At 46.2% G+C, this 144,179-nt stretch overlaps 5 protein-coding genes across 7 annotated transcripts in view; 2 read left to right on the top strand and 3 right to left on the bottom strand.

The window, feature by feature from the left end:
• Nucleotides 1–6,188, bottom strand: part of kat14 (lysine acetyltransferase 14) — a 23,150-nt gene extending 16,962 nt beyond the window's left edge. The window contains exons 1-3 of the mRNA XM_078405225.1: nucleotides 5,904–6,188; nucleotides 4,009–4,130; nucleotides 2,875–2,996 (exon numbers count right to left, since the gene is read on the bottom strand). Coding sequence (XP_078261351.1) covers nucleotides 2,875–2,996; nucleotides 4,009–4,130; nucleotides 5,904–6,168 — 509 coding nt within the window. The 5' untranslated portion in view covers nucleotides 6,169–6,188. The remainder of the gene's footprint in view (nucleotides 1–2,874; nucleotides 2,997–4,008; nucleotides 4,131–5,903) is intronic.
• Nucleotides 6,189–6,296: 108 nt separating this feature from the next.
• On the bottom strand, nucleotides 6,297–8,918 carry pet117 (PET117 cytochrome c oxidase chaperone). The gene is made up of 2 exons (XM_078405226.1): nucleotides 8,802–8,918; nucleotides 6,297–6,491 (listed from the first exon to the last, which is right to left on the bottom strand). Exons 1-2 carry the CDS (start codon nucleotides 8,895–8,897, stop codon nucleotides 6,327–6,329), a joined length of 261 nt encoding a protein of 86 aa, XP_078261352.1. The 5' UTR covers nucleotides 8,898–8,918; the 3' UTR covers nucleotides 6,297–6,326.
• An 18,537-nt stretch (nucleotides 8,919–27,455) lies between these two features.
• Nucleotides 27,456–36,093, top strand: LOC144596971 (transcription factor Ovo-like 2). Its single transcript, XM_078405871.1, has 4 exons — nucleotides 27,456–27,555; nucleotides 28,670–28,863; nucleotides 31,048–31,234; nucleotides 35,795–36,093. Exons 1-4 carry the CDS (start codon nucleotides 27,456–27,458, stop codon nucleotides 36,091–36,093), a joined length of 780 nt encoding a protein of 259 aa, XP_078261997.1.
• Nucleotides 36,094–53,799: 17,706 nt separating this feature from the next.
• Nucleotides 53,800–67,176, bottom strand: mgme1 (mitochondrial genome maintenance exonuclease 1). Its single transcript, XM_078405227.1, has 5 exons — nucleotides 67,142–67,176; nucleotides 58,696–59,299; nucleotides 57,430–57,643; nucleotides 55,967–56,099; nucleotides 53,800–55,088 (listed from the first exon to the last, which is right to left on the bottom strand). Exons 2-5 carry the CDS (start codon nucleotides 59,252–59,254, stop codon nucleotides 54,942–54,944), a joined length of 1,053 nt encoding a protein of 350 aa, XP_078261353.1. The 5' UTR covers nucleotides 59,255–59,299; nucleotides 67,142–67,176; the 3' UTR covers nucleotides 53,800–54,941.
• A 337-nt stretch (nucleotides 67,177–67,513) lies between these two features.
• snx5 (sorting nexin 5) lies at nucleotides 67,514–104,244 on the top strand. 3 transcript variants are annotated; one of them, XM_078405228.1, is made up of 13 exons: nucleotides 67,514–67,658; nucleotides 72,039–72,137; nucleotides 78,844–78,954; nucleotides 80,333–80,454; nucleotides 84,754–84,877; nucleotides 86,606–86,701; nucleotides 87,856–87,961; nucleotides 88,091–88,166; nucleotides 95,755–95,794; nucleotides 97,958–98,044; nucleotides 100,376–100,535; nucleotides 101,133–101,218; nucleotides 102,607–104,243. In XM_078405228.1, the coding sequence occupies exons 1-13, from the start codon at nucleotides 67,620–67,622 to the stop codon at nucleotides 102,652–102,654; spliced, it is 1,194 nt and encodes a 397-aa protein (XP_078261354.1). In that variant the 5' UTR covers nucleotides 67,514–67,619; the 3' UTR covers nucleotides 102,655–104,243. The 3 variants fall into 3 exon arrangements, with proteins under 3 accessions (XP_078261354.1, XP_078261355.1, XP_078261357.1); XM_078405229.1 differs by having other exon boundaries at nucleotides 67,526–67,644; XM_078405231.1 differs by lacking the exons at nucleotides 67,514–67,658; nucleotides 72,039–72,137 and having other exon boundaries at nucleotides 78,879–79,009; nucleotides 102,607–104,244.
• Nucleotides 104,245–144,179: the final 39,935 nt, after the last annotated feature.

Raw genomic sequence — 144,179 nt, forward strand, 5'->3', positions numbered from 1 at the left:
ATGGCTTGATTGTAATCATGTATAGTCTTTTCACTGACTGGATAGCGCGCAACAAAAAAGCTTTTCACTGTATCTCGATACGCATGAGTATAATAAGCTAAACTAAACACAGGGACACACAAGATTGCAGATGCTGGAATGGGGTTGAAGATAGATCTGTCATGATTTAATGGTGGAGGTGGAGTAATTGATGGGCAGAATGGCTTAATTGTGCTCCTATGACTTATCAAATTACGAACCTATGGACTTTTCTTAATCATGTTTTCCATTCAGCACGTGGTCCTTTCCATAACAACATCTTCTGATGCCGAAACTACATCCAAAGGTCCCTCCCTTTATCCCTGCACAAGGAAAGGCTAGCTTTTATTGAGAATCATTTACTAGGAAAAATAACACAAAGAAATTGGCAGTACATGGCACCAATATCCTCTCATCTCTCTCATTTTTGTTGTTTTAATCATTGTATGCTAAAACATAGCACCTTTCTCACAGTCTCAGTCAAAGGATTGAACTCTAGTTTCAGTGAGGTTTTGGAAAGGCAGTTATCAGGGCACAGTTTATCTCATGTCTTGCTCTGTTCCATCTCCTTAAAATTATACATGGCCAGTTCATTCCGTTAAGTCAGTTTTTTTAATTTATTGAACTTTCTTTTGTTTATTGTATTTGCTATGAGTACGGTGTACACAGACCTGTTGTGCTGCTGCAAGTAAGGATTTCATTGTTCTGTTTTCAGTACAAATGACAATTAAACAGCCTGGACTCTTGACTCTTGTTCCCATTGTACTTTGCTCTGCCATTTTATTTACCATACGACATAGGAGCAGAATTAGGCCATTCGGCCCATTGAGTCTAACCTGCCATTTGATCATGGTTGATTTATTTTTCCCTCTCAACCTACTTTTTCCCTGTAACCTTTGACACTCTCACTCATCAACAACCTATTAATATCTGCATTAAAAATACCCAATGACGGCCTCCACGGCCATTTGTGGCATTGAATTCTATTGATTCACCACCCACTGGCTAAAGAAATTCCTTCATTTTGACAGTGGAATGTGGAATTTACGATGGAAAAATCCAAGGAAATTAATAATGTTCAATGAATATTGATGCAAAAGACCAGAATGAGGCAAAGGCCAGAGGGAGGGATGTAAGGGAAGGGGAAAGGGTTGTTGTTGGGTAGTTACCCTATAATTGGAGAATTCAATGTTCATGTCTCACAGCAACTATTTCCCCTTTCTCTATCCCCTTCCACCTACACCCCTTCCACAGGGTTCATGTTTTGTACCTCTTCTCTCCATATCTCGCTACCTTTTGTCTTCCCTTCTCTAACCTTTGTCCACCCATCCGTCAGTCAAAGCCTCCTCACCTATATCCACCTATCACTTGCCAGGATTCATTCAGTCTGAAGGGTCCCAACTCAAAAAGTCACCACTTCATTCCTTTCACAAGTGCTGCCTGACCCGTTGAGTTCCTCCAGCGTTTTGTGCCTTTTTTTGTAAACCAGCATCTGCAGTTCCTTGTGTCTACATTTTAGTTGCCTATCAGAAGATGGCTGTGGGTTTATACTCGTATCCAGGACACCTAATCTAAACTGATATCTTTAGTTTGGGTGGCACAGCTGGTAGAGTTGCTAGCCGGGTTCGATCCTGACCTCAGGTGCTTCCTGTGAAGGGCTTGCACGTTCTCCCCGTGACCGTGTGGATTTCTTCCAGATGATTCAGTTTCCTCCCATATCTCAAAGACATGCAGGTTTGTAGCTCTATTGGCCTCTCTAAATTCCTGGTGTATATGAAGTGGATGAAAAAGTGGGGTGACATAGAATCAGTATGAATGGACGATCGACTGTCGGTATGGATTTGATGGGCCGAAGGGCCTGTTTCCGTGCTTAATCTCAAAACTAAAACTAAATTAAAACAAGGGTGCCTTAGAAGCTATCCTTTGCATCAGGTAGTGAAATGCAGCACCATCTTTCACCATCATTAGAAATTAAAAATCTCATGGCCATATGTATAAAAGCATTGGCAATTGCTTGTTTTGACAAGCAGTTTTCAGATTTGCTTACAATCCACTTCCACAACTGTGCTGTTCGGCTATTGCTGAGTTAGAAAAGCTCCGTTAGCACAGTTACAATATTGCTTTGAACCAATGAAAACATTAAAGAGGTTTGAAACACCATGCTGTTCCAGCACAACGCAATTCTCATAACAAAAGACACAAAGTGCTAGAGTAACTCAGCAGGTCCAGCAGCATCTCTAAAGAATGTGGATAGGTGACGTTTCAGGTTGGGACACTTCTTCACCCAAAACCCCACCTATCCATTTTCTCGTAGAGCCACTGCCTCAGAGCACCAGAGATCCAGGTTCGATCCTGCCCTCAGATGCTGTCTGCGTGGAGTTTGCACATTCTCCTTGTGGCCACATGGGTCTTCTCTGGGTGCCCCTAGCGTTTAGGGAGTGGATGAGGAAAGTGGAATAACATAAAACTAGTGTGAACAGTTGATTGATGGTCGGCGTGAGCTCAGTGGGTCATAGGGCATGTTTCCATGCTGTATCTATAAACTAAACTCAAAGGTGGTGCCTGACTCACTGCATCATTTGTTCATATGACCTAGGAGCACAATGAAGCCATTCAGCCCATCGAGTCTGCTCCTCCATTCAATCATGGTTGAACTACCTTTCCCTCCGAACCCTATTCCCTTGGCTTCTCCTGTAACATTTGACACCCTTACTAATCAAAGATTTACTCCAGCACTTTGTGTCTGTTTTTTGTAAACCAGAACCTGCAATTCCTTGTGTCTCAATTCTCATAACATCACCAAATGTACAATTTTTCAGGCATCAAGCTTTCTGTGGGCTGGAGTAGGTACTTTACCTGTTTCCCAGTAAGAATGCCCAGTGTTTGTCAATAAAAGCACAAATATCCTCCTTCCAACGGAAATAGCCTTGGCGACCTGTCCCTTCCAATGATAAATTGTACATGGCCAACATCACAACCTAAAACAAAGGGAGAGTAAAGGCTCAAATCAAATATGGCTACAACACATGGGGGTCCCTGTAAAAAAAGAATTATACTTACATAACACCTGTCATGAACTCACTAAGTTACAAAAGTCCTTTACAACCAAACACAGAATCATTAGTGATCGGAGCAGAATTAGGCCATTCAGCCGATCAAGTCTGGAGTGCTGGAGAATAATACAACACAGATAGGGCAGAAGGCATAGGTAGGGTAGACAGTCAGAACCCAGGGTAGAAATGTCAATGACTAGAGGACATAGCCTTAAGGTGAGAGGGGGAAAGTGTAAAGGAGATGTGTGGGCGTTTTTACAGTGTGGTGGGGGCCTGGAACATGCTGTCAGGGGTGGTGGTAGAAGCAGATACAATAATGGTGTATCTCGTAAATCTTCTCTGCAATCTTTCCAGCTTAATTATATCTTTCGTATAGCAGGGTGACCAAATTTGAACACAATACTCCAATGTAGCCTTGCCAACGCCTTGTACAACTGTCACATAACATCTCAACTTCTATACTCAGTACCTTGACTGATGAAGGCCAATGTACGAAAAGCTTTCTTTATCACCCTATAACGCCACTTTCAGGAACAGTGCATTCCTGGATTCCTCTGCTCTACCACACTCCCCACTCCTCTTATGAAAATCCAGTTACACCACATATGTAGGTTCCCCTCAATGAACTCTGATTGTTTTATCCTCAAAGAACTTTTCCAAATTTGTCTGATGTGATTTTCCTTTCATTAAACCATGTTGACGGTTTAATTACATAAAATGACCTGCTATTTCTTCCTTGATTCCTAACAACAGATGTGAAGCGAAGTGGCCTAAGCTTTCTTGTCTTTACATCACTTTCCCTTTTTGAGCATCATACGTAAGATAAAACATTGCAGATAAAGAAACAAAGAGAAATGAGTCCACACGTTCAAAACATCCGGAGGCTTCATTCAGGAGATGAAACCAACCCACGTGGGGACTTTGTGCACACACTTACCTGCTGCCATGTGAGTTTAAGTCTTTCGTAGTGCTCCTTCTGATCTTCTGCGCAGTCTGAACAAGTAAATCGGAAGAAGTTATCACCTCGCACATAACTGGGATGCTCTCCCCTCAACTGAGCTGGAAAACAATGAGGGTGGGGGGTGGTTGACAAAACATAAGCAACGATGTGTCTATCACCATGCTAAGGAAAAAAGCAACCACTTTTACACAGTTACAAAATATTCTGAGTCCTAGGAATGGGGACAGATGTTCTCGAAGGGCTGCAGGCAAACCTCCAACCCCAGCAGCAGGTCTAGCTCTCCGGCCGCAGAACTGGGAACCCTGCCTGGAGTGGAAGCTTTGTCCGAGGTTCGTCTCCTGCTCACCACCGCTCACCCAGGAACCGGAGAGGAAGGTAGAAGGAGTTGGTGACACGACGAACGCTGGACAAAGAGCCAGTAAGAAGAACTGGGGTCTTACCTTCCGCACCCTCAAGTTCGGCTACAGGAAGCGCCCCCGATGAATGGTGAAGATGGCCGGCCGGGAAGAGGGACGATGGTTCGCAGGACAACCAAATGGAGGCGACAGCTGCAATGGGCCTTTATGGCCATCTGCAGCTGGGACTTTGAAAATGGCGCCAAAACCTGGCACATGGATTCAGTGGGCTGTTTCTGTGCATGCTGTACTTAATCGGTTAATTTACTTATGTATGACAATAATCTTATTGAACTGTATGCAAAAAAAAGTATTTCACTGTACTTGTTATACGGGACAATAAAGAACCATTGAATGAAAAAGTACAGGGCACATCCTAACAAGCTCAGGAAGGTCAGTCTGAAAGACAGCAATACTGCTTTGCCTCACATTTATTTTCATTTATAACCCCACACTATGGCAACAACTGTGTTAGTTAGATTGGCAACCAATGGTGACAATGGCACTGCACTGACCTATCAGGGTTTGCAAACTCAAGGCATGGAGTTGTCGAGAAATCAGATGGCATAATGTTTATTTCAGTATTATGCCACTGATATACAGAGGCAAAATAGTAAGGGCTAATGTCTACTTGGTTTACATCACATTGGACATTCAGTCAGGCATTCTCAAGGTGAAACATCCCTTCCAGTTATCTTTTTTTTAAATCACCGAATAATTTATGGGTCATATAATCTCACTTTTACAAGGACAAAGAATATTGTGGAGAAAGGCCTAGTTATTGACTGATTGAATGATACAGCACGGAAACAGGCTCTTCGGCCCACCAAGTCCACGCCAACCATCGATCACTCGTTCATACTAGTTCTGTTATCCCACTTTCCCACCCACTCCCCACACACTTGGTGCAATTTAGCGGCCAATAACTGATGGTACACGTGACACTAATAAACAATAGCAGAATGCAATGGAAACTCATACTCATAAAGGACATCATTTTTACAGGCAAAGGGACACAAAGTGTTGGAGTAACTCAGTGGGTCAGGCAGCATCTCTGGAGAACATTTAAAGGTGATGTTCCGGATTGAGTCCCTTCTTCAGACTGACTCCCCTCCTCTTGCGTCTTTTCCCCAGAGTAGGGGAATTGAGAACCAGAGGTTTAAGGTGGGGGTGGGGGGGAACCTAAGGGGCAACTTTTTGACACAAAGGGTGATGGGTGTATGGAATGAGCTGTCGGAGGAGGCGATTGAGGCAGATACAATGGAACATTTAAGAAACATTTAGACAGGTACATGGATAGGAAAGGTTTAGAGGACATTGGCTAAATGTAGACAGGTGGGACTAGTGTAGATGGGGCATGTTGGTCGGTGTGGGCAAGTTGGACTGAAGGGCCTGCTTCCATGCAGGATGATTCTTTAACTAGCTATTATTGATTAAACCCCTTATTTTACAGCCACTCAGCAACAACACACATACTTGCTGGTATCCACTTCAGGCATTTGTCGCAATAATAGGACAACTCTTCCACCCAGGACATGTCCCCTTCATCGCCGAGTTCGCTGTTCAAAGAATCGCCACTCTGATCATGGGAAAGGTCCACTGAGGCCTGATCCTCAGATTCCACAATCAACAACGTTTCCCCTTCAACCTCTCCTTCCTCCAAGCCTTCAGAGGCAGCCATTCTCGTGCATTCATCCATTTGGCGAGTCGTTAAACTTTTAGTCTCCCCATTATCTTCCATCTTACAAAACGTTTGGCACAGGTAGATTCATCCAACGGCTAGGGAGCAACTTTATACATCTGTATTAATTTGTTCATTTATTTTTATTATGTAAGGGAAAATATCCTTCATCAATTAAACATCGAAAGTCATCAATCCAGGTTAGAAAAATGAACAGGTTACTGATTTCCAGTTTGTTGAGAACTGTTAGAAACCAAGGTACTTTGTTTAAGTCGATCTGCTTCCAGCTTCTTTGTCAGGTTAATCTGTTCTTCCAGGATCCGAATATTCTCCTTTTTGCGCTCCTGTCGTTCAAGATCTCTGTAAACCCCTTCCCGCAGTCTCTACAGAAGACAAAAAAGAGATTTAGGCTTATGGCAACATTCAGGAGACCAATGTAAAAGGTTAAGAAACAAAGAACAGCAGATGCTGGTTTGCAAAGAAAGACACAAAGTACTGGAGTAACTCAGCAGGTCAGGCAACATCTCTGGAGAACAAGGACAGGTGACGTTTCATGTCGTGACTATTTTTCAATCTGCACAAGGGTCCCAAGTCGAGACGTCACCTAATGTAAAAGGTTGCATTGATTTCTTAAGACAAAGCTTGAGGTGAGGACATCCCAGATTCTCAAGCAACTCATGGTTTAATGTCAAAAGTTACGAGATGGAATTATTCGCTTCGTTCCTTAAACTGGCAGATTATGTTTTGTCCATGGTTTCTGTTTGTAAATGACTCTCTGTCATTAAATACAAAACAGAGACCAGAAGAAGATGCAAGGAACAGCAGATGCACACTGATCAGTATATGAGTGAAACACAAAGTGCTGGAGGAACACAGCGGGTCAGCAACATCTGTGGAGAGAATGGACAGACGATGATTCGGGTCAGGATCCTTCTTCAGTCTGATGGGAGTCAATAAACATGCGTCTCCAAACACACAAATTGTTGCACCCGAAGAAGGGTCCCAACCCAAAGCGTCGCCTGTCCATTCTTTCCACAGATGCTGCCTGACTCACTGAGTTCCTCCAGCACCTTGTGTTTTGCTTAAGATTCCAGCAGTTGCAGTTCCTCCAACTCACATTATGCAGAACGGACTCACCCTAACCCTCAACACGAAAGGTAAAATGTGAAAACCACCAATTTTCTCAAATTAAGTTTAGCTTTTCCAAATCAAATAATTTGGCTTCCAAATAATCAGAGCAAAACTACAACATGGATCAGTACAATATGTCAAAGCGTAAAGGTCAAATCTTTTGAGGTCAGAAGGGCAGAACTTTAAAGAAGATGTGTGGGGCAAGGCTTTTTTTTACACAGAGGGCGATGAGTGTCTGGAACACCCTACCTGGGGTGGTGGTGGAGACAGGCATGGTAGTGATGTTTAAGAGCCTTTTAGATAGGAACATAGATATACTGGGGATAAGAGGAATATGGATCAGGTGCAGGCAGAGATTAATTTATCTTGGCAGCAGGCTAAAGGGTCCCAACCCTGTCACCTATCCATATTCTCCAGAGATGCTGCCTGACCCAACTGAGTTACTCCAGCACTTTGTGTCTATCTTTAGTAATAAACCAGTATCTGCAGAACCTTTTTATTATATCTTGGCATTGTGTCCCACACGGACATTGGGGCCGAAGGGCCGGCTCCTGTGCTGTACTGTTCCATGTAAGCAGAGGAGGCAAATGACAAGTCCTCATTATCAAATTCCATGTGATTTATTTTTTTGTTGCAGGGGAAGGAACTAAAACATGCAGCAGACACTTAACATGAGAAGGCGCCGCTGGTCCAAAGCTGCAGCCTCAAGGGTGCCCCATGCGACCTGGGGCACGCGCACCCAGAGAACAGGGTTGGAGAGGCTAGATGCGGGAAGATTGTTCCCAATGTTGGGGAAGTCCAGAACCAGGGGTCACAGCTTAAGAATAAGGGGGAAGTCTTTTAGGACCGAGATGAGAAAACATTTCTTCACACAGTGGTGAGTCTGTGGAATTCTCTGCCACAGAAGGTAGTTGAGGCCAGTTCATTGGCTATATTTAGGAGGGAGTTAGATGTGGCCCCTGTGGCTAAAGGGATCAGGGGGTATGGAGAGAAGGCAGGTACAGGTTACTGAGCTGGATGATCAGCCATGATCATATTGAATGGCGGTGCAGGCTCGAAGGGCCGAATGGCCTACTCCTGCACCTATTTTCTATGTTCTATGTCTAACAACTTTACCGATGGCACAGGGGCCCCACGTGACATGGGGCAAAGGCTACATGACCCCACGTGACATGGGGCAAAGGCTACAGGGCCCCACGTGACATGGGGCAAAGTCTACAGGGCCCTGCGTGACATGGGACAAAGGCTACAGGGCCCCACGTGACAAGGGCAAAGGCTCCAGTGCCCCCCCGCGTAACATGGGCAAAGACTGCAGGGCCCCCACGTGACAGGGGGCAAAGGCTCCAGAGCCCCACGTGACAAGGGCCACGGGCCCCAGGGGATCGAGGCCTCGCGCTCGATTGCCCCACTTGACCTGGGAAACTGCTCCCCCCCAGGCGCCTGGTTACGTGCCCCAACCGTCCGCTCCCCGGGCTCCGCGTCTTCCCGCTCTCAGCCCGGGGGGCACAGGCCTCGCTCCCCGGTGACTCCAAACCCGCTTGCCCGGCCGACAGCCCACCCACCTCCCTCTCCAGCTTCTGCCGGAGGTGAACCCCGGCCACCGTCCCCGCTGTCAGTATGGTGGAAACCCCGAGCGCCACCTTGGACGCCGCCGACATCCTGCGGCCTGGGGAGGAGGAGGCGGGGGGGGGGGGGGGGGGGAACCCGTCACCATGGCGACCGAGGCCCGCGCAGCCGAGTGCCGAGAGCCCGATGCCAGGCGCGAGTAGCCGAGCGCCGGGAGCGAGGAGCGCAGGCGCAGCCAAGCGAGAGGGAGTGGGACTGGTTGTCGCAGCAACTGGGCGCGGTTGTAGCGGCCCGCGGCCCAGAGAATAGAGTTATTTATTAACAATAAGTTGCAATGCAGCAAGGAGATGGTGGACATCGATGCAGTGGTTCAATCAACATGTAGTTAGGTGTATGTTCGGCAAAAAAACTTGGAAGGCACTGGGCAATGTTGGAAAGAAGCAGAAACCACTTGGAGTCACAGGTTACCACTTGGGCAACTCAGTAACTTGGCTTCCCATGTTAGAGTTCACACAGCTTGGAAACAGGCCCTTCGTCCCACTGAGTGGATGCTGAAATCTACAATGAATTATACTTTAATGTCACATGTACCTAGGTATATTGAAATGCTTTGTTTTGCATACAACCCGGTAAAATCAGATAACAGACCTCACCTCGGCAGTACACAAGTGTCGCCATGTGTCTGGCCCTGACAAAGTTACAGAAGTTCACCGAACATTCCTATCTACTGCCGGCCGCCGCACATGGCAGCAGCTCCCCACCGCCGCTGGGTCCCCCCTTCACTCTCCACGGCCCCACGCCCCCGCCTGGTCCCCCCTTCGCTCTCTGTGGTCCATATCAGGAGAGTGATAAACAATTTGAGTTCCTCCAGCATATTGTTAGAACACAGAACAGCACAGGGACAGGCCCTTCAGCCCAAGCTGTCCATACTGACCAAGATGCCCCCTAGAACAACACGGGAACAGCCCCTATGCCCCGCAATGTCTGTGCTGAAAACGATGCCAAGTTAAATTAATCTTTAACTGCACATGATCCATATCCCCCCCATTCCCTGCATATCCATGTGTCTATCTAAAAGCTTCTAAAAATGCCACTGTTATGTCTGCCCCCACCACCACCCCCCTGGCAGCGCCCTCCAGCCACCCACCATTCCCTGTGTAAAAGAAAAATTGCCCCGCGTATCTCCTTTAAACGTTGCCACTCCAGTATTTGACATTTTTTAAAAAAAAGACAAACTGCTGAAGTAACTCAGTGGGTCAGGCAGCATCTCTGGAGAAATGGATAGGTCACCATTGAGTTACTCCATCACTTTGTGTATTTTTCTTTGTAAACCAGCACCTGCAGTTCTATCAACATTTAACATTTCCATCCTTGTTTGTTGCTTTATCAAGCACCCATTACAACCTCACACTGATCCCATTTTATTCTCCCTTCCAGAATCTTAGCTACACACTAAGGGCAATTCACAGTGGTCCATTGACCTACAAACCCATGTGTCTGGGATGCGGGAGGAAGCTAGAGAACATGGATAGGTGAAGCCTGGAGGAAACCCACATGGTCACAGGGAAAACGTGCAAACTCCACACAGACAGCACCAGAGGTCAGGATCAAACCCAGGTCTCTGGCACTATCAGGTAGCGGCACTACCAACTGTGCCACCCTTGGATCAATAACATTACCACCTGGTATCTGAAGAAGGGTCCCGAACCAAAACGTCACCTATCCATGTTCTCCAGAAATGTTGCCTGACCCGTTGAGTTACTCCAGCACTTTGTGCCTTTCTTATATAACTACCAAGGTTAGAAAAACAGATCAGAAGCTGGATATTGTGCAATGATTGACGCATTCCCCGACTCCTTTTTTCCAAAAATAAACTTTATTAAGAAGAAAAAATAGATGCAAAACAAAAACCACAAAACCTATTCTGACATTCTCAGTGTCTATACATTCAATTGTGCCATACTCAGAAATGTTTGCACCTATCTTTAAATTCCTTATAGCCTTTCCATGAGCTGCAAATCATAAGTTAGAAGTTTAATTGAATACTCTCCTCTCGCTAGGCCTGATTGAATGACTTTTACTATCACTCAAGATATGTTGTACAATCAGCCAATTTGCTTGGCATCCCATCCATCACCTCGGACATTCATTTCACCACCACTAGCACACTATGGCTGCAGAATATATCATGTACAAAATGCATTGCCAAGGCTGCTTCATCAGAATGATCCATAAAGTTGGAAGCAAAGGAATAATCTTTTGTATATAAGATAGACACCGATCAGCCAAAACATTATGACCTGATGAACCAAAACATTATGACCACCTGCCTAATATGCTGTTGGTCCTCCATGTGCAGCCCCATACGCAGCAGGGTGCGATGCACTGTGTATAGTGACACATGTCTCCTGTGACCACCATTAAACTTCTCTGTGACTTGTGCTACACTAGACCTTCTGTCGGTTCGGACCAGATGGGATAGCCTTCGTTGCCCTTGAGCCTTGGGTGCCCAACACCCTGTCGCCGGTTTGTGGTTTGTCCCTCCTTGGACCACTGTCAGTAGGCACTCACCACTGCTGACCGGGAGCACCTCACAAGCCTTGTCATTTCAGAGATGCTCTGACCCAGTCGCCTGGCCATAACAATTTGGCCCTTGTCAAAGTCGCTCAGGTCTTTACTCCTGCCCATTTCTCTTGCATCCAACACATGAACTTCAAGAACTGACTGTTCACTTGCTGCCTAATATATCCCACCCCTTGACAGGTGCCATTGTAACAAGATAATCAATGTTATTCACTTTGCCTGTCATTGGTCATAATGTTTTGGCTCATCAGTGTATACAGTACTAACATAAAAATATTAGAACATCGATCTAATGGTTGTAATCTGCTTGAATACAATATGGTTTCAAGAAGGGAGAATGCCAAAACAGCTGCTAAGTTCTAAATGTAAAAACAAAGAACGCAAAAGGACACAAAGTGCAGGAGTAACTCAGTGGGTCAGGTAGCATCTCTGGAGAACATGAATAGGTGACATTTTGGGTCGAGATTCTTGACCCGATACGTTACCTATCCATGTTCTCCAAAGATGCTGCCTCAATACTTTGTGTCCTTTTGCTAAGTTTTAGATTTGGAAATGGTGGTGCAAATATAGATAGATTCACTAAACCTGCTACTGAGTAAAATGACAGTGAATCGAAGGGAGGTTTCAGAGAAAAACTTAAAATGGTACAGAACCAGTTTCTATCCCTGAGGGGTAAGAGGCTGCTTGCCAAATAAAAACAGGAATGGATGAGTAATGAAGTGAGAGACAGCATGCAATAAAAATAGAATGCATATATAAAGGCAAAAACTATCACAGTCCTTGGTAAGAGAGAGACAGTGTGAACAACAATACAGTGCATGCAGAAAGTATTCAGACCCCTTCACTTTTTCCACATTTTGTTACATTACAGCCTTATTTTAAAATGGATTACGTTTTTTTTGTCATCAATCTACACACAATACCCCATAATAAAAAAGCGAAAACAAGTGTTTAGAAATTTTTGCAAAGTAATTAAAAAGAAATAACTGAAATATCACATTTACATAAGTATTCAAGCCCATTCACTCAATACTTTGTTGAGGCACCTTTGGCAGCGATTACAGCCTCAAGTCTTCTTGGGTACGACGCTACAAGCTTGGCACACCTGTTTTGGGGTATTTTCTCCCATTCTTCTCTGCAGATCCTCTCAAGCTCAGTCAGGTTGGATGGGGAGCATCGATGCACAGCTATTTTCAGGTCCCTCCAGAGATGTTTGATCGGGTTCAAGTCCGGGCTCTGGCTGGGCCACTCAAGGACATTCACAGACTTGTCACGAAGCCACTCCTGCGTTATCTTGGCTGTGTGCTTAGGGTCGTTGTCCTGTTGGAAGGTGAATCTCCGCCCCAGTCTGAGGTCCAGAACGCTCTGGAGCAGGTTTTCATCAAGGATCTCTCTGTACGTTCATCTTTCCCTCAATCCTGACTAGTCACCCAGTTCCTGCCGCTGAAAAACATCCCCACAGCATGATGCTGCCACCACCATGCTTCACCGTAGGTATGGTGCCTGATTTCCTCCAGACGTGATGCTTGATATTCAGGCCAAATAGTTAAATCTTGGTTTCATCAGACCAGGGAATCTTGTTTCTCATGGTCTGAGAGTCCTTTAGGTGCCTTTTGGCAAACTAAAAGTGGGCTGACATGTGCCTTTTACTGAGGAGTGGCTTCCATCTGGCCACTACCATAAAGGCCTGATTGGTGGAGTGCTGTAGATATAGTTGTCCTTCTGGAAGGTTCTCCCATCTTCACAGAGGAACTCTGGAGCTCTGTCAGAGTGACCATCGGGTTCTTGGTCACCTCCCTGACCAAGGCCCTTCTCCCCCGATTGCTCAGTTTGGCCAGGCGGCTAGCTCTATGAAGTGTCCTGGTGGTTCCAAAGTCCTTCCATTTAAGAATGATGGAGGCCACTGTGCTCTTCTGGACCTGCAATGCTGCAGAAATTGTTTTATACCCTTCCCCAGATCTGTGTCTCGACACAATACTGACTCGGAGGTCTACAGACAATTTCTTCGTCTTCATGGCTTGGTTTGTGCTCTGACATGCACTGTCAACTGTGGGACCTTATATAGACAGGTGTGTGCCTTTCCAAATCATGTCCAATCAATTTAATTTACCACTGGTGGACTCCAATCAAGTTGTAGAAACATCTCAAGGATAATCAATGGAACCAGGATTAACCTAAGCACAATTTTGAATGTCACAGCAAAGGATCTGAATACATGTAAATGTGATATTTCAGTTATTTCTTTTTAATTAGACAATAGACAATAGACAATAGGTGCAGGAGTAGGCCATTCAGCCCTTCGAGCCAGCACCGCCATTCAATGCGATCATGGCTGATCACTCTCAAGCAGTACCCCATTCCTGCCTTCTCCCCATACCCCCTCACTCCGCTATCCTTAAGAGCTCTATCCAGCTCTCTCTTGAAAGCATCCAACGAACTGGCCTCCACTGCCTTCTGAGGCAGAGAATTCCACACCTTCACCACTCTCTGACTGAAAAAGTTCTTCCTCATCTCCATTCTAAATGGCCTACCCCTTATTCTTAAACTGTGGTCCCTTGTTCTGGACTCCCCCAACATTGGGAACATGTTTCCTGCCTCTACTGTGTCCAATCCCCTAATTATCTTATATGTTTCAATAAGATCCCCCCTCATCCTTCTAAATTCCAGTGTATACAAGCCTAATTGCTCCAGCCTTTCAACAAATTACTTTGCAAAAATTTCTAAACACTTGTTTTCACTTCTTCATTCTGGGGATTGATGATAAAAAAAATGAATTTAATCCATTTTAAAATAAGGCTGTATCATAACAAAATGTGGAAAAAGTGAAGGGGTCTGAATACTTTCTGAATGCACTGTATATGATGATAGATAGTAAGAGCTACAAAAAGGAAAACACTTGCAAGTGACAATGAAATCGGCAGAACACCTTTTATAATTAAGCGAGGAGAATATAAGTGGTCATCGAAGTGAGTCAAGGGTGTCATGTGTACTGACAACTGAGCACTGAAATCCTTAGGAAAGACACAAAGTGCTGGAGTAACTCAGCGAGTCAGGCAGCATCTCTGGAGAACATGGAGAGGTGGTTTTTCGGGTCTTGACCCGTCTTCAGACTGAAGCAAATTCTTACTTGCTGCAGCTGTAAACGCAATAACACGCAGATAATATACTGTATATAAACAACAAAATAAAACAATAAATTAATAACAGCAATATCAGTGCAAAAATCCCATAAACAGAACAACCAAGGACGACCAACAGAGATCATAGTAGATCATGCTGAGGTTAGTGTTGTGCAGTGTTCAAGAGCCTGATGGTTGCTGGGAAGAAGCTGTTTTTGAACATGGAGGTCACAGTTTTCAGGCTCCTGTACCTTCTCCCCGACAGTAACAGCGAGATGAGTGTGAGAAGCCAGTGGCATTGTAAATGAGAAACAATGAAGTGATGGGCACATTGATTTATATTCCATCAATATTCCTGGGAAGGACGAGGATAATGCCCTGACAGATCTAGTCTTGAACTACCCCAAAATAATGTGAACAAAATAATAATGGAAAATAAAGGCATTAAAGACTAATAAATCCACAGAGGCAGATAGTATCCTTCTCAAACACAGAAAGGAAGAGAGAACATTAAAAAATGCCTTTACTAGAATCTTCCATGACTCTAGGACTCATTAGAGGGATGTGGGCCAAACATGGGCAGGTGGATTAGCGTAGATCTGGATTTTGATTGCATGGACGGGTTGAGGGGAAGAGCCTGCTCTAAGTTTGACTAAGTTTCTAATTTTGTATTTTAAAATTGCATGTTACTTTTCTTTTTTTTTGGCTTCAAAAATAAACTTTATTCAGAATAAAAAATATATACCAAACAAAAACTGTGCAAAAACTCTTCATAGTTTCTACATTCAATAGTGTCACACTCAGTAGCGTTCTCATCTATCTTCAAACAAAACACCATTGCCACTAATGACCACTGGGGTGATCTTCCTTCCCTTGTTTGAGGGATGTCCCCAACGGACACTGCCCAAGAGCGGATGGACTCTAGACTGCGGTCCTCCCGCATAGAGCCTTGGCCTGGCTGCTCGGGCTTTAGCGAGTCCCTCGGCACACACTCCTGCAGTCTGGAATGGACCAGTTAGCAACATTCCCTGACAGACATCTTGTTTTGTTGGGAAACCAACAAGTTTTTGACAGACCAAAGAGCGTCTGTCATTCAGCTGATAATCCTTCCAGGAGCACGTGTTGTCCGTCTCCGAATGTGGGAACATTCTGGAAACAGCCCGTAAATCAGGGAGTCCTCTGTGATGGAGCTGTTCGGGATGAACCGTGACAAGGACCCTTGCATCATTCTTCAGACCCTCTTCCAACATCCACACTCTGCAAAGAGATGGGCAACTGTCTCCTCTCTGTAGCAGCCATCCCGAGGGCAGCGTGCATCGGTAGTAAGACTTTGACGGTACAAGAAAGATCTGACTGGGAGGGCTCCCACAACACCAGCCAAGAGAGATCTTGGTGCTTATTGGTGCATTCAGGCAATTAGGCACTTTGCCAGACAAACTGGGCAGGTGAAAGGAAAACCAGGAAAGTTTGAATCAATAAGCCAAAAATCTATAGCAGGGATTTTACTGGAACTGATCATCCAGGATCGAATGAATGGGCAACTTGAAACCTTTTAGTTGAGAGATAGCCAGCATGGATTTGTAAAGTTTAGATCACGTCACAAAACCCAGTAGGATTTTTGAAGAGGTGACAGTAATAGACATATCTCTGAATATAAACACTTTTGGCATATAAAGAACTATGGCAAGAGTGAAGGGCAAGACTGTCAGGAGTACGGATCAAAACACAAAGTGTTGTAGGAACTCTGCCAGACAGGCAGCATCTGTGGAGGAAATGGAGAGGCAATGTTTTAGGTCAGGACCCTTCTTTAGACTGATAGAGTAGGGGGGAGAAAGGAGAGAAAAAGAGGTGGGAACAGTGAATGGTAGAGTTTTGGGGAGTGTCATAGAGCAGAGGGATCTAGGAGTGAGGTACATAGTCCATTGAAAGTGGCATCACAGGTAGATAGGGTGGTCAAAAAGGCTTGAGGCATATTGGCCTTCGTCAGTCAGAGTACCGAGTATAGAAATTGGGAGGTCATGTTGCAGTTATATAAGATGATGGTGAGACTGCATTTAGAGTATTGTGTTCACTTATGGGCACCATGTTATAGCAAAGATGTTGTCAAATTGGAAAAGGTAATGGTGGAGCAATGGTGGGTCAAGCAACATCCCTGGCGAAAGAGAATGGGTGACGTTTTGTTCAGTTTTGGTCGCCCTGCTGTAGGAAGGAGGTCGCAAAGATGTAAACAATAGACAATAAGTGCAGGAGTAGGCTATTAGGCCCTTCGAGCCAGCACCGCCATTCACCGTGATCATGGCTGATCATCCACAATCAGTACCCCGTTCCTGCCTTCTCCCCATATCCCCTGACTCCACTATCATTAAGAGCTCTATCTAACTCTCCCTTGAAAGCATCCAGAGAATTGGCCTCCACTGCCTTCTGAGGCAGAGAATTTCACAGCTTCACAACTTTCTGAGTGAAAAAGTTCTTTCTCATCTCTGTTCTAAATGGCCTACCCCTTATTCTTAAACTGTGGCCCCTGGTTCGGGACTCCCCCAACATCGGGAACATGTTTCCTGCCTCTAGTGTGTTAGATCCCTTAATAATCTTATATGTTTCAATAAGATCCCCTCTCATCCTTCTAAATTCCAGAATATGCAAGCCCAGTCGCTTCAGTCTTTCAAAGGACGACAGTCCCGCCATTCCGGGAATTAACCACATGAACCTACGCTGCACTCCTTCAATAGCAAGAATGTGCTTCCTCACGTTTGGAGACCAAAACTGCCCACAATACTCCAGGTGTGATCTCACTAGGGCCCTGTACAACTGCAGAAGGACCTCTTTGCTCCTATACTCATCTCCCCTTGTTATGGCCAATATTCCATTGGCTTTCTTCACTGCCTGCTGTACCTGCATGCTTCCTTTCAGTGACTGATGCACTAGGACACCCAGATCTCGTTGTACTTCCCCTTTTCCTAACTTGACACCATTCATATAATAATCTGCCATCCTGTTCTTACCACCAAAGTGGATAATCTCACATTAAACTGCAACTGCCATGCATCCGCCCACTCACACAACCTGTCCAAGTCACCCTGCATCCTCATAGCATCTTCCTCACAGTTCACACTACCACTCAGCTTTGTATCATCTGCAAATTTGCTAATGTTACTTTTAATCCCTTCATCCAAGTCATTAATGTATATTGTAAATAGCTGCGGTCCCAGCACCGAGCCTTGCAGTACCCCACTAGTCACTGCGTGCCATTCTGAAAGGGACCCATTTATCCCCACTATTTTCTTTCTGTCTGTCAACCAACTTTCTATCCATGTCAGTACCCTACTCCCAATACCATGTGCTCTAATTTTGCCCACTAATCTCCTATGTGGGACCTTGGAGAAGGCTTTCTGAAACACTACATCCACCGGCTCTCCCCTGAGCATTTTCCTAGAATCATCCTCAAAAAATTCCAGAAGATTAGTCAAGCATGATTTCCCCTTCGTAAATCCATATCGACTCGGACCGATCCTGTTAGTGCTATCCAAATGCTCTGCAATTTCGTCTTTTATAATTGACTCCAGCATCTTCCCTACCATCGATGTCAGACTAACTGGTCTATAATTTCCTGTTTTCTCTCTCCCTCCTTTCTTAAAAAGTGGGATAACATTAGCTACCCTGCAATCCACAGGAACTGATCCTGAAAATATAGAACATTGGCAAATGATCAACAATGCGTCCGCGATTTCTAGAGCCACCTCCTTAAGTACCCTGGGATGCAGACCATCAGGCCCTGGGGATTTATCAGCCTTCAGTCCCATCAGTTTACCCAACACCATTTCCTGCCTAATGTGAATTTCCTTCAGTTCCTCCGTCACTCCAGGATCTCTGGCCACTAGAACATCTGGGAGATTGTTTGTGTCTTCCTTAGTGAAGACAGATCCAAAGTACCGGTTCAACTCGTCTGCCATTTCCTTGTTCCCCATAATAAATTCACCTGCTTCTGTCTTCAAGGGACCCACATTTGCCTTAACTATTTTTTTCCTCTTCACATACCTAAAGAAGCTTTTACTATTCTCCTTTATATTATTGGCTAGCTTACCTTCGTACCTCATCTTTTCTCCCCGTATTGCCTTTTAAGTTATCTTCTGTTGCTCTTTAAAAGAGTCCCAATCCTCTTCTTTGCTATGTTATACTTCTCTTTTATTTTTATGCTGTCCTTGCCTTCTCTTGTCAGCCACGGGCGCCTCTTACTCCCCTTAGAATCTTTCCTCCTCTTTGGGATAAATTGATCCTGCACCTTAGAAACATAGAAACATAGAAAATAGGTGCAGGAGTAGGCCATTCGGCCCTTCGAGCCTGCACCGCCATTCAATATGATCATGGCTGATCATTCAGCTCAGTAGCCTGTACCTGCCTTCTCTCCATACCCCCTGATCCCTTTAGCAAAAAGGGCCACATCTAACTCCCTCTTAAATATAGCCAATGAACTGGCCTCAACTACCTTCTGTGGCAGAGAATTCCACAGACTCACCACTCTCTGTGTGAAGAAATGTTTTTTCATCTCAGTCCTCAAAGACTTCCCCCTTATCCTTAAGCTGTGACCCCTGGTTCTGGATTCCCCCAACATCGGGAACAATCTTCCCGCATCTAGCCTCTCCAACCCCTTAAGAATTTTATATGTTTCTATAAGATCCCCCCTCAGTCTTCTAAATTCCAGCGAGTACAAGCCCAGTCTATCTAGTCTTTCCTCATATGTAAGTCCCGCCATCCCAGGGATCAATCTGGTGAACCTTCTCTGTACTCCCTCTAAGGCAAGAACGTCTTTCCTCAGGTTAGGAGACCAAAACTGCACACAATACTCCAGGTGCGGTCTCACCAAGGCCCTGTACAACTGCAGCAGAACCTCCCTGCTCCTAAACTCAAATCCTCTTGCTATGAATGCCAACATACCATTCGCTTTCTTCACTGCCTGCTGCACCTGCATGCTTGCTTTCAATGACTGGTGCACCATGACACCCAGGTCACGTTGCATCTCCCCTTCTCCCAATCGGTCACCATTCAGGTAATACTCTGCTTTCCTGTTCTTGCCGCCAAAGTGGATAACCTCACATTTATCCACATTATATTGCATCTGCCATGCATTTGCCCACTTGTCTAATCTATCCAAGTCACTCTGCAGCCTCCTAGCATCCTCCTCGCAGCTAACACTGCCACCCTGCTTCGTGTCATCCGCAAACTTAGAGATGTTGCATTCAATTCCCTCGTCCAAATCATTAATATACACTGTAAATAACTGGGGTCCCAGCACTGAGCCTTGCGGTACCCCACTAGTCACTGCCTGCCATTCCGAAAAGGACCCGTTTATTCCTACTCTTTGCTTCCTGTCCGCCAACCAATTTTCTATCCACCTCAACACTGAACCCTCAATACCGTGTGCTTTAAGTTTGTACACCAATCTCCTATGTGGGACCTTGTCGAAGGCCTTCTGAAAGTCCAGATATAACACATCGACTGGTTCTCCCTTATCCACTCTACTAGTTACATCCTCGAAAAATTCTATAAGATTCGTCAGACATGATTTGCCTTTGGTAAATCCATGCTGACTTTGTCCGATGATTTCACCACTTTCCAAATGTAATGCTATCACATCTTTAATAACTGACTCTAGCATTTTCCCCACTACCGATGTTAGGCTAACTGGTCTATAATTCCCCGTTTTCTCTCTCCATCCCTTTTTAAAAAGTGGGATTACATTAGCTACCCTCCAATCCTCAGGAACTACTCCAGAATCTAAAGAGTTTTGAAAAATTATCACTAATGCATCCACTATTTCTGAGGCTACTTCCTTAAGCACTCTGGGATGCAGCCTATCTGGCCCTGGGGATTTATCTGCCTTTAATCCATTTAATTTACCTAACACCACTTCCCGACTAACCTGGATTTCCCTCAGTTCCTCCATCTCTTTAGACCCCCGGTCCCCCGCTATTTCCGGCAGACGGTTTATGTCTTCCTTAGTGAAGACAGAACCAAGGTATTTGTTCAATTGGTCTGCCATCTCCTTGTTCCCTATGATCAATTCACCTGTTTCCGACTGCAAGGGACCTACATTTGCCTTAACTAATCTTTTTCTCTTGACATATCTATAAAAGCTTTTGCAGTCTGTTTTTATGTTCCTTGCCAGTTTTCCCTCATAATCTATTTTCCCTTTCCTAATTAAGCCCTTTGTCCTCCTCTGCTGGACTCTGAATTTCTCTATGTTTCTATATTTCTATGTTTCCCTCTCAAATTGTAGATTAAAACTTATCATATTATGATCACTGCCTCCTAATGGCTCTTTTACTTTGAGTTCCCTTATCAAATCAGGTTAATTACACAACACTAAATCCAGAATTGCCTTCTCTCTGGTAGGCTCCAGTACAAGCTGTTCTAAGAATCCATCCTGGAGGCACTCCACAAACTCCCTTTCCTGGGGTCCAGCACCAACCTGATTTTCCCAGTCTATCTGCATGTTGCGCATAATCACCGTAGCATTACATTTGCGACATGCCAATTTTAACTCTTGATTCAACTTGCACCCTATGTCTAGGCTACTGTTTGGGAGCCTGTAGATAACTCCCATTAGGGTCTTTTTACCCTTACAATTCCTCAGTTCTATCCATAAAGAATGCAGAGAAGATTTACAAGGATGTTGCCAGGACTCGAGGGCCTGAACTATAGGGAGAGAATAAACAGGTTAGGGAATTATTCCTTGGAGCGCAGGAGGATGAGGGGTGATCATATAGAGGTATACAAAATCATGACAGGAATAGGTCGGGTAGATACACAGCCTCTTGCCCAGAGCACGGGAGTCAAGAACAAGATGACGTTGGTTTAATGTGAGGGGGGAAAGATGTAATAGGAACCTGAGGGGTAACCTTTTCACACAAAGGGTGGTGGGCGTATGGAACGAGCTGCCGGAGTAGGTAGTTGAGGCAGGTAGTAATGCAACGTTTAAGAAACATTTGGACAGATACATGGATAGGACAGGTTTAGAGGGATATGGGCCAAACGCAGGCAGGTGGGATTTGTGTAGATGGGACATCTTGGTCAGTGTGGGCAAGCTGGGCCAAAGGACCTGTTTCCACACTGAAAGACTCTATGACTAAGTCAAATCCAGTAGATAGAGTAAGGGGAATATACAGTGTGCAGAATATAGTTCTCACCAAGTGAACCAATCGCTAATCCCATTCCATCCATTATTTTGACTGGTTTTATAGAGGATGTTTCATTGTAATGGTCAGTATTCCTTGACCCCAGCAAACCACGTCTGAACTCATGGCTTACACCATTTCTGTGCATCAGGCTTTTTCTGCTGATTCAAAGTTCATGGCGTTTTATTTATCCCCATTGAAATCTATCTTCTGCCCACTCTCTTAACCGATCAATGTCTCCTTGTAATTTTTTGGTCTGTGCCACACTATTTATCACAGCATTTGATCCTTCCATTATTACCAAATTGGCACAAGATTAATAAACTGTTGAGGCCTCAGCACAGTTTTGTTGGATCCATTAATCACTTCCAATTTCGTGATATACATCCTATCCTATCTTAAAGTATATGTAATAAGGCCAACTTATCAGCTGATATTCCATAGTTATTGCATTAGGTTGCCTTACATTTCACATTTTCACTTTAGATAACTGTTTCTTGTGTGGAGCCATATTAACTACCTTCTCAAAGTCCAATGCATCCATAAACATTCCTTTATCTAATCGTTCAGTTACATCCTCAAAACTTCAACCAGATTATTAATCAACAGATTAATAGATTCAACATCACCTAAACTTTACCAAGCCTGCTGGCTCTCTCTAATTCACTTAATTTTCTCTAAATAACCAGTCATTCTCTTTATGATTCAAAACAACTTAAACATAACAGATTTTAAATTAAAAGGATTATAATTTCCTGCTTTCTGTCTCACCTTTCTTACAGTTGCAATATTCTAACCTAAAGGAAAATTCCTTGAATCGGCGAGCTTTGGAAGCCTAAATCATCATGACTTAAGACATTTGACTCTAAGATAGAGTCAGACAGTGATACCATGTGGAAATAGGCCCTTCGGCCAAACTTGCCAACACCGACCTACATGTCCCAGCTACACTGGTCCCACATGTCTGCGTTTGGTCCATCTCCCTCCAAACCTGTCCTATCCATGTACCTGTTAAACTGTTCCTTAAATGTTGGGATAGTCAGTGCCTCAATTACCTCCTCTGGCAGATTGTTCCATACACCCACCACCCTTTGTGTGAAAAAGTTACCTGTCAGATTTCTATTAAACCTTTTCCCCTTCACCTTAAACCTTTTTCCTCTGGTCCTCGATTCACCTACTCTGGGCAAGAGACTGTGCATCTACCCAATCTATTCCTCTCAAGATTTTATACACCTCAATAAGATTGCCCCTCATCTCCTGCACTCCAAGGAATAGGATAGAGGGATATGGGCTAAATGCAGGCAAATGGGATTAGTGTAGATGGAGCATCTTGGTCGACATGGACATGCTGGGCCGAAGAGCCTGTTTCCTTGCTGTATGACACTAAGACTTATTCTTGTTCAAACGCCTACACTGTATAGCCATCAAGTCATGGAAATTGTCAAATTATTGTACTGCATAGATTTCCATTCTACAGGTTTTCACTGTAAGGACTGCAAGAAATCTCAACATTGGAGTTGTCTTGCCTAACGATTTTGGGCTTTAGACTTTCACACTAAAACATCTTGTGGTTTTGATTTACGTACATGCATGTACACAGTGGCACAGAAGTAGAGTTGCTGCCTCATAGACCAGAGACCCAGATTTGATCCTGAATACGGGTGCTGTGTGTATAAAGTTTGTATGTTCTCCCTGTGACTGTGTGGGTTTTTTCTGGGTGCTCCGTTTTCCTCCCACACTCCAAAGACGTACAGGTTTGTAGATTAATTGGCTTTGGTGAAATTGTAAGTTTTCCCTGGTTAGTGTACGGGTAATTGCTAGTCGGCAAGGATTTGGTGGGTCGAAGGGCCTGTTTCCGAGCTGTATCTCTAAACTCTAAAGTTAAAAATCTAAAGTCTAAAGTCAAAAATCCAATTTAACTTTATTTATCCCAAGAGGGAAATTAGTCTGCCAACAGTCTTAAAACACAAGATACATGAAACATGAACTTAAAGTGACAAGTGGAAAGGATTGGGATGTGCAAAGATTGGGGAGAGGGGAGTCAGTCTACTCCACGACAGAAGGGTAGAGGAATTGTACAGTTTGTTAGCCACAGGGAAAAAGGATCACCTCCAAGACCAACTCCCATGAATCCAACCTTTCCCCCAGGATGGAGCCAGCCTTCCTGATGAGTTTGTTAATCCTGTTGTTGTCTGCGGTCTTCGCCCTGATGCCCCAGCACACGACGACAAAGAAGATGGCACTGGCCACCACCGATTGGTAGAACATCTGCAGCATCTAACTGCAGACCTTGAAGGAGCGGAGCATCCTCAGAAAGTACAGCCGGCTTTGACCCTTCTTGTACAGGCCCTCAGTGTTCCTGGACCAGTCCAGTTTATTGTCCAGGTACACGCCAAGTTATTTGTACTCCTTGGTAAACTGCACATCCACACCATGGAGACGGGACAGGGGTGTTCCTCTCCTCCTAAAGTCCACCATTAACTCCTAAGTCTTGTCACTTCAAAAATAGCATGCGGTTATAAAATTGTAATGGCTTACTAAGGAAAAAGGTGTTGTTTAAATGCAAGTTTCTCACTGACTTTAACAAAAGTATGAACATAACATACCGCCCGGCGGTATGAACATTGACTTCTCCAACTTTAGACAGTTCCTCTGTCCCTCTCTTCCCCTCCCCCTTCCCAGTTCTCCCTCTATCTTCCTGTCTCCACCTATATCCTTCCTTTGTCCCACCCCCCTGAGATCAGTCTGAAGAAGGGTCTCGACCCAAAACGTCACCCATTCCTTCTCTCCTGAGATGCTGCCTGACCTGCTGAGTTACTCCAACATTTTGTGAAATAAATACCTTCGATTTGTACCAGCATCTGCAGTTATTTTCTTACACTAACATAACTTTCACTATATATTCGTTAACCTTCAACAACTCTGGAGGGATTCTTTCATTGTAAAGAATCTTTCATGGAAGTATGGGAGAAAGATTCCATTTCAAACAAATACAAAAATTAAATCTTCCCCACAACAGGGCACGGTGGCACAGTGGTTGAATTGCTGCCTCACAGCGCCAGAGACCTGGGTTCGATCCTGACTACGGGTGCTGTCTATACGGAATTTGTACATTCTCCCATTGACCACGTGTGTTTTCTCCAGGCGCTCTGGTTTCTTCCCACACTCCATAAACGTGCAGGTTTGTACGTTAATTTGGCTTTGGTAAAGATTGTAAATTGTCCCAAGTACATAGGATAGCGCTGGTGTACGGGGCGATTGCCGGTCGGCGCGGACTAGGTGAGCCAAAGGGCCCGTCTCCGCGCTGTATCTCTAAACTAAATAAGCACATTATCGCTGGGGTTAGGAGATGGGTGTACTGAGGAGGGGATACCCCTGAAGATCTGTCCTGGACGCAGCACACCATAAAGAAAGCCCACCAACGCCTCTACTTCCTTAGAAGATTGAGGAGATTCAAAATGTCCACCGATACTCTATCCAACTTCTACAGGTGTGTGGTAGGGAGAACATTGACTGACTTGCATGGGTTCCTTCTCATTTCACTTCCACCATCATGAATAAAATACAAGAGCCTGAAAATTGTGCCGTCTAAGTTCAGGAACAGCTTCTTCCATATAGCCATCAGGCGATTAACCACTGCAACCTCCAAAGAAGCTCCGAACTACATAGACTTGGAGGTATTATTTTTGACAGCACTGTTACTGCTTGTTTATTAGTTTGTTTTTTAAATCTATACGTATACTGGATATATATATATATATATACTGAACTTTTCAACCCGAAACGTCACCTATTCCTTTTTTCCAGAGATGTTGCATGTTACTCCAATATTTTGTGTCTATCTTTGACAATAAAACACTCTTGACTCCACACTATGGAGAGCAAGGTTGTTGTTCTGGCACCATTCTGTCTCCTAAGCGTGTAGCCACGTGCTTTATTTCGATCCTAACTGCAACCCTTCCAATGCCGACCACCTTCACTCACGGTGTCCATCCACAGTGGACCCAGATGAATGACAGAAGCGGCGGCTTTGTGCGCGCCTTGCCTGCACATTCCTAAACCGTTACGTGGCGCGCCGTTAGCAAACGGGAGCGGACAAGCATATATTTGCCGTTAGCGTGTCTGCTCAATGGAGGCGTAAAGTTAACAGAGAATAAGTTACATTCCACGGAGCAGGAATCCCAACCGCATGTTGCTGTCGATTACACTGAGCGTTCTACACAATTAACCCGCCTGAATTAAACGCCAATGGAGGGTGGCGAGGGAGGGGGGTGTCTTTGCAAGGGTTATCTTTTGCAAGATACGGCGTTGGGACTGACGCGATGCAGGAACAAGTCGGGAATTTGCAAAGCAAATGAACCAGTACGTTCTGGCCCCAGGGTGGACAGATCCGTTTCAGCAAAATCCCCGAGAATCTGTAGGCGTGGACTGGAGAGCGCGCCGGTGCAAACTGCACCTGATTGAAGCGTCACCTAGCCTTGTTCTCCAGAGAAGCTGCCTGGCCCGCTGAGTTACTCCAGCACTTTGTATCCTGTGTAACCAGCATCTCTGGTCCCGTGTATCGATCTTGATTGATTAATTGAAAGATACAGCAAGGAGGCAGGCCCTTCGGCCCATCACCTGTTCACACTAGTTCTGTTCTCCCGCTGTCACATCCACACCCAACTCACGAGCAACAATTTAGAGAGGGCAAATTAACCCACAAACCCGCACGCCTTTGAGATGTGGGATGAAACCGGAGCACCCGAAGAAACCCACGCGGTCACATGGAGAACGTGCAAACTCCGCACAGACAGCACCCGAGCTCAGGATCGAACCCGGGTCTCTGGCGCTGTGAGGCAGCGGCTCTACCCGCCGTGCAATCTTGCCTTAGCATCAGGTTTTTCGCAAACTGAAAGGGAGTGCGGCTTAAACAGGGGGGGGGGGGGGGGGGGGGGGTTAGAGTCAAAGCAAATGGCCTGCAGTTCAATCAACTGCTCATTTAATGAACCGACCATTTTTTTTATTGCGAGAGCTTTTGATATAATCTCAGATTTCATCATGACAGGGAGGATGGTAAAATGCTTGCAAAACCCCTTGGAGGCATTTAAAAGAATTTATTTAACCAGGTATGCACGCACTTGATCGACTCCACTCAAACATGAGACAAACTAACGTGGAAAATCCCACGCCGCTTTCTCGCTCCTCGAAAACTTTGGGGGATGTAAAAAAATCGCTAAAACAAACTTCCTTGCAAAAACAAATACAGGTAAACTTCGGATTAGAAAAGTTTGCTGATTAAGGTGAAGCAATTTTCAATCGGGGGGGGGGGGGGAGATTTTTTCTGTCTTGGGGGAGCATGCACTTGCACGCACAAGGAGAAAAAAAACCCCAACAAAGGTCTTTGTATGGTTGGTCGTTTCGCAAACATCCGTGCATGAGAGGGGCAGGGAAGAAGCCGAGGCTGCACCAACCGGTCCGACAGGTACAAGGGCTTGTTGACACCGTTATTTTTTCAGCACGCATGCGTCCTGGCAAATTTCCTGTTGTGTGTTCAATTACAGAGGGAAACTTTTCCTGTTAGAGTCAAGGTGGCCTGCACAGGTGAGGAGTGGGTCTCCCTCACCTCACACCCCGCACCCCACACAGCCCTCGCTCCAACACACACCGCCTGGGTTGAAGACGCACGGACCTTAGACTGTCTCCGACACACCTGGAATCTGGGCAGCCCGGGATCCGGGTTGGATGCAAAACCAAAAGGGTTCCTGTTCTATTCCCCGGCCCTGCGCTCGCCACCATGCCCAGGGCTTTCTTGGTGAAGAGAAAAGAACCGTACTTGGAGATCCGAGACTGGAATGAGCTGCCGGACGAAGAGCGAGCTGACACCTACATACCAGGTAAAGCGGGGCTAGGTCCGCGGAGAGAGGGGAGGGGGTGGGGGTGGGGGTGTGGGTGGGGGTGTGGGTGTGACTGGGCAGAGAACAGAGGGAAGGAGAGGGAATGGGAAGGGAGGGAGGGGAGGGGAGGGAGGGGAGGGGAGGGGAGGGAGGGGAGGGGAGGGGGGTGGGGGTGGGAGGGAGCGCAGGGGAATTGGTGGGAGGGAGGGGGGAGGACAGAGCAGGGGGAATGGGAGGGAGGGAGGAGGGAGAGCAGGGGGAATGGGAGGGAGGGAGGGGAGAGAGCAGGGGGAATGGGAGGGAGGGAGGGGAGAGAGCAGGGGGAATGGGAGGGATGGGGATAGAGAACAGGGGAGAGGGAGAAGGTGACCAGGCAAAGAGACAAATGGAAAGGGAGGGGAGTGATGGCAAAAAGGGGTCGGGGTAGAGTAAGTAGTAACCTCCTCCCCAAAAGATCTTACTGACCCACAGAGGCTAATCGTGTCTGAATACAGGGGATGTCCACAAGAGTCATTCAGCACAGAAACGCGCCCTTCGGCCCAACTCGTTCATGTCGACCATGATGCTCCCATCTATAGTCCCATTTGCCGTGTTTGGCCCATATGCCTCTATTCCTTTCCTATCCAAGGGTCTTTTAAATGTTGTTATAGTACCTGACGGCGTACCACTGACGGCGCTCTCCGGTGCTCCCGGACACAAGGGGCAGCTGGCATTTGCACTGCAGCCACTCCCAACAGGCTGGGGGGGGATAGTACCCAGGCGGGGATAGTACCCAGGCGGGGATAGTACCCAGGCGGGGATAGTACCCAGGCGGGGATAGTACCCAGGCGGGGATAGTACCCAGGCGAAGATTCCGCCTGCAACTGCAACCTCCCGGCGTAAACATAACGGGACCCGGTGGCCCGCTCTCTTCTCCCTTGACCGGGTCGAGTGTCGGGTTGCATTACCTTCAGTCAGAGACTGATCGGAGGATCAGACAACACCCAGAACTCAAACAAGCCTAGAGCAGAGGGAGAAGGAGGGGGGTCTCATTGTTCACACTCCTCTGGAGCAGTCGCCCAACTCCCTCACTGTGTGCGACCATGTGTAAGAGGCTCCTGTCTTCACTTTCCAGTCATTCTGAACAGTTTCCCGAGTTACCAAGAAGGGAAGGGCGAGGACAAGGCAGCAGCCGGCACGGTCGGCTGGGACCAGGCGTCAGAGCAGCACCGCCTCCCTTACAAGACTGAACCGCGCCAGGAGAATGCGGGCGAGCAGGTTGTGAAGTCGGACTTCAGCAAACGCAACGTCTTGCGAACGAAAATCAAGGTGAGGGCGAGCTCCTTCGTTGCCGAACTCGGGAAGAGAGAGGGCAAACTTCGTGGGTGCATTGAACGCGCGACCGGTGAGACCAGCGCTCTGATAATGACAGCGAGCTGAGAAACCACATAATTTTAAACAAGTTCACATTACAACAAAGAGAGGCGTTCACCTTTTAAAACAAGAAAAAATATATCTTCAGTATATTAAATATAGTATATTCAGCATATTAAATATAGCGTATTCATATATATATATACTATATATAATATTTTATTAGTGCTTTAAAATGTAATTTCCCCTATAAATTACACTTCCCACCAATTCGTATTATACTAGAGTTATACTAGAGTAAAATATAGTATAGATATGGTATATTTAAATATCGTTTCCCCATATAAATGACACATTTCACCAATTCGTATTATGTTAGAAATTAAAAATAACTATATTTATATTATAGTGTATTAAATTTTTATCTTAAGATATAGCGTATACATCAAAATAATAATGGACGTGTATCCGCGCAATATAACGTATAACGTTGTATTAAATATTAATACGATTGTATTACATGCAATAAACATCACATTTTCCCGATTAAACGTTATGTTAGATAAAAACAGTAAAAGTCTGCAAATAATTCGCGGCTGGGAGGTGAAATTTAGTTAATATTCACATCACCAGATTATGCATTAAAAAATTAATATGATACATTATATCAGATATGTGTAACTTAATCTATTGTGTAATCTGTAAATTACAATTATATCAACTGTTAAATTATAAAGTTTCAGCTATGAATAAATAACTCAATTATAAATGTAACATAATGTTGATTCCATTTAACATAAGGCACACTCAGAATTTTATATGAATGACATAATGTGTATTAGTAAATAATCTCGTTTGGTATGTGTAATTAATATTAGTTATGATTATACAATGCATTAAATGTAATATAAATGTGTTATTATACTACATTTAATACGTTGTATGATACAACTAATATTAATTACACACACATCAAACATTTTTCAATAGTTCAATTGGTTCTATAAAATATCTGGTAGTATAAACTATATATATTTAGGCCAATTCCATTGGCCATGAATAGTTTGTATAAAATAAAGTGATCCTAAAATGCACATGAATATCAAAAAAAGTGGGTGGACTGATATCAGGTTGCAGAAGTGGTGTGGAGAAAGTAGAGAAAGATTCAACAAACAGCCATGCAGGATGGATTTCTTTTATGTTAATTGTGTAGAGTAATTGAGTCATGCAACCACGGAATGAGTCCCTTCGGCCCAACGTGACCATGCCAACCAAAATGCTGTATCAAATTTAATCATATTTCCCCACATTTGGCATATATCCCTCTAAACCTTTCCTATCCAAGTACCTGTCCAAATGTATTTTAAATGCTGTTATAGTACCTGCCTCAACTACTTCCTCTGGCAGTTCGTTCCACATATTCACACACCCTCTGTGAAAAAGTTGCCCCTTAGGTTCCTAAAAAAGACTGTGCATTCACCCTAACTATTCCCGTCATGATTTTATACACCTCCATTATACACCTCAACCTCCTGCACTCCAAAGAATAAAGTCCTAGCCTGCCCAACCTCTCCCCATAGCTCAGTCCCTCGCGTCCTGGCAGCATAATAGACAGGTTGGGCCGAAGGGCCTAATGTATAAAATCATGAGGGGGATAAATAGGGTGAGGAGGACATGGATTTAAAGTGAGAGGGGCAACGTTTTCATACAGAGGGTGGTGGGTATATGGAACGAGCTGGCAGAGGGGGTAGGTAGATACAAGGAACTGCAGCTGCTGGTTCACAAAAAAAAGATACAATGTGCTAGAGTAACTCAGCGGGTCAGGCAGTATCTCTGGAGAACATGGATAGGTGTTGTTTTGGGTCGTCCTGATGTAACGACATTTAAAAGACATTTGGACATGTACATACATAGGAAATCAATGGTGCTTTAGAGGAATGCTTAGAGGGATATGGGGCAAATGTGAGCTAATGGGATTAACTTAGATGGGGCATCTTAGTCAGCGTGGAGTTGGGCCGAGGAGTTGTTTCTGTACTCTCGGACTATATTGGAGGCTTTGTGGTATTTGCATGTTGCTTTTGTGGGGTGTTGCATTGCTAACGGTGCATTAATCAGTTGCTGCCCTTCCCCATGCATTAGATCACCACAGGCGAGTGCAGCCAGAGCACCTTCAGCTGCCAGGTGTGCAGCAAGGGCTTCCGCCTACAGCGCATGCTCACCCGCCACCTGAAGTGCCACAGCCAGGTGAAACGCCACCTGTGCACGTACTGCGGCAAGGGCTTCAACGACACGTTCGACCTCAAGCGCCACGTCAGGACGCACACAGGTACGTCCGGCATAAACCCCGCCTATCACGCGAAGCCCCCTGGGAGTTGTAGTCTCCGTCCCAGCCGACTTGCCGTTTATAGTTTAAGAAGTATAAGAAAATAACTGCAGATGCTGGTACAAATCGAAGGTATTTATTCACAAAATGCTGGAGTAACTCAGCAGGTCAGGCAGCATCTCGGGAGAGAAGGAATGGGTGACGTTTCGGCTCGAGACCCTTCTTCAGACTGAAGAAGGCCGTTTATAGTTGAAACAAGGAATTGTAGATCCCGGTTTTACACCAAAGATACTAGAGGAGCAAGATGGACCACTCCGTCGAAATGGCATATACTGAAATGTACGCAGAGGAGCGGAATGTCCGCCATTTTAGTAGGCAAAACCAGCCGTTCGCTGTGTCTCTCGCAGTGTAATCAGTGTTGTGGGAGAACAGTATGTGTGATGACACCATTAAAATGCAGAATATATCTCTTCTACCAACTCACATTTTTTTGCTATTTTTATTTTTAAATGTTTTCCCCCTGCTTAATTTCTCTGATTTTTATTATTTCTCAGTTTCTGCCCATTTCCCTCCCATCCTTCCTCCCCAGCCCCCTTTGTGCAGTTTCCCTTGTATTGCTCAAACACACACTCTGCACAAATTTAACAAATATATATATATATATATATATATGTGTATATATATATATATGTGTGTTTTGTGTGTGTGAGAGGCAAGATAGAGATAAATAGATCTCAAAGTTCCTTCTCATGGATCAGAAGCAACTTTGATTTAAAGCAACGCTCTATATCTCTCTTCATCTTATTTTTCACATGATGTACATAAACCATAAAGGCGATTTGACCTTTGTAGGTAATGCATACATACTTACACTGATACAGAAGTGCTAGCTTTCGACATGAATAATGTATATTGCTACCATAGTTTAGTTTTGAATTTACCATATAATTGAGGGGATCGGTGTAACATAGTGCCAACCCTCACTTTTGTGAAAAATGAGTTACATGCATTAACACAATCCTTACCCACTACCCTACAACCTGTAAAAATTTCATATTTAAATTCAACCGATAAGTTGGTCAAATAACATAGGCACCTTGTTTTTTTTGTGATTTATGGATTTTTCAAATGTGAATAGGTTTCAAATGTGGATAGGTTTCGGGTCAGGGCCCTTCTTCAGACTGATTGTGGGGGGGGGGGGGGGGTGAAGAAAGAAAGTTGGCAGAGAGGAGGAGCAGGACAGAGCCTGGCATTATAAGTTGTGATGTTAAATGCAGAGGTAATGCATGAATATGGGTCCATTCAAACTTGCAGCACCTCACTGGCAAAAACTGGTTCTGAACATTTATGAAAAAAGGATTTGGAGAATCAAGGACAAAAAAAACATAATTTGGTGGCACAAGCAACTGCAGATGCTGGAATCGCGAGGAAAATACGAAGTGCTGGAGAAACTCAGCGGGTCCGAAGCAGAATCCTCTAAAAGTCACCTCTCCATGTCCTCTAGAGATGCTGCCTGACTGTTGAGTTGCTCCAGCACTTTATGTTTTATTATCAATCACGGAGGTAAAGAGGAATGGGTAAAAATGGGGCACATTCAAAAATGTAACACCTTGCAATTGGCTCTCTATATTTCAAGAAAAATATTGATTGGTTTTACATAGACACAAGAAACTGCAAATGTTTGAATCTTGAGCAAAACACAAGGTGCTGGAGGTCAGGCAGCATCTGTGAAGGGAAAGTTTTGGATCAGGACCCTTCTTCAGCCTGATGGAGGAGGGGAGGAAGCTGGAAAAGACAAAGCCTGGCAACAGATGGGGGAGGTGATTGGCAGATGGATGGAGTAAATGGCAAAAGCTAGAGGTGAAAAGGAGACAAAAAGGTGTCAGATAAGTAGGGAAGAGAGGAGTGAAATGTAAAGCCAGAGGGAGGAATGTGGGTGGAAAGAAACAGAGGAGAGGAAAGATGGAGGATAAACTGGAATTGAGGGACTTGGATATGGCAAATGAGTGCACAGAGGAGGGGAAAGATGTAGTGTGACTGGGTGGTGTGAGGGGAGAAGAGGGGTAAGGGGAAAGAGAGGTGGGGGGGGGGAGGGATTATTAAGTTTACTATTTGCTAGCTACTTCCCTAAATTACAAAACAGATTACACTTTAAAAACCCCAGTGTGCATTAGGGATATTCTGAAAGACGTGAAAGCTGCAATATTAGAAACATAGAAAAATACGTGCAGGAGTGGGCCATTCGGCCCTTTGAGCCAGCACCGCCATTCAATGTGATCATTGGCTGATCATCTAAAATCAGTACCCCGTTACTGCTTTTTCCCCATATCCCCTTGATTCCTTTAGCCCAAAGAGCTAAATCTAACTCTTAATGGATTAATGTATTAATGAATATATTTTTGTACATCCAGAGGGGTGTGTTTGGAGTCACCTTGCTATCATATCATATCATATCATATATATACAGCCGGAAACAGGCCTTTTCGGCCCTCCAAGTCCGTGCCGCCCAGTGATCCCCGTACATTAACACTATCCTACACCCACTAGGGACAATTTTTACATTTACCCAGCCAATTAACCTACATACCTGTACGTCTTTGGAGTGTGGGAGGAAACCGAAGATCTCGGAGAAAACCCACGCAGGTCACGGGGAGAACGTACAAACTCCTTACAGTGCAGCACCCATAGTCAGGATCGAACCTGAGTCTCCGGCGCTGCATTCGCTGTAAAGCAGCAACTCTACCGCTGCGCTACCGTGCCGCCCTACTATGGAGTAGGGAATCAGGCAGCAGGCTGTACACATGCATAAAGATGACAGTCAAGAGTGTTTCAGACAGCATCTCTGGAAAAAAAGAATAGGTGACGTTTCATTCACCTTTACCTTTTCTCCAGAGATGCTGTCCAACCCGCTGAGTTACTCCAGCATTTTGTGTTTATCTTCGGTTTAAACCAGCATCTGCAGTTCCTTCCTAAACAGTCAGGAGTGTTTAATTGTCATATGTACCGGCAACAGGACAATGACATTCTTACCTGCTGTAGCTTTACAGGCCTGTTAATGGAATCACACAGATAGATACAGGTCCACCACCGATTTTCCAGCAACTGGTGTTCTAGCCCCCTGTTTAATCCGGATAAAATCCCCCCCTGGAAGTCCCCCTGAAAATGTATTGTCTGGACCGGGTGAGGCAGCCGATCTCAACCTCATCAGGCCGATCAGTGGGTCAAATTTGCTGTCTGCAGCCATGGCTCTGGAATTCCGGCCCGGCTGGAGCCGGCACATCCATCCCGACTTCTGAGGCTGACTTTGCTGGCCGGTATCTGAGCCCCTCCAAGGCCGTGAACTGTTGGTCCGGCAAAAAGGATAATCCAGAAAGGCTCTGGAACCAAGGGTGCTGGAAAATCACAGATTCCTTTTCTCCAGAGATGCTACCCGGCCTGCTGAATTACTCCAGCATTTTGTGTATTTGGTCTGCATCTGCAGTTCCTTCCCATACAAGGGCGCAGAGACGATTGATTGATAGATGCAGCAAGGAAACAGACCCTTTGACCCACTGAGTCCACGCCAAACATTGATCACCCGCTCACACTAGTTCTATATTATATTATGGACAAAATGATATTTGAAGAAATAACACAATTAGTTCAGATTTTCTCTCAGCTTCATCGATCAATGCAGAAATGACTCTGTCGACTGTTTAGGTATGAAGTCATCTTGTTTCTCCACAGTTCTGGGCTGGGAGGGTGTTCAGATGAGAACGTGTTGTGATTTGTTTTGTGCTGATCATTCTTGTTGTTCACTGTGGAATGAATGAGCTGTGCATTGGAGATGAGACCCAGTATGGCAGCGTGTTAACAGTAAATACCACAGCACCCTACTCCAGCTTTGTAGCTGTCTTTTACACTTTAAACAGAGAATAGTGCAACACAGTGGCAGGCTCTTTTCCTCACAATGTCCGTGCTGAACATAATGCCAAGTTGGGGCAGCACTGTGGCAGCTGCCTCACAACACCAGAGACCCAGGCTTGATCCTGACCTCAGATGCTGTCTGTGTGAAGTTTGTACATTCTCCCATAGGTTTCCTCTGGGTGCTCTGGTTTCCTCCCACATCCCAAAGAACTGCAGGTTTGTAGGTTAATTGGCCTCTGTAAATTGCCCCTAGTGTGCAGAGAGTGAATGAAAAAGTGAGATGACATAGAACTAGTGGGAGATAGGGAATTCCCCCAGATCCATCTCCCCACTCCCTCTCTCCCAGACCCCTCTCTACCACTCCCTATCTCCCACTTCCTATGTCCCCAGACCCTTCTCTGCCACTCCCTATCCCCAGACCCTTCCCTCTAGACTCTGTGCCTCTACCCGATTTATTCCTCTCAAAATTTGGGAAACGCACAGCCTCTTGCCCAGCGTAGGGCAGTTCATTTGTATTACATTGCTCTGCTACATGCCAATTGTGGTTAGACATGCGGCCACATGCTGAATCTTCCCAATCTAAGCAAGCAGAGGTGTTGATGAGCTTTCTTTGTGATTGCACTTTGATTAAAAGCACCCCTTGTGTCCCCTGTGCAGGTATCCGGCCCTACAAGTGCAGCCTGTGCCACAAAGCCTTCACGCAGAGATGCTCCCTGGAGTCGCACCTGAAGAAAATCCATGGGGTGGCACAGAAGTACAACTATAAGGAGAGGAGGGCAAAGCTCTACGTCTGTGAAGAGTGTGGTTTCACCGCCATTAACCAGGAGGAACTCTACCTTCATATGAAGCAGAACCACCCGGACAACCCCATGCTAAAAAAGACCTCCAAGAAGATCGTTGCCTCTTTACAGAGGAAACTGCTGCACAACAGCGACGATAACAAGGAATCGGAGTAGGGATGGAGCGGGGGAGGGATTTAGTGCCTTTACTGGAGCCTGGATGCACACCGGTGCCAGGGAGAAAGCAAGCACATCAGGGATTATCTCCGTAAACCAACCACCTTGGAACCTCTTTGCCTGGTGGAATCAAAGAAGACATTTAGACGCTTGCTAAGGCACAAAGTCCCAAAGCAAACTCTCAGGCACTGCTCCAGACAAGTGTGCAAAGATCGCAAAGACCCGTGATCGTGGATGAAATCTTTGTCCTCCTGCTCAGCGTCTGAGAGAGGTGGTGGTGCTTGCCGTTTGGCCCATATTGACTCAATTAGCTATGTGGACAGATCATTAACTTGGGGCAAAGTATTTGACCATAGTCTTTGGGGTTTCCAGCAATTCTCATGAGCTTTACGCTTTGATGCTTCACCTTGTCTGTCAGCTTCCTACTTTGTTCTTTTGTTTCTGGTTCTGGGTAGGTTTTGTTACCTGATGCACTCTATATTCAGTTATAGACTTGCAAGTTTGGAAAATAGCACATATTCCCAAAGGAATAAAAACAGTGAATTTCCAAAATTTGGTGTAAATTATGTCAGTAAGGAGAATTTTGGAAATTTGAGACGATAACATCAAGCTTAACAACCGAGGAAACGTTTTACGCAACTTTGTAAAATAAATACTTATTATAAAGACATGTTGTTCAGATTTATGGACTCTGTTTTCCCACCCCTACTCCTGGCACAGTAGCGCAGCTGGTAGAGCCACTGCCTCACAGCGCCAGAGATACGGTTCAATCCTGACCATGGGTGCTGTGTGGAGTTTGTATGTTCTCCCTGTGACCGCATGAGTTTCCTCCCACATCCCAAAGACTTGCAGGCTTGTAGATTAATTGGTCTCTGTAAATTTGTCCCGAGTGTGTAGGGAGTGGCTGAGAAAATGGGATAACAGAGAACTGGTGTGCAAAATTGGGATAACGTAGAACCAGTATGAACGGGTGCTTGATAGTCAGCATGGACATGGTGGGCAGAAGGGCCTGTTTCCATGCTGTATCTCTAAACTGAACTAAACTTTAAATCCCTTTGGGGGTTACATATCTTTTTGAAACAGTTCTTAAAAATTAGTTTAGAACATAGAACAGTAGAGTAGAGGAACAGGCCCTTTGGCCCACAATGTCCGTGCTGAACATGATGGCAAGTTCATCTCCGCTTGAGCGTGATCCACGTCCCTTCGTCCTGACATATCCTTACTTCAGAAAGCAAAGTCAGGTTGTTTTCCCCGCAGATCGCATGTTGAACACATGTCACTTCAGACACCACCAAAAAATAGGCAAGATTACCATTGAATGGGACATTTATTCTGTTCTGTCAGCAAGAACCATCCAATGTTGTCTCTGTACAATTCCTAAGTAGCTCTGGAACATTAAGTCCTGGGGGTTGAAGAGAAATGATGTGGTGTTGTAGGTAGATAGGGTGAAGAAGGCTTTTGGCACACTGGCTTTCATCAGTTAAGGAATTTAGACTTTAGAGGTAAAGCACGGAAACAGGCCCTTCAGCCTACCGAGTCCGCGCCGACCAGCGATCACGCCGTATACTAACCTACACACACTAGGGACAAGTTTTACAACTTACCGAGCCCAATAAACCTACAAACCTGTACGTCTTTGAAGTGTGCGAGGAAATCGGAACACCCGGAGAAAACCCACGCGGTCACAGGGAGAATGTACAAACTCCGTACAGACAGCATCCATAGTCAGAATCAAATCCGTGTCTCTGGTGCTGTAAGGCAGCAACTCTACCACTGAGGCACCCCAAATTGAATTGAATATGGAAGTTAGGACAAAAGGACTCAAAGTACTGGAGTAACTCAGCGAATCAAGCAGCATCTCTAGAGAACATGGATAGGCGACGTTTCGGGTCAGGACCATTCTTCAGACTATTGGGGCATTAGAAACATAGAAAATAGGAGCAGGAGTAGGCCATTTGGCCCTTCGAGCCAGCACCACCATTCAATATGATCATGGCTGATCATCTAAAACCAGTATCCCGTGTGGATTGTGTTATGGTTGTACAAGACATTGGAGAGGCTGTACTTGGAAGTATTGTGTTGAGGTTTGGTCACCCTGCTATAGGAAAGATGTCTTTAAGCTGTAAAGAGTGCAGGTAAGATTATCAAGGATGTTTGTTGCCAGGACTTGAGGGTCTGAGCTATAGGGAGAGGTAGAGCAGGTTAGGACTTTATTCCTTGGAGCGCAGGAGGCTGAGGGGTGATCATATTGAGGTGTATAAAATCACAAGGGGAATAGATTGGGAAAATGCCTGTGCATTTCCTCTGAGTCTTTTTCCCAGAGTTGTTTAGTTTAGTTTATTGTCACGTGTACCGAGGTACAGTAAAAAGTTTTTTTGCTGCGTGAATGCAGACAGCTGAAAGACGATACATGATTACAATCATGCTATCCACAGTGTACAGGAAGGTAGACACAAAAAGCTGGAGTAACTCAGCGGTTCAGACAGCATCTCTGGAGAAAAGGAATAGGTGACATTTTGGGTCGAGACCTTCTTCAAGAACGGTTACTCCAACTTTTTGTGTCTATCTTCGGTTTAAACCAGCATCTGCAGTTCGTTCCTACACACAGTATACAGATACAGGATAAAGGGAAGAATGTTTAGTACAAGATAAAGTCCAATTAAAAATAGTCCAAGGGTCTCCAGTGAGGTAGATAGTAGGTCAGGACCATTCGTTGGTTGGTGATAGGATGGTTCGGGTGCCTGATAACAGCTGGGAAGAAACTGTCCCTGAATCTGGACGTGTGCGTTATCACACTTCTGTACCTCTTGCCTGATGGGAGAGGGGAGAGGGGGGGGGGTGACTGGTGTGAGACTGGTCCTTGATTATGCTGGCCTTGCCGAGGCAGCGTGAAGTATTGATGGAGTCAATGGAAGGGAGGTTGGTTTATGTGATGGTCTGGGCTGCTTCCACAAATCTCTGCAATTTCTTGCCGTCTTGGATGGAGCTGTCCTTAAACCATGCTGTGAAGCATTCTGAAAAAAAGTTGGTGAGAGTTGTTGGGGACATGCTGAACTTCCTAAGCCTTCTAAAGAAGTAAAGGCATGGGTGTGCTTTCTTTCCATTGCTTCGATGTGGCTGGTAAGGGAATCACCCTGAGAGGGGAAAGATTTAACAGGAACCCGAGGACAACCTTTTTCACATGGAGGATGGTGGGTATATGGAATGAGCTGCCAGAGAAGGTAGTTGAGGCAGGTACTATAACATTTAAAAGACATTTGGACAGGTACATGGATAGGAAAAGTTCAGAGGGATATGAGCCAAACGTAGGCTTAGACGGGGCTTCACGGTCAGCATGAATGAGTTGGGCCGAAGGGCCTGTTTAAGTGCTTTATGACTTGAATAAGAACTTTACTACCAAACCAAATTTTAAGTGTCCGTCTCTCATACTGGTAACTTCATAAAAGTTCTATCTCATACCAAATGGGCTGAAGAATGATGGAAAACTAGATTAACAAGTGATACAAGTTGTCTGGATCTAATTAGTGATAACTATCTCATGTCCTTTTGTTGGAACACCGGCAATAACACCTCAAGATTTCGTTATACTCTGGGCCAGGATATAACAATAGTGAGTTTAAATCATTCTCCACTTAGTGATTAGGTCTGACTGATAACAGTCTAAAGCCCTTACCACTAATGTTGTTGCATGGAGTCATACAGCATGGAAACAGGCCCTTCAGCCTAACTTGCCCACACATGACCAACATGTTCTGTCGACACTAGACCCACCTGCCTGCATTTGGCCCATATCCCTCTAAACCTGTCCTATCCATGTACCTGCCTAAATGTTTCTTAAAAGTTGCAATAGTACCTGCCTCAACTACCTCCTCCAGCTGCTCGTTCCATACACTCACCACCCTCTGTGTAAAAAAATGATCCCTCAGGTTCCTGTTAAATCTTCCCCCCCCCACCTCACCTTAAATCGATGTCCTCTGGTTCTCGATTCCCCTACTCTGGGCAAGAGACTGTCTGTCTACCCAATCTCTTCCTCTCATGATTTTATACACCTCTATAAGATCACCCCTCATCCTCCTGCGCTCCGAGGAATAAAGTCCTAGCCTGCTTAACCTCTCCCTAGAGCTCAGGCCCTCGAGTCCTGGCAACATCCTCCTAAAAACTTCTTCAGTTTCAACTGATGAACAAAGTTAATCTTCACCAAAGGGTGGTCCAGTGGGTAGAGCCGCTTCTGACTAAAACCTAGAGCATCCCATTGACTTGAAAGATTAGCTTCATGTTAGAGACAGGGGGTATTGGTGGAGGGGTGTATCTCTGACTGGAGGTCTGTGACTAGCAGTCATAGAGTAATACAGTGTAGCGCAGAAAAATGTGTCCATGTCGACGAAGATGCCTCATCTACGCTAGTCCTATTTCCACATATTTGATCCATTTCCCTCTAAACCTTTCCCATCCATGTACGTGTCCAAATGTCTTTTAAATGTTATTATAGTACCTGCCTCAACTACTTCCTTTGGCAGCTCCTTCCATATGCCCACCACCCACTGAGTGAAAAAGATGCACCTCAGGTTTGTATCAAACCAGGCCCCTTTCACCTTAAACCTATATCCTTCGGTTCATGATTCCCCTAACCTGGGTAAAAGACCTTGCATTCACCCTATCTATTCCCCTCCTGATTTTATACACTATAAGATCACCCCTCCGTTTCCTGCACTCCAATAAACACCTAGCCTGCCTAACCTCTCCCTATAGTTTAGGCCCAAGAATCCTGGCAACATCCTTGTAAATCTTCTCTGCGGCCTTTTCAGCTTAACGACATCCTTCCTATAGCAGGGTGACCAAAACGGAACAAGGTACTCCAAATGTAGCCTCACAATGTCTTGTACAACTGTAACATAACATCTCAACTTCTATACTCAATATCCTGACTGGAGAAAGCCAATGTACCAAATACCTTCCTTGCCACCCTCTCTACCCGTGACACCTGTACTCCTAAATTCCTCTGCTCTACAACACCCCAGGCTCCTACCAGTGGTGTTCCACAGAGTTCAGTGCTGGGACCCTCTATTGTGATATGTGACTTAGATGAAAAAGCAGATGGGTTAGAAACATAGAAAATAGGTGCTGGAGGAGGCCATTTTGCCCTTCAAGCCAGCATCGCCATTCATTGTGATCATGGCTGATCATCTACAATCAGTAACCTGTGCCTGCCTTCTCCCCATATCCCTTGATTCCACTAGCCCCTAGAGCTCTATCTAACTCTCTATTAAATTCATCCAGTGAATTTGCCTCCACTGCCTTCTGTGGCAGAGAATTACACAAATTCACAATTCTCTGGGTGAAAAAGTTTCTTCTCACCTCAGTTTTAAATGGCCTCCCCTCTAGAGGCATCCCCTCTTAGACTGCGTCCCCTGGTTCTGGATTCCCCCAACATTGGGAACATTTTTCCTGTATCTAGCTTATTCAGTCCTTTTATGACTTTATAAGTCTCTATAAGATCTCCTCTCATCCTTCTAAACTCCAGTGAATACAAGCCTCGTCTTTCCAATCTTTCCTCATATGACAGTCCCTCCATCCTAGGGATTAACCTCGTGAACCTACGCTGCACTGCCTCAATAGCAAGGACGTCCTTCCTCAAATTAGGAGACCAAAACTGCACACAATACTCCAGATGTGGTCTCACCAGGGCCCTATACAACTGCAGAAGGACTTATTTGCTCCTGTACTCAAATCCTCTCGTTATGAAGGCCAACATGCCATTAGCTTTCTTCACTGCCTGCTGTACCTGCACATTTACTTACAGTGACTGGTGTACAAGGACACCAAGATCTCGTTGCACTATTTCATTAATACTGTTTCCAGCTTGCACAACAATTGGTTGGGTGGACGGTGAAGACCGTGGGCGGCACGGTGGCGCAGCGGTAGAGTTGCTGCCTTACAGCGAATGCAGCGCCGGAGTCTCAGGTTCGATCCTGACTACGGGCGCCGTCTGTACGGAATTTGTACGTTCTCCCCGTGACCTGCGTGGGTTTTCTCCGAGATCTTCGGTTTCCTCCCACACTCCAAAGACATACAGGTATGTAGGTTAATTGACTGGGTAAATGTTTAAATTGTCCCTAGTGTGTGTAGGATAGTGCTAATGTGCGGGGATCGCTGGGCGGCGCGGACCTGGTGGGTCGAAGGGCCTGTTTCTGCGCTGTATCTCTAAATCTAAATCTAAAAAAATCTAAGACTGTCAAAGGATACAGCAAGATATATATCAGTTATAAATAAAGGCAGAGCAATGGTAGATGGAGTTTAATCAGGGCGAGAGTGAGATGTTACACTTTGGGAGATCAAACCCCAAAGGGAAAAGTATGCAGTAAATGGCAGGACCCTTAACGGCATTGATACACAGATTTATCTTGTAGTCCAAGTCCATATCTACTTGAAAGTGGCAACACAAGTAGATACATTGGTAAAGGTGGTGCTTGTCTTCATTGATTGGGCCATTGAGAGTAAGAGTCCGAGTCATGTTACAACTTTATGAAACGACAAAAGTTCAAGACATGCACGTTCCTGTTGGAGTGAAGGGCAAAGCAGGCAAATATAAGGAAGCCTGGATGATGATGGAAATTGAGGCTTTGATCAAGAGTAAGAAGGAGGCATGGGACAGGCATAGGAAGCTGGGATCAAGTGTATCCCCAGAGAATTTTCAGGAACTAGGGAGTACGCTAAAAAAGAAAATCAGAAGGGCAAAAAGGGGACAGGAGATAGCTCTGGCAGACAATAGGCAATAGCTGCAGGAGTAGGCCATTCGGCCCTTCGAGCCAGCACCGCCATTCAATGTGATCATGGCTGATCATTCTCAATCAGTACCCCGTTCCTGCCTTCTCCCCATACCCCCTGACCTCGCTATCCTTAAGAGCTCTATCTAGCTCTCTCTTGAATGCATTATGAGAATTGGCCTCCACTGCCTTCTGAGGCAGAGAATTCCACAGATTTACAACCCTCTGAGTGAAAAGGTTTTTCCTCATCTCTGTTCTAAATGGCCTACCCCTTGTTCTTAAACCATGGCCCCTGGTTCTGGACTCCTCCAACATTGGGAACATGTATCCTGCCTCTAGCGTGCCCAATCCCTTAATAATCTTATATGTTTCAATAAGATCCCCTCGCATCCGTCTAAATTCCAGTGTATACAAGCCCAGTCGCTCCAGTCTTTCAACATACGACAGTCCTGCCATTCCGGGAATTAACTTAGTGAACCTACGCTGCACTCCCACAATAGCAAGAATGTTCTTCCTCAAAGTTGCAGACCAAAACTGCACACTCCAGGTGCGGTCGCACTAGGGCCTTGCACAACTGCGGAAGGACTTCTTTGCTTCTATTCTCAACTCCTCTTGTCATGAAGGCCAACATGCCATTAGCTTTCTTCACTGCGATCTCCGATTTATAGAAACATAGAGAGTAGGTGCAGGAGTATGGCATTCGGCCTTTCGAGCCAACACCGCCATTCAATATGATCACGGCTGATCATCCAAAGTCAGTACCCCGTTCCAGCTTTTACCCCATATCCCTCGATTCACTTAGCCTTAAGAGCTAAATCTAACTCTCTCTTGAAAACATCCAATGAATTGGCCTCCACTGCCTTCTGTGGCAGCGAATTCCACAGATTCACAAGTCTCTGGGTGAAAAAGTTTTTCCTCATCTCGATCCTAAATGGCTTATTTCTATATAAAAATCCCTTATTCTTAAACTGTGATCCCATTTCTGGACTCCCTCAACATCGGGAACATTTTTCCTGCATCTACTCTGTCCAACCCTCTAAGAATGTTATATGTTTCTAGAAGATCCCCTCTCAGAGAAACATAGAAAATAGGTGCAGGAGGAGGCCATTCGGCCCTTCGAGCCAGCACCTCCATTCATTGTGATCATGGCTGATCGTCCCCAATCAATAACCCGTGCCTGCCTTCTCCCCATATCCCTTGATTCCACTAGCCCCTAGAGCTCTATCTAACTCTCTCTTAAATCCATCCAGTGATTTGGCTTCCACTACCCTCTGTGGCAGATAATTCCACAAATTCACAACTCTGGGTGAAATATTTTTTTCTCACCTCAGTTTTAAATGGCCTCCCCTTTATTCTAAGACTGGCACCTGGTTTTGGACTCGCCCAACATTGGGAACATTTTTCCTGCATCTAGCTTGTCTAGTCCTTTTCTAATTTTATATGTTTCTATAAGATCCCCTCTCATCCTTCTAAACTCCAGTGAATACAAGCCTAGTCCTTTCAATCTTTCCTCATATGTCAGTCCTGCCATCCCAGGGATCAATCTCGTGAACCTACGCTGCACTGCCTCAATTACAAGGATGTCCTTCCTCAAATTAGCAGACCAAAACTGTACACAATACTCCAGATGTGGTCTTATCAGGGCACTATACAACCGCAGAAGAACCTCTTTATTCCTATACTGAAATCCTCTTGTTATGAAGGCCAACATGCCATTAGCTTTCTTCACTGCCTGCTGGACCTGCACGCCACCTTTCAGTGACTGGTGTACAAGGACACCCAGGTCTCGCTGCACCTCCCCCTTACCTAACCTAACTCCATTGAGATAATAATCTGCCTCCTTGTTTCTGCCGCCAAAGTGAATAACCTCACATTTATCTATATTTTTACTGCATCTGCCATGCATCTGCCCACTCACTCAACCTGTCCATGTCACCCTGCAACCTCCTAACATTCTCTTCACAGTTTACACTGCCACCCAGCTTTGTGTCATCCGCAAACTTGCTAATGTTGCTTCTAATTCCCTCTTCCAAATCATTAATATAGAGAGTAAACAGTTGCGGCCCCAACACCAAGCCTTGCGGCACTCCACTCGCCACTGCCTGCCATTCTGAAAAGGACCCGTTTACTCATACTCTTTGCTTCCTGTCTACCAACCAGTTTTCTATCCATGTCAACACCCGACCCCCAATACCACGTGCTCTAATTTTAGTCACCAATCTTTTGTTGCGAGACCTTATCAAAGCAGATAGCATTAAGGATAAAAAGAGATTTAATATGCACATAAAGGGGAAAAGGGGAACCAGAGAGAGAGTGGTACCCCTCATGAATCAAAGCGATCAACTCTGTGTGGAGCCACAGGAGACAGACAAGGTCCTCAACAAGTATTTCTCATCTGTTTTTACTGTGGAGAAAGATAGGATGATGGGGGATCTTGTGGTAGAAACTGGAAGTGTCTTGAGAGCACTCGGTATTACGGTCGCAAAGGTGCTGAAGGTTCTGACACGTATGAAGAGAGACTAATCTCCTGGGCCTGATCAATATATCTGAGGACACTGTGGGAAGCGAGAGAGGAAATTGCAGCCCTTGCAAAGATTTATGAGGTCATTAAATACAGGTGAGGTGCCGGAAGACTGGAGGGAGGCAAAATGTGCCTCGCTTCAAGAAGGGCTAAAGAGAAAAGTTACTAGAGAGTATTCTGAGGGATAGGATATCCATGCATATAAGGATAAAAAGAAAATTTACGGATAATCAATATGGTTTTATTCGTGTCTCACAAATCATTGAGTTTTTTGAGGATGTGACCCAAAAGGTTGATGGAGGCAGAGCTGTTGACAATGTATACATGGATTTCAGTAAGGCTTGACAAGGTTCCGCATGGTAGGCTGCTTTGGAAGGTTAGATTCCGTGGGATTCAAGGAGAGATAGCTGAATGGATAGAAATTTGATTTATGGAAGGAAGCAGAGTGTGATGGTGGAAGGTTGCTTTCAGACTGGAGACCTGTGCTGGTGGTGTTCCTCAGGGTTCGGTGCTGAGCATTGCTGTTGGTCTGATTTCCCGCTGGCTGAGCACTTCAACTGATCTCCCGGTGGCTGAGCATTTCAACTCCCCCTCCCACTCCCAGTCTGACCTTTCTGTCATGGGCCTCCTCCAGTGCCATAGTGAGGCCCACCGGAAATTGGAGGAACAGCACCTCATATTTCGCTTGGGCAGCTTATAGCCCAACGGTATGAACATTGACTACTCTAACTTTAGATAGTTCCTCTGACCCTCTCTTCCCCACCCCTTCCCAGTTCTCCCACTGTCTTCCTGTCTCCAGCTATATCCTTTCTTTGTCCCGCCCCCCCTGACATCAGTCTGAAGAAAGGTTTCGACCCGAAACGTCACCCATTCCTTCTCTCCACGATGCTGCCTGACCTGCTGAGTTACTCCAGCATTTTGTGATACCTTCACATTGCTGTTGGTCATCTATATCAACGATTTGGATGAGAACGTACATGGCATTGTTAACAAGTTTGCAGATGATACAAACATGGGCGGTATTGCAGATAGTGAAGATGGTTGTCAAACATTGCAGCAGGATCAGTTGGACCGATGGTTTGAGGAATGGTTGATAGAATTTAATACCGAGAAATGTGAGGTGTTACATTTTGGAAGCACTAACACTGGCAGAACCTACACAGTGAACGGTAGGGCTCTGGGAAGTGTTGTAGAGCAGAGGGATCTAGGAGTACAGGTACATAGATCATTGAAAGTGGCATCACAGATACATAGGATGGTTAAAAAGGCTTTTGTTACATTGACATCAGTCAGAGCATTGAGTATAGAAGTTGGGAGGTCATGTTGCAGTTGTATAAGACATTGGTGAGGCCACATTTAGAGTATTGTGTTCAGTTTTGGGCACCATGTTGTAGGAAAAATGTTGTCAAGCTGAAATGGGCACAGAGAAGATTACAAGGACGTTACCAGGACGAGGGCCTGAGCTATAGCAAGAGGTTGAACAGGCTAGGATTCTATTCCTTGGAGCGCAGAAGGATGAGGGATGACCTTATAGAGACGTACAAAATCATGAGAGGAATAGATCGGGCAGACGCACAGTCTCCTGCCCAGAGTAAGGGAATAGAGAAATATGTTTAAGGTGAGGGGACAAGATTTAATAGGAACCTGAGGGATAACTTTTTCACAAAAAGGGTGGTTGGTGTACGGAACAAACTGCCAGAGAAGGTAGTTAAGGCAGGTACTATCACAACGTTTAACAAACATTTAGACAGGTACACAGATAGGAAAGGTTTAGAAGGATATGGGCCAAATGCAGGCAGGTGGGATTTGTGTAGATGGACATGTTGACCAATGTGGGCAAGTTGGGCCGAAGGGCCTGTTTCCACGTTGTAAGACTCTGACTCTATAACTTTGGTGTAAGGGAGCAAAACACATAGTGTGGAGGAACTCAGCGGGTCAGGCAGCATTTGCGGAGGGAGTGGACAGACGACCTTTCAGGTCAGGACCCTTCTGCAGACTTATGGAGTAGGTGGGGAGAAAGCTGGAAAATGGTGGTGGTGGTGTGGCAAGGCCTGGCAAGTGATAGGTGGATGCAGGCAAGGGGTGGAAGGGTTCACAGAAAGGTGGAGTAAGTAAAGGCTGGAGGTGAAAAGGAGACAAAAGGGTATCAGATCAGGAGAGAAGAAAAGTGAACTGTAAATGTGGATGGAGGAATATAGGTGGGAATGGAGAGAAATGGGATCAGTTTAATTTGGCATCATGATAGTTCCTGTGTCATAGAGTTGAAGAGCATGGAAACAGGCCCTTCGGTCCATCTTGTCCATAGCGGACAAGATGGCATTCTGAGCTAGTCCCAATTTCCTGCATTTGGTCCATAAGACCTTCCCATCTATTTCTGAGCTGTGCTGTTCCAGATACTATGATTAAAATCTGTAATGAATTTAGAATTGGAGCAGAGATCTTGGAGGATTTCAGAAGTGGTGGGACTTCCAGTGAAATGGACACAGAGGGAACTTGAATAAATGGAAGGAAATCTCAAAACGCAGGACCTGGTGAACCAGAAGTTGGCCGGGGAGGTGGACACAGTGACAGTGGGAATTCAGCAGAGTCCTCCATGAACTCATTCATGGAGGATATGCCTTGGGAGAACATTTGAATCACAAACCAAGAGGTAATAGAGGCTACAGATATTGCTACGGAGGTATGCAAGCAAAGGGTGGGGTTGACACCAGGGGTTGGAGTCCGTTAGTGGCGGAGATGGGTGGATTGCCCTGTTGGGAAAAGTTCCAGAGACTAGTTAGCTATCCAACATAGGAATGACCTTGTGCAATGCATGCCGTGTTGAATGAGGCTGATCAAGGAATTGGTTAGGTGGAAATCCGTCACTATTTAATATGCATAACTCTCTTCAAGCAGTACTTTTACTTTCTTTAATAGCAGAAGAGCAAAACCCAAGGTTGTTTGCAACGGAGCAGGGTGTTACCTGGGCTCGTGGCCTTGAGTCATAGGGAGAGGTTAGATAGGCTGGGAGTTGTGCTTTGGAGCGTAGGAGACCGTGGGGTGAGCTTGGCGAGGGAGGCTGAGAAGTACCTTAACATAGGAGGCTGAGGGATGATCTTAGCGTAGGAGGCGAGGGGGTGACCTTAGCGTGGGTGGCTGAGGCAGTACAGATCTACCATCCACCTTATTGAGACCTTTGAACTATCTTTAATTGGACTTTGTTGTTATATCTTGCACTAAATGTTTATCTTTTATCTTTGCACAGTGGACAGCTTGATTGTAATCACGTGTAGTCATTCCTTTGACTGAATAGCACGTAAAACAAAAGCTTTTCACTGTACCTCGTACCAATGGCAATAATAAACTAAACTTTACTTTAGATTTTAGATATACTGCGTGGAAACAGACCTTTCGACCTACCGAGTCCGTCGACTGGTGATCGCCCCATATACTAGCACTATCCTACACACTAGGGACAATATACAATTTGACCGATGCCAATTGATCTACAAACATGTATGCCTTTGGAGTGTGGGAGGAAAGAAAAACACGCAATCTCAGGGAGAACATGCAAACTCTGTATAGACAGCACCCATAGTCAGGATTGAAGCCAGTGCTGTAAGGCAGCAACTCTACCGCTGCACCACTGTGTTGCCAGTAAAAGTATATGAAAGTTGAATTTAAACTTATTGAGGTGTGCAAGATCATGAGCAACATTGGTAAAGTAAACACTCTTCAGACTTTGGGTTTAATTATTGTCACGTTACCAAGCTACAGTGAAAAGTTTTGTTTTACATGCTATCCAAACAGAAGAAGTAATACAATCAAGTCAAACTCAAGTACAATAGGTAGAGCAAAGGGACGATACAGAGTGCAGAATATTGTTCTCAGCAATGTAGTGTGTCAGTTCCAGAGACAAAGTCCAATGTCCGTAATGGGGTAGAGGTGAATCAGACAGTACTCGTTTATGGAATCTTTTCCCCAGGGTAGATGGTTTAAATCCAGAGGACAAAGGATTAAGGTGAGAGGAGAGAGATTTAAGAGGCACCTCAGGGGCAATCTTTGCGCTCAGAGGGTAGTCTGTATCTGGAACGAGTTGCCTGGAGGAAGCTGTAGAAGCAGAGACTATTACAACTTTTAGAAGACATTTGGACAGATATAAGGACAAGAAGGGTTGAGAGGGATATGGGCCAAATGCAGGCAAATGGGATGCCCAGTACAGTCGGCATGGATGAGGTGGGCCGAAGAGCCTGTTCCCGTGCTGTCCAGCTCCGTGAGTCTTTGAGCACAAGGGGAGGAGATGAGGCAGCAATACTGGGATACAGTGCCCCCCTGTGGGAGGTTTACAGCATAGCTCTGGGCAGCAGCTCAATGAAACTGGACAAGTCCCTCCAGCAGAACTTAATCCCCATCCAAAAAGTCTCAATCCTTTTCATATCCCAGTCATAGAATCGTACAGCCCTTTGAAACATAGAAAACAGGTGCAGGAGTAGGCCATTCGGCCCTTCGAGCCTGCACCACCATTCAATATGATCATGGCTGATCATCCAGCTCAGTAACCTGTACCTGCCTTCTCTCCATACCCCCTGATCCCTTTAGCCATAAGGGCCACATCTAACTCCCTCTTAAATATAGCCAATGAACTGGCCTCAACTACCTTCTGTGGCAGAGAATTCCACAGACTCACCACTCTCTGTGTGAAGAAATGTTTTCTCATCTCGGTCCTAAAAGACTTCCCCCTTATCCTTAAGCTGTGACCCCTGGTTCTGGACTTCCCCAACATCGGGAACAATCTTCCCGCATCGAGCCTCTCCAACCCCTTAAGAATTTTATATGTTTCAATAAGATCCCCCCTCAGTCTTCTAAATTCCAGCGAGTATAAGCCTAACATGCTCATGCTGACTAAGATGCCCCATCTACACTATTCCTACCTGCTCACGTTTGCCCCATATCCCTCCAAACCTATCCTATCCATGTACCTACCAAATGTTTTTTAAATGTTGTGACAGTGCCTGCCTCAACGACCAGCTTGTTCCATGTACGCACCAGCTTCTGTGTGGAAAAACTTGCCCCTCACGCTCCTATTAAATCTTTCCCCTCTCTCCTTAAACCTCAGTCCTCTCATTCTTGATTCCCCTACTGTGCATTCACCCTATTTATTCCCCTCATGATTTTATACACCTCGATAAAATCACCCCTCAGCCTTCGGTGCTCCAAGGGATAAAATTCTAGAAAGAAAGGCACAAAGTGCTGGAGCAACTTAGTGGATCAGGCAGCATCTCTGGACGTTTTGGGTCAGGACCCTTCTTCAGATTAAAGTCCTAGTCTGCACACATCTTCGTGTAGCTCAGGCTCTCAAATCCTGGCAACAACCTCACAGAGTCCATGCATTCACCTGAACTATGCTTTTATACACCTTGATAAGTCTACCCTTCAGCCTCCTGCAAAGAATAAAGTCCTAGCCTGCTCAATCCATTTTATGTTTCCTTTTTTATTTTCTGCACACCTATTTAAAGGATAAACCAGTGGGGGGGGGGGGTGGTAATAAAATGGGATTGGTGTAATCAGGTACATTAATGGTCAGCACAGACTTGTTGGGCTGAAGGGCCTGTTTCCATGACGTATGAGTCATCGATTGGAAGCAACATGTTTTAAAAGCAATTTTAAATTCAGTTCGCCTATGCAAAACAAATTCAATTATAAACTGATTCAAATCATCGTGTGGCAACATGTCCTGCCCAGATGGCAACATTAGGAGATTTACCTGGCTCTTGTTTTGAACAGACTATCAGCGCTGTGACATACGGCAAGTAGGCTTTGTCTTTGAGCGTCAAGAGAACAAAGACAAAACAAAAACTTTTCAGAGAAAAGAGATGCAAATGGAGACATAAGGAACTGCAGACGCCTGGTACCTGTGACACTAAACTAAACGATGGAATCCTGAGCAAAACAAAAAGTGCTGGAGGAACTTGGTGGGTGGGGCAGCATCCATGGAGGGAATGGACAGATGATGTTTCGGGTTGGGACCCATCTTCAGATTGATGGAACAGTGGGGGTAAAGCAGGAATAGAGAGGTGGGGGCGGGACAAAGCCTTCCAAGTGATAGGTGGATACAGGTGAGGTGGGGTGACCTGTTTCCACATTTTATCTCTAAAGTAAAGAAGAGCAGCAGTTGCAACTCTCCATTAAGACAAAGGAGATAGTGATCGAATTCAGGAAGTGAAGCGGTACACATGCACCAGTTTGCATTGACGGAGCTGAAGTAGAGATGGTTGAAAACTTCAGATTCCTAGGTGTAAATGTCACAAACAACTTCTCCTGAACCACCCATATTGAAGCAATAACCAGGAAAGCACATCAACGCCTCTTATTGCTTAGAAGGCTTAGGAAGTTTGGCATGTCGCCAACAACCTTCACCAACTTCTACAGATGCGCCGTAGAAAGCATTTTATTGGGATGCATCATCGCTTGGTTTGGAAACAGCTCCATGCAAGCCCGCAAGAAATTGCAGTGAATTGTGGACTCAGCCCAGATCATCACTCAAAACAACCTCCCTTCCATAGACTCCATTTACACCTCACGCTGCCTCGGTAAGGCCAGCAGTATAATCAAGGACGAGTCGCAACCTGGCCACTCCCTCTTCTCCCCTCTGGCAAAAGGTATACAAGTGTAAAATGCACAGCTCCAAATTCAGGGACAGTTTCTTCCCAGCTGTTATCAGGCAACTGAACCATCCTACCACAACCCAAGAGCAGTGCTGAACTACTACTCTACCTCATTAGTGACCCTCAGACTATCTTTGATCAGACTTTACTAGCTTTATCTTGCACTAAAAGTTATTCCCTTATCAGGTGCTGGCTCGAAGGGCCGAATGGCATACTCCTGCACCTATTGTCTATCATGTATCTACACTGTGATTAACTCAATTGCAATCATGTATTGTATCATGTACTGTCTTTCTGCTGACTGGTTAGCACGCTGCAGAAGCTTTTCACTGGACCTCGGTACACGTGGCAATAAACTAAATGAACTGAATAACTTGTCAAAAATTACTTGATGTTACTTTTCCTTCAATAAGTTACTAAGTTACTATATTCTTCCTGCCTTCAGCTGGCCTGCTGCTGTGGCTCAAGGAAATGTGCTCCCTGCTGTAGCAACTGTCCAAATAATAAAACCTCCACAGGTCCATGTACTCCCTACCACACCATTGTCTGCTTCCTCATGTTATCTCCAACCATGGGTGAAACATTGAAGGCACACACAAGTAACAAATCAATTACATTAATTATCTCTTCCCACAGACGTAACTTTAACCTGTTGAGTACCTTCCATAGTTTGATATTTTTTTCATTCAGATTTTTATGCCCGGTTCTGGGCATGGCACCTTAGGAAAGGCGCAAAAGCATTGGAGAGGGTGCAGGAAAGATTCCAAGGACGAGGGACCGATGTGGACGGACTGGAGATGCTGGTGTTGTTTCCCTTAGAACAAAGGAGGTTGGCAGAGGATCAGAATTATTTAATATCAAGAAAGGTGCAGGTAGAGGATCGTGAGAAACGGTTCCAATCGGCAAGACGTCAATAAGTCAGTCACAAAGCACAGAAACAGGCCTTCCAGTCCAACTCATCAATGCCAACCAAGATGCCCCATCTTGGCTAGTCCCATTTGCCAAGGGAGAAAGTGAACAAACCCCTTTGTGTGGGAGGAAACCTGAGCACCCAGAGAAAACTCACGCGGTCACAGGGAGAACAAGCAAACTCCACACAGACTGCACCCGAGGTCAGGATCAAACCCAGTTCTCTGGCGCTGTGAGACAGCAGCTCTGCTGCTCTGCCTCTCCAATCTCCAATTATGCCTCTCCAATTTTGTCTATTCCATCCAGTGTTCCCGATGTAGACTCCTGTATGTCGGCGAGACCAAGCGTAGGCTCGGTGACCGTTTCACTGAACACTGGTGCCGAGGCTTGCTGGATCTCCCGGTGATTAACCATTTTAACTCTGTTTCCCGTCCCATATTCTCCCATATCCTATCCATGTGTTTGGCCCATATCCTATCCATGTACCTGTTCAATGGTTCAATAAGGCTTTATTTGTCACATATATAACTGCACAGTGAGATTCTTTTTGCATATATTACACATGCAGGCTCCGCCATTTTTGGCGCCATTATTCAAAGTGCAAAGTCCGGTCGGCCCATGCCCTCGGTGCACTAAAGCAGTTCCAGTGAACCGATGTCCATCTCCTCTCCTGTCCAAGTTTTTTTCAAATGTTGGTGAAATAGTGGTAAAGCTGGCAGACACAGGATGAAAATGATGGACAAAAGAATAGGAGTGTTAGGAGTGATAAGGAGCACACATTTGTAGGCTGGAAGTGGTCGGGGTGAGAATAGCAGTGGAGGCAAGTTGGGGTGTTTGGAATGGGATTTATGCCCAGGGTCACGGGGGGGGGGGGGGGGGAGTGCATGGACTGGTCTTGCCCAGAGCTGGCATGGACTCGATAGGTTTAATTCCCCCCCCCCCTTCTGTTGTAACAATTCAGCGGAATTATCGGGGTCACTTCAGGGTAGTTTTGTTGTACTTCTCTTCATTTACGGGGAAACTTTCCCTTAATAAAAGTGTGGAGATGTTATTGGAAGTGATATTTGCTTCAGCCAGTCATATTTACTACATTCAGAGTCTGGGCGGGTTCTCGGAGTGGTTTAGCGGCTCCCTGGCTGACACTGACTCAGTGCATGTCCCGCAATCAGATCAGGAACAAAACTCAAAGTGCTGGAGGAACTCAGTGGGTCAGGCAGCATCTGTGGCGGGACTGGGACCTTCCTTCAGTCTCCGAAACATTGCCTGTCCAATCCCTCCACGGATGCTGCCTGATCTACTGAGTTCCTCCAGCACTTTGTGTTTTGTTCAAGATCTAGCGCCTACAGTTTAATGTGTCTCTGGATGCAATTACTTTCTATGGTGGAGAAAATAACTGGCCCTCCTTGGGCAGCACAGTGCGCAGTTGGTGGAGCTGCTGCCTCACTGCGCCAGACCTGGGTCTAATCCTGACCTTCGGTGCTGCCAGTGTGAAGTTTGCACGTTCTTCCTGTGTTTCCTTCGGGTCCTCGGATTTCCTCCCACATCCCAAAGACGTGCGGGTTTGTTAAATGGCCCTCTGTAAATTGCCCCTAATGTGTAAGGAGTGGATGAGAAAGTGGAATAACAGAACTAGTGTGAGCGGGTGATTGATGGTCGGCGTAGACTCGATGGGCTGAACGGCCTTTTTCTGTGCTGTATTTCCAGAGAAAGGCACAAATTCACCAGTCTCTCGGAGAAATATTTTCCCCTCATCTCTTCCTTAAGTGGCTTACCCATTATCCATCAGTATTTTGGAAACTGATAGTGACATAGCTGCAACGAAAGAAACCATACAGAATGCACTGCATTCATATTTAATGCAACAGCAGAAAACTTGACCTTCCCCCGTCTCGGTTGCAGTTCTTTAACAAACAGTGATGGAGATCAGCCCTTCACAGTGCCCGGCCCTCTGCGCCACACAGTGGTCTGGGAGGCCCAACCGCAGCGGTGTCCTCCGGCCGTCAGACCCCCTCAGGTGGGAACGGCCATCTTCTGCTGGAACGTGCGTAGCCGGAGCAGCCACCTCTGCCAGCAGACGAGGAGCAGCGGCGGATCCATGAAGTGTGCGTGTGCCGGACGGCCGTCTCTGTACGCCACCACGATCAGCCCCTGCTCAACCTGAGCCGGTTAAAGGCAACCCGTCAACCACAGTTCCACAAACACAAGCAGCACCCCTAAAGGACTTCAACCCCCACCCCTCGCCCCAAGCTCTACACAGTACAATACAGGTCTGCAAGGGTCCCACACCGAAATGTCACCTATCCATGTCCTCAACAGATGCTGCCTGACCCGCTGAGTTACTCCAGCAAAGACACAAAGTGCTGGGAGGCCCAGGACAGAAAGGTGAATATGGGACGGGAAGCAGAGTTAAAATGGTTAATCACCGGGAGATCCAGCAAGCCTCGGCACCAGTGTTCAGTGAAACGGTCACCGAGCCTATGCTTGGTCTCGCCGACATACAGGAGTCTACATCGGGAACACTGGATGGAATAGACAAAATTGGAGAGGCATAATTGGAGATTGGAGAGGCAGAGCTGCTGCCTCACAGTGCCAGAGAACTGGGTTTGATCCTGACCTCAGGTGCAGTCTGTGTGGAGTTTGCTTGTTCTCCCTGTGACCGCGTGAGTTTTCTCTGGGTGCTCAGGTTTCCTCCCACACTACCAAGAAGTGCAGATTTCTAGGTTAATTGGCTTCTGTAAATTGTCCCTAGTGCGTAGGATAAAGCTAGTGTAAGGGGTGATCGCTAGCCAGGTGTGGATCCGGTGGCTGAAGGGCTTGTTTCCACGCTGTATTTCTAAAACTAAACTAAAGGGGTTTGTTCACTTTCTCCCATGAAGTGGAGAGGACAGGTTTGGCAGAGTAGCTCATCCTCCACACCACACGGGGAGTCAGCCCATACTCAGATCTCTGGGGAGGGACGCAAGCCCCCGGCAAGAGTGGAGAGGTCCACCACCCTCAGGGATTGGCGTGGAACGAGAGGGAGGAGGCGCGCTGACCTGGAAGTTGTAGTTGTCATCGTGGTTGAGGGCCCCGGCATACGCTGCCACCTGCAGTGGGTTGTCAAACGTGTTTCGAAAGTACGGCTTCGGTTTCTCCGATGTTTTCCAGTCAATAACGCACAGCTTGCCCCTGCACAGAGTAACACGGCACTTAGAACAATACAGCACAGGAACAGGCCCTTTGGCCCACAATATGCCAAACATGATGCCACGCTAAACTAATCTCCTCTGTCTGTACATGATCCATATCCCTCCATTCCCTGCATATACATGTGCCTATCTATAAAGCTCTTAAATGCTACTATTGTATCTGCTTCCCCCACCATGCCTGGCAGAGCACTCCAAGCCCCCATCACCCTCTGTGTACCCTTCATCTCATAGAGCAGTACAGCACCACAGACCCTTTGGCCCACGATGTGTGTGTCACCATGATGCCAAGACTAACTCTTATCTGCCTGTATGTGATCCGTTCCTCCTTTCCCTGCATATCCATGTGTCTATCCAAAATCCTCTTAACTCCCACTGTTGCATCTGCATCCATCATCACCTGTCAGCATGTTGCAGGCATCCACCACCCACTGTGTAAAACAAACTTGCCCTGCACATAGCCTTTAAACATTCTCCACCTCACCTTAAAGCTATGCTCACTAGTCTTTTACATTTCCACCCAAGGGGTAAACGTTTCTGACTGTTTACTCTATCTATCTATGTCGCTCATAATTTTATGTACTTCTAACAGGTTTCCTCTCAGCCTCTGACATTCCCAGCTATTATCAGGCAACTGAGCCATCCTATCAACAACTAGAGAGCAGTTCTGGGCTACTATCTACCTCATTGGAGACCCTCCAATTGTCTTTGATCGAACGTCACTGGACTTTATCTTGCACTAACCGTTATTCCCGATATTCCCTTTATCATCATTCTGTACACTGTGGATGGCTCAATTGTAATCATGTGCAGTTGCTCCTCAACTTATCATGGGGTTACGTTCTGGTAAACCCATCGTAAAAACCGAAAATATCGTAAGTCGAAAATGCATTTAATATTCCCAGAAGCCTCCTCGCTGGACCGGCGCATGCGCCCAGGAGGCCGTTTGAGCGAGGCTGCTGCAGCCACGGCGGCAAGTAAATGTTGATCCTGTGGCTGGGCTGAGGCTGAGGAGATAACGGGGCAGCAGCTGTGGCGGATGTCTGCGAGACCAGGAAAAGATCAAAATTCAAAATTCAAAGTACGGTTTCTACTGAATTTTGCAATATCGTAAAGTCGAAATATCATATGTCGAAGCATCGTAAGTCGGGGAGCATCTGTATTGTCTTTCTGCTGACTGGTTAGCACTCAATAAAAGCTGTTCACTGTACCTCAACACATGTGACGATAAACTAAACTATAGTCAGACAGGATGCTGTTAATAAACAGAAGGCGCCAGGTAAACACAAATTTAATGCTGAGCCAGGACCTACCGATACTCTGCCACGCAGTCTAGCAGGCCGGTGTACTGTAAGGGCAGGTGATTCACTGCACTCTCCAGCACTCTCGTCCCTGTTACATCGTCCAGCACACCCTTGACACTCTGCAAGTAACCCGCCACATCCTCATTATCAGTCTCTGGAATACGGGATGAGAGAAGGGCGTCCTCCAATGCCGAATGGAAAAGCTGCCCTCGATTGAGAATGTCTTGGGAAGCATGGGAAAAAAAAATTGCCATTAGTATCAATATTATTAACTGAACAGCCATGAACATGGATGGCCATGTAGCCACAGTCTGAAGAAGGTCCCGACCCAAAACATCACCTGTCCATGTTCTCCAGAGATGCTGCCTGACCCGCTGAGAAACTCCAACATTTTGTGTCTTTTTGTTTGTAAATCAGCATCTGCAGTTCCTTGTTTCTATATTTTACTTAGCCATATTTAAAACTTGCTTATCACCAATACTGTGTTTATATACTGCTTTTAAAGTCCCAAAATTCTCCGAACACATTATGGGAACAATATCATAGTCAGAGAACATGGACTGAGGGGGGATCCTATGGTTAACTATGGGCTCCTGGGCAGGGGGTTTAGCATGAAAAAGCTCTTCGGCCCACCAAGTCCACACAGACCATCGATCACTTGTTCACACTAGTTCTGTATCCTACATTCTGATCCATGCCCTACACACTAGAGGCAATTCACAGAGGGCAAATTAACCCACAAACCTGCATGTCTTTGGGATGTGGGACGAAACTGGAGCTCCAGGAGGAAACCTCCATGGTCACAGGGAGAAAGTACAAACTCTGTTGACATCAGCTGAGATCAGGATGGAACCTGGGTGTCTGGCGCTGTAAGGCAGCAGCTCTACCCGCTGCGCCACTGTGTCGCCCTGTGTTCCTGTGTTCCTGTGTCGCCATGTGTTCCTGTGTAGGGTACAAGCAAGATGGCAGAAAAGTGGGGTGGTGTTTGGAGCGAGTGAGAGACAGAGGAAAGAAACAATGTAATGGGTGTCTGGAGATATATAGACAGCGTAGTGGTAGAGTTTGTAGGTTAATAAGATTCTGTAAATTGTACATTGTCCCTGTGTGTAGGATGATGTTAGTGTATGGGGTGATCGCTGGTCGGTGGGGACTCGGTGTATTTCCACGCTGTATCTCTAAACTAAACTAAACATAGCCTCTAGCGTGACGTTCCTGTGGAATCGGCTGCTGGGACGGAAGCTTTGGATAGAGATCATGGTGTTGGCACACACTCACTCTTGGTGTAGGCGGCAAAGCCCTCGGGGCCCAGCTCCTTGGTCATCCTGCGCCTCCATCGCTCCAGGTAGAAGGCCTGCTCCAAGCTGACGGTCATGTGCAGCACCTGCGTCACACTGGCCAGCCTGGGCTTGGCGCCGTTCGTCCGCAGGGGAATCCGCAGCGGTGTCCCGACCGCAGGCCCCAGCTCGGGTCGCCGACACCGCCCTCCAGCGTTCAGGAGCGGAGACGAGTTCGGGAGGCTCTCCGGCACCGGATCTCCCACAGCCTGCCTCGATCTGACCACAGGTCCATACAGCAGGGTGTCCTCTCCCAGCAGGGTCTCGGGGGTCTGCGGACTGACCTTCATTGAGACCACCGAGCGGACCAGTGAGGTGTACCTCTCGTGGTCCACCTGCTCATACTCACTCAGCTTTTTTTTCTGGTAACCAAGGCACAGGGAAGTACCAAAACCGCGATGCGAGGATACCAGTTCTTTCTGATATGGTCCGTTGTAATGTTTCAGAGAACTCTTAACCGTGGAACGGGCAGCAAGATTCAGCAGCCCAAAGTGATTCATTCTCCAGCGTGGTGGGTGGGTGGAATCAGGCAAAGCCCCTTCAATCTGCAACACAATGCAGGATTAACACTTTCCTTATAATGTCCATGTCATTTTCCTGCCAATACAATCCGATAGTTCGTCATCCACTGCATTTTACTGGCATGTTACAAAACTACAGAATAGGAACGATCACCTACTGGGGTACTGAGGTAACATGAAAAGCATTTGCATTTACTTTAACTTCACATATTAATTTTCACATCACACTCACTCACTTCCAATTTTAGGTTTAGGTTCGTTATTATTGTCCCCTGTACCGAGGTACAGTGAAAAGCTTTGTTTTTGCTATCCAAAGAGATCAGATATACTATGCAACCAAGTCAAACCTGTTACCTCAAGGTAAAAGAGCCATTAGGAGGTAGTGATCATAATATGATAAGTTTTAATCTACAAATTGAGAGGGAGAAGGGAAAATCGCAAGTGTCAGTATTGCAGTTGAGCAAGGAGGACTATGGAGGCATGAGAGAGGAGCTGGCCAGAGTTGACTGGAAAGAGACCCGAGCAGGGAAGACAGTGGAACAGCAATGGCAGGTATTTCTGGGAATAATACAGAAGGTGCAGCATCAGTTCATTCCAAAGAGGAAGAAAGATTCTAAGGGGGGTAGGAGGCAACCGTGGCTGACAAGGGAAGTCAAGGACAGTATAAAAATAAAAGGGAAGTATAACATAGCAAAGATGAGCAGGAAGCCAGAGGATTGGGACTCTTTTAAAGAGCACAGAAGATAACTAAAAAGGCAATACGGGAGAAAAGATGAGGTGAGAAGGTAAGCTAGCCAAGAATATAAAGGAGGATGGTAAAAGCTTATTTAGGTATGTGAAGAGGAAATAAAATAGTTAAGACAAATGTGGGTCTCTTGAAGACGGAAGCAGGTGAATTTATTATGGGGAACAAAGAAATGGCAGACGTGTTGAACAGGTACTTTGGATCTGTCTTCACTAAGGAAGACACAAACAATCTCCCAGATGTACTAGTGGACAGAGGTCCTAGGGTGACGGAGGAACTGAAGGAAATTCACATTAGGTAGTAAATGGTTTTGGGTAGATTGATGGGACTGAAGGCTGAAAAATCCCCAGGGCCTGATGGTCTGCATCCCAGGGTACTTAAGGAAGTGGCTCTAGAAATTGTAGACGTATTGGTGATCATTTTCCAATGTTCTATAGATTCAGGATCAGTTCCTGTGGATTGGAGGGTAGCTAATGTTATCCCACTTTTTAAGAAAGGAGGGAGAGAGAATACGGGAAATTATAGACCAGTTAGTCTGACATCAGTGGTGGGGAAGATGCTGGAGTCAATTATGAAAGAAGAAATTGCGGAACATTTGGACAGCAGTAACAGGATTGTTCCGAGTCAGCATGGATTTACGAAGGGGAAATCATGCTTGACTAATCTTCTGGAATTTTTTGAGGATGTGCCTTGGAAAATGGACAAGGGAGAGCCAGTGGATGTAGTGTACCTGAACTTTCAGAAAGCCTTTGATAATGTCCCACATAGGAGAGTAGTGGGCAAGATTAGAGCACATAGTATTGGGGATAGGGTGCTGACATGGATAGAAAATTGATTGGCAGACAGGAAACAAAGAGTAGGGATTAACAGGTCCCTTTCAGAATGGCAGGCAGTGACTAGTGGGGTACTGCAAGGCTCGGTGCTGGGACCGCAGCTATTTGCAATACATTAATGACTTAGATGAAGGGATTAAAAGTAACATTAGCAAATTTGCAGATGACACAAAGCTGGGTGGCATGTGTGAACTGTGAGTAGGATGCTATGAGGATGCAGGGTGACTTGGACAGGTTGTGTTAGTGGGCAGCTGTATGGCAGATGCAGTTTAAGGTGGATATATGTGAGGTTATCCACTTTGGTGGTAAGAACAGGAAGGCAGATTATTATCTGAATGGTGTCAAGTTAGGAAATGGGGAAGTACAAAGTACAAAGAGATCTGGGTTTCCTTGTTCATCAGTCACTTAAAGTTAGCATGCAGGTACAGCAGGCAGTGAAGAAAGCTAATGGCCTTTATGACAAGAGGAGTTGAGTAGAGGAGCAAAGAGGTCCTTCTGCAGTTGTACAGGGCCCTAGTGAGACCGCGCCTGGAGTACCGTGTGCAGTTTTGGTCTCCAAATTTGAGGAAGGACATTCTTGCTATTGAGGGAGTGCAGCGTAGGTTCACTAGGTTAATTCCCAGAATGGCTGGACTGTCGTCTGTTGAAAAACTGGAGTGACTAGGCTTGTATGCACTGGAATTTAGAAGGATGAGAGGGGATCTTATTGAAACATATAGGATTATTAAGGGATTGGACACATTAGAGGCAGGAAACATGTTCCCAATGTTGGGCGAGTCCAGAACCAGGGGCCACAGTTTAAGAATAAGGGGTAGGCCATTTAGAACGGAGATGAGGAAAAACTTTTTCAGTCAGAGAGTTGTAAATCTGTGGAATTCTCTGACTCAAAAGGCAGTGGAGGCCAATTATTCAGATGCTTTCAAGAGAGAGCTAGATAAAGTTCTTAATGACAGCGGAGTCAAGGGATATGGGAAGAAGGCAGGAACGGGGTACTGATTGTGAATGATCAGCCATGATCACATTGAATGGCGGTGCTGGCTCTAAGGGCCAAATGGCCTACTCCTGCACTATTGTCTATTGTTGCATCAGGGCCTGGTTCGGTAACTTGAACGGCCAGGAATGAAGGAGACTACAGAGATTGGTGGACACTGTCCGGTCCATCACGAGTACTGGCCTCCCCACCATTGACAGGATCTACAGTGGGAGCTGCCTCAAAAAGGCAGCCAGTATCATCAAAGACCCACACCACCCTGGCCACGCTCTCATCTTGCTGCTGCAATCGGGAACAAGATACAGGAGTCTGAAAACCATGACCTCCAGACTCAAGAACAGCTTATTCTCAGCACTTGAACACTGCACAACACTAACCTCAGCAACTATGATCTTCTATGAACTGTGTCTTTGGTTCCACCACATGTTTTAGTTTTGCACTATTATGGTTATCCGGTGTTACTGATTTATTTAGTTTATTACTGATTATTGCATATCTATTGGTGTTAAATATAGGGGAGTGGGGAGAAAATTGGTCTAGGAGGAGGAGGAGAGCAAGGGGGAAGCAACATATGGAAATGAAAACAGGTTGGAGAGGTTCGAAAGAAGGGCGTTGGACCATATTTTGTTTACTAGTTTTCCGAGGTTTTGATTATGTAAACCGTGGTCCTAAATGTACATGTCCAATATTATCAGCTTTCTCAGAATGTTAAATAATGCAACTTTATAAAATGCACATTAAACAATTTGAACTGTACCTCAATACAGAACCACAAAAGGAGAAGGGGAAGGATGAAATGTTGTATCTTCCTTCCCTGCACTCCTTATCTAACGCTATTGTCTCCTTCTCACCTCTGGCCCTTGTCACTTACTCCACATATCTGCCAATCATCTCCCCCCCCCCCCCCGCTTCACCTGTATCCACCTATCACTTGTTAGGCTTTGTCTGACCCCCACCTCTTTTCCAGCTTTTCCCCCTCTCCCACTACATCTGTCTGAGGAAGGGTTAGAATCAATGACTAGTGGGTAAAAGAGCAATAGAAAAGCTTTGAAGAAGATAGATTGGGTACAAACTGCACACATTCATACAAGGATTTAAAGAAATGGGTCTGAAGAAGGGTCCCAACCCAAAATGTTGCTTGTCCATTCTCTCCGCAGATGCTGCCTGACCCTCTGAATTCTTCCAACATTTTGTTGTTTGTTCAGATTCCAGCATCTGCAGTTTCTTCTGTCTCCACTCTTAAACCATTGTTTGCTCAAGTGAAATTCAGCTAAGGCATTCAACAGGAAATTAAATAGATGGTCTCAGCAAATTCCAACTATGGATTTAGACAGGAAAAGCAACATATTGGCAAACTTCCTTTCCTTAAGGCTACTTAGCTTACTAAGAAAACAGTGTTAGCTATCCGCTCCTTTCTTACATGGGCTTTGTGCCCATTGCTGTTCGCTTACACGTAACTCACAAGTTATCCTGCAATCAGGTTTTTAAAAAAGACGAAAATTCTGAGTCAATTAATTTCTTCAGCAATTTGTGTGATTCACCTCCCAGGGCAAGTTTATCTTTAGTTTTAGTTTAGAGATACAGCATGGAAACAGGCCATTCGGCCCACTGAGTCCACACCGACCATAGTTCATCAGTTTGCACGAATTACAATACGATACGATAGAACTTTATTTATCCCAGGAGGGAAATTGGTCTGCCAACAGTCATAAAACACAAGATACATGAAACATGAAATTAAAGTGACGAGTGGAAAGGTTTGGGGATATGAAAAGATTTGGGGGGGGGGGGGGGGGGAGAGGGGAGTCAGTCTACCCCACGACAGAAGGGGGAGGAGTTGTACAGTTTAATAACCACAGGGAAAAATGACTTTTGTGGCGTTCTGTCCTGCATCTTGGTGGAACCAGTCTGTTGCTGAAGGTGCTCCTCAGGTTCACCAGTGTGTCATGGAGGGGGTGAGCTGTATTATCAAGGATGCTCCAGCAGTTTAAGGAGCACCCTCCCCTCCAAGACCACCTCCCATGAATCCAACTCCGCCCCCAGGATGGAGCCAGCCTTCCTGAAGAGTTTGTTAATCCTGTTGTTGTCTGCGGCCTTCACCCTGCTGCCCCAGCACACGGCAGTGAAGACGATGGCACTGGCCACCACCAATTGGTAGAACATCTGCAGCATCTTACTGCAGACGTTGAAGGAGTGGAACCTTCTCAAAAAGTACAGCCGGCTCTGACCCTTCTTGTACAGGCCCTCAGCATTCCCGGACCAGTCCAGTTTATGGTCCAGGTAAACTCCGAGGTATTTGTACTCCTTGGTAAATTGCACATCCACACCATTGATGGAGACAGGGGACAGGGGTGTTCCTCTCATCCTAAAGTCCACCACAAGCTCCTTAGTCTTGTCGGTGTTGAGCTGCAGCTGACTCAGCCCACACCACTCCATGTTATCCCACTTTCGCACCCGCTCCCTACACACTAGGGGCAATTTACAGAGGCCAAATAACCTACAAACCTGCACTTCTTTGGGATGAGGGAGGAAATTGGAGCAGCCGGAAGAAGTCCATGCTGTCACAGGCAAACTCTACACAGACAGCACCCGAGGTCAGGATCGGACCCGGGTCTCTGGCACAGTGAGGCAGTGTGGCTACCAACTGCACCACTGTGCCGCCCCTGAGAATGGCAGTAAATCATGCTCTGCAAGTGGCTGTTGCTGGCACCCGCTCTCCTGTGATGGTCACCTTCCTACAGACAGGAGGGTAGGTAAGAGCCCTCTGCACATTGTGAGGCACATTTATGAACCAGATCCAGTATTACATAAGGGTTCCTGAACCTGACAATTCAGTGAAAAAGTAAACACAAGGAACTGCATATGCTGGTTTACAAAAAAAGGTCAGAGTGCTGGAGTGACTCAGACAGCACCTGTAGAGAACATGCATGGGCAATGCTTCATGTACAGGATCCTGTAGAGAACATGTACGGGCAAAGCGTCGCGCCAGGACCCTGCAGAGAACGTGTGCGGGCAATGCTTCGCGTCAGGACCCAGTAGAGAACATGTACGGGCAATGCTTCATGTACAGGACCCTGTAGAGAACATGTACGGGCAATGCTTCGCGTCAGGACCCAGTAGAGAACATGTACGGGCAATGCTTCATGTACAGGACCCAGTAGAGAACATGTACGGGTAATGCTTCGCGTCGGGACCCTTCTTCAAACTTGGTAAAAAAAACTCCCCAGGCTTTTTGATTTGGAATTTATGATCCACTCACCAGGAGAAACAATTCTTGTCTATTCTGTTAAGACCCCTCATCACCTTTTGAGTATTTGTTGATAGTGAAGAAAGATGGTGAACTGCAATGGCCACAGGTAGTACAATTCACAACATGTAGCCTCAAAAGATGTAACAAAGTGAACATCTTAACCTCCCACATCAAGTCTATAGACTCCCTCTTTTGCACACAAGCTTTTGGGAGTTTTCCTGCCATGGGTTGTTACAATTGCCCACAATCCTCCAAGGATCGGCAGAGTACTGGAATTATTTGTCTGACTCAAGCTACTGATATATTTTTATACCATCTTATCAACTAACCCTGCCACTGGTGAGGGTCTGCATTGTCAAACACCACGATATCAGTCCAGTTGAAACAAAGGGTGATGGTGTAAACAAATTAATCTTGATGGCATTACTGGAACAATCAACCATCAGCTTCTTGTGCACTGCACACTAACCACAGCAACAATGATCTTCTATGTACTGGAGTACAGAGTAGTGTTTCGCACAAGTATTACTGATCAAGGGTGGCACAGTAGTGCAGCGGTAGAGTTGCTGCTTTACAGCACCAGAGACCCGGGTGCGATCCTGACTACGGTGGTGTCTTTATGGTGTCTGTACGGAGTTGTCCCAGAGATCGGGTGGGGTTTCCCCAGGAGCTCTGCTTTCCTCACACATTCCAAAGACGTACAGGGTTGTAGGTTAATTGGCTTTGGTAAAATTGTAAATTGTCCCTAGTGTGTAGGATAGTGTTAGTGTATGGGATGATCGTAGGTCGGTGCGGACTCGGTGGGTCGAATAGTCTGTTTCTGCACTGTATCTCTAAAGTCTAATTTATTGTATTATTAATTATTGTATATTTATTAGCATGTTATTGTATTAATAGCCTGTTAAGCTGCAGCATGTAAGAATGTCATTATTCTGTCGTCGGTACAGATAACTATTAAACACTCCTGACAGCATTCTGAAAACTGTACACAGTGGGTGCAGAATGTTCATAAAGAAATATCACCAGTGCCGGCAGCTGTGATTTACAAAACCAGATTTATGAGGGTAATGGGGAACTGGTGTATAACTGCTAGGGCTTGTGGGGTAAATCAGCCATGGAAACATAGAAAATGGGTACAGGAGTAGGCCATTCGGCCCTTCAAGCCAGCCATGATCATTCAATACGATCATGGCTGATCATCCAGAATCAGTACCCCGTTCCAGCTTTCTCCCTATATCCCTTAATTTCATTAGCCTTAAGAGCTATATAGCTTAAGAGCTATATCCAACTCTCTCTTGAATACATCCAGTGAATTGGCCTCCACTGCCTTCTGTGGCAGAGAATTCCACAGATTCACAACTCTCTGGAGGTCAGGCAGCATCTCTAGAGAAAAGGGATCGGTGACGTTTCGGGTCAGGACCCTACTTCTGACTGCTTCATTTGAGTTAGTTCCATGATTGTGCACTTTCTCAAGGGTCTGAAGAAGGGACCGACCCGAAACATCATCTATCCATGTTCTCCAGAGATGCTGCCTGACACCCGCTGAGTTACCACAGCCATCTGTGGCTTTCCATTCACTCAATGCCCAGAAATTCACCTATTTCTGATTGGGGTGAAGCCAATGCTAGAGACTGGGAGAGCACCAGCCCACGGGGTGGGTGGTGTAGATGAGCAGTGGTTCACGGGGTGAGAAGGTGATGGAGGGGGGGGGGGGGGGGGGGGGGGGGAGAGAGCAGTGGACACCAGTTAGGGTTACAAGGTCCCAGGCAGGGCACCAGGTGCGGAGGGGTTTAGAGGGCACTGGGTGGGGAGGGTTAGAGGGCACTGGGTGGGGAGGGGGTTTAGAGGGCACCGGGTGCGGAGGGGGGGTTAGAGGGCACTGCCGTGTGGGGGGTTAGAGGGCACTGGGTGGGGTGGGGGGGGTTCGCGCCGGCAGCCGAACCCCGGGGCTGAGATCCCTGCTTCTCCCGAACGGCTCTACCCACACCACCCAGGCCTTGGCGCTCCCCGGTCGGACGCCAGCAGCCTCGTTCCGTGTGGTACTCACTCTCCATCACTGCCCGTCGCCCGCTCGGCGGCACGGCCGCCTGGGAACTGTAGTCTCAACTCCGCAAGGCAGCAGCGATTGGTCGACGATGGAAACTACACTTCCCATACACCACCGCGCGGTGAAGGCGGAGCCTACGTCAAGACGCAACCGGCGTCGGCCTCCGCTATGGACTACACGTCCCATAAGTCAGAGCGCGGACCACCGCGATTACGCATGCGCTTTGCGTGCGGGCCCCTGAAGGTGGAGCCTGTGTCGTGACGTGCCACTCTCTGTGAGTGACCGGCAGTGCTGCGAGCCAATAGTCGAGCTGTAGCGTGGTGACGCGTCAAGCCGCTGCGCCAATGCGAACGGGGTGGAGGCGGGAGCTTGGGCGGAGTGAGGAAGGGAGCGGAGCTCGGTGCTTGCGGGGGAACGCGGGTTGAAGCGGCGCTGATTGCATCAACGCTGCTATTTTGTTCCTGGAGGAGTGAGCGAGATGTCTGAGAGTCCCGCGGACCTGAGTGAGTGCAACAAGGTAGGGGAAGGTGTGGTTTGCAGCCTGGTCACTCGCCGCTTCTTCCTGCTTGTTGGCAAACAGCGTTTACTGGGGACTTCAGCCGCAGCTCCTGACCTAGTCTACACTAGCCTAACTGCGGTGGGACTGCACGGTTCCTGCTACATTTATAATGTCGTTGCACTTTTTGTGGTTCTTCAAAACATAAGCAAATACAACCTGGAAGTGGGAACCTTTAGGGAGTAGACACAAGAAACTGCAGATGCTGGTTTACAATCTTGTGGAAAACACGAAGTGCTGGAGGAACTCAGCGGGTCACTCAGCATCTGTGGAGAGAATGGACAGGCGACGTTTGCAGTCGGTACCTTTCTACAGGTTGATAGTTTCTTTAGCACTATGTTTTGCTCAAGATTCTAGCAGCTGCTGTTCCTTGTGTCTCCCATAATCTTTGTGCAGATGTGACTGAGCTAGACAAAAGTTCTACCTGATGTCCTGGTGATGCGTGCAAACTGGTTACTGTTTTTAGCAACTTTTTTTGTAGTTGCTACTGCCCTTTTAACTTGTGGAATCACAAGAATGTTAGATACCAGAAGGCAATGTAGGTGTTCTGGAATGTTGATAGGATTATACAGTTATTGGCACTCCCCTTTCCCAAAACCATGCGACCTTTTTCATTTCAAGTATTTAATATCTGCCATTGGGAAACGTTTCTGTGTTGTTCTGTTCTATTGCTTTGGGGAAGGTTTATTGGGCTAATGTCAGCTGGCCTGGGTTGTAGACTAAATCAATGAGCAGACGCTGATTACGGACTGAGTCCAGAGGAATTTGTATATGGGAGATCCTTTTTTTTAAATGAGATGTTAAAGCAAAATCCTGTTTAGTGAATGCAAAAATAAAATTTGTTCTAAATGCAGAAGTTTAGAAGTGCTGAGCTTTGTTTTGCATGTTATTGAATCAAATCAGATAATATACATGAATACGTTTCAAACAAAAGAACAATATATGTTGAGCAAAGGGGAAGATACAGTCCAGAATATAGTTCTCAGTATTGTAGTGCATCAGTTCCAGACACAAAGTCTAATGTCCACAATGGGGTAGAGATGAATTGGACAGTACCCTAGCTTACAGAAGGACTGTTCAGAAGCCTGAATAACAGTCTTTTGGTGCTGACTGAAAGGGCCAAATGGCCTCTCCTGCACCTATGTTTAACAGAGGGGAAGAACTGCTTCTGAGACTAGTGGTGTGTGCTTTCAAACTTCTGTTTCTAACTGCCTGAAGAGCAGGGAGTAAAAAAGGAATGATGGGGGTGGGACAAGTCTCTGATTGTGTCAGCTGTTTTCCTTGATGACCTGGTTGTTATCAGCAGCCTGGGTAGTCTGGTCACTAGTGTAGGAAGGATCAGCTTTACACAGGAGATAGACACAACATGCTGGAGTAACTCAGCGGGTCAGACAGTGACTGGAGAAAAGGAATAGGTGACGTTTTGGGTCGGGGCCCTTCTGCGATCTGGAGTTCAGACTAGCAGTCTGAAGAAGGGCTCCAACCTGAAACTTCACCTATACTTTTTCTCCAGAGATGTTGCCTGGCCAGTAAGTTGTGTATATCTATAATTTGGTCACTTGATTAGTTCACTTGTTGATTGAGATTCTTTGCACAAATAGCAGAGTATTGTTTGCCCTTGTACCAATTGGAATTCAGTCAATTAGTTGCTTGTGGAATGCTGCAGGACATCCTGGAGGGGATTGACCCATGGGATCATTCTCATTACAAACCTGGTTGTGGTTCCCACAACAGCCTGTTCAAAAAGACACAAAGCTGGAGTAACTCAACGGGACAGGCAGCATGTCTGGAGAGAAGGAATGGGTGATGTTTTGGGTTGAGACCCTTTGGATTAAACCAGCATCTGCAGTTCCTTCTGACACACTGTTCAGAAGATCCTTGATTGTAATTAAACATTGTCTTAAACATGTTTTAAAGGGCTCAAGACTGTCGTATATACTGGCAACAGAAAAAACGTTTATTGCAGCTAAACAGGCCTATAAACCCAGTAAAAGATAATATACCAAACATAAGTAAAATAAATTAATAATCAGCAATACTAGGTAACCATAATAGTGCAAAAACTGCAGCCCATAGTGTAACCAAAGACACAATCCATAGAAACTTATAGTTGCTGAGGTTAGTGTTATGCAGTGTTCAAGAGCCTGATGGTTGCTGGGAAGAAGCTGTTCTTGAACCTGGAGGTCACGGTTTTCAGGCTCCTGTACCTTCTTCCTCATAGAGGCAGCGAGATGAGAGTGTGGCCAGGGTGATGTTGGTCTTTGATATTGGTGGCTCCTGTAGATTTCTGGTGGGGAGGTCGGTACCCATGATGGACTGGGCACTCCATGGAGTTTCCTTCATTCCTGGGTGTTCAGGTTGCCGAACCAGGCCATGATGCAACCATTACTCTGTACTCTGCTGTACACCTGTAAAAGTTATTTTTCTTTTTAGAGAGCAGCAAGGAAGTTTACCCTTGAGAAAATGAATAATTGAACACAATCCATTGCTTAATGCTGATTGTGTACAAATTGGCCACTGACCTGAAAGGTCACCTATCCATGTTGTCCTGAAATGCTGCCTGACCCGTTGAGTTGCTCTAGCATCGTCTTTTTTTTTGTAAATCAGCATCTGCAGTTCCTTGCGTCTCCATTTGCCCACTGGATTTCCTATATTAGAACTGTCAACAATTGTAAAGTACTTAAATAGCTGTGGAGTATTTTGGGACATCTTAAACATAGAAATATAGAAAATAGGTGCAGGAGTAGGCCATTCGGCCCTTTGAGCCAGCACCGCAATTCAATATGATCATGGCTGATCATCCAGAATCAGTACCCTGTTCCTGCTTTCTCCCCATATCCCTTGATTCCGTTAGCCCTGAGAGCTATATCCAACTCTCTCTTGAATACATTCAAAAAGGATGTGAAAAGCAATATTTAAATGCAACAATTTTCTTGTGACAATTAGTCATGGCATTAGAAATAAAACTGGGAGAATGTTGGGAATGTCTGGCTGCCTTGTGGAATGGCAGGGTTGTTGTTTCGAGTCACGACCCTGATTGTTCTGGCTTTGAGATTCTGCAGTTGTGTGATTGCCAATTAGAATGTGTTAATGAATGCCATTAACCTTATCTAGAAACAGCTGAGGCATGGTACCATTGTGCTGTGGAAAAACTGATGCATGTGTTTTTAAAAATCATGCCCTAATTAGTTGTTTGGATTATTTTTTAACAGTTGCTTGGTGAATGGGTCCCTTAGTTGAAATGGGCAAGTACAGCTTCATGGCTGTGCAGATCATAGTTCCCAGCTGTAGACGTAAGGAACAGCAGGTGTTAGTTTACAAAAAAAGGCACACAGTGCTGGAGTAACTTGGGCAGCATCTCTGGAGAACATGGATAGGTGATGTTTCGGGTCAGGGCTCTATCTGAGTTGCCGCCTGACTGTGGGTTACTCCAGCACCTTGTGTTAGATAATAGACGATAGGTGCAGGAGTAGGCCATTCGACCCTTCGAGCCAGCACCGCCATTCAATGTGATCATGGCTGATCATTCTCAATCAGTACCCCGTTCCTGCCTTCTCCCCATACCCCCTGACTCCGCTATCCTTAAGAGCTCTATCTAGCTCTCTTTTGAATGCATTCAGAGCATTGGCCTCCACTGCCTTCTGAGGCATGTACATTTCTATGTACATTTCCACCTGCCCACAGTATTTGGTCTAATTACATGTTGCATTTACATGTGAAGGAACTGCAGATGCTGGTTTATACCAAAGATAGACACACAATGTCCAAAGACGTACAGGTATGTAGGTTAATTGACTGGGTAAAATGTAAAAAATTGTCCCTAGTGGGTGTAGGATAGTGTTAATGTGCGGGGATCGCTGGGCGGCGCGGACTTGGTGGGCCGAAAAGGCCTGTTTCCGCACTGTATATATATGATATGATATGACATGATAACTCAATGAGTCAGGCAGCATCTCTGGAGAAAAAGAATAGGTGACGTTTTGGGTCGGAACCATTTTTCTCCAGAGATGCTGTCTGACCCTCTTTGGTGACCCGCGGACTTTCCTTGATCGGACTTTCTTGGCTTTACCTGGCACTAAACATTATTCTCTTGTGCTGTAAATGTACTGTAATAAACTGTACACTGTATGGCTCAATTGTAATTACGTGTTGTTTTTCTGCTGACTATATAGCACGCATCAAAAACTTTTCACTGTAACCTCTACACGTGACACTAAACTGAACATGCTGAGTTATTCCAGCACTTTGTGCCTATCTTTAGAAGTTAGCATTAGAATCTTATGGCTCACTCTGTAGCCTACATTACACTGGAAGCCGTCACCGCTTTGTTTTGTATTTCAGCTGGCTTCTGTATCCATGGAAGGAGAGCCCTCGGTGCTGGTCGACATCCCGGATGCCCTCAGCGAGAGGGAGAAGGTCAAATTCACCGTCCACACCAAGGTGGGTGAGCCTCGCCCAGTCTACCTGTCACTTGAGATGGCAAGCGTGAGCACTGTTGGCTGCCATTGTGTGCTCGTCACTTTCTCAAATGAGTCGGGAAACCAGTTTACACTTTACACAACACTGGATGTTATCTGTTGTACAAGTCACAGTGGTAGATCCACTACCTTGCAGCTCCAGAGACCCGGGTTCCATCCTGACCTCGTGTGTTGCCTGTGGGGAGTTCTCCCTGTGACCACGTGAGTTTCCTCTGGGCCTTCCGGTTTCCTTCTGCGTCCCAAAGACGTGGGTTTGTAGGCTAATTGGCCTTTGTAAATTGCCCGTAGTGTGTGGGATAGAGTTAGTGTGTATGGCTGATTGTTGGTCGGCGCAGACCTGGAGGGCCGACGGGCCTGATTCCACTCTGTATCTCTAAACTCATCCCATCCCCTGGTTACAGCAAGTTTGTGTTCCTGTGAATTGTTCCTAACCCGAGCAGTTCCCAAGTTGGGACTGTGGCCACAGTGTTCCCTCAGTGCGAAGATGCAGCTGTCAGCTCTATCGTGGTCTGCTAAGCTCTGGGCCGTACTTGCGGTCCATACACAAGTCATAGAGATGTGGAGCAGGGAGCTCGGGCCTTCCGTCCAACTGGTCTGTTTGGGGTTACTGTCACAGGCATCAAGGTACAAATGTCAGCCCAAAATGTCCATGTCAATCATAATGCCCCAAAATACTAATCTGTTCTGTCTGTACGTGATCCATATACCTCCATTGCCTGCATATCCATGTGCCTATCTAAAAACCTGTCAAATGCCACTACTGTGTCGTCTTCTGTCACCCCCCTCCCTGGCAGCGCGTTGCAGGCCACTGTATATAAAATAAACTTGCCCCACACAATCTATATACTAAAACACTCGTTTGTTTATTTGTTCCTGAACTACAGCCAAAACAGTCCACAATAGCGCAACAATTTTAGGCCCACCTTACTCTCAGTTGTCCCTTTGGTGCTAATGGAAGAAGTTTCATTGAAATCTGTTATATTTTTTGGGGAGGGAGGGGAGGGTGCTGCACCAATACAGGAGAGGTTTTGGCCCAAATGGGTCCACAGTCTAGTTTTTTTAACTTTGCCCCTTTCACCTTAAAGCCATGTCCTCTGGTCTTCGACATTTCCACGATGGGGGGAAAAAAGGTTTTGACTGTATACACTATCTATGCCTCTCATTATTTTATGTACTTGGATTGGGTCTCCCTGCAACCTTCAGTGTTCCATAGAAAACAATCTAAGTCTCATCCTTATAACTTGTACCCCCTAACTCAGGCAGTCTTCTGAAGAAGGGTCGTGACCCAAGACACCACCTATCCATGTCCTTCAGATACTGCCTGACCCGCTGACCTTGTTACTCCTGCACTATGTTCTGCGTAAGATTCCAGTATCTGCAGTTCCTTGTGTCAGCATTCTGATAAACCTCTGCACCCTCTCCAAAGCGTTCACCCTGGGGCGACCAGAGCTATGAGATTTTGTGCTTTTAACTGAACTTCTGAAAGATGAAGCAACTGAGGTGTTTTGTGGATACAAGGAACAAATCACAATGGTATGAACATTGAATTCTCCAATTTTAGGTAACTGCATAAAGCTTCCCCACCCTGTCCTTCCCTCTTCTCCCCCCCCCCACTTGCTTCTTTTCTTCCTCCCTCTTCCCTGTACCCCACCCAGACTCTCACCTATTTCTCTCCCTCTACCCACATTCCTTCCTCTAGCTTCACAATTTGCAACTCTTCAATCCTTTTGTCTCACAACTTTTTTCATTTCTGGTCTTTATCCACCATCAGCCTATTAACCCCTCTCACTCTCCCCACCCGTATCAGCCCTTTACCTGCCAGGCTTTGTCCTGCCCCTCCTCTCTTCTGGCTTTCTCTTCTCTAACCCATCTCCCAAAAGCAATCCTGCCCTCCGAAACGTCATATCCATGTTCTCCAGAGATGCTGCCTGATCCGCTGCGTTACTCCAGCCCCTTGTCTCCTCTCGAGTTATTAGTTTGCTACTCTCCCAGTGCACCATTTGAGGAAGTGAGCAGGGCAGCATTGAGATCACATGTCTGTACAGCACTCCAGATGGTGACCTTGCTTGTTCCTTAGATATTGTGGGCACAGTTTAGCTCGGGGAAAGAGTGTGTCCCATTTAGAATGGCACGGTGGCACAGCAGTATAGTTGCTGCCTTACAGCCCCAAAGACCCAGGTTCGATCCTGACTAGGGGTGCTGTCTGTACAGTGTTTGTACATTCTCCATGTGATCATGTTGGTTTTCTCTGGGTGCTCCAGTTTCCTCCTGCACTCCAAACACCTACAGGTTTGTAGGTTAATTGGCCTCAGTAAATTGTCCCTAGTGTTAGGATAGTGCTAATATATATGGGGTGATTGCTGGTTGGCACGCACTCGGTCGACACGCGCACACATATCAATTCTTGTTTTAACACTGGTTCGGCCCGTTGTTTTGATTGTCGGTATGCTCTTGACCCTGTCTAGTTCTGTGGTGTTTTCGTGATAATTATCTCATTCATTGGGTGCTTTGCTACTCGATTGTTTTGCAATGTTTAATTTCTCACTTGAATCGTGCTCTCACTGCAGAGGTTTGTGCATTAACTGCATGTTCACCTCTCATTCTTGATGCTCTTGATTCAGTGTACAGGAAGTGAGCCTTGTGTGGCTGAGTGGATGTTGCAAGTTCTTGATATTGTATGAGGAAGGTCATAGACTGCCTCAACTGCAAGATTCCAGACTTCCTGCCAATTTTTTTAAGCCCTTGTCTCAAATCTTAAGAGTGCAGACGTTCACCTGATCCTGCCTTAAAGATAAGGGCTCTTGGCTGCCCTGATAGACACGGAACTGATGGAGAAGAGTTGTCAGCGGCAGAAAATCATGTAGTGATTTAGACATGTGTTGTGGAAAATCGAAAAAGGGATGGGCGCTTTTGCAAAGCGCTTCATGCCTTTAAATGTATGGGACAGTCAGAACCTCTTTCCTTGTGGTGGAAATGCCAAATACTAGAGGACATAGCTTTAAGGTGAGAGGGGCAAAGTTTAAAGGAGAGTGAACCTGTTGGGTCCAAACCTCTCCTGCATTGGTGCAGCACCCTCTTCCCCCCTCCCTTTTTTTACTGCATATAGTGGGTGCCTGGAACATGTTGCCGGGGGTGCAGGCCGATATGAGAGTGGGGTTTGAAGTTTTTAGATCAACACATGGGCACGCAGGGAATGGAAGGATACGAATCATGTGCAGGCTTGTATGATTAGTTTAACTTGGTTTAGTTTAGAGATACAGCGTGGAAATAGGCCCTGTGGCCCTCTGAGTCCGCCCCAACCAATGATTACCTGTACACTAGTTCTATCCTACATGCTAGGGACAAGTTACAGAAGCCAATTAACCTGCAAGTATTTGGGATGCGGGTGGAAACCGGAGCACCCGGAGACAACCCACGCAGTCACGGGGAGAACGTACAATCTCCATTCAGTCAGCACCCGTAGACAGGATCAAGCCCGGGTCTCTGGCGATGTAAAGCAGCAACCTTTCCACTGCGCCACTGTGTCACCCTGTTCATGTGCTGTGGCATCATGTTGGGCATGGACGTTGTGGGCTGAAGGACCTGTTCTTGTGCTGTACTGTTCTGGTCTATGCATGATGTTGTGAATTAACTGTAAGGGAATGTTTGAGAATTGTGATAAATCTGATTCCTCAACTTTTACTCCCTGACCCTCTGCGTTTGCTGCAGGAGGTTGGAGAAGTGAATGAGGAGGAGGTTATTTAGACAGTGGCAGCTGAGATTGTAGCAAGGGTTTTGCACGGATATTTGAGATTGGGGGAACAATGATCACACCCTGGGTCTAGGAGACCAATATTGTGATTGAAAGGGAGGATGTCACGATAGATCTCCACCCCGTCACCCCTCGTGAGTATCATGCTGGAGTGAGCGGATAGCCCAGACATCACTATTAAATCTGGGAGATTTGATTTTTTTTTTTTACAAAGACTGTTGGAGGAACTCAGCAGGTCAGACAGCATCTTTGGAGAACATGGATAGATGACGTTTTAGGTTGGGACCCTTTTTCAGACTGATTTTAAGGGGGAGGGGGAAGAAAGTTGGGAGAGGGGAGAGGCAGGACAGCAGGTAACAGGTGGACGCAGGCGAGGGAGTGGTTTTTGATAGGCAGAAGGATGGAACAAAGGCCAGGGATGAAAGCAGGTGGTGTGAGGCAGACTGACTGTCCTCTATATGCTGGCATAAATTCCTCTCTGCCTGGATTGATGGACTGATTTGGTCCTAAGTGGCTGTGGATAAAGGACATGTGGTGTTCATATTCTCATTCAGAATAACCTGAACCAGAACGTCAGAGTTCACCACTTTCTCATCCACTCCCTGCACGCTAGGGGCAATTTACAGAGGTCAATTACCTACCAACCTGCACATCTTTGGGGTATGGAAGGAAACCAGAGCACCTGGAGGAAACCCACACGGTCACGGGGAACGTGCAGACTCCACACAGACAGCACCCATAGTCAGGATTGAACCCGAGTCTCTGGTGCCGTGGGACAGCAACTCTACCGCTACACCAATTCTGCCCTTTAGCCTGCGAATCCTTTCCCCAAAGAAGGGTCCTGACCTGAAATGTCACCCATCTATGTTCTCCAGAGATGATGCCTGACCCACTGATTTACTTCAGTGCTGTCTTTCCTCTTCCAGAATGTGTTGCTTGGTTAATGTCTTTATCAAGGGATTTTTCACAAACAAAACTCTTGCATTCTGCTGAATTATGAGGAAGCTAATTCATCCTGACTTAATTTTGTCTCTATCCCCTCTGCTTTATTTCCCTCTCCCCTTCTCTGAACAATGTTGTAGCTGCTTTGATAAGGTGGGCCAGGAGAGTAACAACCTGCTGAAAATCTTGTGCAATGGTTGGTTTCTGAACTCTGAACTTTGGGTTGAACCCATGGAATTGTTCAGTCTGGTTTGACTCCTGTTGACAAGATTGGACTTGTGGAGCCCTTGTTTTTTTAAACATGTATTAAGGTGACTAGGTTCACAAATACACCTTTGTGCAATACTGTCTTTTGAGAAGACACAAAGTGCTGGAATAGCTCAGCGGGTCGGTCACATTTTGGGTTGGGACCCTTCAGACTGAAAGTAGGGGGAAGGGGGGGGACTGGAGGTAGGAAAACCAGAAAAAATCAGGGCTGGCAACAGATGATCAAGGAAAGGTGGAGACCACAGTGGCCCATTGTTAGTTGGGGAAGAGCCATGGCTGGGGAGCGAAGAAGGTATCTTTTGAGAATTTGTGTGTTAGATATGGCATGCTGTTTGGTGGCAGCACCTGTGCTGATCCAGCCAAGGCTTGGTAAAGCTCTGGTAAACGTGTTCCACCGTTTGGCATCAGGGTCACCAGTAGATGTTTACTGGGCACTCCATCCACTCACTGAAGCTTGGTTTACTTCAGCGATACAGCACGGAAGCAGGTCCTTCAGCTCACAGAGTCCATGCTGACGGGCGATTACCCCGTACACTAGCACTATCCCACACACTAGGGACAATTTACAATTTTACCGAAGCCAATTAAACTATAAACCTGTACACTTTTGGAGTGTGGTAGGAAAGCGGAAAAATATCCACACAGTCACAGTGGGATCCTACAAACTTCATACAGACAATACCTGTTAACACCTCCTTGTTCTTTTGGCCAGGGTCCAACCCATAATGTAGTCTGTTGGTTTTTTCCTCCCCACCCCCCCCCCCCCCCCCCCCACAAATGCCACCTGACCTGCTGAGTTCCTCCAGCATTTGATTTGTTTTGCTTCCTTATAAACTTAGTGGTTCAGTCGAATGCGACAGTAATTTATGATAGTTTGTGTAAAAGTAACAATAATTTGCAGTGTCAGAAACCCAGGTGTGTTCTTGACCTCTGGCACTATTGGTGTAGAGTTTGTAAGTTCCCTCTGTGACCGTGTGGGTTTCTTCTGGGTGCCCCGGTTTCCTCCCATATCCCAAAGACGTGCAAGTTTGTAGGTTAATTGGCCTCTGTGAAGTGCTGTAGGAACTCAGTGAGTCAGGCGGCATCTGTGGTGGGAATGGACAGACAATGTTTCAGGTTGGGACCACGGACAAGAGAACCTGGTGATATTTAAGAGGCGAGCGGGAGGCATTGTCAAGTAGTGAGTGGGCTGGGAATCCAGATATGGGACCATGAGGACCTGCAACATGTAGAATGTAGCACGTGGTCCATTGGACCTACCTTCAGAAAGCTGATGAGGAAGAACTTCTTTAGCCAGATGGTGGTGAATCTGGAATTCATTGCCATTGTGCCACTGTGCCACCCACTCCCCCTTTAACATCGGTGGCGGAACTCAAGTCATTGGGTATTTTTGAAGCAGAGATTAAGATTCTTGATTAGGAAGGATGTCGGGGGTTATGGGGTTGAGAGGGAAAGATAGATGAACCATGATTGAATGGCAGAGTAGACTTGATGGGCTGAATGGCTTAATTTTGCTCCCAAGGACTTATGAACGTATAGCATATTTTGTGGGGGGACACACGATCTTATATTTGCAAGCCAAGTGGTTGGGCTTGGGACTCCACAACAGCTGGGTGGAGTTGGTAATTGTAGAGGGTGTCTCGGACCTTGATGGGAGGGGAGGTGGGGGTCGGAGTGGGGGAGTGCTGACTCTCGCTTTCTCCTTCAGACAACCCTGCCGTCCTTCAAGAAGCCGGACTTCTCGGTGATCAGGCAGCACGAGGACTTTGTGTGGCTACACGATGCACTGGTGGAGAATGAGGACTACGCCGGGATCATCGTGAGTGGGGGTCGTATCCAGTGTTTAGGCCGGCACTGGGCCTGCACTCGCTGAGGTTTGGAAGGATGAGGGGAACCTCAGTGAAACTTACTGAATAATGAAAGGCCTGGATAGAATGGATGTGATGAGGGTGTTTCCACTAGTGGGAGTGTCTAGGACCAGAGGCCATAGCCACAGAATAAAGGACATGCCTTTAGAAAGGCAATGAGGAGGAATTTATTGCCACAGACGGCAGTGGAGGCCAAGTCATTGGGTATTTTTAAGTGGAGATTGATAGGTTCTTGATTAGTAAGGGTGTCAAAGATTATGGGGATTAGGCAGGAGAATGGGGTTGAGAGGGAAAGATGGATCAGCCATGATCAAATGAGGGAGTAGACTCAATAGTCCGAATGGCTTAATTCTGTTCCTATGTCTTGTAATATAGTGGTTGGCTGCAGGGCTCTGTTGCGTGGATGAGTGTTCATGAAACAGTGCAAATTAGGCCATTTGGCCCATTGTCTACTCTGCCAGGGTGAGTCACTCAAGGGTGATCTTAGAGGTGTCTATAATCATGAAGAATAGATAAGGTAAATTCACAGAATTTTAACCAGAATTGGGGAATCAAGAATCAGGAGACATAGGTTTAAACTGAGGAAAAAGATTTAATAGTAGCCTGAGGGGCAACTTTTCCACATAGACAGTGGTGGGAGTATTGAACAAGCTGCCAGAGGAGGTAGTTGAGGCAGGTGCTATAGCAATTATAAAGCATTTGGACAGGTACACGGATAGGAAAAGATATATGCCAAATGTATGCAAGTGGAACTAGCTTAGATGGGTCATCTTGTTTGGCATAAATGAGTTGGGCCGAAGGGCCTGTTTCTGTGCAAATGCCTTTGGTTGTCCTAGAGAATGCACAGTGATCTTGGCTTTAGGGGGCACGTTTTCGGTGAGGGTTTGAGATGGTTGGACGTTAATTGGTCAATGCGGAAGGAATGGTGCTTCTGATAGCGTGGGGAGTGTGAAGGGGTGGACAAGGTGGGGAGTGTGAAGGGGTGGACAAGGTGGGGAGTGTGAAGGGGTGGACAAGGTGGGGAGTGTGAAGGGGTGGACAAGGTGGGGAGTGTGAAGGGGGTGGCTTGGGGAGTGTGAAGGGGTGGACAAGGTGGGGAGTGTGAAGGGGGTGGCTTGGGGAGTGTGAAGGGGCGGACAAGGTGGGGAGTGTGAAGGGGTGGACAAGGTGGGGAGTGTGTGGTGGGTGAATGGTGTGGGGAGTGCAAATGTAATGGTGGTGTGAAGAGGGAGGTGTGTGGAGTGTGGTCTTGAATAAGGTGTGTGTGGGGAATAGGGGTGAGGTGTTAGTTCTGTTGATGTTGACCACCCTTCCATTATCTGCCTGTAGATTCCCCCAGCACCTGCCAAGCCCGACTTTGACATGGCGAGGGAGAAGATGCAGAAACTGGGCGAGGGAGAAGGATCGATGTCCAAGGAAGAGTTCAGTAAAATGAAACAAGAACTCGAGGCGTAAGATAGCCTGGAGCTGCCCATTGTCTGTTTGTTCAGCACAGCTGGTGGGGCTAGATTAACACCCAGAGGGAGGGTAGTTTTGTGTTCTTGTTCTGTGTCTGTACGAAAGTGCGAGTCTTCAAGGTACAACAGAAGTCTTTATTATAGTAGTGTAAGAAAATAACTGCAAATGCTGGTACAAATCGAAGGTATTTATTTCACAAAATGCTGGAGTAACTCAGCAGCTCAGGCAGCATCTCAGGAGAGAAGGAATGGGTGACGTTTCGGGTCGAGACCCTTCTTCAGACTGATGTCAGGGGGGCGGGACAAAGGAAGGATATAGGTGGAGACAGGAAGATAGAGGGGGAACTGGGGAGGGGAAGAGAGGGACAGAGCCATGAACTATCTAAAGTTGGAGAAGTCAATGTTCATACCGCTGGGCTGCAAGCTGCTGGGCTGCTCTAGATGTCAACTTCTTTACATCGGCGAAACCAAACGCACTCGGGATCGTTTCGCTCAACACCTTCGCTCAGTCCGCCTTAACCAACCTGATCTCCCGGTGGCTGCGCACTTCATCTCACCCTCCCACTCCCAGTCTGACCTTTCTGTCATGGGCCTCCTCCAGTGCCATAGTGAGGCCCACCGGAAATTGGAGGTGCTTGCAGCCCAGCGGTATGAACATTGACTTCTCCAACTTTAGATAGTTCCTCTGTCCCTCTCTTCCCCTCCCCTTCCCAGTTCTCCCTCTATCTTCCTGTCTCCACCTATATTCTTCCTTTGTCCCGCCCCCCTGACATCAGTCTGAAGAAGGGTCTCGACCCGAAACGTCACCCATTCCTTCTCTCCTGAGATGCTGCCTGACCTGGTGAGTTACTCCAGCATTTTGTGAAATAAGTACCGTCTCTTTTTACAGTAACTCAATGCTGGCAGCAAGACAACTAAAATGGCTGCAACCACACAATTTGACTGCACACTCCACATTGTGTACAGCCAAAATAACTATGTACAAAACATCTCCGTTTGTCCTGTGCAGCACCACCTGCTGGTGCAACGGGTCTTCCCACCCCACACAGTACACCAAACATCACACTCCCCCTTTCCAGTTTGAACGACTCTATTCCTGAATTAGTCGCCTTGGGGGAGTACCACGATTGCAACGTGTCGATCGATGAAGGACCACAGGCAGATCGGCGGGCAGTTCGTCTGGTGGAACTTCATCAAGCCAGGGGGGAGGCAAATCAGGCACTCCAGTGTCCACACGATTCGGCACTGGGGTGTCCGACTGCTTGGTTCTGTAATGCACTGTTTTCGTGGCTACGATTTTCTTGTTATCCCCAGAGCATGCTTTCCATTTCTAGCCATTGAACCCCGCTTTTGCTTCTGAATTATTAGTCCGTTTCTTTCGTAATCCACCCCGTTTAGTTTACTTTTCTTTGGAAGCGTTGAGTCCATTGAACTCATCAATAAATTCTTCACAGTGAAGAAGGTGATGCTTTGATTCCCAAGTGTCTTCATTACTTCCATAGCCTTTCCATTGTATAAGGTACTCCCACTTCCCCTTTTTATTTTTCCTTTTGTCGACAATCTTCTCCACCTCGTATAGATCTCCTGAAGCCATACCCGCTTCCAGAGGCGGTCGCTGCTTGCTTGCTGGTGTTACTGCTGTTGTTTCGGCGGCCGTATTACCCGAGTGCCCCTTTGCAGACTGACGGCAGAGTTCCTTGTCGACGGCGTCCATCCGACTGAACGGAACTGGTCTTGGTTTGAAAAACTTAGGGCCGGCATCGTCTTTGAGTATGAGCCGTGCCTTCATCTTTGTGCAATACCCAAGTCCAAGTGCAAAAACGGCTGGAAACTGGTCAAGAACCTTCTGCAGGTTGTTCTGGCACTTGCTGACCATGTTACAGTCCGTGGTAGATGACAATGCCATGGTTGATCCTTCGTAGATCAAGGCATTCATGTCAAGCTTGAAAGCACGGATCCAGTCGATGGTGCACAGAGATGTACCTTCTTTGCCAACGACGATCAGCGGCAACATCTGTGTCATACCATTACAGAAACGGCGACAGTGCATTTGCCTTTCGTGGGAATGGCCTGTCGTCCGTATCCGAAAAGGCGGATGTTGGCCGGTTTCCGTTTCGGCGATCCGATCCTCTCCCAGATGTCCTTACCCACTAGTGACACGGCTGCACCAGTGTGCACCTGGAACTGTAGATCGACGGTCGAGACCCGCAGTGAAATCCTCGGCTTGTCAGTGATCGTGCACACACTGAGCACATCAATAGAAATGGTCTCCGCGATTTGGTCGACTGTATTTTGCACTTTGTGCCCTTTCTCCGCTTTCCTACGGATTGACACACTGCCTGGTGATGACCTTTACGGTAACAGGCATAACAAACGGACTTGATATACGGGCACTTACGGTGATGAGCAGACGAGCCGCATCGGTAGCAGGGTTTCGATCCTCCCCCCACAGGGGAGCGGCTCTTCTGAAACTGCTCCTTCTTCTCCGGATTTGCTCTGGGTCGATCAAATGGATTTTGGCGTTGCGGACGAGTCTGACAAAACTGTATGCACCTCTTGAGGGAGTTTCGATGCTGTATTTCCAGCCATTTTGTGCATTACTTAGCAGCTCGGCCATCTTAGCACACTGCAGCACATTCTTCAATGAGGTGTCTGATTCCTTGAGAATCGCCTGCTATATGAATGCCTGTCTGCAGCCCGTGACCAGTCTATCCTGCAACGCATTGTCTTGCCACTTTTCGCAGCAACGAGCTTTAAAATCACATGCCTTTGCCTTGGTGCGAAGTTCGGCAAGAAATTTGGTAATAGATTGCCCTTCCTGTTGCACCGTCCGGTAGAAATCGAGGTGAGCTGCGAGGAAATTCTGACTTCGTAATGCAGCTGCAAAGTCATTGTGATTTCAGCATATGAAACTTCAGTTACTTCTGTAAGTAAATTTTGAAGTAGTGCAAACGTTTCTGGGGACATTGATGAACACAAGAGAGCCTTCTTCCTCAGGTCAGTCGTAATTGCCATACTTTCAAAATAAAACTCAGCACGCATTAAATACGGCGACCACCTTTCTCACTCGGGATCGAAACGATCAAATTGCAGAGACATGTTTTTTTTAAATCAAAAAATAGGCTTTCATCTGGGTCTTTGGACACAATCCGAAGTTTCCCGTTCCTAACACCACTTTCGTGTTCTTGTTCTATGTCTGTATGAAACTTTGCGAGTCTTCAAGGTACAACAGAAGTCTTTATTACAGTAACTCAATGCTGGCAGCAAGACAACTAAAATGGCTGCAACCACACAATTTGACTGCACACTCCACACTGTGTACAGCCAAGATAACTATGTAGAAATCATTTCCCTTTGTCCTGTGCAGCTCCACGCTGCACGGGAGGAGCAACGGGTCCTCCCACCCCACACAGTACACCAAACATCATAGGTGGAACTGCACGGGGGGGGGTGGAGATTACCACCAGGAGGGGGAGAGGTCATGGGGGGAGGGGATAGATTCACATGCAAACGGAGGGGGTGGAACTTCACAGGGGGAGAGTTGGGTGGGGGGGAGGGCTCATGAGGGAAGGGCTCGTGAGGGAAGGGCTCGTGAGGGAAGGGCTCGTGAGGGAAGGGCTCGTGAGGGAAGGGCTCGTGAGGGAAGGGCTCGTGAGGGAAGGGCTCGTGAGGGAAGGGCTCGTGAGGGAAGGGCTCGTGAGGGAAGGGCTCATGAGGGAAGGGCTCATGAGGGAAGGGGTTGGGGTTGCACAGAATGATTTTTTTGGAATCTAGCTGTTTAAAATCTACATCTTCTCCCCAAATCTGTTTTTAAGCAGAATACTGCCCTAGAATTGGAGTGGTTTTGTTTGTGAGTTTAATCATTTGTTTTTTCTTTTGTTATCTTTGCTTCATTTTTGTGAACTTGCAATTGGAATAGGGTGGTCTTGTAGAAGTGTATGATGGGAATAGATAAGGTGAATGTAGTCTTTTACCCAGGGTAGGGCATTCAAGAACCACAGGGCATGGGTTTAAGGTGAGAGGGGAAAGATTTCATAGGAACCTTGAGGGCAACCTTTTCACACACAGGGTGGTGGGTATGTGGAACGAGCTGCTAGAGGAGGTAGTTGAGGCAGGTACAATCACATTTACTCCCATCACATTGTGTCCTTTTGTGTATTAACCAGCATCTACTGTTGTTTCTACTTGTACAATGATAATCTCTTGTGGACACCAATGTCACATGTGGTCTGTTATAGGGAGGGTTTACTGTTCTGTGATTTAGTGTCTGTCCTGGTTGTGTGGTTTGATTAGGGAGTACCTGGCTGTCTTTAAGAAGACTGTATCCAACCATGAAGTCTTCCTCCAGCGACTCGCGAGCCACCCCGTGTTGACCAGCGACCACAACTTCCACGTTTTCCTGGAATATGATCAAGATGTAAGACTTTATTTCTTCTCTTGCTCCTGTGGTGGGAAGTTAATTGGGAACAGCTTGCTTGCTCTTCATTATAAGGCTATTGGATGGGAACAGGGAATGCAGGGACACGGATCACACTCAGGCAGAGGACATCATTTAAAATTTGGCATCATGTTGGGCACGGGCATTGTGGGCCAAAGGGCTTGTTTCATGTGTTCTACTGTTCTATTTTCATCTGTCTTGTGCCAAGTGATGTTCAAATTGCAATAAGGCTTAAGTTTATGATTGAACTGGTTGATTCAAAATTAAACTTTAAACTTTATAGATACAGCACAGAAACAGGCCCTTAGGCCCACCGACTTAGTTATTACCTCGTACACTAGAACTAGGGACAATTTACAATTTTAAAGCAGCTAATTAACCTACAAACCTGAGTGACTTTGGGATGTGGGAGAAAACTAGAGTACCCGGAGAAAACCCAAGCAGTCACAGGGAGAATTTGCAACCTAGGTTGGGATCAAACTGGGTTCTCTGGCGCTGTAAGACAGCAACTCTACCCACAGTGCCACGCGTAATAGTGTAGGAAATTTTAATTTAAGAAGCTTGAATATTGGGTAAGTGGAGGGTAGTAACTAAGAGTTTCTGGGAAAGGTTTGCAAATACAGTTCTGATGTGTTTGCAAAATGAAGGCTGTGGGATGGAAGAGGCATTGGGTACATTGATCCAGTTGGCACGGGGACAGACAGTGGGTGCAGAAGGGAATTCCACAGTGGGGTCACCCAGGAGTCAGCGTCATGACTGCGGTCCTCTGTGTTTTTATTGGGCAGTTGACTTGTTTCGGCGTTCCCCAGCAACGGATGCTCTGCCAAACCTGGGACTGATGCTCTGTGCAATGGTTATATTTAGGTTTATTATTGTCACGTGTACAGACCTACAGTGAAAAGCTCTGTTTTGCATGCTATCCAATCAGATCAGATAATACCAATTATAAATACAATCATGTTAAACTCAAGGACAACAGATTGAGCAAAGGAGAAGAGCGAGTGAGGGATACAGTTCTCAGCATTACAGTGCATCAGTTCAAAAGACAAAGTCCAATGTCCGCAATGGACTAGAAGTGATTTGTACAGTACCCGAGCTTATGGAATGACTGTTCAGACACCTGATAATGGAAGGGAGGAAGCTGTTCCTGAGTGTGGTGGGGCGCGCTTTCAAGCTTCGATCTTCTGCCTGACGGGCTGAATGGCCTCTTAGAACATGGAATAATGCCGCGCAAGAACAGGCCCTTGGGCCCACAATGTTCATGCTGAACAGTGCTAAGTTAAACTAATTTCCTCTGCCTGCACCTGATCCATGTCCCCCTTGTTTCTGATTGGGAGGTCTCGGGGTGATGGGGGTGACACCACTCTTGATCTCTTCAGGGTAAGGAAGTGTGGTGGTCAGAAGGAATCCTGTAGACGTTGGTGCTTATCCCTCCCCACTGTGTCTAAATGCAAGAGTTGTCATTTCGGTGCCATTTTACAGCCCCAGCTTCAGCTGGCCGCTAAGGCCTGTTGCAGCCGTCGCCTCCGTTCCAGTCACCCCGTCATCCATCATCCATCTTCTTGTGAGGTAGGGAGTTCCCACGCATCTATTCCCCACCCTGTCAACGTCTACCTCGGACAGCACTTGGAGCACTCATGGTTCTCCATCCTCTGGCTACATCATGGCTGATTGGTACTGGCTAATCCCACCTGCTTCCTTTCCCAGCTGAGTGTCCGTAGGAAAAACACCAAGGAGATGTTTGGTGGCTTTCTAAAGAGCATGATGAAGACGGCTGATGAAGTCCTCATCTCCGGGGCCAAGGTATTTGTGTTTTGTTTTGTGTATAGAAGTGTTTGTGATCTACCCGCTAGTTAGAAAATTGGAAACCAAATGGAGAAGGTCAGCATCTGTGGAGAGTTAACAGGCCGTGTCAAAGAACTGGATCGGTTAGAAGCTGAAGCAGGGTGGCACAACAATAGAACTGCTGCCTTACAATGCTAGAGGCCCGAGTTCAATCCTAACTACGGGTGCTGTCTGTATGCAGTTTGTACATTTTCCCTGTGATAGTGCGAGTTTCCTCCGGGTGCTCCAGTTTCCTCCCACACTCCAAAGATGCGTTTGTAGGTTAATTGGCTTCTGTAAATTGTCCCCAGTGTGTGGGATAGAACTAGTGAACAGGAATTGCCCAACAGTACAGACTCGATGGGTCAAGGGCCTGAAACGTCACCTATCCATGTTCGCCACAGATGCTGCCCAACCCACTGAGTTACTCCAGCACTTTGTCTTTTTTTAGGCTGGAAGTCAAACATGTTGGGGAGAACAGCTGGGGTAGAGACCAAGAGGAGATTGTTGACCATTGATTTGGGAGCCAGTTTAAACTTATTGGTTGATCTTGTTTTAAATCTAAATTTTCTCTTCCAATAAATCTAGTTTTTGTGGGAGGGAGGGGGGGGGGAGAGAGAGAGAGATTTGGGTTTTTGATATCCAGGAGAGGGATCATTATTTGGGTCACACCTAGCATCGCTTATGTTTTGAAGGACATTTGACAGATATATGGATAGTGTTTAGAGGCATAAGGACCAAATACGGGCAAATGGGACTAGCACTATATGCCGTTAGTTGGCATGGACAAGATGGTCCAAATGGCCTGTTTCTTGGCTGCAAGGGCTTGATTATAGCTGTTTAAACCTAGACTATAGTCACTAATAAAACCCATATGGAATTTGGAAGCAGTTCCATCTCGATAATAAGAATAAAAAGCTTGGCAGTACATGGTTCGCAGTGAATGGAATGTCTGCATTTAAGAGAAAGTTGGATAGTGCATGAGGGAGAGGGGGACTGAATGGAATTTAGCGTTAAGAAGCTGGAAGGGGCTGTGTATTGCGCATAGACCTGTTCGGCTAGCAACCCTTCCCTAAGCTGACAGTTCTATAGAAAATAACTTTAAAATAAATTCCTGTTTTTTTTCTCTGCAGGATGCTGATGAATTCTTTGAACACGAGAAGACATTCCTAGTGGAATACGGCACCAAAATTAAAGACTCTGCACTGAAAGCAGAAAAAATGACAAGAACTCACAAAAGTAAGCATTGATTGGCTGGCTGCCTTCACAGATGTTTGACCAATAAGGGTTGAAACTTTTCTTATACAAGAGATGAAATATTGAGCACTTTTGTAGTTGACTGCCAACTTAATGTCTCTGTTTCTCCAGATGTTTCTGATGATTACATTCACTTATCCTCTTCCTTTAATGAGCTTGGCATGGAAGAAAGGTCTCCATTGACTCAGTGAGTACATCTGTGTCCGTGCTGTCTGCACTGGCTGACCGTGTGGAACTCACAACAGCAGGAATGGATGCAGTGGTCTTTTTGTTGAAAGAAATGTTCCCTGGGTGTATGGTTTAGCAAGTCAGTCATACAGCATGAAACAGGCTCTTTAGCCCAACTCGTCCATGTCGATCAAGATACCCCATTTATGCTAGTCCCATTTGCCTGCATTTGGTCCATATTCTTCTAAACCTTTCTTGCCCATGTACCTGTCTGTGTCCTTTAAATGTTGTTATGGTATCTGCCTCAACGACCTCACCTGGCAGCTCGTCCCATATAAACGGGCGGCACAGTGGTGCAGCGGTAGAGTTGCTGCATTACATGCAGTGATGCAGCGGTAGAATGCAGCGCCGGAGACTGGGGTTCCATCCTGACTAAGGGTGCTGTCTGTACGGAGTTTGTACGTTCTCCCCGTGACCTGCGTGGGTTTTCTCCGAGATCTTCGGTTTCCTCCCACACTCCAAAGACTTGGGTGTAGGATAGTGTTAATGTGCGGGGATCGCTGGGCGGCGCGGACCCGGTGGGCCGAAGGGCCTGTTTCTGCGCTGCATCTCTAAATCTAAAATCTAAATCTAAAAAATCTAAAACCCACCACTCTCTGTGGAAAAAGTTCCCCCTCGGGTTCCCCTTTCTCACCTTAAACCTATGTCCTCTGGTTCTTGATTCCCCTGATCTGGGTAAAAGACTGTATATTTGCCCTATCTATGCCCCTCATGACTTTGTACATCTCTAGGTTTACCCCTCATCCTCCTGTGCTCCAAGAAATGAAGTCCCGGCCTGCCCAATCTCTCCCAGGCCATTCAGGCCATTGAGTCCTGGAAACATCTTTGCATTCTTTCCAGCTTGATGACATCCTTCCTACAGCAGGGTGACCAAAAGTGAATCCAAGTGTATTTGGTTTAGAGATGCAAAGTACAATACGTGGAAGCAGGCCCTTTACCCCACCAAATCAATGCCGACCAGTGATCACCTGTACACAAGTTCTATCTTGCACACTTGGGACAGGTGAGGAAGCCAATTAACCGACAAACCTGTATGTCTTTGGAGCGTGAGAGGAAACTGGAGCACCCGGAGAAAACCCATGCGGTCACAGGGAGAATGTATAAATTCCGTACAGACAGCACCTGTAGTCAGGATCAAACCCAGGTCTCTGGTGCTGTAAGGCAGCAACTCTATTGCCTCACTGCTGTGCTGCCCAATAACAGTGGCATTGTAGCGACCATAGAGAATGGTCCAGGTCGTCGAACCCTCGGATTGGCCAGCGAGGTCACGTGGGAACGCGACCATGGGGATTGGTCCAGGGAGCGACATCGCTGATTGACCAGCGATGTCATGTGCGCGTTTGGCGCCCGATTTAGTCAGTTCGGCGAAGTCTTCAAGGAAGACAGTAAGTTTGTAATGGTTGTCCTTTACCTTGTTGTTTAACTCTGTATTCGAATATTGCGGCTGCAATAAACTTCTTCTACAACCAACAAGTTTCGGACTCGCCATATTGGTGACCCCGACGTGATCTGGACGATCACCGACTGAGCAGGAACCCGACGCCTCGTTGACGATGACCGAGCCGGGCACACCGGAGTCAAGCGCCGGAAGCGTTCATCTTCCGTGGTTTTGGACGCACGCACCGCAAGCTTGGTTTATCCACACCGAGGCTCAATTTCATATAAAGAAGGTGTCGGACGAATCCACGAAGTACTACTACCTCGTCAGCGCTCTATCGCCGGACACAACCAAGCGCGTGATGCGGTTCATCGTGGATCCACCTGCGGAAAACAAGTACGAGGCCATGAAGAAAGTATTACTGCGAACCTTCGGGTTTAATAAGCATGGTGGTGCGGCAAAACTTCTGCACCTACCAGATCTTGGAGACCAACTGCCTTCCGTCCTCATGGCCGAAATGATGATGCTAGCCAGTGAGCATACGGATTGCCCTATGTTCGAACAGGCATTCCGCGAGAAACTCCCCGAGGATGTCCGACTGCTGCTCACGGATTCTTCTTTTAAGGACCCCGAAGCATATAATAATAATAATAATATATTTATTTTATATAGCGCCTTAACACATGCACAAAGCGCTTTACAAATACAATTAACATAGAAACAAACAGACAAACAGACAAACTATCCTGACGGAAAAGCGGCGAATACACAACGCCAGCGTCCTCTCACGTCAGGGTCCAGCAGCAGACATTAAAGAACACAAGACACACAGATACAATTTTTTACACAAAACAGCCATCACAGTGATTGCTCTAGGCATACCCTCACTGTGATGGAAGGCAAAGTCTTATCTCCTCCTCGTTCTTCTCCCGTGGCGCCACGAGGCGATCGAGGCTCCCAACCCCTTGAAGCCCCCACCGGGCGATGGAAAGTCCCAGGGCCGAGCCGAGCAGGCCGATGAAAGTCCTGAGCCCCCACCGGGCGATGGAAAATGCCGCGGCCGAGCCACGCAGGGCGATGAGAGTCCTGAGCCCCCACCGGGCGATGTAAAGTGCCGCGGCCGAGCCACGCAGGGTGATGAAGGGCCTGCGGGCGGGTTGATCGTGCCTCGTGCTTCGGGGCGGTTGAAGCTGCTACGGCTGGAGCTCCCAAAAGCCGGTCGCCAGCCAGGGACCTGCGAACTCCCGATGTTGCGGTCTGCAGGGCCCACGGCCGAAGCCTCCGAGATGGTAAGTCCAGGCCCTGCGACCGGAGTCTTCGAGGTCGATCCCAGCTGGAGGCCGCCGACTCCACGATGTTAGGCCGTTGCGCGAACGGAGATACGACACGGTAAAGGTCGCATCTCCGTTGAGGAGGAGATTTAAAAAAAGGTTTCCCCCAACCCCCCCACCACCCCCCTACATACACAGAATTAAAAATAAAACAAAACGTACATTTAACATCAACAATGACAAAAAACACAAAAAAAAAAACTGGAGAGACTGCCGGTGAGCCGCAGCTGCAGAACACAGCCACGCCCCAATGGAACTCATATGCAGCGAACGCGGACGCGCTCATAGCGGCAAAAAACAAGGCAAGTGGTTCGATCAACAAAGTCTCGACATCAGTGACCACGCCACAGCGACGGCAAGATGGCGCCACGTCTCCCGCCAATTCTCCGAAAGCCCGCCAAAAAGATCCGCACAAGCGCGGCTGGTGCTATTATCACCTACGATGGGGTAACGAATCCCGCAACTGCCGTTTGCCTTGTACCTTCGCGGGAAATGCCTCGGCCGATCGTACATAGGGGCAGTTACGATTGGCCAGAACCGGCGCCTCTATGTCAATGATCCATTCACGGACACAGAATTTTTGGTAGACACGGGAGCCATCGTCAGCATAGTGCCGCCGACCGACCTCGAAACCTGATCGGGTAAGACAGGTCCCACCCTCATCGCGGTTAATGGTAGCCCAATTCGCACTTTCGGTACACGGAAGATGTCCCTTGTGTTAGGCCTCCGCACGTACGAATGGCCATTCATCATAGCCGACGTCAAACAAGCGATCCTGGGCGCAGATTTTCTCTGGGCTTTTTCACTGGTTCCTGATGTCCGCGGTAACGACCTCCGACCCTCCGCCGAAGATGAGCACGTTGCTCCGACAATCGCCTCCTCGCCCAGCCCTACTGTCCAGGCCGTCGTCGCGGCCCCCGACTCGTATGCTGCGATTCTGGCAGAGTTTCCGGAGCTGCTCGTCCAACGTTTTGACACGCCTTCGGCTAAGCACGGTGTGGTCCATCACATCCGCACCGAAGGCACCTCCCGTTTTCGCTCGGGCCAGGAGACTACCGCCAGACAAACTGGTGGTGGCAAGGGCGGAGTTCAGGAAAATGGAGGAAATGGGAATTGTCCGTCAGTCTGACAGCCCGTGGGCCTCGCCGTTACACATGGTCTCCAAAGCATCTGGGGGGTAGAGACCATGTGGCGATTATCGGCGTCTCAATGCTGTCACCACGGCTGATCGCTACCCCATACCGCACCTACAGGATTTTTCATCTGGGCTGGAAGGAGCGGTGGTGTTTTCCAAAATCGATTTGGTGCGAGGATACCATCAGATTCCGGTGCGACCGGAGGACATACAGAAAACTGCAACAATTACTCCGTTCGGGTTGTTTGAATGGTTGCGTATGCCTTTCGGTTTAAAGAACGCGGCACAGGCTTTCCAGCGACTGATGGACCGCGTGGGACGGGGTTTACCGTTTTTGTTTATTTATTTAGACGACATCCTGGTAGCCAGCCCCTCCGTGCAGGAACACCAGGCCCATTTGCGGACCGTGTTCCAGCTGCTCCAAGACCACGGGCTCATAATCCAACCCTCCAAATGTCAATTCGGACTTCCTGCTCTTGATTTTCTAGGGCACAGAATTACCCCTGCCGGCGCCTCCCCTTTGCCCGAAAAGGTGGAGGCTATCCGGGCATTTCCTAGGCCCACCACAGTAAAAGGGCTACAGGAGTTCGTAGGCATGGTTAATTTCTACCATAGGTTCGTTCCGGCAGCTGCGCGAGTCATGCGCCCACTCTTCCAATGCCTTGCAGGAAATCCGGTAGAGTTGTTGTGGTCCCCGACCGCTGAGTCGGCTTTTACAGCAGCTAAGGCAGCCTTGGCAGACGCCACCATGTTGGTCCATCCGAGCCCCTCCGCCCCCACGGCCCTGACGGTTGATGCCTCTGACGTGGCGGTGGGCGGGGTTCTGGAGCAGCAGGTCGGTGGCCGTTGGCAGCCTTTAGCGTTTTTCAGCCGGCAACTAAATTCGGCCGAGCTGAAGTATAGCGCATTTGACCGAGAGCTTCTGGCTCTCTATTTAGCTGTTCGTCATTTCAGGTACTTCCTCGGGGGCCGCCCATTTGTGGCCTTTACGGACCACAAACCATTAACATTTGCTTTTTTGAAATTGTCTGACCCATGGTCGGCCCGCCAGCAGCGGCACCTGACTGCTATCTCCGAATTTACCACCGATGTCCGTCATGTTGCGGGTAAGCTTAATGCCGTTGCTGACGCCCTGTCTAGACCTGCTTGTTCCCCTATTTCGGCGGTGGACTGCGAAGTGGATCCCCAGGAGCTTGCGGAGGCACAGCTTCTGGCGGATACCGTTTCGGCTTACCGGTCCACCACTTCGGGATTGAAGTTGGCCCAGGTAGCTTGTGGGTCGGCGGGCACAAAAGTCTGGTGCGATGTTTCTCTTCCCCGTCCCAGGCCGGTAGTACCGCCCTCCCTTCAGCGCCGGGTTTTCGATGCCATTCATGGGCTGGCGCACCCGTCCATCCGCTCCACCTCTGCCTTGGTAGCAGCGAGGTTTGTCTGGCATGGCCTACGGAAACAGGTGGCGGGGTGGGCACGTTCCTGCGTGCCCTGTCAGACCGCTAAAGTCCAGCGCCACGTCCAGCCCCCCGTACAGGATTTCGAGGTCCCGGCTGTTCGTTTTTTCCACATCCACGTGGATTTGGTCGGGCCCTTGCCTTCCTCCCGGGGCTACACCCACCTCCTCACGGTGGTGGATCGGTTCACCCGGTGGCCAGAGGCTTTCCCATTGTTTGATATTTCGTCAGCGTCTTGTGCTAGGACTTTGGCCCTTCATTGGGTAGCTCGTTTCGGGGTCCCGGCAGTTATTACTACTGACAGAGGGCCACAGTTCACTTCGTCCCTCTGGGCCGCGCTTGCAGAACTGTACGGGTCCAAGTTACAACCCACGACTGCATATCACCCCCAGGCAAATGGACTCGTAGAAAGGTTCCACCGCCAACTTAAGGCGTCCCTCAGTGCAAGGCTTGAAGGCCCGGACTGGGTAGACCAGCTCCCTTGGGTTCTGTTGGGCATCCGGACTGCTCCCAAGCTAGATCTCGGTGCGTCGTCCGCAGAGCTAGTATATGGCTCGACACTTCGAGTACCCGGAGATCTGTTTCCGGACCCTTCAGACCAGCTGCCTACAGTCCCATCAGTGCTAGCGTCTCTCCGGGAACGGGTGGGCTCCCTGGCTCCAGTTCCGACTTCACGTCATGGGTGTCCCATGGTACATGAACCGCCTTCCCTGAAGGACTGTGAGTTCGTTTTTCTGCGAAAAGATTCCCATCGCGCCCCGTTGCAGAGGGTCTATCAAGGGCCGTTCCGGGTTTTGCGTAAGGGAACGGCTACCTTCACCTTAGACATGGGCGGCAAGAGTGAGCTCGTCTCGGTGTCCCGGCTAAAACCTGCCCATTTGGATCCGGATCAACCAGTCCTGGTCGGTCAAACCCCTAGGAGAGGCCGACCTCCGTTAGTTCCGCTCAGTCCAGGACCCCCCGTTCCGACAGTTCCTCTAGGACCCCCCGTTCCGGCAGCTCCTCCAGGACCCCCCGTTCCGGCAGCTCCTCCAGGACCCCCCATTCCGGTAGTTCCTCCAGGACCTCCCGTTCCGGCTGTTCCGCCAAGTCCGGAACCCCCGGCTCCTGTGGTTCAGGCTGTCCCTCTCCGTACTCGTTATGGTCACGAAATCCGGCTCCCTGCTAGGTTCCGCACCTCGGGTTCTGGGGGGGGTCATGTAGCGACCATAGAGAATGGTCCAGGTCGTTGAACCCTCGGATTGGCCAGCGAGGTCACGTGGGAACGCGACCATGGGGATTGGTCCAGGGAGCGACATCGCTGATTGGCCAGCGATGTCATGTGCGCGTTTGGCGCCCGATTTAGTCAGTTCGGCGAAGTCTTCAAGGAAGACAGTAAGTTTGTAATGGTTGTCCTTTACCTTGTTGTTTAACTCTGTATTCGAATATTGCGGCTGCAATAAACTTCTTCTACAACCAACAAGTTTCGGACTCGCCATAGCATCACCGATGTCTTGTGCAACTGTAACATAACTTCCTAACTTCTAAATTACCTGACTGAAGGCCAATATACCCGAAGCTGCCTTGACCACCCTATCTACCTGTGACACCACTTTCAGGGAACTATGTATCTGCGTTCCCTAGCTCCCTCTGCTCTACAACACCCCCCAGAGCCCTACCATTCATTCACTGAAGGTCCTGTCCTGGTTTGACGTCCCAAAATGCAGCACCTCGCACTTATCTGCATGAGTTTTGGTGCTGGTGTCCAAAAGAAGATCAAGGTGCTGACATGTTTTCAGGATGTTGCTGGATTTTGGATTGTGTGGGTTGTTGTTTTGGGAGGTCCTGGTATTTCCAGCCAGGTCTGACCTTTGGGTGATGTACTGGGCAGATCCATCAATGCACCTTGTCCAAACGGTGGGCTGGGGTAGGTGTTCAGGGTGGTCCCTGGGCTGCCAATCAAAGCAGCCCTTTGTGCAAAGGGACTTCTGGATGCCATTCTATGGAGCAGCAAAGCGATGGTTTAAGGTGTCCCAAGTGCAGGCTAATGGGTGGGAACTCCGGTGGCCATTGAGGGACTGGGAGGTGGGTGTTGGGGTTGAACATTGAGCCCCAAAGGAGTGCGCGCGGAAGGAAGAGTTGGGGACCGTGTACTTATGTTTCGGCTTCCTTTACTCCCTCCTGAATCCACAAACCAAACCGGGCTGACTGAAGCGGAGAATATAACAGGCAGCTTTAAGCCATTGCTAATAACACAATAACTTGTTATTTTCCAGGCACTGCATGAAGCTGGCAGAGCTATTTGAAAGATTGAGGGTAAGTCTGGATCACTGAAATGTGAAGGATGGATCACACCAGGGTAGCTGTCTCGATCTATTCTGTGCAGTCGTTTTAGGGACAGGCTGTTTGTCCCCTTTAGTCCTTCCCATTATTCAGTAAGTTCATGGAGAACATGTAGGCTGCAACCTTGCCTGATAAAAATCTATTCATCATTGCTCTCCTACAGTCATTCTATTTGCCAGAAACAGTTTTATTTTGCTTGAGGTTACAGGTCTAAAAGAACAAAATACTCTTGAGACCCAGGCAGGAGAATGGGGTTGAGAGGGAAAGATAGATCAGCCATGATTGAATGGCAGAGTAGACTCAATGGGCCGAATGGCCTAATTCTGCTCCTATGACTTATGAAAACAGGTAATCCCAGTCAAAGGCTGCTCCTGCTGCAACAATCCTTTGACAGAGAAAGTCTTCCAGCTAGATTATTTAAGATGTGATTGAAAAAGAATCATTCAAATTCACCAAATTAAAGCACAGATGAGACCAGGATTCATAACAGGAACCCCTCAGCCCAACTCGTCCATAAGAACAAAGATGCCCCATCTAAGCTGGTCATTTGGTCCATATCCGTCTAAACCTGTTCTATCCTTGTACCTGTCCAAATGTTTTTTAAATGTTGTTTTAGTACCTGCCTCAACTACCTCCTCTGGCTGCTCGTTCCATGTACTCACTATCCTTTATGGGGGAAAAAGGTGCCCCTCAAGATCCTATTAAATCTCTTCCCACTCACCATAAACTTATGATCCCTGGTTCTTGATTCTTCTACACTGAGGGGAAAATAGACACTGCATTTACCCTGTCTATTAAGTGGTTTCATGATTGAATCAATCGCGAAATTGGGTGATTTCATACACGTCTGTACGATGACCCATTGGCCTCCTGTGCTCCAAGCAATAAAGTCCTAGCCTGCCCAACCTCTCCCTATAGCTCAGGCCCTTGAGTCCTGGCAACATCCTTGTAACTCTTCTCTATGCTCTTTCTAGCTTGCCAACCTTCTACCCCACAGTGACCTGTATTTAATGTGCTGTTCTGCACAAGACGCTCTGGAGAAAGCAAGTCAGTTTGAGAACAATAATTTGCTTCAGCACCACTTCCATTTTCCACAACTGGCTAGTTTTGGAGAGCTGGTTTTCTAGGTGACTGTTCAAGGAGAACTAATGAACCGGCCTTCCTCCACCTATAATCATGAGTCATTGGGCAGCGTTCTGCAACAGCAGAGGCTGAGAGATAATCCCAGCAGCTCAGAGATATGGTCACTCTGGAAATGGAGACAGTGAATTAACTTTACCTCCTGAGCTTCCTTTTTTTGGAAATTAATGCACAGTTGCTGGTCTTCAAGTCCAAAAGAAATTCATTGCAAACCACAAGATGGCAGAGGTTCTTAAAAGTGCATGTTGTTTAATCCGTAAGATCGTAAGTGGTGGGCCATTCAGCCCATCGAGTCTGCTGCACCATTTGATCATGGCTGATCTATTTTTCGTAACCCCATTTTCCTGCTTTCTGCAACCTTTGACGCCCTTGTGATCAAGAACCAATCAATCTCCTCCTTAAAAATGCACAATGTCTTTTCCTCCAGAGCCATCTGGGGCAATTAATTCACAGAATTGTTATCCTCTGACAAAATAAATTCCTCCTCCTCTTTACTTTGAAGGTACATCATTTTATCCTGAGGCTGTGCACTCTGGCCCCAGACTCTCCCTCTACTAGAAACATGCCTGAAGCCATATAGCTAGTACAGGGCAAGTACTATTAGGGATGGGGAAGGTGGCCTGTCTGGTCTCTAAGCTAATTTCCAGCTCGGATGGAATTGGTCGAGATCTTAGTTTTTTTCAATCTTGATCACCATTGGGATGCTGTTGCCTATCCCCGGACAATTAGTGGGATGTGGCTGTTGTCGGCAATGCCAGCGTTTATTGTCCATTCTCCATTGCCCCTGAATTGAGATGGTGTTTGCTGATTGAATCAGCCACATTAATTGGTCTCATCACGGGGAGCAGTTCCAGTTTATATAAAGCTCGTGCCATATCAAATATTTAAGCCAGAGTGTTAATCAATGGGAACTGTAGCTGGCTTAATTATAAAGCAGTTTCCATTAGCTGCTGATTTCTTCCACCAACCCCAATCCTCTCCTCTCTTCCTCCATAGAAAGTAGAAGGAAGAGTGTCAAGTGATGAAGACTTGAAGCTAACGGAGCTGTTGAGATATTATGTGAGGGACATCCAGGCCGCCAAGGTAACGTGGCCCAGTCTTGCTTCCTTAGTGTTGTCTTTGTACATCGGAAGGCCAATCCGTTCCTTATTAACGCACTGAGATGAGACTGGATTTGATAAGGGAACTCAAGGTAAAAGAACCATTAGGAGGTAGTGATCATAATATGATAAGTTTTAATCTACAATTTGAGAGAGAGAAGGGAAAATCGGAAGATTCAGCACTACAGTTGAAAAAAGGGGACTATTGAGGGAGGGAGCTGGCCAGAGTTGATTGGAAAGAGACCTAGCAGGGAAGACGATGGAACAACAATGGCCGGTATTTCTGGGAATAATACAGAAGGTGCAGGATCAGTTCATTCCAAAGAGGAAGAAAGATTCTAAGGTGGGTAAGAGGCGACCGTGGCTGACAAGGGAAGGCAAGGACAGTATAAAAATAAAAGAGAAGTATAACATAGCAAAGATGAGCGGGAAGCCAGAGGATTGAGACTTAAAGAGCATCAGAAGATAACTAAAAAGGCAATACGGGGAGAAAAGATGAGGTACGAAGGTAAGCTAACCAAGAATATAAAGGCGGATAGTAAAAGCTTCTTTAGGTACGTGAAGAGGAAAAAAATAGTTAAGACAAATGTGGGTCCCTTGAAGACAGAAGCAGGTGAATTTATTATGGGGAACAAAGAAATGGCAGATGAGTTGAACAGGTACTTTGTGTCTTCCTTAGTGAAGTCAGATCAAATCTCCCAGATGTTCTAGTGGCCAGAGATCCTAGGGTGACAGAGGAACTGAAGGAAATTCACATTAGGCAGGAAATGGTGTGGGGTAGACTGATGGGATTGAAGGCTGATAAATCCCCAAGGCCTGATGGTCTGCATCCCAGGATACTTGAGGAAGTGGCTCTCGAAATTGTGGATGCATTGGTGATCATTTTCCAATGTTCTATAGATTCAGGATCAGTTCCTGTGGATTGGAGGGTAGCTAATGTTATCCCACTTTTTATGAAAGGAGGGAGAGAGAAAACAGGAAATTATAGACCAGTTAGTCTGACATCAGTGGTGGGGAAGATGCTGGAGTCAATTATAAAAGAAAAAATTGCGAAACATTTGGATAGCAGTAATAGGATTGTTCCGGATTTACGAAGAAGAAATCATGCTTGGCCAGATTCCAGCATCACACAATTGTGCAGCAGTCGAGTTGCTGCCTTGCGCACCTCTTGTCTATTGTTTGCTGGAATCTGGCGCTTAGTGCAAGCTGCTGGAGGACCTTGGCTTGGTTTAGGAATGTCAGTGTGGGGAAAGGTATTGCCATTTTGGGATGACACTCTGCATCACTGCAATCGGTGTTAGGTTTTGTCTTGGGCCACTTATCGAGTCGTGCAGCATGGAAACGAGCCCTTCGGCCCAACTAATCCATGCCAACCAAGATTTCTCCATCTAAGCTGGTCCCAATTTGCCAACATTTCACCCATATCTCTCTCAACCCATCCTATCCATAATTCCTATCCAGATGTCTCTTAAATGTTATTGTGCCTGCCTCTCGCAGTTCATTCCACTGCGCAGTCACTGGGAGAACATGCAACTCTGCACAGTTCTCCAAGGTCAGGTTTTCTGGTACTGTGAGATAGCAGCTCTACCAGCTGTGCCACTGTTCCTGCCCTCTGTTTTCCAATACCAAATGAAGTTTGCTTTGTAACAGAACTCGGTTGCTGAGAAGAGGCATAGAGTTTACAGCATGGAAACAGGCCCTTCGGCAAGATCAAGATGACCCATCTGCTAGTTCCACCTGCCCATGTTTGGCCCATATCCCTCTAAACCTTTCCTATCCATGTGCCTGTGCAAGAGTCTTTTAAAAGTTGTCATACAGGTCCACAACAGATTTTCCGGCACCCTTGGTTCCAGAGCCCTGTCGGATTATCCGTTTTGCCAGACCAACAACAGAGGCCATGGGCCCTGAGTGGAGTCGAACGGTACTGGAACAGGGCGCCGGAGAGCTGAGAAACTGGCCTGCAAAGTCAACCTCGGAATTCGGCTGTGCGAGCGGATCTGCAAACTCCGGCTGGGAGGGAGTTCCAGAGTCCCAGCCATAGGGGGCGCAAATTTGACACGCCAATCAGCCGATGAGTTCAAGATTGACCGTCTCACCTGGCCTAGGCACCACATTTTCAGGGGGACTTCTGTGAGGGTTTTCAAGTACGCTCCAGATTTTGTCCAGATTAAAAGAGGTGCTGAACCACCAGTTGCTGGAAAATTGGTGGTGGACCGATAGTACCTGCCTCAATTACTTCCTGTGGCGTCTCGTTCCCTGGACCCACCACCCTCTGCTGTTGCTTTAACTGTATGAACCCTGTATCACTGTGTAGGATCTCCTGTACAGGAGGGCCCGTTCTCTGGTGGATTCTGAAAATGCCAGCAAGGCTCTGGACAAGGCTCGGATCAAGGGAAAAGACATGAAGCAGGCAGAGGTCCAGCAGCAACTCTGCAGCCAGAAGTTTGAGAAGCTTTCTGCCTCTGCCAAGGAAGGTACGAGCACCCAGTCCCAGGCAGCCCCCCTCTCCTTCCTTCACCACTCGTATTCTTTGAAACTTTACAGTAGCTGCTGTTAATTCAAAAGTGGGGCTGCTCGCTAGTCTCGTTTCGCAACTCATCCAGTCGTACAGCTCAGAACAGGCCTTTCGGCCCCACTCATCCATGCCGACCAAGATATTTTATTTAGTTTATTGTGCAGTGAAAAGTTATACTGGGGTGCAGTGAAAAGCTTTTGTTGCATGCTAACCAGTCAGCAGGAAAGACTACATGATTGCAATCGAGCCATTTATCATGTATTGAGACATGATGCCGTCCCTCAGCTAGTCCTTATTTGTGTTTGGCCAATATCCCTCTCAACCTATAATGGATATAGAATCAATAATAAAAATAATCATAACACGAGGTAACAGTGCATTTGCTTTATGATTTGAGCTCCGATCTTTTGGAGTTTTCACGACCATGACTTTGAACAGAAGCCACCACTCGACCCGCTTGTCTGGTGAGCTGCTGTACACCAGTGGCAGCTGTATCTGCCAGGAGTCCCCAGGTTCGTCCCGCTGTGTTGCTGACTGGGAACCTTCCTGTTTTCAGAGCTGATGGCTTTCAGAACAAGGAGGGTGGCGGCATTCCGCAAAAACTTGATTGAAATGACGGAGCTGCAGCTGAAACACGCCAAGGTGGGTGTGTACATACAATATTGGTGCTGTAGACGTGGTGTGTTTTGTGTATATCCAATAGGGATACTGTGGAGGTGTGTGTGTGTATACATCCAATATTGCTCTGTGTGTACATGAGTAGAGGGGTGTGTGCGCATACACCGACTGGGGAAGCCGTGGAGACTGTGTGTACATCAATAGGTATACCATGGTGTGTGTGCATACATCAACTGCGTGTGGATTTCCCCCTTGCCCAGCTATCAATGACTGGCAGTGCACAGTGCCCGCTGTATGCTCGGTAATGCCAGCCTCGTGTGCTCTCCAGGGGCAGGTTCAGAGGGGGCAGCCTTTGCCAGAGTCCACGGGGGTTACCTGCCACTGGCTGGGAACCCAGCTGCTTATGGTTACCCCATCGCCCTCTCCCCACCTCACTCTGAGGGACCTGCACCTAGAATCATCAGTCGGCACAAAGCGTGGAGTGGGTGGCTGTGTCCTGTGATCTGGGAGGGTTGGGTGCAGTGTAAACCAGTGCATGGTCCTGGCCTGTCTGCTGGGGAGCAGTCAGCTTTATGATGCATAGATTCAACCTGGTGGTTCTAACGCCAAACACTGCAGACAATTTATCCCGATGAACAAAGTGCTACAAGAACTCAGTGGGTCAGGCAGCATCTGTGGGGGGGAGAATGGACAGATGACGTTTTGAGTCGGGACCCTTCAGACTGGCGTAGGGGAGAAAGCTGCAAAAAAGAGATGGGGGCAGGACAAAGTGTGGCAAGTGATAGGTGGATAGATGTGAGGGGGATGACAGGCACATGGGTGGAGTAAGTGACAAAGACTGGAGGTGAAAAGGAGGCAAAGGGTGTCGGAGAAGGGGTGAAATATAATGCCGGAGTCTGCCATTCAATCATGGCTGATCTATTTTCCCCTCTCTTGCCTTCTCTGTAATCTTTGACACCCTCAAAAATCAAGAACCTATCAATCTCCGCTTTCAAAATATTGTCTTGACCTCCAAGCCAATGTCTGTGGCAATGAATTCCACAGATTCAGCACCCTCTGGCTAAAGAAATTCCTCCTCGTCTCCTTTCTGAGGATACAAGTGGAAGGGGAAAAAGTTGGAGATAAAAGGCGATATGGATCAGGCAGAGGAATAAATGGAGAGATCCGAGGCAGGTCTGGGAGAGAGAACTGTGGCCAATGACATACGGGTTTATAGGTTAATTGTCCCTAGTGTGTAGGACAGCATTAGTGTATGGGGTTGATCGCTGATTGGTGTGGACAGTGGGCCGAAGGGACTGTTTCTGCACTGTATCTCGTCTAAAGCTTGGGGTTTAGAAGACTTGCCTCCCTTTGTGCTGTATCTGCATCCCACTTTATCACCTTGCACTGTCATAGATCCATTTCTGTTCCAGAACAACGTCCAGATGCTGCAGAGCTGCTTGGCCATGCTGAGTAACTAGGACATCCTGACGGAGGAGACCGGGGCTTCTCACACTGGTGTTTTGCCCACCAGAGAGACGCATGTAAAATCTGTGGCCTGACGTCACTGTCCACCCAGTGAGTGTTCCATGGGCTGTGTGTGGCTCCACTCTGACCTTTCGCAGCGTGTGTCCCCACTACTGCTCGACTCCCTAAAGCATGGATGAAGTGTAAAGTATTTTGTAAAGAAGCTAAGCTTTGCTCCACACAAGTGCCTACCTGTAGCCGTACCTCAGTTCCCAAATCGAAGCTGGACCAAACTTTGTAAGCGGGTGTTCCGATGCAAATTTAATTTTGATACAAACAAAATTGTAAAATGGACCTCTAATAATGCAAACCTAGATTAACTACATGATGAGTCAAGTCAAATTGTGTGAAATTTGTTTTAACAATTCCTCCAGTTAATTGTGTGTGATGACAAATGTCATTCTTTGATTGATGTGTTGAGTCTTCCCATTTTTAACCCTGCACTAACTATTCCAAACCAATGACTGTGTTCTCTGTTTACCTTGCCTTTACTAATCGAACGATCTAATGATGGTCAGGGCTGTTGCAATGTTTCTCCTCTGCTTCCTCAGTATAAGAAAGCAATTGCTAAAGGGCCTCCAGGGAAACTTCAAGTTTGCACGGATTGCAGTGTGGCCCTTCAAGGGTTAAATATGCACCCCATCTCCTGTATAATTAATCCCTATTATTGCACCCTATCTTAAAATTTTGCAGCTATTTTGGTTAAAAAGCCTCTAAAATGTGCAGCCTCTTAAGTAACTGCTTTTTCCCCACTTTTGTAAAAGGATATTATTGGGGTGACTCTTGTAAGTTGAGTTGGAGGAAGAAATGGACATATAGTTACAGCTTTTATATCTGTTTAAAGGTTTTTGCATCCTAACCTAGTGCCTGTCACATCAGGTGCCAGTGGATAGTGGGAAGGAAGTGCAAACAGAGCGTTTGTTGTATTTTGGAGGAGCTAGATTAGTTATTGCCGTCTGTGCCTTGAGTGTATCGAACAATATTCTGCCCAGACTTTGGGACTAGGCTTGGCTTTATACTAGTTCTGTCTGATCTCCCTGTTCCCTCTCTTGTGTTGGTCTCCTTCATCCATGCTCTTTCGCAGGACTTCTCCCTCCAAAGCAGGTGTATCCCTGGTATTCATCATCTTCTGGTTTTGAAGACGACTCTATCAGTGAAGGGCGTAATTATATTGACAGGTGAAGTTTCCAATACCTGCCCTGGACGTGGATTCAGTCTGATCGCCAGCAGGCAAGATTTCATAGCTGCATCCCTTCCTCATTCCATAAAGAAACCATTGCCATTTCCACTAACACCTTGTTGTTTTGTGCGTTGTTGCCTTTGATGTTTTACAACTGCAAAGCCTGTGTTGATGTCTGTTGAAGTTTAAACAGTAAAGATGGTTTCAAACTGCAATAATGCCTGGTTTTTGTAATTTGGCCAACAAATGTTTGCATGTTTGTAAAAGCTGAACATGGGTGTAGAATCTGTAAGTCTTTGGGGAGGGACTGTGTGAGCATTCACTTTATCCATGGCCCGCATAATCTTTTACACCTCTACGGTCAAAGAATTGCAGATACTGGTTTGAGTAACTCATTGGGTCAGGCAGCATTGCTGGAGAGAAAGGATAGTTGACCTTTTGGGTCAGAACCCTTTGGACTGAAAGTGGGGGGGGGGGGTGGGGGGGGAGGAGAAGAAGAGGATAAGTGATGTTTTGGGTCTTAGGAAGGGTACCTACTCAAAATGTCACCTATCCATGTTCTCCAGAGATGCTGCTGAATTAAAACTTTGTGTCTATCTTGAAGAGTCTTGACCTGAACCACAGACTTTGACCTGTCTGTGTTCCCCAGAGATGCTGCTTGACCAGCTAAGTTACTCCGGTGCTTTGTTCTACACCAGATTCCAACATCTGTCGTTCCTTGTGCCTAAGAATGTCATTATTCTGTTGCTGGTACATGTGACAGCTACACTTGAACTGGGAACGGAGATACCAGGCTGTATTAATATCCTGTAGAAACAAGGAACTGTAGACACTGGTTTACACAAAGGAACACAGAGCTGGAGTTACACAGCTGGTTGGGCAGCATCTCTGAGAACATGGATAGGTGATTGTTTTGTGTCTGAAGAAGGGTCCTGACCCGAAACATCACCGATCCAGGTTCTCCTGAGATGCTGCCTGACCTGCTGAGTTACTCCAGCACTTTGTCCTTTTTAAAATATTGTACTAAAATCCTGCCATCTGCTGGCAGATGGCGCTAATGGGTTAAAAGCACATACTTTGGTGTCAGTTTCTGAAACGCAGCAACAAATCTCTGCCTTGAGGGGCAGGTGGTGAGCAGCTGGGTAGCCTGTAAGATGGAGCACTCCTTCCACCACTACCACAGGGCTTCGAGGTGTTCAAGCTCAAGCCAAATAGTATTGAAACAACCCCTCAAAAATACCAGGAACTGCAGATTCTGGAATCTTGAGCAAAACAGTGCCGGAGGAACTCAGCGGGTCAGGCAGCATCTGTGGAGGGAACGGACAGACTGTTTTAGGTTGAGATCCCGACATGCAATGTTGTCCATCCATTTCCCTCCACATGCGGCACAGTGGCGCAGCAGTAGAGTAGCGGCCTTGCCGCGCCAGGGTCCCAGGTTCGATCCTGACCACAGATGCTGTTTGTATGTTCTCCCTGTGACCACGTGGGTTTCCTCCGCAAATTCTGGATTCCTCCCACATCCCAAAGACTTGTGGGGTTATGGACTAACTGGCTTCTGGAATTTGCCGTTGGAGTCCAGGGGAGCGGGAGTTGATGGGAATGTAGGTAGAATAAAAAGGGATTATGATAGTATTAGTATAAATGTGTGATTGATGGGCAGCACAAACTTCGTGGGCTGAAGAGTCTGTGTATGAGCTATAATTGGTTTACAAATCAGTGGTTAGACAAGTGTTCATTATCGAAGGTATCACAAAATGCTGGAGTAACTCAGCAGGTCAGGCAGCATCTAGAAGAGTGGGAATGGGTGACGTTTCGGGTCAAGACCCTTCTTCAGACTGATCATTATCTGTTCATTATCTGTGCACTTCCTTCCATTACCTGCCCCATAACATCCCTTGTCCCTTTGCATTTCCAGTGCTGTTAATGTAGTAGTAAATAAATGGCCTACAACATCGAGCACAGAACAAGCTCCAGCCTACCACCCATTGTAGAGTACCACTCCCACCCACCAGCAGCCCAGAACAATACAGCTATTTGAATTAAGACACAAAATTCAGAAATAAATCACCAGTTCAGGCAGCCTGTTTGGAGAACATGAATAGGTGACATTTTGGGTCAGGTCCCTTCTGTAGACTGGTGATGGGTTGAAAAGCTGGGAGAGGTGGGGGTAGGACAAAGTATGGCACGTGACAGATAGATAAAGTGAGGGGGGTTTGGATTTCCAAATGAGTGGACGAAGGCCAGAGATGAAAAGACGAAGTGGGAGGTAAGGATAGAAGAGGTGTGTTTTGTGAAGCCAGGAATAAAGGAATATAGATGGAAAGAGAGATATATGCAAATCCAGTTGGACACAGGGAAGGGGGAAGAGAGGAGGGAGGTGTTTGTCGGCTAGTTGCCTAACATTGGAGACTTCAATGTTCTTGCTATTGGATTGTAAGCTACTCTAGTGGAATACGAGGTGCTTTTCCTCCAGTTTGTGTGTTGCGTCACTGGGAATGAAGGACACCCAGGACAGAGAGGTCGGTATGGGAAGGGAAGTTAAAATAGTCAGCAACTGGGGATCCAGTATAATTTGGATTGAGCGAGCTATTAGAGTAAGATGTTGCTCATAGAACAGCACAGGAACAGGCATCGGCCCACAACGTCTGTGCTTAATTAAGCTGATCTCTGCCTGCAGGTCATTCATATCCCTCCATTATCTGCATATCTATATCTGAGGTATGGGCATCCAGGTGGATTTAACCCTGCCTCACTTCACACACCGTGAGAAATAGCTTCATGGCATCCTGAAAGCTGAGAGTGTTTACATCCTGGATCAACAGGATGTGGTTGCTCCACCTGCATTCCTGCCGTGTCCTGCAGCTCTCGTGCATGTCTTGTCAAGGAGCTGCACATCCCTTCATAGAGTCAATCAGCATGGAAACGGGCCCTTCGACCCAACTCATTCATGCTGACTCAAATACTATACCTACAGTAGTCCCATCTACCTGCGTTTGGCCCATATCCCTCTAAACCTCTTTCCTCTGTTTACCTGCCCTAATTTATTTTATGTTATAATACCTGCCTCAATTATCTCCTCAGGCAGCTTGCTCCATGTATTCCCCCTCACCCTCTGTGTGAAAGATTTGCCCTGTTGGTTCCAAACAAATCTTTCCTCTCTCGCCTTAAACTCTCACCTACTGTTCTTGATTCCCCCAATCTGGGTAAGACTGCATTCATTCTATTTATTCCCCTCATGATTTTATACACCTCTATAAGATTACCCCTCAGCCTTAATGTATAAAGTCCCAGCTTTCCCAACCTCTCCCTGTTGTTCAAGCCCTCAAGTCGTGGCAACATCCTTGTAACTCCCCTCTGCACACTGTCCTGCTTAATGACATCTTTCCTACAGCCGGACAACCCAAACTGAACACAATGTTCAAAGTGCGGTCTCGTCAACGTCTTGCGCAGCTTTTGGATTCTAATTAATAAAGGAAAACAAATGCCTGTTCATTCTGTTTAACAGAATCAAAACTCTTATATTTCAGTGTGACTTACCTTATGAGATGTCCTATGTTGGGTCACAGGCTTTATCAAGCAAGGAATGATGCCCAGAACATGCTGCCTTAGGTGGATGTGGAGGCTGATATCACCACAAGTCTGGCAGCATGTTCCAGGCACCTGCCACCCTCTGTAATAAAACTTTTAACATTTCCTTTTAAACTTTGCCTCTTTTACCTTAAAGCACTGCCCTCTGGTCTTTGACATTTCCACCCTGGGGGGGGGGGGGAAGGTCCATGTTCTCCAGAGAAGCTGCCTGCCCACCGAGTCACTCCAGCACTGTGTATCCTTTTGGTGAAATGGGTTCATTGTTCTGTTTTGGTAATATGATAATTAAACACTTTTGACTTTGGCATACTTGCAGAGAAAATGATCTTTTCTTGGATGAAAACTGAAGCTACAATTTGGAGGTGAGCAGACATTGGGAATTCTCCCCACAGCTGGAATGTCTGTGGAGTTTGGCATTGGAGAGTTTGCAGAATTGGGAGTGTCCGGGCACTACTGGGGTACGAGTGTCAAGGTGACAAGGAGCTTGGAGGGATCATAACAAGGGATGCGCAGAACCAGTGGTGATGCTGTGGACAGATAGTGGAGCCAGGAGGCTCCAGTGATGTGTGGACGAGGTTACAAATAAGTTGTTTTACCAGCTGTTGTAGGGGAATTTCAGACCTTGCACAGTTCCTGTCGTGCCTTTTAATAAGTGAGAAAATAAACCAGTGGTGGTTGCTAGGCAACAGACTGGGTTAATTTTGGAGCACTCATTCGAAGTCACCTTTTTGAGGGGTTCTTTCCATCTTCCGAATGACAAGTTGGCATCTTTATTAATCGTAGGTAAACATTCCAACACAATGTCTGCTTGCTGGTTATTCAAATAGATGGATGTCACTGGTAAAGCAGGAATACTTGACACTGAGAGACAAGCAACTGGAGATGCTGCAAGCCCCACCATGCCTTTCCAGCTTTCCCCCTCCATTGCACCACTCCATCTCTTTTCTAGCTTTTTCTCCCTACTCCATCAGTCTGAAAGGACCCATCCAAAACATTGTCTGTCCATTTTCTCAACATTTACTGCCTGACTTGCTGAGTTCCTCTAGTACTTTATTTTTTGCTCAATGCTTGCTGTATACTGATTATTCATTGTATTACTGTTTAGGGTGGTGCAGCGGTGGAATTGCTGCCTTGCTGCGTTAGAGACCCAAGTTCAATCTTGACTATGGGTGCTGTCTGTACGGGGTTTGTATCTTCTCCCTGTGACGTGGGTTTTCTCGACAGGTGCTCTGGTTTCCTCTAACATTTCACGAGATTGATCCCTGGGATGGCGGGACGGTCATATGAGGAAAGATTGAAAAGACTAGGCTTGTATTCACTGGAGTTTACAAGGATGAGAGGGGATCTTATAGAGACATATACAATTATAAAAGGACTGGACAAGCTAGATGCAGGAAAAATGTTCCCAATGTTGGGCGAGTCCAGAACCCGGGGCCACAGTCTTAGAATAAGGGGGAGGCCATTTAAAACTGAGGTGAGAAGGAGCTTTTTCACCCAGAGAGTTGTGAATTTGTGGAATTGTCTGCCACAGAGGGCAGTGGAGGCCAAATCACTGGATGGATTTAGGAGAGAGTTAGATAGAGCTCTAGGGGCTAGTGGAATCAAGGGATATGGGGAGCAGGCAGGCACGTGTTATTGATTGTGGATGATCAGCCATGGTCACAATGAATGGCGGTGCTGGCTCGAAGGGCCGAATGGCCTCCTCCGGCACCTATTTGCTATGTTTCTATTTCAAACACGTGTAGGTTTTTAGGTTAATTGACTTTAAGAATGATCGCTAGTGTGGATAGAACTGGCGCCTCAGTGATCGGCATGGACTCGGTGGGATGAAGGGACTGTTCCCAAACTGTATCACCTTATCTCTAAATTAAACTGTAACATATTGTCTGTACGTTAATGCATTAATGGGCCTTTTATGCTGAACCAAGTGAGAATTTCATTCCTTTGCTGATGCATATGACAATTCAGCACTTCACACCCTTCCCACCCCCCCCCCCCCCCGTGAGCATAGGCACAAACTGCTGCTCCACCGTAGTCAATGCCTTCATCCCAGGAATGAACCTAATGAACCTTCTCTGCACACTCTCCAAAACAAACATACCCTACTGTAAATAAGTAGAACAAAATGTTTTGCAATATTCCAGATTCAATCTCACTAGCACCATATAAAGATGCATCAAAGTGTTCCTAATTATACTCCATACCCATTGCAGTGAATGTCAATTTTCCATTCTACTTCCCAATTACTTGCTGTACATTCACTGACATTTTTGTGGTTCATGTACTGGGACCCCCGATCTGTTTGTACCACAACATTTGTAGTCTCATTTCATTCAAGTAATTTTTTTAAATTCTTCCTTCCAGAGTAGATAATGACACACTTTCCCAAATTACACGCCATCTACCAATTTCTTGTTCAATCACTTATCCTGTCAGTACCCCTCTACGGGATCTTTTACCTCCTCACAAATCGCTAACTTTCGATCATTGGTAGAAACGGCTACAGAAAACTCTGTCCCATCACCTGGCGTTAATGAAGGGCACCACACTAGTTCACGAATGTCACTCCCATCTTGCTGCTGCCATCGGGAAGAAGGTACAGGAGCCTGAACACTGACTCCCAAGTTCAAGAATGGCTTCTTCCCAACAACCATCAGGCTGTTAAACACAAACCTCAGCAACTATGATCTTCTACAAACTTTGTTTTGGTTGATCTATAGTCTTCAGTGTTGCATTATTGTGGTCTGGTTACCTAGTATTACTGATTATTAATTTATGTATTATTGTATATTTTTTTGCTATTTAATGGGCCTGGTAATCCAACAGGTAAGGATTATGTTGTTCTGTCGCCGGTACATATGACGATTACACATTCTTGACTTGTAAATGTCAATTTAATAATGACCCATTGCTTCAATGGTACTTTATTGTCATGTGTACATAGGTAGAGTAAAATTATTTTGTTGCATACAGTTCAGTAAAAATCGTACTACCAGATTCAGGGACAGTTTCTTCCCGGCTGTCATCAGGTAATGGAGACATCCTATCACCAACTAGAGCGTGGTCATGAGCTACCATCTACCTTATTGGAAACCTTCTGACTATCTTTAATCAGACTTTACTGGACTTAATCCTGTATCTGTACACTGTGGATGGTTTGATTGTAATCATGTATAGTCTTTCCGTTGATTGGATAGCACACACTCGGTACATGTGACAATAAACTAAACTACACAGGCACCATCATACTTAACTACAAGACTGTAGGAATAGTAGATTTGCAGTGAATGTGGGTCTCGACCCAAAACGTCACCCACTCCTTCTTTGGAGTGCTTCCTGTCCCGCTGAGTTCCTCCAGCTTTTTGTGTCTATCTTCAGAACTGTAGATTACACTGAAACAGTGCACAAGAGTCGGCACGTTTCTGGCACCACATTTTGCGATACAGGTCCAAAGTTGTAGTGTTAACTTGGCCGTAAAGGCCCATTGTCCTGGTGGCAGCACAGGGTTGGAGTTATAGGGTCGACTAGGCAATGTTGTCGATGTCCTCCATTGCCAATCTGCTCCATGCTGCTGCATGCAGCGTCTGATCCGCACGCTCGGCATGTTGGAGTGGTGCCTGATCTAATCGAGCCCCAGGCTGCTGTAGGGCCTCCAGTGACCCACTCCATTGACATCTTGATCTGGACACATTGACCCACCAATGTGCTGTCGCTCACCTCGTATGGCCACCGCTTCATCTCCATGCCCTGGGGAACCTGATCTCAGAACATCCAGAGCGCCTCCTAGGGCGTGGAAGGTAAGGCCCCAGCTTGCTCACCAGCACTATTACTTTCCTGTGTCCACCGCCATCTTGAATCTAGAGGTTGCAATGTGTTTCCTGGTAGTTTGCATCTCCCCTACCTATGCCAACATAGTATCCCTGTTGCAGACACAATAAACTGAAGAAGGGTCCCGACCCCAAACATCATCTTTCCGTGTTCTCCAGAGACGCTGCCTGACTTGCTGAGTTACTCCGGCACTGTCTTTTTTTTTACCTTTGCTGCCATGTGTTCTAGACCAGTTACCTTTTGATGTGGCATCTTTTCACAGGCCTTCTGGAAATCCCAATACACTGCATCTGTTAGTTCCCCTTTATCTTCCCTGTTTGCTACATTCACAACTTTGTAACCTTGTCAAACCATTTCCCTTTCATAAAACCAAGTAGCTTGTATTATAGATTTTCTGAATTACTTGCTTTTAGGCCCATTGAACTGTACAGCACAGAAAAGGACCCTCGCCCACCTTATCCATGCTGACCAAGTTCGCATATTGGGCTAGTCCCACATTAGCATTTTGCCCATATCCATCCAAATCTTCCTATCCATGTAACTATAAATCTTTCACCTCCTTCATGCTGAAATCCATCCTTTTCCTGACAACAGATGTTTGGCCACTGCCCTACAGTTTCCTGCTTTCTGCCTCCATCCTTGAATCAATGTCACAATTATGGTTTTCCAGTCCTCTGGGACCTCTTGATAGTTTGGTAACTTTTGGGAGATTGTAAACGGCAGCCACTTCCTTTAAAATCATGGATGCAAGTCATCAGGTCTGGAGAACTAGTTGGTCTTCAGCCCCACTAATCTGCCCAGTACTTGATCTCTAGTAAGAGTGTGTTTCAAGCTCCCCTCTCCCTACATACCCTTGATTATTTTAGATGTTTTGTGTATAACATATAACATATAACATATAACAACTACAGCATGGAAACAGGCCTGTCCGGCCCTACCAGTCCACGCCGACCATTCTCCCTGACCTAGTCTCATCTACCTGCACTCAGACCATAACCCTCCAATCCCCTCCTATCCATATACCTATCCAATTTACTCTTAAATAATAAAATCGAGCCAGCCTCCACCACTTCCACCGGAAGCCCATTCCATACAGCCACAACCCTCTGAGTAAAGAAGTTCCCCCTCATGTTACCCCTAAACCTTTGTCCCTCAATTCTGAAGCTATGTCCCCTTGTTGGAATCTTCCCCACTCTCAAAGGGAAAAGCCTACCCACGTCAACTCTGTCCGTCCCTCTCATAATTTTAAAAACCTCTATCAAGTCCCCCCTCAACCTTCTACGCTCCAAAGAATAAAGACCCAACCTGTTCAACCTCTCTCTGTAGCCTAAGTGCTGAAACCCAGGCAACATTCTAGTAAATCTCCTCTGTACCCTCTCCATTTTGTCGACATCCTTCCTATAATTTGGCGACCAGAACTGCACACCATACTCCAGATTCGGCCTCACCAATGCCCTGTACAATTTCAACATTACATCCCAACTTCTATACTCGATGCTCTGATTTATATGAAGACAAATCAAAAATTATTATTTAGAATTTTTGCCACTCCATTTCTCAATATTAATTCCCCAATGACTCTCTCAGAGGGACCAACATCGATGAGTTCTAAGCTCTATTTACACTATTTGCTAATTTACACTTGGGAACAGGCCCTTCAGCCCAACTCGTCCAAGGTGCTTCGTTTAAGCGAGTCCCACTTACCTGCGTTTGACCATATCCCTTAACCTTTCCTATCCATGTACCTGTCCAAATGTTATTATTGTATCTTGCTCATCTTCCTCTGCCAACTATTCCATAGACCCTCTGAAATAGTTGCCTTTCTTTCCTTTAATCTATTTACCCCATCTACTTCAGCCAACTCTGCCCATGTACCATTGTAATTGTCTTTAAGTTACCCTTTCTCCTGCCATCTTCCTCTTGCCATTATGTTACTGGCCCATTGTGCCTTGGCAAATGTCTGAAAGGGTCCAATCCCTCTAGATGCTAGTTATCTTTCTCACTCTCATCTTGAAAATATTTCTTTCTATCCACTTAGCAGATTCACTTTATTTCCTTAAAAATTGAACAATCTAGCCCTTAATCCGACGTGCCACATAGATTACATTGTGATAAACCTACTCCCTTACAAGGCCAATATATCCTTCCTGGAGGGTGATGGCAACTGAAGCAGGGCTTTGTATAGCTGTAGTATAACCCTTGTCCCTTGTTCTGCAGTTCTTTAAATTGGAAGTATTGTGTTGTTCTTGGAGTATATGTTCGATTTTGGCTACCCTACTATAGGAAAGATGTCATTAAGTTGGAAACAGTGCAGAAGATTTATGAGGATATTGCCAGGACTCGTCTGAGCGAAAAGAAAAAGATTGGCAGGCTAGGACTTTACTCCTTGGAGTGCAGGAGGCTGAAGGGAGATTTTATAGGGATGTAGAAAATCAGGATGGAAATATATGGGGTGAATGCAGTCTTTTACCCAGGGTAGGGGACTCGCCAATCAATAAGGTAAAGGGGAAAAGCGGCAACTTTTGCACACAGAGTGGTGGGTATATGAAGCAAACTGCAAGAGGAGTTAGTTGAGACAAGTATAATGAACATATTTATTTGGGACAGCATTGATTTCACTTCCAGTTTCGTTCATGACATAGCAGAATTAGGCCATTTGACCCATCGAGTCTGCTCTGCCATTCAATCGTGGCTGATTTATCTTTGCCGCCCAGCCCCATTCTACTGGCTTCTCACTGTAACCTTGACATCCTTACTAATCTAGAACCTCAGCGTTAAAGATATCTCAGCGTTAAAGATGTCGAATGTTTTGGCCTCTGCAGCCTTCTGTGCCAATGAATTCCACAGATTCCACAGTCTCCTAGTGGAAACATCCTTTCCACGTCCACTCTATCTAGGTCTTTCATTAAAGAATAGCATTTGCGCACTATTTTGCATAAATAGACAAGTTTGCTTTGATTCACCCTGTGGATGTCCCTTCCAGGAAATGGATGTGGACATTTTGTAAGAGTAAGAGGTTCAACAAAGTTTACAGCAAAAATAAGTGGTGGAGAAGACACTAGAAACTGTTTTGCCAAAGATTCTAGCCTCTTCAGTGCTGGAGGAATTCACCGGGTCAGGCAGCATCTGTGGAGGGAATGAACATGATGTTTTGGGTTTGGATCCTTCCAAAGGGGAGAAAGCTGGAAACAAAAGGTGGGAGCAGGACAACGCCTGGCAAGTGATGGGTGGATAGAGGAGTGACAGATGGGATGGGGGGGGACTGGCAGATGGGTGAAATAAGTGACATAGGCCAATGGTGAAAAGGAAACAAGAGGGTGCCAGATAAGGGGGAGTGGATTGTAAGGCCGGAGGGAGGGATATGGGTGGAGGGAGGAGAAAGAGTAGGTTGAAACGGAAGTTGGCAAATCATGATTGGGAGATGAGTGCATGGGGAGAGGAAAGGAGCTAAGTGAATGGTGAGAGAAATGTGGGTGTGGGGGGAAGATCATAGAAATTGGAGAATTCAATGCTCATACAATTTAATGTCTGCAACATTTACTTTCCCACCCTCCATCCGTCCAGTTCTGAGCTTGTCCGTCACCAAGCGTCATGCCAACCACCCCAGCTCTAACGGCATTCCCCCCCCTCCCCCACTAAGTGTAACTACTTAACCATAATCCAAAACTAATCAGGGACAAATGCAAAACGTGGGTAACATGGCAGTGGAGAAATGAAACTTAACTGTAGTGTTACTTGAGGTCAGAAATTTACTGGGGCACTCGCAGTCTGTCTGGAGGAAATATTTCCTGTCATTCAGGACAATAAAAACACTTGTGCATGTGTAATTGTGTAGTGACATATGAATATGAGCAGTGTGCATTACATCCTATTCATGTGTGTGGACGAGGTCTTTTATACTATTGGCACCATGGCTGCAAAACTGGGGCGGGTATCAGATTTAATTCTGATTGGGCACAGCTTCTGCTCTTTGGCAATCTGAGTAGCTCAGGGTGTGCAGGCTAATGAATTGGCGTTAAGAATGTTTGTGCAATGCTGGTTTGTTGTCACCACTGTTAGTGGGCCAGCTGATGCAGGGCAGCACAGGGCCGCAGCCTGGGGAGTTCAGTTCAGTTTATTCATGTGTTCCGAGGTACAGTGAAAAGCTTTTTGTTGCATGCTAACCAGTTAGCAGAAAGGCAATACATGATTACAATCGATCCATTTACAGTGCATCGATACATGATAAGGGAATAACATTTTGTGCAGGGTAAAGCCAGCAAAATTCAATCAAGGATAGTCTGAGGGTCATCAAAGAAGTAGACAGTAGTTCAGCTCTGCTCTCTGGTTGTGGTAGGATGATTCAGTTGCCCGATAACACTGCTCTCTGGTTATGGTAGGATGATTCATTTGCCAGGTAAGAAACTGTCCCTGAATCTGGAGGTGTGCGTTTTCACACTTCTATACCTTTAGCCTGATGGGAGAGATGAGAAGAGGGAGTGGCCAGTGTGCAACTCCTCCTTGATTATGCTGTTAGTCTTGCCGAGGCAGCGTGAGATATATATGAAGTCGTATAAATGGAGCTGCTGCCTCAGAGCTCGAGACCCTGGTTTGATCCTAACCCCGACTGTTGCATGTGTGGAGTTTGCTCGCACTCCCTGTGACCACATGGGTTCGCTGCCACATCCCATTGATGTGTGGGTTGGTAGGTTAGTTGGCCACTGTAAATTACCCCGTGTGTGCAGACAAGTGGTGGAATCTGGGGGGAAGTTGATGACAATATGGAGAGAATAGAGGTGGATTAGATTAGTGTAGAATTAGTGCAAATGGGTGGTTGATGGTTACTGTGGTATGAGAAACAGGGCCTGTTTCTATGCTGTATCTCTCTCTCTCTCTCTCTGTACGATGCCACCTCTTCACCACACACAACACAACTAATACAGAAGCAGGAAGGAGCCCCCAGCAGTGCATTGCTGGTAGACTGGTGACTCAGTCGAAGCACTTTTGTCTTAAGCAACTCCTTGGTGAAACAAACATTCCAACACCGTCTCAATGGCTGTTACTGTGTTGGACCACAATGTAAGCTATGCTTATTTACCCTGACAATTGGCACAAAGCTGCCAATGTTTTGGATTTGAATGTTCCGTGCAGTCAGTGTCAGCATAGTTTAATGATGCAAGGTCTCTACAATATCCTCTGTTTTCAGTGTTATTTTAAAAATATCTTAAAATCATTTGTGCTTAAATGCAAGGGAAGAACAATTTCCTTCAGTTTTAGGAAAGCCGACAGTGACTCATAGCCAGTACAATGCTAATCGCCTGTCAGAGTAATACATAAACAACTCTTGCAGATTAAAATTTTGTAACAGCATCCATATTTGGTATTGACCAAATGAAAGCCAATCTTGCGGCTCATTATAAACATCCAACCTCTTTTTTTAACCCGGGTTTGCATACTTCACAATAACACTGTTGAGTTCTAAAGGCAAGGTCACAACAATTCAAAGGAAGTTATGATAATTGCTTGTTTTTAATTGAAGGTTTAGTCTGACTGAGTGTGCAGTTGATCCTCCAAAGGACTTTGAATGGCAGGAATGAAAAACATTAATTCAGCTGAAATTCTGCACTGTCATCTCTGCACCCGGACATTTCATTGGTCTCCTGGCTGGCTTCCCATCCTCCACACCACATGCACTTGAGCTCAGCTGCACTTCTGCTATTTCGAAAATGTCTCAAAGCACTTCGCAGGAGTGTAATTAGTGCAACAAAAGCACCAATAGTGGACTCACCAAAGCTTGGACAATGAGGCAGGATACACTTGAGGGCTTGGAGAGAAAGACTGGGAAGCTGAGAGATTAAGGGAAAGTCAGGAGTGTTTAGTCGTCGTATGTACTGGCAATGGAACAATGAAATTCTTACTTGCGACATATTTACTGCAAATGTAATAACACATAAATATATAATGGTGGATAATACATTAATTTAATACTCGGGTATAAATAATTCATGAAAAATAAATAGTAAATCTAGGTAACTGTAATAATGCAAAATTGAAGTCCTCGGTGCAACCAGAGACAGTCCATAGAAGATCATAGTTGCTGAGCTTGGTGTTGTGCAGTCTCCAACAGCCTGGTGGCTGCTGGGAAGTAGCTGGCTTTCAGAGGAAGGACTCCCAGTTGATGGATCCTGATGTATTTGGTCAAAGGTGTTGCGAAGGAAGGTTGGTTGAAACAAGAGAGCAGAATAATGCGAATGATGATCTGAGGTGAGGGATTGTAAGACTGGAAACTTTCAGAGGAAAGTCAACGAAGGATTTGGACGCAAGTGAATTTTTAAATCATGAGAGTGCTTAACTAATGAGTATTGTGTCCATCACTTATCTGTCATATGAAGAGGAATTGGTGAAAGTTGGGACAAGGGGGGAGACACAAAATGCTGGAGTAACTCAGCAGGACAGGCAGCAATCCGGGAGAGAAGGAATGGGTGACGTTTCGGTTCGAGACCCTTCTTTGCACAGAGGGCTTAGAGCCTCAGCATGGGAGCCTGGGATAGAATCAGCCAATGATTCGAATGAAATGAGGGTCTGAACATGTGGTCAGGTATTCTTCAGAGGGTGATTTACAAACAGACTGGTTCACTCAGATTGTCAAATGGTAATAGGTGGACAGGGGAGGGGAGATGAAATTTGACATGGACATTGGAAACAAGAACATAGGTTTTCCCAACATTTAGTCCACTATCTGCTGATCCAGCATTGTGCCTTGGCCTAGCAGCATGACGAGCTCTGAGAGGGTGAGAGGTTACCATTGACTGTAGTCAACTATCAGCATATACTGTAAATGAGAAACAAGACACCAGTTTGAGACACCAGGAGATACTCTGGCTATGCCTGGATGGCCCCAAATGAAGCCAGGTGAATGTGGTCCCATGCTGGAGGAGGTGGTCGAAGGTTGCAGGCAGATCAATGAGCTCTGTCACTGGCACACAAAGTGGCAGCTTGAACAGAAGCCATTTGTTAATTTGGCAGACATAGAAATCTGATTGTTGACATTCGAGCTTTGAACAGTGGGTAAGTCTGGGTGAGACATGCTGATTTTGGAGGCATAGAATTGCTGTCCATGTAACTCTTGTTGCCTTGGAGACCGATCACTGGCTGAACGCAGCATCACTTGAGCTGAATTGACCTGAAGATAGAAAGGGTTAGGTTAGTTTCCTGTGCACCTTTACTTTTGTCACAAAACAATCACTAAATTGTTTTCCCCCAATTTCAGCCTCAAATGCACCAGGTATCATATCTTTAAGAGACCATTAATGACACTCATCACAATTTATTCTGACCTACAAATCATGGTTTAATTAGAACTACTGTTTCCAAGTAACTAGAGACTTCGGGTGGAGAGGGAGATGTGTGTGGGCAAGAGATGAGCAGTGGTGACTTTGATGGTTGCAACGAATACTGTGTAAAAAAAAAACTCCCCTCGCCTGTCCACCTATTACCATACTTAGTCCTGCACCTCCTCTCTCCCAGCTTTTGTTCAGCCAACAACACCCCCCCCCCCCCTCCCTACAATCAGCCTATTGAAGTCCCAACCCAAAACATCACCAGAGATGCTGCCTGACTCGCTGAGTTACTGCAGCACTTTGTCCTTTACAGCTAATGGTACGATGTGTGGTCAGCTAATCCCACATTTTACCTCCCCTCCCATTCCCACACTGACCTTTCTGTCCTGGGCCACCTCCGCTGTCAGAGTAAGGCCCAGTGCAAATTGGAGGCAAAGCACCTCATATTTCGCTTGGGCAGCTTACACCCCAGCAGTATGAATATTGCCTTCTCTAACTTCAAGTAACCCTTACTTTCCTTCTCTCTCCATCCCTCCCCCTTCCTAGTTCTCCAACCGGTCTGACTGTCCCCGTTTATATATTTTTTCTGTTTGCTGTGTTGTCACCTTCTCCCAGCTAACTTTGATATATTCTATATTTTCCTTTATAATCATCTCTTTTGATGTCACGTTAATACACCTTACCCTTCCTTATATCTATGTCTCCCTCTCCCCTAACTCTCAGTCTGAAGAAGGGTCTCGACCCGAAACGTCACCCATTCCTTCTATCCAGAGATGCTGCCTGTCCACTGAATTACTCCAACATTTTGTGTCTACCCACATTTTACTTGTTTAGCCATTGCGACAAATTTATTATTGATATAAATTAAGTGTTTGGCTAGCAGTTATATCTCAAAGTACATTCAGTAGTGATTAACTTCCCCATAATCTCCCTTTCAATAAACCAAAGCACAAAGAGATAATTCAGCTCCCTTGAGATTGAAGGAATTACTACAAAAACAAACCAAACTGCAGATGGTGGAATCTTGAGCAAACAATATGGTTGAGGGACTCGGTAGCACTGTGGGGGGAATTGATAAGTAGTCTTCGGTTTTTAAACATAGTTATTATTTTTTCTCTGGGATCTAATATTTAAATGTAGAGCTGACAACTGCCATTTTGATTGGATTCAATAGATACTGATTGTGAACTTGAACTCATAATATGTTACAGAATGGGAAAACATGGTGAGTACAGCAGAGTTTCAGTGGATGCTAATCGAGACCAAGATGCTCGGTCCATCACGGGTACTGATCTCCGCACCACCAAAGGGATCCACAGGAGGCGATGCCTTACGCTGCCTCAAAAAAACAACCAGTATTAAAGACCCACAAGAGCCAGGCCATGCTCTCATCTCGCTGCTACCATCAAGTTGAAAGTACAGGAGCCTGAAAACCATAACCTCCAGGTTTAAGAACAGCTTCTTCAGAGCAACCCTCGTGCTCTTGAACACTGCATAACACTAAACATAGCAACTGTGAGCTTCTGTGAGCAAAAGACCAAGTGCTGAAAGAACACAGTGGGTCAGAGAGCCAATGTGGAGGGAGCGGGCAGATGATGTTTCAGGTCCGCACCTGCCTTTGAAGGGAACCGAAATGTCATTTGTTCACTCACTCTACAGACGTTGCCTGACCTGCCGAGGTTCTCCAGTACTTTGGCTTTTGCTCAAGATTCCACCATCTGCATTTCCTTGTGTCTTTATGATCTTCTACAGACTGCATTTGGTTGCACTAAGAAATTTGGTTTTTGAACAATTCTGATTGCCTAGTATAACAGTTATTAATTTAATGTATGATTAATTATGTATTTATCTGTGGGTTATTGTGTTTACAGGCCTGTAAGCTGCAGCAATTAAGGATTGCACTGTTCCATTGCCAGGACATATGCCTATTTTTCTTAAACGAACGGTATGAGTAGGAAGGAACTGCAGATGCTGATTTACACCGAAGATAGACACAAAATGCTGGAGTAACTCAGCGGGACAGGCAGCATCTCTGGATAGAAGGAATGGCCCAGAGATGCTGCCTGTCCCGCTGAGTTACTTTAGCATTTTGTGTCTACCAACACTATGAGCATTGAATTCTCCAATTTTAGGCAACCTCTAACAATCCCCCACCATCCCTCCATTATGCCTCACCTGGACTGTCCCCTCCTACCTCTGGATTTGCAATAGTTAAATTATTTTGTGTCTCACCTTTTTTGTCATCCCTGCCCTTTGTCCAACTATCTGTCTATCAAACCTCTCTCGCCTTTGTTCACCAACTACCTGCCACACTTAATCCTGGCCTTCTTCTCTTCTAGCTTTCTCCCCCCACCTCTCACCAATCAGTCTGGAGAAAGATCCCAAACTGAAACGTCACCTATTCATGTTCCCCAGTGGTGCTGCCTGAAACACTGAGCTACTACAGAACCTTGAGTCAAAGCCACACACCTGACTATTGTTCACTGTACATGATTCCTGGATTCCTGTTGCTGATGGCGATCTACTGCCAGGTTGCAGGAAGGCCACTGCCAGGTTTGTCTACTGTGAAATATGGCCGCAGCTGGGCTGCCCAAAATGATTGCATAACCTGAAGCACAATGTCATGCTGGATTGCTGCTGGTCACCCATTATCCAACTCAAGGGCAGCAGTCAATTTGCCAAAGTTTACAGCAATTTGGCTTCAGCTATGCTCCGACATAAGTGTCCGTGGAATGTGTGAGCAACAAACTCCAGAAATCACTGCGTTGCCAATTACTGAGTTGGACGGATTCTTGGAGATTTTATCACAGGGCCAGTCCAAATCAGATTGCCAAGTTCACCATTTCCAATATTTTCGTAATTAACACACTAAAGATTTCAAAAGGAAAATGCGACTTGCTCACAGTTTTTCTAATGCTCTTATTATTTATTTTTGTCAAGATTGTTCTCTACGTTAGCCAGGTCAATAATAATAATAATAATACATTTATTTTATATAGCACTTTTCAGGATACTCAAAGACGCTTTACAGAGCAAACAAGACATAAAAACAAACAAACAAACAAAAGATTTGTCCTGACGGAGAAGCGGCGAACAAATATCGCCAGCGTCCTCTCTCAGGGTCCGGCAGTAAACAATAAAGAACACAAGACACACAATTACAATTTAACACAAACAACCATCACAGTGATTGCTCCAGGCACACCCTCACTGATGGAAGGCAAAGAAAAGTCTTATCTCCTCCTCATTCTTCTAACGCGGTCAGGCAGTCAAACTGCTGCCTCGAGGCGATCGAGGCTCCCGGTTTTTGAAGCCCCCACCGGGCGATGGTATGTCCCAGGCCGAGCCACGCAGGGCGATGAAGGGCCTGCGAGCGGGTCGATCGAACCTCGCTCTTCGGGGCGGTTACGGCTGGAGCTCCCGAAAACCGGTCACCAGCCAGGGACCTGCGAGCTCCCGATGTTGCGGTCTGCAGGGCCCACGGCCGAAGCCTCCAAGATGGTAAGTCCAGGCCCTGCGACCGGAGTCTTCAAGGTCGATCCCAGCTGGAGGCCGCCGACTCCACAGTGTTGGGCCGTAGCGCGAACGGAGATACGACACGATAAAGGTCGCATCTCTGTTGAGGAGGAGATTCGAAAAAAAGGTTTCCCCCACCACCCCCACATATACAGAGCTAAAAATAAATCAAAACATACATTTAAACGATAATAATAGACAAAGACAAAAAAAGACAGAGACTGCCGGTGAGCAAATGATCGACAATTCCTGAGATCCAAGTTAGGAGTCTCAGAATACAGCAGGGAAACAGGCCCTTCAGCCCAACTTGTCTGTGCTGACCAAGATGTCCCATCTAAGCTAGTTCCATATACTAAACCCTTCCAATCCATTTATCTGTGCAAGTGTCTTTTAAATGATGTTATTGTTCCTGTCTCAACTACCTCTGCTGGCAGCTTGTTCCATATACCCACCACCCTCTAAGTAACCAAGTTGCCCATCAGATTCCTATTAAACCATTCCCATCTCGCCTTAAACCTATGTCTTCTGGTTCTCGATTTCCCCTACTCTGGGTAAGACTCTGTGCATTCATTCTATCGATTCCCCTCATGATTTTAAACACCTCCATAAGATCACCCCTTAGCCTCCTGCGCACCAAGGAATAAAGTCCTGGCCTGCTCAATCTCTCCCCATAGTTCAGGCCCTCGGGTATTTAAAATTATGAGAGGCATAGATAGGATGGAAAGGCTGAACCTTTTTTCTAGGGTGGTGCTGTCAAGGACCAGCAGCATAGCTTTAAGATGAGAGGGAAAAGTTCAAATGAGATGTGTAGGGCAATGTTTATACCCCTCAGCTGCTGAAGAGACATTTGAAACTTCAAGTTCTGAAGCAGCCATGTCACTGAAGTTGTACTCACTTCACCCCCCCCCCCCCCCCCCCCCCCGGCTTAGATCAACTGCCAAATGCAGAAAATCTAGGTAAACACCTGGTTCTTGATTACAGAGGCCCCAAAATCAAAGTCCTGTAGTTTAGGGATGAGTTCAGAGTATTACAGCATGGAAACAGGCCCTTCGGCCCATCTTGCCCATGCTGATGAAGTTGTCCCATCTGCACTGGTCCCTCCTGCCTGCGTTTGGCCATATCCTTCTAACCATTTCCTGTCCATGTACTTGCTGAGTTGCTCCAGCACTTTGAGTAAAACACAATCTTCTTTCAGTTTCAGTTCCTTGTACTGTTCTGACTTATGACCTGCAATTCACACCTCTTATCTTTGTTTTACCTCCATCTAGCTTTCTTTTATTATCCATCACCAGATGGCTTTGTAAACAATACATCATCACCACAATCCTGCCCGCACCCTATCCGGCATTTCCTTTGTCCTCAGGGCCGGATTAAGCTAGTGCTGGACCCGTAGCATATGTTATAAAGGGGTCTTAAATACGGGACAAGGTGACGTCATCGCCCACGTGCCACGTGCTCCTGCTCCACCAATGACAGCCGCCCGGGCCCGGAGGCAGGTTGCAACCTCCGTTCGCCGAACACACTCGGCCCCGCTCCCCGAACACACTCGGCCCAACTCCACGAACTCCATTAACGTTAACGAGCTCCATTAGCCTACACTGTCCGGGCCTATAGTGTTGGGGCCTACAGCGGCCCGTGGGCCTAAAGGGCCTGTCCCACTTAGGCAATTTTAAGGCGACTGGTAGCGACTAGGCTGTCGCCGACAGTTCGCCGGCATGATCGTGAGGAGTCTTCCAAAAATCGTAGTGGATCGCCGTGCGTCGCTGAGAAATCATCCGGTTTGAAATTTCTCGGCGACAGCTGGCTTGTCGGCAGGTATCGTTGCTTATTGCGGGCACTGTCGCATGATGTCCCCAGGTTTGATAGGATCTCTTAGATGCATTTAGAAGCACATAATATTAAAAGTAAAGTCATTTCAAAATACCATAAAATACTTGTGTTTAACCAATTTATTTACCGTCAGGACATTTGACAGGTGGATTGGAGACGACAGTTTGACGGTCAGGTGAGCGTGGGTATTTTCGCGATGTTTATGGCCATCAGCCATTACATTTAAAGTGGGCTCCAAACCCAGATATGCAACCCAGAAACCAGATATGCATCTCCCTTACATTTTCAAAGAATGCCCACACACATTTCCCAAAAATCCACTTAACCACTTTAAAAATTATTATTTTTAATACCGTTATTAGTAAACTGGAAGTAAATCCAGTTTATGCCTTGTTACAGTGAAGTTTGGTTTTCAGGTTACCTGGGCAAGATGTTATATTTCAAAACTCTCAAGTACTTACCGACTTGTCAATGATTTCATCGAAAATTAAGACGCCGGAGAAGCATTGACAGCGTGGGAATTTTTGCAATGTTTCCGAAGACGGTTTAATCTCGACCTGACTCAGCATTGTCGTGGTCATTGTCGTCGGGTAAAAGAAAATTTCGGCGATCTGCTACGACTTTGACAGTCCCTGGCAGTCACCAAAAAAATCGCCTAAGTCGGTCAGCCCCTTTATGCGGTACTCTCAGTGTGTGTGATGGAGGAGTTTAGTTCAGAGATACAGTGCGAAAACAGGCCCTTCGGCTCACCATCCGTACTGACCAGCAATCCCTGCACACATTAGGGACAATTTTACACGTACACCAAGCCAATTAACCCACAAACTTGTACATCTTTGGAGTGTGTGAGGAAACTGAAGATCTCGGAGAAAACACATGTGGTCATGGGGAGAATGTACAAACTCTGTACAAACAGCACCTGTGGTTGGGATCGAACCCGGGTCTCCGGTGCTGCAAGCACTGTAAGGCAGCAACTCTACTGCTGTGCCACCGTTGGGCGAATGACGCAGGATTATGAGAAGAGGGCCGGAGGAGTGGGAGCCGAGAGTGCCAGGGAAGTAGAGACAGGGAGAGCCGGAGGAATGTGGAAAAGGTAGGGCCGGAGGAGTGAATAGAGGCGGGACTGGAAGTATAGGGACGGAGTAGGGGTAGGGAGTGTTGGAGCAGTGGATGCTGAGAGGCATGCAAGGTGTGGGTAGAGGAGGTTGTGGAAGAGTGGAGGAGGAGACAGGGCCCGGGAAGTGAGGAGAGAAGGCTGGGGGATTGGTGAGAAAGAAGGCCCGAGCCTTTGGGATGGGTGAGAGGGAGGCGCTGGATTCTGGGAGCATGGGCCAGAAGAGTAGAGAGAGAGAGAGAGAGAGAGGTACGGATGGGTAGGGGCTGAGAAAAGGCCGAAAGTGTGAAGGAAAGTGCCTATAGAAATGGAAAGTAAAGGCCGGAGGAGGGGTGTCGAGGAGCTGTGGGGGAAAACGGTTTGGAGGAAACGGGGAGAGCGTAATGGAGATGCGCAGGGGTAGAGTGGGATGGACAAGAGGAGGGAGAGTGGGACAGAAGACTGGGAATAAAGGGGGGAGGTAGATTGGCGGAAAAGAGGACTGGAACAGTTACTATTTGGTGACGAAAGTCTGGGAGGCGAGAGGGAAGGGAGTTTGGGGAGAGAGACGCCCAGTGGAGTGGGGAGAAGGAGAGAGGGAAGACCGCAGGAGTGAAGAGAGAGAAGGTCCTAGCAAGGAGAGGGAGGGGCAGAGGGGTAGGGAAAGAACAGGCAGAAGGTATGCGGAAGAGTGAGCAGCGGAGGATTCGGGGAAGCAAGTGCCAGAGGAGTGGGGAGAGAGCGCTGGAGGAATTGGGAGGAGGGCTGGAGGAGTGGGAGAGATGGGGGTGGGGTGGGGGCGGATGATGAGGTGGTGAAAGTGGCCCAGGAACTTGAGGGAAAAGAGCCGATGAGCGAGGAGTGAGAGGGCCGGGATGTGTGGGGAGACAAGGCCAATATTCGAGCAGAGAGGTCCGGAGGAGTGAGGTGTTTGGGTGAGGCCGGTGGTGTGTGGAGTAAGAGGGCCGGAGACTGGGTGGTTGGGCGGTGACGCGCTGACTGCCCATTGGTCCGTGCAGCCCCGCCGCCAACACATTCAAACCGCGGCAGTTGGGGAGCGGCGCGCGCGACACACCGCCCCCCTCAGTGCGATGCCGATTTCAAGCATTTAGTGCGGGGCCCTCGAAAGTGCGGGGCCCGTAGCAAATGCTATTTTTGCTACTATGTTAATCAAGCACTGTTTGTCCTATCAACCCACCCTCTGAGAATCGCTTTTCCAGTGTGGCAGAACATTGAAAGTTCAGATTGTGTGGAAATAGTCTGATTAATCAGACTCGCTAGTGGCCTGACCTGTCACAGTCAGCCTCTGCATTGGAAAGTCAAATGTGGCTCCAGGAGTTTTCAAAAGCCAAAGCAGGTCAAATTCTATCTCAACACTATTCGAGCGCTTCACCACAAACATGAATTGGATTAGTGTGGGAAGAAACTGCAATTGCTGGTTTACACCGAAGATAGACGCATAATGATGGAGTAACTCAGTGGGACAGGCAGCATCTCTGGATAGAAGGAATGGGTGATGTTTTAGGTCTAGACCCTTCTTCAGACTTCAGGGGTTGCACAGATATCCAGAGCACAGGGTGTCATTGCCGGCCAGCATCTTTTCCAGTTTAATTTGATTAAGAGGCTGTGCTTAAAAAAAATAGCATTATCCAATGAAATCTATGCAAACACAGTCTGGGACGATTCTTCGCCAACACCATTTCCACTAAGGCTCACCCCAACCCATCAGCCTCATGGACACACTCGTGAGAATTAGTGTTTTTGACAGCTTTGTGTGGGCCATTGCAAGTGTTGCTATGTGTCTTGGGCTTGTCTCTTTTAAACTATTATTTCCAACAGATCATTTGAAAAGTAATCAAATACAATACCCTGCTGAATACCCTGCTCACAATCACCCCTCATTAACCCATGATAGCCAAGGTGAACTGCTAACTCATCTCAGATTACCTGATTCAACATTAACCTTGACTGAAATCTCAGAATAAAGGAATGTACCTTTAGAATGGACAGGAGGAGGAGGAATTTCTTCAGCCAGAGGGTGGTGAATCTGTTGAAATCATTGCAACAGACGGCTCTGGAGACCAAACCATTGGGTATTTTTTAAAGTGGAGCTGAAAGGTTCTTGATTAGTATGGACATCAAAGGTGATAGGTCGAAGGTAGGAGAACGGGGTTGAGAGGGGAAAAATAGACCAGCTGTTATCACATGGTGGAGCAAACTCGATGGGCTGAATGGGCTAATTCTGATCCCATGCCTTATCAAATCCCAGCCTAAGCGAGAAGAGATTCATATCGTTTTGAAGACTTCCCTTTCATTGAGATTTTGGATACCAGCACCAGAGGGTATTTAGCCCGATAAGCAATAGAATTAACAGTGCCATGATTTCAATTGTCTATCTGATATTGCCTCTTCAGGTGCTCCCCAGCAATTACCCCCAGTTAAATCTTCTGGGAACAGAGGGGACACAGCATGTGCAATGGCTAGGGCAATGCACGAGGAACAGCACCCCCTGCAGGTTACCCTCCAGGTCACACACCATCCTGACCTGGAAATATCACCACTCCTTATTGTCCCTCTCCAACAGCAATGTGGACATAACTTCACCAGAAGGACTGCACCAAGTTCAAGAATGCAGATCACCACACCTAGAGGCCCATTAGGGATGTTGAACAGTAAGTAATCATAAAGAACAATTTCCCCACATTGGTGGAGGTGTGGGGCTGTGATTTAAACCCATGAGTTTCGTCATTTTTTTTCTTGTATGTGCCACTTTGACAAAAATCTCTCAATGTGGGAACCACATTACCTGAGACTGACTCCTCCCTCCCCAATCTTTGCACATCTCCACAGGTTTGTAGGTTAATTGGCTTGGTGTAAATGTAAAATTGTCCCTAGTGTGTGTAGGATAGTGTTAGTGTGTGCAGGGATCGCTGGTCAGTGTGGACCCGGTGGGCTGAGGGGCCTGTTTCCACGCTGTATTTCTAAACTAATCTAAACTAGAGGGCATAGATTTGAGACAGAGGGGGAAAATATAAAGATGTGCAGAGTCGAAGAAGAGTCCTGACCCGAAAAGTCACAATCCTTTCCACTCGTCACTTTAATTTCATATTCCATGTATTTTGTGTTTTTATGACTGTTGGCAGATCAATCTCCCTCCTTGGATAAATAAAGTACTATCGTATCAGATCGCACCTTTTGAATTTATCCAGTGCTAGTTGCTCTTTAACAACGTAATTTTATACAATGACTTGTGTAGATGCCACTATTTGTATCTTAAACAAATAGTGGCATCATTTTGAGACGTCATCTGTAGTGTGCAATGCTAAAACATCCAGCTGCCAAAGGTAGCTGCAGTTAATTGTGTCAGATTTGTTTTCCAATCCCGTCAACACCCCTCATTATGGTTGTGTCAGACAGTTGTGGCCCTTTCATTTGCTTTAGGGTGGCATTTTTGTTACTGAAATCAGCATTAACCAAAAGTGCTCTGTCAATAAATGTTCTTTTGCATTATGCTAATCCATGCAATCTTGAAAGATGGCTCTTAAATTCTCTAAAGTCTCCTCTGTATTTTTTTTATGCGCTGGTATTTTAGAAAAGCAACAAGCTGTTCGAAATTTATGTCTTCCAAGGTTACTTCCACACGGATAACTTTCACCAAGATAATAATAATAATAATAATAAGCCTTTATTGTCATTGTATTTAGAGATACACCAAAATTAGGAGAGCTACTCCTGATCAGTGCAACCAAAACACGTTAAAATAAGATAAAAGCACATCCAATATGTAATTTAAATGCTTAAAGTAGTAAATGAATATACATTTATCACACCTAGGTAGAATATTGCACTTGGGAGAATATTGCACTTTAAAATGTAATAAATACTTAAAAATAAATTAGTGGAATGGATGACAGCATTTCTCATGTCGTGCGAATATTTGAGGAATTTAGAGTTCTGATGACCCAGGGAAAGAAACTCTTCTTGAGTCTGTTTGTCTGGCTTTTGATGCTCCTGCCCTCTGGTAGGCGGTTGAACAGGAACTGTCCAGGATGGGAGGGGTCTTTGATTATTTTCCTGGCTCTGCAGAGGCACCGAGAGCTGGAGATGTCTTCCCAGGATGGCAGAGGGCAGCCGATGATTTTCTGGGCAGTTTTGATGATTCTCTGCAGAGCTCTCCTGCCTGCTGCTGAGCAGCCGGCATACCAAATATGCCATCGCCAACTACTGCGCCCAAAAGTCTGCTAATAAACTTATCAGACAGGCTTTACGTGTTTCATCAATCCACTTTTCTTTCATTTTATTAAAGTAATGCGTAAGCTAACAGAAATGATCAGCTGGCTGGGCAGCATGTTTGGAAAGGGAAACGTTCAACACCGATCCAATATCCGAGGAGAGAAATAGAACTACCATTTCAGGCCAGAAAATGCTGGCAAACAATTCAGCAAGTCAGGCAGCATCTTTGGAAAGAGAAACATTCAACACATTGGGTTGGCACTGACTGATTTTTTCCTTCCAAAGCTGCTACCTGAATTGCTGAGGGCAGCAATTTCTGCTTTTATCTCTCCATTTTTCTCTCCATCCATCCACGTGGATTGGCCACTGTAAAATTGCTCCCTGAATGTGTTTTTGAGTGCCAGAATTTGTGGGAGTTGATGCGAATGTGGGGAGAATAAGAGAAAAGGATTAGTGCAGATGGGTTTTTGATAGCTGATGTGAACAGTGGGTGATCGCTGATACCAGTGGCATGTGGAATTGTCAAAGGAGGGGTGGGAGAGGAAGGCAGGCCCTTCAGCCCACAATTTCATGTTGAATTTGATAGCAACTTGAACTACTCTCTGTAGAAACAAAGAACTGCAGATGCTGGTTTACACCAAAAATATACACAAAGTGCTGGAGTAACTTAACGGGTCAGGCAGCATCTCTGGAGAAAAAGGGGGAGTGACTTTTCGGGTCAGGACTCTTCTTCGACTCTGCACATCTTTATATTTTCCCCCTCTGTCTCAAATCTATGCCCTCTAGTTTAGATTAGTTTAGAAATACAGCGTGGAAACAGGCCCCTCAGCCCACTGGGTCCACACTGACCAGCGATCCCTGCACACACTAACACTATCCTACACACACTAGGGACAATTTTACATTTACACCAAGCCAATTAACCTACAAACCTGTGGAGTATGGTAGGAAACCGAAGATATCAGAGAAAACCCACGCAGGTCACGGAGAGAACGTACAAACTCCGTACAGACAAGCATCCGTAGTCAGGATTGAACCCGGGTCTCTGGTGCTGTAAGGCAGTAGCTCTATCGCTACGCCCTCTAGTCATTGACATTTCCACCCTGGGAAAAAGATTCTGACTGTCTACCCTATCTATGCCTCATAATTGTATAAACTTCTCCAACATTTTGGAAAACAATCCAAGTCTCTTCAACCTCTCCTTGTAGCTAATATCCTCTAATCCAGGCATCATTTTAATAAACCTCTTCTGCATCTTCTCCAAAGCCTCCACATCCTTCCTGTAATGTGGTGAACAGAACTGCACATAATACTCCAAAGGAAGCCTAACCAAAGTTTTTTAAGCTTAGACTTTGTGACTCATATTTAATTTCCCAATCGATGAAGCCAAACATACCATATGCCTTCTTTACTACTCCATCTACGTGATGGTACTTTCCCTCTGTACATCAACACTATTAATGGTCTTGTCATTAATTATATACTTTTCCATTACAACTAATTTCCCAAAGTGGAATATCGGATACTTACTCACATTAAACTCCATCTGACATTTCTCTGCTCGCATCTCTAACAGATTTATATTTCTCTTTATCCTTTGACAGCCTTCCTCATTGTCTACAACTTCGCCAATTTTGGTGTCTTCGGAAAACGTACGAACCAACCCATCTACATTTACATCCTTGCTGAGATCCCTGCCGAGCTGCACTGGTCACAACTCTACAGTCTGAGCGACACTTTTCACTGCTACCCTCTGTCTCTTTTGAGTAAGGCGGTTCTGAATCCAAACTACAAAGTCATTATTGATCCCTTGCATCTTAATCTTCTGGATCAGCCTACCATTAGGGACCTTATCAAATGTCCTACTAAAGTCCATGGAGACCACATCCATTGCCCTATCTTCAGTAGTTCAGTAGGGTTGAGGAATAGACAGTGGGTGGAGCCCAGGGCTAAAGTGATCCTGAATTTGTTGGAAGAATCATGGCCTCCCAAAGATTACTTTAAAACATACCTTCCCTTTATCCTGCCAGTATGTCCTGCTAATGCCTTGATTTGATCGGTCAGTCTCAACTGGTGCATAAGAAGGTATTGAAGTTTAATTGGCGTTGCTGGACCCAATTTTATTTTTATGGTAAAGATGAACCTGTTTTTGTTTCAGAAACAGAAAATTGAGAAAGAGCTTTGATCCAAATCTTTAAAATGCTGAAGGCTAATGTGTAACATAAACAGAATTTGATGAGTTTGGGCTAGAGCTACTGAAAACAGCAAGCACATCTCGGTGAAGATATGAAACTGGAAGGAATCTATCCTCAAAACGTTGAGGATAAGACCAAAGTTAAATAATTATTTCTATTAATGCTTAACAAATATTTGATTTGCAGCACATTTGCTTTCATGGGAATGCCTGGATGAATCCAATGTGAACCATGATTGTTACTGATCCAATGGAATCACAAAGAGCCACTTAAAAGATATTTGGATGGTTACATGGATAGGGATGGTTTAGAGGGATATGGGCTGAACCTGGGCAGATAGGACTAGAGTAGATGGAACATGTTGATCTGCATGGACCGGTTGGGCTGAGGGGCCTGCTTCCATTCTGCATAGCTCTATGAAAAGCCTAATGCGCCTGGAGAACAAAGGAAGAGTGGTATTTCTGTAACATCCTTCACTACCTCAAAATGCCTTAGACTGTTTTCATGAGAAATAAAAGCCTCACTTTCCTCCACTAAACCCATATCCCTCAACTCTTATAAATATTGCAAAATCTTTCTGGGTTTCTGAAGTCTAGTTGCTGTTATGTAGAAAAAGTGGCTGTAAATTTGCACCTAGCGAGGTTCTCAAACAGCAATGAGATAAATGACCAAATCATTTCCTTAAAGGAGGTTGTGAGGTTATTCACTTTGGAAGTAAGAATAGAAAGGCAGATTATTATCTGAATGGTGTCAAGTTAGGAGGAGGGGGAGTTCAACGAGATCTGGGTGTCCTAGTGCATCAGTCAATGAAAGGAAGCATGCAGGTACAGCAGGCAGTGAAGAAAGCCAAAGGAATGTTGGCCTTCATAACAAGAGGAGTTGAGTATAGGAGCAAAGAGGTCCTTCTACAGTTGTACCGGGCCCTGGTGAGACCGCACCTGGAGTACTGTGTGCAGTTTTGGTCTCCAAATTTGAGGAAGGATATTCTTGCTATGGAGGGCGTGCAGCGTAGGTTCACTAGGTTAATTCCCGGAATGGCGAGACTGTCGTATGTTGAAAGGCTGGAGCGATTGGGCTTGTATACACTGGAATTTAGAAGGATGAGGGGGGATCTTATTGAAACATATAAGATAATTAGGGGATTGGACACATTAGAGGCAGGAAACATGTTCCCAATGTTGGGGGAGTCCAGAACAAGGGGCCACAGTTTAAGAATAAGGGGTAGGCCATTTAGAACGGAGATGAGGAAGAACTTTTTCAGTCAGAGAGTGGTGAAGGTGTGGAATTCTCTGCCTCAGAAGGCAGTGGAGGCCAGTTCGTTGGATGCTTTCAAGAGAGAGCTGGATAGAGCTCTTAAGGATAGCGGAGTGAGGGGGTATGGGGAGAAGGCAGGAACGGGGTACTGATTGAGAGTGATCAGCCATGATCGCATTGAATGGCGGTGCTGGCTCGAAGGGCTGAATGGCCTACTCCTGCACCTATTGTCTATTGTCTATTGTTGACCTAATGAAAAGTAGTATTCAGGATGCTGAGAAGAACTACTATGTCGTTTGAACTTCCTTGTTTTAACCCCCAACCTCTCCTTCCTGTAAGATATCACCACTGACCAGGGCCGTCTTAACACATGGGCCTGATGGGCACTTGCCCGGGGGCCCACGAGCATAGGGGCCCCATGCTGATCTGTGTATGTTAAGTGACTTGCAATAAATAAATACTACTTTAAAAATGTAGGTTCAATAAGTGCTTTTTTCGCAACATTTTCGGCCACTAAGTGCTTCTCACAGCGATCTGTAAGTGCTTTTCGCAACAATGTAGCACCCTAAGTCCATCGATAAGTGCTTTTCGGTAAGTGATTTTCGCCGGCACGACAGGGGGGGGGGGGGGGGGGTCTGGTAGGGAAAGGGGGGTGGGGGAGAGTAACGGTAGGGGCCACTGCTTTGCCCGGGGGCCCATAATGCTGTAAAAACGGCCCTGCCACTAACAGTGCAGCACACTTATGTTAAAAAGTCATAGTTGTGAGTTTCATGTTTATCTGACTGCATATGTAGCATTTATTTAGTGACTTATTTCATTAAATGTGTCTGTGTGTAGAAATCAGACCACATGAGACTATTAATGGCAGATGATAACCCTCCAGCTTTCAAAATTCCAAATAATGGAATAAATGCAAATTAACATGGCATAGACAGAGAATATTCAATAAATTCCCATGGACGTGGCAGCAGCCAGCTGGATATTTACAGAGTCTGGGCCATTTTTATTCCAAACTACTTTGGGACAAAAGAGCTTGAATCATTTTGTGACTGGTTTAAGACTGTCACCAGATTTTCAACCTACTCACAACAGAGTAAGGGGGAAGGAATGGGAGTATAGAGGAGTGTTTACAAGGATGGTTTGCATAAATGTGGCTGGTATCCACTTCAACTTGAAAGACATTGTGGTGATTTGATCGAAATGTTGAAAATGAAAAAAAAAAATCAGTAACCTGTCTCTTTCCCTCCCTCTCCTATCTACCCCAATCATCTCATACGCACCCTTGTCAGCTGACCCCCCAGCCCCATCATCCATTTTTATCCCTCCCATTTAATATCCCCCTCCCGCGTACCATACAGCCTACCCCTTCCTCTATTCCTTTCCTTCCTTTCCTATCAGATTCCAAAATCTGTAGCCTTTTGCTCTCCTCTGGTGCCATGTCCCCATCCCTGCCCCCCAATCAACCCTTCCTCACCTGCATCCACCTATCGCTTGCTCGCTCTTGCCTCATTCCTTCCTTCCGCCTCTTTATTCAGGCTACTTCCCCTCTACTCTTTCAGTCTAAACTAAGGGTAGACTGAGTAGAGGTAAAGTTTGATGAAACTTACTGCACAAAGGGTGGAAGCAAATCTGCATTGGAGCAAACTATCTAAAGCAATTTAATGTCACATACACTACATTTCAGTTCAACAATCTGATGCTGACTTTTGCAGTTTCTTGCACTTATTATTTTTTATTCAATGATGCACATATTTCAACTGCAGTTCAATCTAAAAAATAACTCATGGAAGATATTGCTGTCAACTGACTTAGTATTCTTTCTTCTGTTTCAATACAGTATAGGTTTGAGTCATTCCCAAAACAGATGCATGTAACCCACACCAATGCTCCCAAAACAGTCATCAAGGAACGTGCATTGTTGCCTTTTGGTTGACGAGTTTACCTGATTTCACAAGCGGACATAAAAATGTCAAGGTTCTATTTTTGAGATGGATAGGAGCGTTCTCCTTGTCCTCTTGACCAATATTTATCTTTCAGTACAGATTGCTGAAGAAACAGATTGTGATAGCTGTTGTGCTTAGGTTAGCTTTTCCAAATTACAGCAGTGACTGCTCTTCAAAACGACCTCACTGGTTGGCTTGCACTTTGGCATTTGCTAGAAGGCACTGTTCGAAATGCATGTTCTTTCCACTTGAATGAGAGTAGCACCGGTCCCATAGCAGAAGCATCCACGTCAAGGGGCCGGAAACTGGAAGTGTCCTGAGCTAATTCTGCTACCTCCATCATCTACTGTACAAGTGATGGCTCCCACTGATTGTCACCGGAAGCTTGCGCTCTTTTCAGGACGGACGATGACAGTGATGTAACAATTGAAACATAGATGATGGACACAAAAGAAGAAGGGTAGTACCTTGGGACCTTGATAGTAAGCGGTAGTAACTTCCCTTTCTCCATAGAATATGTGAGATAATAACTGCATTCACCTCTTCTGCCTTTATAGATGAGATTATTATAGGAGGGATTATAATTTTGTATTTACATGTTTGAGGCAGATAAAGCCTTTCTGCTTGCCAAACTGCAAGCTTGGTAGAAATATCATAATGCGTAAGACTTAAAGTCTGGCTCTTGCTCAGCGAATGCAAGAATCACATGTTTCAAGCGCTCCAGGTTTAGATGAATGTGGGTTATCTATATATTTACAGTCTTCTCACATCAGGAACTTCCTTCATCTTTTGTGGTAAATCGTTGCTGTCCATAAGCTCATAGATGGAGAGCATCTTGTTTTGAGATTGATTGCTCACCCAATGTGCAGAATGTCTGAAGGTGGGATAACGCTGCTGTTAGCAGGGGTGGCAAGCCCAATCTCATGAGTTCATGACCTTTCACAGACCCTTCACTGCCAGTATTCAACAGGTCCTAGCCTCTAATGAAAATGTTTGCATTCCTGCCATGTTAAATTGCAATATTACCCAAGTCTATAATGACTGCTTTGAAAATTAGTCTGAATTAGTACCCTTTACATTCCTGATATGATTCAACTTATCACACATCTGTCAATTGGTCTTTGGTCTTCCAATAACACTGCAATCTGATGTAAAATCTTAAAGTACACCACACGTGTTTTGAGAACTCATTACTCAAAGTAGAAGTTCAGTTTCTGCCCCCATGCAACCAAACACTAAACATTACAAAGGCTCCCTTGAAATGTCATTGTGATATCTCAGGTTAAGTGACTGTCAAGTCAAGTCAAGTCAATTTTATTTGTATAGCACATTTAAAAACAACCCACGTTGGCCAAAGTGCTGCACATCTGATTAGGAAAAAAAAGAAAAGAAACATACAGTGGCAGGCAGCCAAACACAACGGCGCGGCCATCTTGAACAAAATGTTTAACTAAAGCAGAATGGTGTCGTGGATGCATTAATTTCTTAGCTTTGGAGTATCAAAACATATCTTCAATAAATTTCCTTTAATTAAAAAACAAGTGCATTACATCTCAGAAGTCAGTCATTCAGCCGATGTAGATGGACTCTATGGCTCCAGTTTTGCTCTGCCTAGTCCCAGATCGTGGTGTGCAGCTTGGAAGGTTGGAATCATAGGAAGTCACTACACTGAAGGAAACAGTTCACCATACTTGGCCCTTGCTGGGTGATGGCTCCAAGTGATGAGTTTCTGCCTTCACCATCCTGTCAGACGGCAACCTTCAGTCCCTACCAATCTCTGATGACAATTTTCCCATTTCTCTTCCAATCCTTCCACCAATTACCCCCAATGTGTACAGCCCTTCCCTGCATTGCTTCTCGTGCTATCAATACGACTGATCGTGGTCGTTGTGTGTGTCCGTTAAGTGCAAGGGAAAGTGCTACTTTAAGAGTTGTGGATTACAACTACATAGGAAACAGTATTGTATGCATATGTCTTGTAATATTATCACCCCAGTCACTCTATTCTCCCCTATCCATCAGGCAAGAGTTACAGAAGCTTGAAAACACATACCTCCAAATTCAGGGACAGTTTCTTCTCAGCTGTTATCAGGCAACTGAACCGTCCTTTCATCAGCTCGTGTGCAGTCCTGACCTCCCATCTACCTAGTTGAAGATCTTTGAACTATCTTTAATTGGACTTTATCTAACACTAAATGTACCCTTTATCCTTTATCTGTGGACTGCGGATGGCCTGATTGTTTTTGTGTATAGTCTATTCTGTGACTGAATAGCAAACAAAAGCTTTTCACTGTACCTTGGTACACGACAATAATAAACTAAACTAAATCAAATTTGCTTTCAGTTCAGCAAGCACAAAGGCCAACTGCTGCAGATAAAGGTTGTTGTTACTTGAAGCGCCATGTCTAAGAGTATAAATGAGTGACAGTGATACTTAAAGATTGGTTCAAAGAACCCGCAAGTACACTGCAATGTCTCTGCCAGTGGCTCTGCAATATATTTCCTAGCTTCCTACAATGTCTGAGGATTCATTCGATCAGGTCCCCAGTATTTAGCTATCTCCATGTGCTTCGTAAGCACCTCCTCTTCTTTAATTTGGGCTCTTTTCAAGGTGTCACAAAAGAAGGGTCCCGACCCAAAACATCACCTATCCATGTTCTCCAGAGATGCTTCTTGATCCGCTGAGTGAACAGTCTTGAACCGGAGATATAAGATGCTGGAATCTTGAGCAGAACAAAAGATGCTAGAGGAACTCAGCGGATAAGTTCAACAGTTCAACAGTTCAACAGAGCTTTATTTGTCATTTGGTACCAAGGTACCGAATGAAACTACATAGCAGTCATACACAAAAAAGAACACAAGACACATAACCCCAACACAAACGTCCATCACAGTGACTCCAAACACCCCCTCACTGTGATGGAGGCAACAAAACTTCCACTCTCTTCCCCACGCCCACGGACAGACAGCTCATCCCCGACCGACCCGCACAGTCCCCGCAAGGGGGTGGAAGTCCCCGCGGCCGAGTCGCACCGGGCGCTGAAACGTCTCGCGGCCGAGCCGGGCGATGGAAGGCCCCGCGACCGAGCCTTGCGCAGCTAAGTCCCACGGCCGAGCCGCACCGGGTGATGTTAAGTCCAGCGGCCGAGCCGCACCAGCGATGTAAAGCCCCGCGGCCGAGCCGCACCGGGCGATGTTAAGTCCCGTGGCTGAGCCGCACCAGCGATGAAAAGTCCCGCGGCTGAGCCGCACCGGGCGATGTTAAGCCCCGCGTCCGAGCCGCACCGGGCGATGTTAAGCCCCGCGGCCGAGCCGCACCGGGTGATGTTAGGCCCCGCGGCCGAGCCGCACCGGGCACTGTTAAGTCCAGCGGCCGAGCCGCACCAGCGATGTAAAGTCCCGCGGCCGAGCCGCACCAGGCACTATTAAGTCTAGCGGCCGAGCCGCACCGGGCGATGTTAGGCCCCGCGGCCGAGCCGCAACCCGCGCCGTGAGGAAGAGACCTAAAAGAGAAAGGTTTCCCCCACCCCCCCGCCACCCCCCCACCCACACCACCACCCCCCACACATACACAACCAAAAAAAAAAAAAAACCATCCCAACACCGACACACAACAAAAAAAAAAAAGGAAAAAAGACGAACAGACTGCTAGCGAGCCGCAGCCGTTAGGCGCCGCCACTTCCGCATCTGTGGAGGGTATGGACAGGTGACGCTTGGGATTGGGACACTTCTTCACGTTCTGACCTGAAACGCAGTCCGTGACTTCCCTCCCCAAATGCTGCCTGAACCATTGAGTTCCTCCAGCATTTTTTTTTCTTTTTAAGGAAAACTAAGATCAAATAGCTTAATTTGTAATGAGGTCAGTGAAGGACTCTGGGCAATTAGCAGGCCACAGAACTTTGCAAGTGCCCTTTATGGGTGACTATTTGCATACTTTGGGTATGCAAGCAAAGAATTTCACTGTGACTTGTCATATGTGACAATAAAATATTCAATTTAATTCAACAGTTGTCAATTTGATGTGCTCACATAGAACAGAACTGGTTATAAGGACATTTTGAAGCAGAAACAAATCGCAGGTCAAATATTGGAGGACGAACAATACAATTAGAACAGTTACGTGCTAATGCAGCAGTTACTCGACAAGCAGCCAGAGTTCCAGACTACGGATCTAGAAACATGAGTTTGAATGGATGGAGAATTTAAATGCAAGTTTCATTTCCAGACATATTACATGACGAAAACTAGTCTCAGTGACTGCAATCGTGAAATTCATGATTGTTATAAAAAAGCTCATCTGCTTCTTGCTCTTCAGAGGAGGGAACGCTGTGTTTAACTGGTCAGGTCTGAGTGTGACTCCAGATCTGCCAATACTCCTCAGTGCAGGGACAATTAAAGGTGGATAATAAATGCTGGCTTTGCCAGTGACGTCCACACCCTGTGAACAATTAAATACAAACAATGTTAACTCTAAAGAAATGCCAATTATCCACACGACACTTGGTGTTGACAGAACCTGAATTAAATGAACTTTAATCTATACAAGTGATAGACAATAAACAATAGGTGCAAGAGTAGGCCATTCGGCCCTTCGAGCCAGATAGAGTTGGTTACAATGATATACAAGGAACTACAGATGTTGGTTTACAAAAAAAATCACAAAATGCTGGAGTAAATCAGCGAGTCAGGCAGAATCTCTGGAGAACATGGATAGGCTATGTTTTGGGTCGGGACCCTTATTCAGATTGATTGTGGTTGGGAAACGGGGTAACATGGAAGAGAGGTGAGGCAGAGCAGTGTGGTAATGAAAGGGGAGTTAAAATAGTTAGCAACTGGGAGATCATCAGGCCTTGGCAGATTGAGCTTGTGTTCAGCTAAATGGTCACTGAGTGGAATCATTTTAACTCCCCTTCCCTTTCCCATGCTGACCTTTCCATACTGAGTCTCCTCCATTGCCAAAGTGAGGACACGCACAAACTGGAGAGCAGCACCTCATATTCCGCTTGGGTAGCTTACAACCCAATGGTATAAACATTGAATTCTCCAATTTTAGGTAACTAACCTGTAAACAATCCTTTTGCTTACTTCCTTCCATTCCCCCTTTCCCTCAACCCACCTGCATCCATTCCTCCCCCTCCCTCTTCCCTTCCACCTCTTTTCCTTCCTCTGGTTTCATAATTCTACTGTTATCGCACACCTTTTGCGAATGAATGAATGAATGAATGAATACTTTATTGTCTCGTGTGCAAGTCCCAGTGATATTCTTTGCTTGCATACCTAAGGTATGCAAATAGTCGCCACATAAAGGGCGCTGACAAAGTTAGAAAGTATCCTGTGCCAGGTCCTCCTTTGTTCTCCTTTGTTTTTTCAACTAGTTGATGGGCTGGGAAAATCCTAACATTTAAGAAATAGTTAGACAGGTTCATGGATAGGACAGGTCTGGAGGGATATGGACCAAATGCTGGCAGATGGGTCTTGTGTAGCTGGGATATGTTGGCCGGTGTGGGCAAGTGGGGCCGAAGGGCCTGTTTCCACACTGTATCACTCTAGGACTCTATGACTATAACTATTTAGTGACGTTGCTGATAAATAAGTATTAGCCAATACAATGGTCTGCCCTGTTCCTTGGAAATAGTTCCATGGTTTTTTTTCCTCATATGGAGAGTACAATGAAGTGTCATTTGGTCATAGACTCATAGACATTTGGTCAGATATATGGATAGGGAAGGTTTAAAGAGCCAGGTGCAGACATATGGGGCTAGCTTTGATGGGTAGACACTGCCCAGTCCATCAGCAACGTCACTAAATAGTTATAGTCATAGAGTCCTAGAATGATACAGTGTGGAAACAGGCCCTTCGGCCCCACTTGCCCACACCGGCCAACATGTCCCAGCTACACAAGACCCATCTGCCAGCATTTGGTCCATATCCCTCCAAACCTGTCCTATCCATGTACCTGTCTAACTATTTCTTAAATGTTAGGATTTTCCCAGCCTCAACTACCTCCTCTGGCAGCTTGTTCCATACATCCACCGCCCTTTGTGTGAAAAAGTTACCCCTCAGATTCCTATTAAATCTTTCCCCCTTCACCTTAAAACTATGTCCCCTGGTCCTCGATCCACCTCCTCAGGGCAAGAGACTTTGTGCATCTAGTTACAGTATAGTCACTATAATTTTGCTACGAGAGGAAGCCTATGTGCAGACATTGACAGCTGCAATGTATTCAAGGTTTCAAGGTGAGTTTATTGTCACATGTACCAGTTAAAGTACAATGAAATTTGAGTTACCATACAGCCATACTAAGTGGAAAGCAACAAGACACAACCACATCAAAGTTAACATAACCATCCAACACCGTGGATTCCACATTCCTCACTGTGATGGAAGGCAATAAAGTTCAATCTACTTCCTCTTTGGTCTCCCACAGTCGGGGCAGTCAAACCATCTGCAGTCGGGGCCATCAAAGCCCGCGCAGCCGACGATCAAAGCCCCCGTCAGGGTGATCAAAACTCCCGCTTCGGGGCGGTTGAAACTCTTTCCGCGGCATGGAGCTCCCGAGTCGGCCTCTTCTTACCAGAGACCGCGGGCTTCACAATGTTAAAGTCCACAGGCCCCGCGGTTGGAGCTTCGATTCCCAATAAAAGGATCGCAAGCTCCGCGATGTTAAAGTCCCGCAGCTTGGAGCGCCAGGTCGGTCTCCAGGAGAGACCGCCAACTCTACAATGTTAGGCCGCAGTGGGGACGGAGATACGATATGGGAAAAAAATCACATCTCCGTCAAGGTAAGAGATTGAAAAAAAGTTTCCCCGCAACCTCCCTTCCCCCCCACATAAAACTAACCAAGGAACACTAAAACATACTTTTTAATACTAAAAATAACAAAAAATAAGAAAGCACAGACAGACTGATGGCGAGATGTATTCAAGAGAGAGTTAGATATAGCTCTTAGGGTTAATGGAATCAAAGAACATGAGGAGAAAGCAGGAACGGGGTAGTGATTTTGAACGATCAGCCATGATCATATTGAATGGCGGTGCTGGCTCGAAGGGCTGAATGGCCTACTCCTGCACCTATTTTTGTACGTATCTATGTTACATTACAATGGTGAGTACATTTTAAAAAACTTCATTATCCAGGTCATGATAATCTCAAAGATTCTCTTACACAGTTGTGCCATTTAAAAAAAAGAGCAATTACAGCAGGGTATTATTTTATGCATCCTATCTACTCTGCGATGTAAGACCACCTTCATCGAGAAAATGCAGGAAAAATTCAGCAGGTCTGGCAGAATTAGAAAAAGGAACTGCTAACATTTCAGCTCAATAGGTTTTTATCTGATAGCGAAGAAACAGGTTAGTTTCAAGAAAAGAGGGTGGGGAGGGACAAAAGGAATATCTCTGAAAGGGCGAGGCTAGGGTTTCTATGGTGATACGCTGTTTACCAAATCATCTGTTTGATAGATTTGTGAGTAATTAGAGATAAAAACACATTAAAGCAGTGAAATGCAAGTCGGAGCTGTTTCAGAGAACTGAAACTGAAAGGAGAATGATTGAATGTCCAAAAGGTTATGGGGAGAAGGCAGGAGAATGTGGTTAGGTGGGAATAATAGATTAGCCATGATCAAATGGCGGAGTAGACTTGAAGGGCCGAATGGCCTAATTCTACTATTTCTTATGACCTCTGGAGAAAAGGAATAGGTGACGTTTCGGTTCGAGACCCTTCTTCCTACAGCTTTACATTTGTACATGAACATGGGAATGACTGGACTATTCAATCATCATGCCTGTTCTACCTTTTTTCAGATCACAGCTGATCTCTTTGCTTAACATCTCCAAGTACCTTGTAACGAATGCATACATGGTCACACATTTGTATGAATACACCACTACTCGCAGATATATAAAAAACATTAAAATATATATACAATATATAAGATTTATAGGCAGTGTGGATATTACGTGCAGTGTACTGTGTTATTTTATATATGTACACTCAGACATGCTTTAAAGGGCTTGGATGTACATTATTGGAATGCTTTATGCAATGTTTACTGAGGCTTTATATATTGACAATTTAATCATGGTGTAGGGATGATTTTCTTTGCACATAGTAAGATCGGGGCTCACGTTGTCGACCTCCCCGTGGTGAGCCCAGTCAACTGACCTCAGTCAGGCGAACGACAACAGAGACAGCAGAAGCAGAAGCTGCTTCATAACTTCTGCTGCCTCAAACGCAAGAAGAAGAATAGTAAGATCTTTATTGCTGTCTGAGTGATTTGTTTGCCCTCTGAGACTTATAGTGCAGTCCTAATGCAGCCCTCTCTACTCAGCCATGCCTGCAGGGAAAGCATCACCGTGTTCATGAAGACTTTGATAAACTCACTCACCTGAGAGGCAAGATGCTGCACAGTGGCATTGACCACCAACAATTTGGGAGAAGGAATAAGGAGAAATGTAAACCTTCACAAGGGGCAGAGACATTTCTTTTTATTCCTTTACTAAATTCAAAAATGCCAATCTTTAAAAAGAAAGAGGGAGACCTAGTAACTGTAAGAAAGTGTAGGAAAAAACCCTGCAGATGCTGGTTTAAATCGAAGGTAGACACAAAATGCTGGAGTAACTCAGCGGGTCAGGCAGCATCTTGGGAGAGAAGGAATGGGTGACATTTCGGGTCGAGATCCTTCTTAACTTTGTAAAACTCATTGTGTGAGATTTAAGACATTACAGGGCACGAAAGCAAAATTGTGTCAGTTCTAACATTGTATAAAATGACAGTCCATGGCAGTACTCAGAGGATGTAATCATCATATCATATATATACAGCCGGAAACAGGCCTTTTCGGCCCTCCAAGTCCGTGCCGCCCAGCGATCCCCGCACATTAACACTATCCTACACCCACTAGGGACAACTCTTACATTTACCCAGCCAATTAACCTACATACCTGTACGTCTTTGGAGTGTGGGAGGAAACCGAAGATCTCGGAGAAAACCCACGCAGGTCACGGGGAGAACGTACAAACTCCTTACAGTGCAGCACCCGTAGTCAGGATCGAACCTGAGTCTCCGGCGCTGCATTGCTGTAAAGCAGCAACTCTACCGCTGCGCTACCGTAATGGAGGCAGGTACAATATTTAAAAGACATTTGGACATATACTCAGATGAAAAAGGTCCAGAGGGATATGGGCCAAACATGGGAATATGGGACTAACTTCAACAGGGCACCTTGGTCAGCATGGATGAGTTTGGCCGATGGGCCTGCTTCTGTGCTGTGTGACTCCGTGACTCCCAGAATGCTGCCTTTTCAATGAGATAGCAATGTGATCTGAAGGGCCTGTTTCCATTCCAACTCTCTTTGACATCAATCTGAGCTGCACGTGTAAAAAGATTGCAAGACACTATTTTTACAGTTTAAGAGAAGCAGCAGTGAACTTGCACAGAGCACGCTCTCATAAAGCTCAATATAATAGTGGTCAAGATAATGTGTTTATGTGATGTTGACA

The sequence above is a fragment of the Rhinoraja longicauda genome, chromosome 9 (assembly GCF_053455715.1).
Source record: "Rhinoraja longicauda isolate Sanriku21f chromosome 9, sRhiLon1.1, whole genome shotgun sequence".
NCBI classification, from domain to species: domain Eukaryota; kingdom Metazoa; phylum Chordata; class Chondrichthyes; order Rajiformes; family Arhynchobatidae; genus Rhinoraja; species Rhinoraja longicauda.

Coding starts and splice junctions, on each gene's coding strand:
- LOC144596971 (XM_078405871.1), top strand. CDS start 27,456: ATGCCCAGGGCTTTCTTGGTGAAGAGAAAAGAACCGTACTTGGAGATC. Junction 27,556..28,669: donor AGCTGACACCTACATACCAG/GTAAAGCGGGGC, acceptor TTCACTTTCCAG/TCATTCTGAACAGTTTCCCG. Junction 28,864..31,047: donor TCTTGCGAACGAAAATCAAG/GTGAGGGCGAGC, acceptor CCCATGCATTAG/ATCACCACAGGCGAGTGCAG.
- pet117 (XM_078405226.1), bottom strand. CDS start 8,897: ATGTCGGCGGCGTCCAAGGTGGCGCTCGGGGTTTCCACCATACTGACA. Junction 6,492..8,801: donor GGCAGAAGCTGGAGAGGGAG/GTGGGTGGGCTG, acceptor TGTCTTCTGTAG/AGACTGCGGGAAGGGGTTTA.
- snx5 (XM_078405228.1), top strand. CDS start 67,620: ATGTCTGAGAGTCCCGCGGACCTGAGTGAGTGCAACAAG. Junction 67,659..72,038: donor ACCTGAGTGAGTGCAACAAG/GTAGGGGAAGGT, acceptor TTTGTATTTCAG/CTGGCTTCTGTATCCATGGA. Junction 78,955..80,332: donor AGGACTACGCCGGGATCATC/GTGAGTGGGGGT, acceptor ATCTGCCTGTAG/ATTCCCCCAGCACCTGCCAA.
- mgme1 (XM_078405227.1), bottom strand. CDS start 59,254: ATGAATCACTTTGGGCTGCTGAATCTTGCTGCCCGTTCCACGGTTAAG. Junction 56,100..57,429: donor GACTGCGTGGCAGAGTATCG/GTAGGTCCTGGC, acceptor TACTCTGTGCAG/GGGCAAGCTGTGCGTTATTG. Junction 55,089..55,966: donor ATGACAACTACAACTTCCAG/GTCAGCGCGCCT, acceptor TAACCGGCTCAG/GTTGAGCAGGGGCTGATCGT.